The sequence below is a fragment of the Zalophus californianus genome, chromosome 7, assembly GCF_009762305.2.
Source record: "Zalophus californianus isolate mZalCal1 chromosome 7, mZalCal1.pri.v2, whole genome shotgun sequence".
NCBI classification, from domain to species: domain Eukaryota; kingdom Metazoa; phylum Chordata; class Mammalia; order Carnivora; family Otariidae; genus Zalophus; species Zalophus californianus.
This window is the reverse complement of record NC_045601.1, coordinates 23,128,070-23,272,248: the sequence shown is the minus strand read 5'-3', so window position 1 is coordinate 23,272,248 and position 144,179 is coordinate 23,128,070.

The window sequence follows — 144,179 nt, the reverse complement described above, 5'->3', positions numbered from 1 at the left end:
CCAGAAAGCAAAGATTTTGGTGTTTCATCAAAATAATTTCCTGTGTTTCATGTTGTCTTAATCATATATTTGATTACTTACGAAAATTAAAAGAGCTAAGTTTTGCTCACACTATGTAACTTGTTTTGTCTTTAAAATCTTTTGTCACTTTGGTTAAGTAGATAAGTAAGTATCGTTTCATAATAAACTGTAATCCCAGTTAGTCAAGTGTCCAAAACCTTTTAATACTTTTGACAAACTTCCCCAAATCAAATCCTAAGTGAAATCTTTTTGACCTGGAATTAACTCGGGATTTTCCAAAAGGGTCACTGGAACATCTCAAAAGAGTTGTTCTCTTTCCTTATGAAAAGAGAGACATTAAATTAATTAGGCTTATTTGATATGTTAAATTTCATAGGAAGTATTGTCAAATAAACAATGCTAAGCCTTTTTTTTAAAGACTTTATTTATTTATTTGAGAGAGAGAGAATGAGAGCCAGAGAGCATGAGAGGGATGAGGGTCAGAGGGAGAAGCAGACTCTCTGCTGAGCAGGGAGCCGGATGTGGGACTGGATCCTGGGACTCCAGGTGTGACTATGTGTCATTAATATAAGTGTTCCAGAAATTATATGAAATCCCTAAAAACCTGATATGAAATGTCATCAGTCATAATTCCAGTTTATCATCTTAAAACACTGTATGTCACAGCAGTAATAAAATTTCCTTCTTAATTGCATTATAATAAACTCTCATCAGATCTTCAGCCATGGACATTTTTAAGTCTTTTGTCATTTGCAGTTTTTTTTTTTTTTTTAAAGATTTTATTTATTTATTTGAGACAGAGAGAGCACATGAGAGGGGGGAGGGTCAGGGGAAGAAGCAGACTCCCCGCCGAGCGGGAGCCCGATGCGGGACTCGATCCTGGGACTCCATCCTGGGACTCCATCCTGGGACTCCAGGATCATGACCTGAGCCGAAGGCAGTTGCTTAACCAACTGAGCCACCCAGGCGCCCATCATTTGCAGTTATTGATTTACCCTGTGCCTTTACAAAATTGCTTCATCTTCAAGGAGATTCATGGAAAGGACTCTGACAAGAACAAGTTCCTGATAACTGTCAGATCATACCACTGAACTGGGTAAGAGTTCATGGAGCTCTAAGGAACGATTGGGTTCATAACACTGCTAACAAAAGACAAAGATCAAGAATTAATTACATAGGACCAAATGACCTGATGAAGATAATTATAATTTTATGGCTTTTTTTTTTTTTGGAAACATTGTTAGTTCTTTTATGTTTTGCTTTTCCAGATTGAAGGAAATCTTTTTCTCTTTTCTCTCAAGCTATCAGCAATTGGGTAAGATGTACCTTTGTTAACGAAGAAGAAACATTTATCTTTTTCTCCCTACCTGATCCCTTCAGAATTCAGAAACTCTGAGTGAATATTTTTATTTTCATGGCAATGTAGTTATTTGCATAAGTTCAGTAGGAATCTGTTCTCCCTGTAACACAAGCACACAATTGACTGGAATGTCAAATTTGAGAGGGTATGCATAGACTTGAAAATAACTGGACAACTTCAAGGAAATTAAGTTTCACTTTATGGATTGATAAAGCCCCTTTGAAAAATCAGCCTGGTACCTTGCTTACAGAGTTCCTGACCACCTTACCAGGTGAGTAAGGAAGCTCACTTTCTGGCAGATTCCTGGGCCAAAGTTCAGGATATCTTGGGGGACCTCGAGAAGAGAGGAGGTCATCCAAATCTATAGATACTGTAGGCAAGGTCTGTTGGCAAGTCTTTGGCTTGGCTTCCTAGCCAAGTGGAGAGACTTTTAAATCTTCAATCTGATGCCTGGGTGGCTCAGTTGGTTAAGTGTCTGCCTTCGGCTCAGGTCATGATCTCAGGTCCTGGGATCGAGTCCTGCATCAGACTCCCTGCTCAGTGGGGAGCCTGCTTCTCCCTCCCCATCTGCCTGCTTCTTCCCCTGTTTGTGCTCACTCTATCAAAAATAAATAAATAAAATCTTAAAGAAAAGTTTAATCTGAGATTCCTTATGAAAGATTCCAACAAAGCAGAACTAAAAGAACCTATGTAGTCAATCATTACTCTTGCTGCACTTATGAAATAATCAGGCCAAGTTTATAGAAACTAGACTTAATTTGTAAACAAATTAGTCTTAGTATGGGTATCGTTGATAGAAATGGGTATGATTGTGAAGAGAAAAATTATTTTTCAGTAGAAACTATAATATACACCTGTGAATATTAGATTCTAGTTCTGTGAAGTGTCTGTAAGATTTTGTTTTCTACCTATAAATTGGTCATTTCCTCCAATATCTTGCTGCAACTCTCCAAACTAATGTTCCCAGTTTTTTTCCCATCCTCATGACCTGGAGTCATTGAAAACTAAAGCTGCCCTTTCCTAAAGCCATGGAAGCTAAAATGGGACAACTTTAATATAAACTTCAGAGAAATCACCACAACAGCTCATGTATAGACAATCTTTATGCCGGTTGCTATGCAGGCCACTCAAAAAGACCACTAGGGACATCCACAGTGCAAATCAGGAAAATCTATCAGATTGTCACTGTCTACCTTCACCCCATCTGATGGTGCTTTGAACCTGACATCTAGAAATATTCTCGACTGGCTATCTTCAGAACCCAGAAACAGGGATTATAATCTGCTCCAATCATTAACCCTTATGGATTTTTTTCTTTGTTTCCATAGAAATGCCTCTTATTAAATACCTGATGCAAATACTTGCATCAGATAGGCTTAACTTTGAAAGCCCACCTGCATCCCCCGTTTCCTGAAATAAAACAACCATTTAGTGGAACTGACCTATTCTTAGGACTAAGAGACTAGTTTGATGAGGTATGGAAGTACCAACTCAGGACAGGTTCAAACTTCCTTATACCTGATGGCCAAAGATGTTAAAATATTTCACATTACCCAAATCTTTGGACAGATTCCCAGGGCCAGCCCACAAGATCACTGACCTGTTTTCAGGGCTGAACACTTTCAAGTTCGGGACAGTGGCTACAGATTGGATTTCCGACTATTGCCTGTATAATTATTATAGGATTTGCTACTATAATCCCATTTAGATGTGCACTTTCTGGGTTACAATGTGCCCTACCCCGGACTTTAGCATATCAGCTACCAGGAAGTCAATGTCCTCACCTTTGACTCTGATGCTTTGGCATCATGGTGAAGATTATAGTGTAAGCCCGGACTTTAAATTTCTTTTGTGTAATGCAAGTGCCTGACTTAAGCTTTGATTGATGAAGCATCCTCTTCAAAGGGGCATATCAAAGGGGCATATCAAAGATGGCTATCTCCAATAAACACATGGCCAGCCACAAAACTAGATAAAGAATAGGCTGCCTCCCTGCACTGAGGCTCCTTTGGTTTAGAGATGCTGGTTGATTTCAGTAACTAAACATTAAGGTCACTTATTTTTTTCTCCTCTGCTTTAAATTCCCACTCTGGTGTTTTAAATTCATCAATAAAGAGTGAGCCTGGGAAATCCTAGGCACCCACCCTCAACCTCAGGCCCATGCACTTCTCTGTTTTTCTTTCTACCTCAGACCTTGCTGTGTGGCCCCAGGTGTACTGTGTAATTTTCAAGTCCCGTAAGGAGTAAATCTTTATTTTCAAAGTTTCCTGATGGTTACTGCCCAAGGGCATCTTGCAAGGATAATAAAATCCACAAGGGCTGGTCCAGCCACAATACTGGTTATTAATAGGCTGAGACTGGCACACAACACTCACTTTATGGTCCCCACACTAGAGAAATATTGGGAGAGGGAACATCAAGAGAGGGAAGCAAGGTTTTAGTAATCATTGGTTTGTGGCACAATATAGCTAAATGATAACTCTGCCTTCATCCTAACTCCCTCTGTGTCTGAAGTACTTGAAACATGGCAAGCACATTGTACCTATGTAAACTGGCCACTTATTTCCTTTAAAAAAAAACTTATTCCATGGGGCGCCTGGGTGGCTCAGTCATTAGGCGTCTGCCTTCGGCTCAAGTCATGATCCCAGGGTCCTGGGATGCTCCTTGCTCAGCGGGGAGCTGGCTTCTCCCTCTGCTTGTGTTCCCTCTCTCTCTCTCTAGCAAAAAATAAATAATAAAATATTTTTTAAAAACTTATTCCAATCATATCTATATTCTTACCTTAATATCAATAAAGAGGAATTATAGAAGGGAAAATATTCCCTAGTCTTTGATTAAAGAAAAAAATATCAGACAAGAACCTCATTATCTGAAAATGTGTAATACAATAACCTCCCAGCTGTTCCCAAACCCTGAATTCAGGTTCTTTAGACTCAGGTTTTCATAATGTTTTCAACACTTGATAGCTATGCCCTAGCATTTAAAGTTCAAGTTGTGAGATATGGTTGTTATGGCCCCACCATAACTGAGGCTCACCCCACTTACTCAAACTAATGGAAAATAATGAAAAATAATGGTAAGTAATCCAGCACTTTTTGTCCTGTGTTTTTCAGCCAATCTCCTAAATGTCTTCTTCTCTGCCAAACACATATCCTTCCTTTCCTTTTTTTTTTTTGCCTCTCTTTGATTATTCCCTTTCCCTGCATGCCCTTGCTTTTTCCTTCTCTTAATTAAATCCTTCTAGTCCTCAAAGACCATCAATCCTAGTTTACTGACACTTGCTGCCTTTATTCTTCTCATACTTCCTTATACTCCTTGGTTTCTTATTGACAGTATCATGTGAGTTAGCACCTAGCTTAGCACCCTTATATTGTTCCAGAATTAATGCACGTGTGCTAGTCTTGTCTCCTCAAGCAGACTGTAATCAGGGACTGTGAAGAACGTTATTTGTTTATATATATCTACGTGTGAGATTAAGTTTGTTTTAACATATGTTGTGCGTAAAAATAACTCTGGTATTTTTAAAAGATGCTAAGTGATTACATCATTCACCTAGTATCAAACCAAAGGATTTGCAAGACTAAAGTCATCAGTGCTGGTCAGGGTAGACAGGAGGTACATAAAACTATCTCAGAATTTTGGAGGGAGATGTTTGGACACAAGAGCAAGAAGCACAGAGCAAGAGAAGCTCTTCCAGGGAGAGAAATCATCACTGTAGAGTAGCAGTTTTGATCAAGGGGAGGATTTTTTAGGTTCTTCTAGGAAAAGGCAACTGTCTGCTTTGAAACCCAAGAAATAAGCAAAACAGGGAGAAAGAAGGTATTTGAATTCTAAGCAATATTAATTTATAATTGTTACTGAGACTTTAATTATTTAGAATGGAAGATAGTATGAAACAATGATATACTAGTCGGTGGCAGAGATCGAATTAGGTCAAAGTAAGTGATTACACATCGTATAAAGAGGCAATATATGTCAGGTTTGAGTTGTGTGTATATTGGGGTGAGTGGTCTGGGTATGAAAATCCAGCAGTGGGAAATGAGAAGAGAGAAACACAGAGAGGCAGAGAGGGTACTAAGAGAGTGTACTGCCAGGTGAGAGGCAGCAGATAGGTGGGTGGGAAGGCAGCTTGAGAAAAGTTTGGCAGAGAGTGTCAGGTAATTATTTATGGGAGTGAAACCAGGTAGAGAGCTAAGCCTTAGGTGATAAGAAAGCCGACTGGTGTAGGAGCTGGAAAGATGCAAAGACAATTGGTATAACCACTTATTTTGATTTGTCTTTGGATATTATCGATGTTGATTGCATTTAAGGTTGAAAATAAGTAAGTACTTTTGTTCCTTTTAAGATAATTTTTTTCTTACTATAGGTAATGGTGACTTGGTGGCATTTCTTACTCATTCAGCAGCAAAGCATCTGTCTTCCCTTCTCTGTTCTTTTTAACAGACGGCAGCATTTACCCTGGAGGGTCATGAATGGGGAAAGGGCAGCATTCAGGAGAAAAACTCTGATGGCCCATCAGGACTGGGTTCAGCCCCAACTGTTCTGGTAAAATCTCAGGGGCCCTTCTTTATGCTGTTTCTTGAAAGCAGCCTCTTTCCACCACCAGGCTGAGCACATGGCAGGTGCTCAGAAAGCACTTGGAGTGGTTGGATCACTCCACACAACTGTTAAAAGATGATCTCATTTGCAAAGTTTACTTGCAGGAGTCCTATTCATTGAATAACAGATTTTTGCCTTAGTTGCAGGAATTTAAACATTCTTTCAAGGGGTACACATTTTACTTTAAATCAGCATGCATTTAGCCATTTTGCTTTCAGTCTGTGATGCTGACCTTCAAATTTCACAGCCCTGAATACTGCTGCAGACCAAGGGTCTTCTAGGAATAAGGGCCAGTCTGAAGCTGAAAAGAACATAAAACCTTGGCTATCTTCATTTGCTGCTGGCTACCTGGGGACATTTCACAGCCTTTCATAAATTCATCTCTCCACTGGTAGAGGAGATAAATCTGCTGGCACAGCTCTTAGCAGAGAACATGTTCCATCCCTGAAAATACATGTTTAAATATTTAATAAAAGCATAAATTTGAAGAACTTCTAGCAGCTGTAGAGAGAGCAACTGAATAGAAGGCAAAAACAATTTTCATTTGAGGAGATTAAGAGAGTTAAAGAAATGGCTGAGGTATTATGCAGCTCTATGGTAAACAAACACTCCAGGCAAAAATGAAAGGAAAAAATAAATACATGGAATGCTTGCCTCATGCAAGGGAGTGAACACAGCACAGAATATTCTGGAGGTTCAAATCTGAAGTAAAAATGCAAGCTATGACAGTGCCAAACACTGTCTATAGCCTTGCTTGTAAATCAGCCTGGCCCCTCGGGAAGACAGATGGCTCACTATATAACACTTACGTAACCACAACCTGAGCTGAGCTGGACCTGCCAGAAGCAAAGGAACAAGAATGCCTCTGAGAAAAGATAAGTTGTGGTCTCTTTAAAACCCACTGGAACTGCTCTCCTTGGCAACCCAAGTTACAGCAGGGGGCATCAGAATCTTCCAACACACAGGCAACCAGCTGTACAACCTTGGCAAAGCAGCCCGTAACCACAGCCAGGCGGTTGTGTGTCATTAGCTCAAGCCTCCAAACCCCAGGGTGGCTCCCCTGTCCCCCAGGCTGTTCATGGGCGTGGCCAGAGCTGCCTTCCGAAGGTTTAGAGAAGTGGGCATTCCATTCCTTGCCATGGGGAATGTTAGTCAGCCTTCCTGAGCACAGGCAGTACCAGACTTGCACATTCCCAATTTATAAATAAATGATCCAGGAGAGACACAGAGGGTCACTCTTGCCCAGGCGAGAGGCAGCACCGGCGTTTCTGTTTCCAGGAAAAGTCAGAATGAAATAACAGAGCATTGAGAGAAACTGTGGATCCTCAAAGCCAGACAAAATCTAGGAAAATCAAGAACAGTTTAGAGGATTAACCTCAATCACCACTCAACAGAGCAAGCATCTCACAGATAAGTCATTCACTTTTGTGGGATTCATTTGGATCAGCTTGTTTTATGCTGAACACAAGCTTCAGATCTTGTACAGTAAGAAAATCTGTGTTGTGATTGAAGCTAAAGGGGATATTTTTAAAGCGCAGCATTTTAGGAAATAGGAAAGATCTAGGATGAGGCAAAATCATGGCTTAAGATAAATGGGAGAGTCTCAAATATTTCTTTTTCCAAAATACTGCCAAGGGCCAACTGCACACAAATGGGAGAAGCCAGAACCCTTCCCTGTTTCTGCATTATGAGGCCCCCACCCCCACCCCAGGTCCAGATTTCAGGCTTGTTTCATGTGTTTTCTGATGTGGTGACATTCACTGTAATACTGAATTTTATAGCTTGAGTGGTAACCTACCCCCACACATAAAAGTGTTTCTCTAAGAAACCATTTCCAAGTTCTCCACAACTGACATCATAAAATGAATTTTGGGAAAACAACATTACAGACTATCTAGTGTATAACATACCAGCTTCTCATCTGTAGTGAATAAAATACATATGATAGTGTATAAATATTCCCCAAATTTCGTACTCCTCATCATCTGTCATTTGATAGTTTATTGGGTACTTGCAAGATGCTGTGCAGAAGTCTGTTAGACATGACCCCAGCTCTTAAGGATTTCATCCATACCCTGAGAAAAGCAGTTACCACCTGATACATGAGGGCTGATGTTGAAGAGAGAACAAGATGCTTTCCTGAGAAGTGAGGATCCTGGGGAAACCTAATAGAAAACTTTTAGGAGGACGTGCCTCCAGATTTTTTCCTTGAGGGACAAGTATATTAGACTTCTCCTGAGGAACATCTCATAGAATACTCTTTAAAGCATGGGATCTTGAGTCTATTATTTTATGACCATTTAAAGCAATTATTAAGTGAAACAATACTCTGAAAACCCCCAGATAACACCATTTAACTACTTTGCTTCAAGTCTCCCTCCAATGCCACACCATTCAGTGGGCTGTCTGATTTACTTTTTGGATTTGGCTGAGATTTATTTCATTGGAGGTTAACAGGCTCCATGGTTTAGAGGCATCTGGTAGTAATGAAACCTTGACATATTTGTGACAGTTTCCTCCTTTCCCTCCAGTCTCTATGTGCCTTTAAGGTCAATTGAACTGCTAGAACTCATGGACAAACAATCAATAGAATTTAGCAATTTGTTGAATATTTAAATGCATTCATTAATTTAGGGGGTATTTCAAATATTATAAGCACTAGAATTTTGTCAGTAAGTACACATGTGGTTCACCAATATAAGTAATTTAGGTTAGCACTTCTCAACTGGTGCAGATAGTAGTGCAATGCTGTGCCATGAATGGGCCACAGGTGTGCTGAGATCCTGCTTTCCTTGGCTTTATGGCAGCCATGTGTGACCTGGAGTTGCCAAAGTTCCTGGACTGGTGGCCTCAGGCCAAGAGCATCTTTTTCCATTTATCCAAATGCCATAAAATATTATCATTTTCTACTTTTGCATGATAGAAGAAAGATCGGGAAGCTTCAATTTGTACTCTAAGCTTGTTAATGGGCCTTGGCCTCACATTGTGCCAGACCAAGGGCAAGATGCAGGCAGACTGTCATGCCCCAAAATAGTTCTCAGTAACACTGAGCTGAGTGTTGGGTCATTCATTCCAACCATGCACCAACAGTGCTTACAAATTGTGTCTCGTGATGATGATGGTGAAGACAAACATGTAATTGTGTTTGATGACGGTGGTGAAATCTAGACTTCACACTCCCCACTCACACACTCAGCTGTGGCAGAGGCATTGAATCAGCTGCAGTCCACTCTATACTCTTCCATTTGCCTCAAACATTCCCGACTCACTCCTTTTCTCACAGAAGCAATTACAAAAAGCAATATTACTTCTTTACCATAGTTGTGTGTGTGTGTATTAAGGCATATTTATCCATAGGTGGTTCATTCATCTTTAAGACATGAAAAGATATTTCTTTTTGTTGTGGAAAAAAAGAGAGACCTGTAAGCTCGTAAGAAAAAAATGAAATTCAGTTGCATTAATAACTCAAAGAAATGTTAAAATAGAAATTTTCTAAAACCTGAGAAAAACCATATTAGTGAATTATGAATGTTATTGTTACCTGACTTCTTAAAGGCAAGAATTGATTTAAGATTAATTTGCATAGGCTACTAGACATTAGGTACAAGGTTCACCCAGACCTCTTCTACATGTGATGTTTTTGAAACCAAGCAAATGATTAAGTAACATCAACTAAATGCCAAAAGTAGAAAAATTTAACAGTTCTGAACTCTTGTCACCCAATTTACACTACCTGCAAGGCAGCAGCATCATGTAGAAAACAGATCATAGACTGGGGAATCAGACACAATGGACTGAAATGATGACTTCATTTACTAGCTGGATATGGATATTTAAGCATTTTGAGGCTCAACTGATCTATGTAAGACACAGACTATTATCTCAGAGTTACTGTAAATAGTAGATGAGAAACACGACATTTCTAACATGCATATGTATATCAAGTACTCAGTAAATGTTCATTTTGTCCCCTGATATCCTTTATCTCAAAATGACAAAGATACATTGATTTTTATCCAAGTGTCCAAAATAGTGTACGGAAAAATCTTCAGGACAGCATTAGGCAGTAAACTAGATGCTTTTCTAACTACAATGACCTATAGTACTATTTAATATATCTTCTGGTCCTGTATGTCTCTACATCCCACTTTATAGATGACTAAGCTGAAGCTCTGAAGGTCCATATTCAAAAGGTAGATATTGTAATCACAAAGCTTTTCTTCCATATATCAAGCTACCATAATTTTCTGTTGAAGAGAAAGTCCTACGGCAGCATTTGCTCCAATAGCTGCACTTGGTGTCTGCAGTGTCAGGCTGGGGTTTCATAGCCCTGGATGCAGAGTCCTCTCTAGGCTCTGCCTAGGCTAAGCGTTCCTTTGTCACCCATTCAACAGACATTTGTCCTATATATCAAGCACTGTCATAAACACTGAAAAACCAAGGGACTCCCCTGAAGATACTTAGATAATCCAGTAACTTGGGACTTAAACCTTTATTTTCTTCATTCTACTGCTGTCCTCCCAGAGCTTTGCTGGTAACCATGGTATCCTTCTGTGAACCAAGCATTACCACACACCTTGTGACTCTAATGTTTCCTAGAGCCTCTGTGGATGCCATGCAATAGCAAACTTATTTCAGGTACCACTACTTTGAGAACTAGACCTCAGACCCTTAAAAGAAGATCACCCTTTTCTGCAGTCAGATAAATTCTGAATGAACAATTGCTTGGATAATGGGCTCAATGCAAGTATTTAGCTCAACATGTAAATGCAACATCTAGTGCACGGAGAACATAAGAAAAAAAGGAGACATCAAACAGCAATCAATGTAACATTGCAGAGCACCTTGTTCTTGACCATCTAGCTGAAACCCCAACAATGTGGCAGAGAATTTTAGTGAACAACTACCAGAGGTGCTCCTCGCTACAGTGTTAGTAAAAGTATAGCACAAGGTGTCTTCCATCAGAGTAAAAGTTATTCTCAGCCAAGGGGCACTTCTGACACTCTGCTGACAGTCCAAGGAGCTCTTAGCTCATGAGGTAGTGAGGTTATTAGGGTCAGAATGATCACAGAATTTATAGTGACCCCAAACTATCCTGGGCAGCAATTTCTAGCCTGAAGGCTTTTTGGCTAAGTGGAATAACCTCAAACCCTTTTTTTTCTCTCTCCATGGGAATTGCACCAGCATCCTAAACTTCCTGGAATTCTATGGTTCGTTCATACCATACTACCTTAAAGAAGTCCTCTTCTCTCTTGCTGATGAAAATGATTCCCCTTGTTGGCTGGTCAGTCTTGGTCAACCCATTGGTCTTTGTAGGATAAATGTCTGCCTAGCAGCCCAAAATGCCTTTGGGCTAGCCCAGAAGTGAGTGTTGGAAGCATGAAGATCATGGGCCATAAGGAAAATCACATTCTGTGAGCAGGACTCTATTTTTTTTTAATTTTTTTATTATGTTAATCACCATATATTACATAATTTGTTTTGGTGTACTGTTCCATGATTCATTGTTTGTTCATAACACCCAGTGCTCCATGCAGAATGTGCCCTCCTCAATACCCATCACCAGGCTAACCCATCCCCCCACCCTCCTCCCCTCCAGAAACCTCAGTTTGTTTTTCAGAGTCCATCATCTCTCCTGGTTCGTCTCCCCCTCTGACTTACTCCCCTTCATTCTTCCTCTCCTGCTATCTTCTTCTTTTTCTTTTTTCTTAAAATATGTTGCGTTATTTGTTTCAGAAGTACAGATCTGTGATTCAACAGTCTTACACAATTCACAGCGCTCACCGTAGCACATATCTTCCCCAATGTCCATCACCCAGCCACCCCATCCCTCCCACCCCCGACCACTCCAGCAACCCTCCGTTTGTTCCTGAGATTAAGAATTCCTCATATCAGTGAGGTCATATGATACATGTCTTTCTCTGATTGACTTATTTCACTCAGCATAACACCCTCCAGTGAGCAGGACTCTAATTTTAAGTAAAGAAGCTTCTTCGTTAGTTATCTCATCACTCTTTACTTTATGGATGCTTCAAGTATTGGCCCCTTTGTTCCAAATTCTATTCCTGAAAGCTCTCTGACATGGTCCATAATTTCTTCCATTTGTTGGATTAGTGCATACCACATAAACCCACATATGCAACCGTGGGAAATGAACAGGAAAATGATGTCACAAAGCAAAGGAAGTAAGGCTGCTGCAAACCACAAGTCAATAAAGAAGCATCAGCTAACCATTTATGACCAATCATTAGTTTTTGTCTCCAGGTGGAACAGATAGATATGGAAAAGACAGAGAGTTCTCTTCCTGTCGGTGAATCAACTAACCTTAAAAAAACATTTCTTTTAGGAGAGAAAAAATTTTAATAAATAAAATCTCTTTTTCTGTTTAATTTTCTCTCGGTAGTCTCTCTATAACTCCTTATGGTATCAGAAATAATGTTTATCGTGAGGTCTTGGAATTGCTGATACAGATAATAGGAGCTCTCTCAAATACTTAAGGATTATTTAGAAAGGTCTCTGATAACAGGCAATAGCATGGGTTGTGCTGGTTTTGCATCCAAGGCTCCTGAGTTGATGAAGAAGAGTGGATATAAATGAGAGGGACACAGGGCAGTGGCTCTTTTATACACACACATACACATGCACCCCTATCAGTCACCTGAGGTGTAGACAAAAACTTTCCAACGTCTTTTGAGCAATTTCACACTTAGAACACCAATGAAAAAAATCTTTTGGGACAAAGACAAAGTCAATAGAGCAACACTTTCCCATTTATAAACATATGTCATTCTCATAATGTGACTGTAGTGACCCTGGAATTTATTTTGTATTACATTTTAACAAAACAAACAAAAAAAGCTGTTATATTTTGTATTTGGTGGCGCAAGCATAACACGTTGACAAAGAAAGGACTGTTTGGTCTCTAATCAACAATTTGAATCACAAGGTAATTGTGCAGAGATAATCCCCGGGAGACTGGAGAACACCCTGAAGGGCAAATCCAGTACTGAAAGATGAAGTGGAGCCGCCCAAGGCAGCCACAAATGCACTAGTGAGCTTGTTTCTAGGGCTGGAGGGATTGTGGCTTCCGGAGGGTTTATCACTTTCTCATTTTATTTATTTATTTATTTAGTTAGTTAGTTAGTTAGTTAGTTTTATTTTTTTATTATTATGTTATGTTAATCACCATACATTACATCATTAGTTTTTGATGGAGTGTTCCATGATTCATTGTTTGCGTATAACACCCAGTGCTCCATGCAGTACGTGGCCTTCTTTAACACTTTCTCTCTCTGTCTCACCTACAGGTCTCTTGCTATCTTGCCTAATCCAGGTAACTTTTTCAGCTGTCTGGGGGATTTGCTAATATTTCCCATCAATTCTCTGTCTTCTTCCCTTTTGTAGTGCTCACTGCTCTGATCTGAGGGCAAAATCTCAGTGAAAATCTCCCAGTGTGCACAGCTTTATCAACCAGTCCTCTGGTCCCCAAACTGGCTGAGGCTCCCAAAGCTTTCTGTACTTAGGAACATTCCTCAAAAGAAAATAAATGCAAAAAACAAACAAACAAACAAACAAACAAAAAACCACGCCTAAAATTGTCTCCCTTGCAGGCTGCTCAAGACTTGGCTCCTGTCAGGGCATTAAGAGAAAGATGGGACTTCATTAAGAATGTGTGCAAAAGGACCTCCTTTAGGAGCAGTCTTAGTGCTGGAATTATGGGGTGTGGCTTTGCACCCTAATAGTAGATGGAGCATTCCTAGAGTTTGTAGCCAAATAAAACTGGGTGAGGATCCTTATCTTATTTATTTGTCTGTTTGTTTGTTTGTTTTTAGCTATGTAACCTTGAGTAATTACTCAAGTCTGAGATTCAGTTTCCTTACCCATAAAATGGGAATAAGAAAATCTATCTTCCTGGATTGTTGTGTGGATTTCATTAAGTAATAACTGAAAAGTACTTTGCATCATACCTGCCATACAATGGGTGCTCAACAGGTCAGAAGTCCTTGAAAAATAGTATCTTTGGTGTTTCTCAACATGCTGGTTGAAAAATGTTAGTGATGGTATCCTGTCACTTCAACTCATACAGATAGAGAATTAAAATAGTAGTTAACACACAGTGCTTTCTGTGTACCTAGTGCTAGTCAGCACTTTATATATGTTAAGGATTTAATCTTTACTTCAAATAGCTGGTTTTACTCTCACCCCCATTTAAATGTGAATAAATGGGGTCAAAGGGAATTAATTTAGTAGCTTGCCCAAGGTCCCATAGTTAGTATATCTTGGAAACCAGATACATTTACAGGTAGTTTGACTTTAAAGTCCATGCTTTTAATCACTACACTCTACTTCCTCTCATCACACCCAATGATTTCAAATAAAAAGTCTATTTATCCACCTATTACAGACCCACCTATTACAGCTGCCCATAAGACTTCTCTGACTCTAATTCTGACCCTAAGATTTATAAATTTATGCCTGCTCCAGTCTTCTTCGTTCATCTTATACACAAATACAAACAAAGAGTTCACTTTCTTATGTGTAACTGATAGCTCGCCCTGCCTTCAAAGAGGTGGACCAAATCCAGTCCATAATATTCCGTCGTCTGGCCCTTCAGGATTCATGTCTTTCTTGCATGTAAAATACATTCACCCCATCCCAACAGCTCTGTGAGTCTTCACCCATTCCAGCATCAATTCCAGGTCTAAAGTCTCATCATGTAAATCAGGTATGGGTAAGACTTAAAGTGTTTCATCCTGAGGCAAAAATTACTCTCCAGCAGTGAACCTGTGAAATCAGTCGAGTTATGTGCTTCCAAAATACAGTGGTGGGACAGACATAGGACAAGCATTCCCATTCTGAAAGGGAGAAATGGGAAAGGAGAAAGAGGTGACAGCTTCCAAGCAAGTACAAAAGCTAGCAAGAAAAATTCCATTGGAACTTAAGCTTCAAGAATAATCCTCTTTGGATAAATGATCTGCCCTTCAGGCTCACTGTGGTGTTGCATTGCCCCCATGGTGGGGTGTGGCCCTGTGCTCACGGTCCTTTCTAGTGGCTCTGCACACAGGAATCTTTGCTGGTGGCCCGGCCTCTTAGTCACTGGGTGGGTATGTGCTGCATCATCCTCTGAAACCGAGGACAACCAGCATTGTCTCCTGCACCTTTACAGTCTGGGCCTGTGGTGAAAGTGGCAGACCCAGTGATCTCTGAATGACCTTGAAAGTCATTCTTACCTTTGCTTGAAGGATAAAGCATGTTCGTAGCTAGATAGATAGTTCTTTTTCCTCTTCTGTAGAATCCCAAGAGGTTAAAATTTTCCTTTATTTCATCCTGTCACTGTCCCCTTTAATTCAAACAGTGTCTCTGCAAGTGTAACCCCATCTCTATTCCAGGCTCCTGCTGATTTGGTTTACATAGGTAAACTCTTGGTAGAGTGATTGTCCAGCCACACCTTTGGTGTTTTCTCCAGAACATGCTTTCTCATTTTTTGCAATATGGCTAGGCTGAGAATCTTCTAACTCTCCAAGTTCTGGTTCCTTTTTACCTAATGATTTCCTCAATTTATCTCTCTTTCTCATGTTTTACCATGAGCAATAAGGAGAAGCCAGGTCTACACTTTCAACATTTTGCTTAGAAATCTCTCTCTCTCTCTCTCTCTCTTTCTTTATTTAGGCATTTTATTTAGTATTTAATTAAGAGTTAAACTTGTTTTCTGAACAATATAAATATGGCAGATATTTTGGAAAATTTTGAGATAAGAAATATTTACTTAGTGAACCTTACAAATCCGAGAAGTATGGCTAGTTTTTCAAACCCTACAAGGCAACTCTGATATAATAAACCATCACCCTCCAGCCTTATTCCACCCTGTCACTCACCAAAACCCTCCAAACCTGACCACCAGCCCAATATCTGATTTCATCATTTGCAGAGCCTACCTTCTACTAAACACTAGAACGTAATTCAGCCAAGTTCTTTGCCACTTTATAAGAAGTCTCACCTTTCCTCCAGTTACGAATAGTATGTTCTTTGTTTCCATCTGAGTTCTTACCAGAATCACCTTTAATACTCCTGTTTCTACCAACAGTGTCTTCAAGGAAGTATTGGCTTTTCTGGAATGTAAATCAAATCTCTTTCAGCCTCTACACACTACCCAGTTCCAATGCCAGTACCACATTTTCAGGTATTTGTTATGGCAATACCCCCACTTCTTGGTACCAAAACCTATATTAGTCTGCTTAGGCTGCCATAAAAACATAGCACAGACTAGGTGGTTTAAACAATAGAGATTTATTTTCCCACAATCTGGAGGCTGGGAGTCTGAGATCATGACCTTGTTAAATCATAATTACCTCCTAAAAGGCCCTATTTCCAATCACACTGGGGGCTAAGGCTTCAACATATGGAAGGGGAGGGGTGGGGAGGATGCATAATTCAGTCCATAACTGAATCTTTCTCTCTCTCTTTATCTCTATTATCTATCTATGTATCTATCTATCTATCATCTATCATCTATCTATTTTATATATAGTGATTCTATTGATTCTACTTTTCTGATCAGACGCTGATTGGTACAGTTCCTTATGACCCATAAGGAGTTAACTTCTCCCACTGTAGTGTGGAGAAGGGCATCCATTCCTTTCATCCCTTTATTTCCAAACCTTAACTTTCTTATCCATTGAGCCATCCCTAGTTATAAGAATGCACCTAACTGGGGGCGCCTGGGTGGCTCAGTTGGTTGGGCGACTGCCTTCGGCTCGGGTCATGATCCCGGGGTCCTGGGATCAGGCCCCGCATCGGGCTCCCTGCTCCGCGGGAAGCCTGCTTCTCCCTCTCCCACTCCCCCTGCTTGTGTTCCCTCTCTTGCTGTCTCTCCCTCTCTCTGTCAATTAAATACATAGGTGCATTCTTTTTTTTTTTTTAAGATTTTATTTAACTGACTTGAGCCGATTGTTTTTCCCAATCTCTTGCAGCAATGATTGGCTCAGGGCCATGACCGTTAATCTAGTCAGCGGGAAGCCCAGGTCTTTGGATAATTTGAAGGAGAAAGCACATAACCCAGAGATATCCTTGCGGCCATCTTACTAGCATGTGTGAAGTCAGTCTTAGGACAAAGCAGGAAGGAAGGAAGGGAGGGAGGGCAGAACCAAGAGCACAGAAGTGGAGCTACAGCTCTGACATTGTGGACTTCTGCATCCTGAACCCCATTTTGACTTTCACCTAGATGATCCATTCCCTTTATTAAGAAAAGAGGAGGGGCGTCTGGGTGGCTCAGTCATTAAGCATCCGTCTTAGGCCCCGGGTCATGATCCCAGGGTCCTGGGATCGAGCCCCACATCAGGCTCCCTGCTCAGCGGGAAGAAGCCTGTTTCTCCCTCTCCCACTCCCCCTGCTTGTTTTCCCTCTCTTGCTGTGTCTCTCTGTCAGATAAATAAATAAAATCTTAAAAAAAAAAACAACAGGAAAAAAGAGTTGAATGGTTTGTTATAAGAATCCTTTCTGGTATACTCACTTCTTATGGGAGTCATGAATATATAACGTCAGTGCCCGATGCAATAGCAGATCTCAGTACTGAACAGGGTCAATCAGAGTCCTTTTTTATGGGTGGGCAGGGTCATGTGGGCGGGGCAAGGTTTTGGACAAAGGGAAAAGATGTGTCTTTTTATGAGAGTCTAGCTATATCTACCATGTAGACCTGGATGTCTTCTTCTGCAGCTTTGTGGAAAGAACTTATGGGATATAAAACCAACAAATTTTAAAAAAACCTGAAGGATGGAAAAAGAGGCAATTCCTGTTGATGTTTTCATCTACATCTGCTCCTACTTCAGACCATACCCTTACATTTTCAAGATTCATAAACAGAAGATTCTCATTTTTGTTTTAGTTAGTTTGAATTAAGTTTTTGTTGATTCCAACCTAAAACGTTTTGATGAATATATATTATTTTCAAGATGGTTCTGCTTAAATACAAATATAGCCTTTAAGATAACTAACAGGAGTCCATAGGCACAGTGAGCTTATCACAGTAGTTGCCTAACTGCTCCATGGGACCGCCTCCCTCCCATAAGAGGCCAAGTGGATATGGCTGCAGGTTTTGCTCCATTCAAGCTAAGGAGTACTTTGTTTTATGCACTGGGCTTCTGCATGAAATCTTATCTGAAAAAAAGGATTTCATTATTAAGAGTATTTGAAAATCACTGGTTTGTCAGATTTAATAGAAGAGAGCAGAACAAGAAGGCAATGGGATGCAAAGCAATCTGTTTTCCAAGGGAAATTCTGTATATTTTCTGCCTAGAAGAAGTGGCAGTACAGGCAGGGACAGCCAGAGGGCTGTCTAGAGACACGAGAAGGCTGGGCCCTGGTTATAAAAAGGTAGGCTGGAGGACATTGAGAAAAGGGCTGGCTCACACTGCCTGCCTCAGTATTTTTTTCTTAATTTTATTATTATTTATTAGTTCTATGGTGATTCTCTGAATTCAACTGCAGAGAGAACAGATACCATAGTATTTTCCACTGTCTTTGCTGTTGTTAGTCATTACGCTTCTTGGCATGTAAGGTGCAAATCAATTTACGTGCATTTGTGTTTTTTTTTTTTTCCTGTTTTACTAAAATGATTGTTCTGGCAGAAGGGCAAACACCTCCGTACCTGTATATTGTTCTTTCCAAATTATTCACTAGATTTTATGTGTTTGCCTAAGCCCATTTCCCACCACAACCCATATTGGATAATTAACCACTCTGGGTTCTTCTAATAATGGGGACCACAAAATCGATCTCTCAGCTGTTTCAACCTTAGATCCAAATACTCATGCTGAAGCCAAGGTTTTTAGACTTCCTATAAATCCAGGCAACTTTTCCCTTGGATGTTCTTCAGTCTTGGAAACACCAATTCAGCTGGAATGGTTTCTACATAAGTGAATAAAAGTCTGTGATGAGAACACTAATCCCCCAGTCACCTGGCTCTCCCTGTGTCACAAGGTCTTCTAGCAGAACAAACATTCTTGGTCTAACTACTGACAGGAGTATGGTGCTCTCTCTCTTTCCCTTGGCTCCCAAAATCTCCATTAGTCATTTCCTCATTGAGACCATTTGCAAAATTCTCCATAGCTTGAAAGTTGAATCTATTCTTGCTGCTTAATAGGCCATCTTATGATCTGGTTTTCTTTTCAAAAGCTTTTTAAGCTCTCTCTTCTCAAAATCATTTCCACTTTGCCAAATGATACTATTTTGAATAACAGTAAGAGCATTCTAGAAGTAAATTATGATTCTAAAACTGGCTTCATCAAAATAGGAGCAGATGAAAAAAAAATTTAATGGGTCTAACTCAAAGGACCTGAGCCAAGGAGGAGAAGCAGAAATCAACTGAACTTCTAGAACTACATTTCTCAAAGAAGACCACCTGCTTCAGAATCTCTTGGACTGCTGGTAAGAAATGCAAAGTTCTGGGCCCAACATCTGAGTTTTTATTTTTTAATTTTTTACTTATTTTTAAATTTGCATTATTGAAGTGAAGTTTACATCAATGTTATATTAGTGTAAGGTATACAACATAGTGATTCGACAATGCTATACGTTATGCAGTGCTCACCACTATAAGTATTACCACCTATCACTATACAACATTATTACAAAGTTACTGACTATTCCCCTATGTTGTACTTTTAATCCTTGTGACAGTGACATTTATTTTATAACTTGTTCAACTTTTCTTTAAAAGATTTTACTTATTTATTTGAGAGAGTGAGAGAGAGCATGAGAGGGGAGAGGGTCAGAGGGAGAAGCAGACTCCCTGCTGAGCCAGGAGCTGGATTCGGGACTTGATCCCAGGACTCTGGGATCATGACCTGAGCCCAAGGCAGTCGCCTAACCAGCCGAGCCACCCAGGTGCCCACGTTGTTCAACTTTATAAATCAAAATCTCTGGGAATAGGGTCTAGACATTTGCATTGTGAACACCTTCCCCTGGGACACTGAAGTATACTGACATTTGAGAACGGTTGTCCTAACAGCTGGGCCCTTGCCCTGCTGAACCTTCTTTATGTGGCCTTTTCCTCACCTGGATAGCTACCCACCCTGAGGGCCCCAAACAAGACATTGAGCCCTCATTAACCTGATACTGTTCCATGACCACAGACTGTCCAAGCTATTCAGAAATCTTATTTCAAAGGCCACGAATGGGACCAAGCAAGAGGGTATTGTGATGCATCAGCCAAAATCCATCTCCACTATTGGAAAGATCATGACAGAACATCCCCTCCTGATCACAGGGCACTGGTATCATGAAATAATACTGTGTAGGTGGCTATGCAGTTCAGCATAGTCCTGTGTGTATATGGGAGTCTAAAAAACACTTCTCTCAATGCTTATATTTTCCTATCAAGTAATCATACCTCCTAAATTTCTCTCTGCTCACCAGCATCATTCTCAGCCTCTTTCCATATCATTACTATTTTCTTAGACTCCTAATTCGAACTCACATATTTATCATTATCTATAGTAGATATGTTCTTAAAGAATTTTATGAACAGGTGTTTTTTGTTTTTGATTTTTTGTTTTGTAAATTATATCATCCTCCACTGACTCAAAATTACATATGATCTCAAGAAAAAATACACTTCAACAATCACCCATTCTAAGTTCTCATGTCACAAATGAGACGGAGTTCTTCCTAGCTCTAGAATTATATGATTCTAGATGTCGTTGCTCTTCAGTTACAAATTTTATTTTTAGTGACTGAGTCTTTTTGTAGGAATATATGGGTTTAGTTTCTTATTTAGCTATCCCTTGATTTAAGCTATTTTTAATGATCTGAACCTTTGAGGAGGTCTTTTAAAAGGCCAAATTTGAGACAAAGAGGGAAAATGCTAACTCCTGCCTCCCTGCCCCCTTCTAATAATCCAATAGTCACCTAGAAACTCTCACTACTTTGAGACCGTAGGCTTTTTAATTTCCAAAGGTAATTTGCCCATAGACAAAATAGCTCCATTCTTTCCTAAAAGTTGATTGATTTGATTTCTTTTGGTGGAAGGCTTAATATTTCAATGTATATCTATTTCTTATTCTAAAACTGGTAGTGACATATGACATACCTTTGCCTAATCAATTCTTTTTTCTTTTTTTATTTAAATTCAATTAGCCAACATATAGTACATCATTAGTTTTTGATATAATGTTCAATGATTCATTAGCTGTGAAGAACACCCAGTGCTCATCATATCACGTGCCCTCCTTAATGCCCAGCAGCCAGTTACCCCATTCCCCCACCCATCTCTCTTTCTGCAACTCTCAGTTTGTTTCCCAGAGTCAAGAATCTCATATGGTTGGTCTCCCTCTCTGATTTCTCTCCCTTCAATTTTCCCTCCCTTCCCCTATTGTCCTCTGCACTATTCCTTACGTTCCATATATGAGTGAAACCACATGATAATTGTCTTTCTCTGATTGACTTATTTCACTTAACATAATATCCTCCAGTTCCATCCATGTCGATGCAAATTGTAGATATTCCTCTTTCCTGATGGCTGAGTAATATTCCATTGTATATATGAACCACATCTTCTGCCTAATCAATTCTTTCTTCTAAATTACTCTTTCCATTTCAGCCCCAAATCACTTTTTTATAGTACCTGTTATCAAAACTCAGAAGTTCCAAAATTCTATTTCCCCTGAGCCTGTGAGTGGGAAAGGTGAGGGAGCTGGACCTAGTGATGAGGCAGAAGAAGAGAACGAAAGTGTGATTGAATGTTTCAGGACTTAAGCAGTCAACCTCTGGGACAGCTTCTAGTATTGCAGTATTGTCTTCTTGAACTCTTCAACTGCATCTCTGTCCATTTAACACAATTCATTAAATAATACTACCTTCCATTTACCTCTGTCCTAGGCACTGGGTGATGCAGAAATAAATGAGCAGTAAAGTCCTCAAATGGCCTATTGTTTAGTGAAAAAGCGAGACATTGGAGTAATAATATAATGTGTTGAGTGACTTAACAGAGTTTTGAAAAAAAAAGAAACTTCAAAGCCAAGAAAGAACTCTTTTCTCAAGAACAGACCAGATTTTTCTTTAAATAATGAATAACATAAAGAAGGGGGAGGTGGAAGGTTTTGAGATTTTTAGATGATACTTGTTTCAGAGTAGGCTGCAACAATTGATTGTTAAGGGTAAATATCAGGTAGACAAGGAGGTATGTAGCCGTTGCCACTGTTTATTCAGGAGGCATTTGAAGAGGGCTGATGTTAAGTAAAGGAGGATAATGGAAGTTGACTGAAGTACATGAAAATATAAGAGAAAATGAATTTTAAAGCCAATGGAGGGATTCTGTCACACATAAAAAGATCTCAACTTTAAGAATAAATAGGATGTGTTATATTCTTCTATTTTCAGGGCATTGCATCAAATACTTTTACGGCAAATTCTGTCTGTCATTGAGAAGCCAGAATCTTGAAACAAAGAATAATGATTTTTAAAAAATAGATTCTCTTATTCAGGGACTATGGTAAATCACTAGGAGAAGTTGGCCATTTTAAAATGCAGTACAACAATTTTTAAATGGGTGACTAAAGTATAGGGTTTCTTAAAAAAGAAAATAAAAATAAACTAAAGGGTTTCTTATAACCAAAAGACCAAAGAAACTCTAGAGCAGTTTTGGTTTTGACAATGTCTGCAGTAATTTTCATTGTCATGACTGAGGGGGGCGGGAAGAGGTTCTATCGGCAGCTAGTGGGTAGAGGTCGGGGATGTTGATAAATGTCCTGCAATGCACAGGAAAGCCCCCACAACAAAGAATTATTCAGCCCAAGATGTTGATAGTGCAAAGGTTAAGAAAACCTGCTCTAGAATTTAACCAAAGTACTATGGCACTGGTGTATTAAATCTGTTGAATTTGCATGTTTATAAAGAAAATAAAAATTATCACTAGTTGATAACCTGCATGGGACATTGGAAAAGGACTTGCATAGAATTTTGTCAAGAGTATATTTGGAATCACCCAAGTGAGAGTATTCTTGGCCTTTGAACTATTAGTACCTTATCTTATGAACAAGACTATCACACTCTCGGCTGAAGGACTCTTTACAAGATCATCTAAATTTTTTTAAATTGATCTCTGTGTTCACCTAAGAAACATTCTGATTATGATCTTGCTTCTTACATAACTCACCAGCAGTAGGAAAATGCTGAGAGTTTGCCTTCCGCATTCTGGAGAAATCTTTTATCTTCAGTTTTAGCCAATGACATTTTGGTCTCCCTTTGATTCAGAAAATCCCCCCATGAGTTCTTTAATAAGAGCACTACAGAGCATTAAACAAAAACTTCTGGGCCACCTCTTTTCTCTTCTCTTCTTTCCTTTGATTTTTTTTTTTTTTTTTTTAGTTTGCTTTTGACTCATCAATGGGTGTGAAACAGAGCTGTATAACAAGAGATAAGAGACCCTAATCAAACATCATGCGTCACATTTTCCTGAATTCACACAAGACATATAATGAGGTATCACCTTACACAACTTGCATTTGCTCAGAAGTACCAAAATGCAATGTGGCCCCCAAAGAACTCCTTTCTTCTAATAGGCTGCACAGCCTCAGAGACCAAATAAATTGTGAGCTTTTGAGCTTCAACTGAAACCTGTTGTGTGTATTTTTTATTTATCTAAATTAAGATTTGCCACTGAGTTTAAGCATCTATTTAAATTTCAAAAATTTATGATTAATATCTAAATTGCTGATTAGATATTTTTCTGATCCTGATCATTGCTAAATAAATGGCATGACATTAAGAGCTGGAACAGCAAGATCTAATTTCTAAGGGACTGTGCTCACAGAACATGAGAGGGAAGGAAAAGTCTGAGCAGCTGAATGATAAGCAAAGAACTCTTTTGTTCTTTTCTTTGCACTATGGAATCAAAGGCATTTCGGCTCACTTCCTACCACCTGAGATGTTGTCACTAAGCCACTTCCTTCTCTTTGAAGTGGTTTTAGACAGTTTGCTGCTCTAAAATTCACATCCTATTCTTTTCTGAACCACACCATCCATGTTTTTCTCCGCTCATCCTTCCCAGAAACACCTCTCATGTAGGGTGTGCATATGCAAGTTTAGAGCCTTATGTAACAGATAGAAAACAAATTAAACTGGGGGAAAAAGTCTCCCTCTAAGGAAGTTGTAAGGCCTTTTGAAATATAGCCTATTTTGCTAGGTTTCTGATCTTTGTCAGCATGAGGGCCAACCAAAGCAAATTACGTTGTAAAAAATATTGTCAATCCCACTGAGTTTTCTTTAAACTAAGTATGTTGATATAAGCTGACAATTTAACCTTGTTTCACTGGGATGATTACCTGAAGCTCACCTCACACATTCCAATTACTAAAGTACATGACAAGTTTTGATTTGTTCATAGTTTTCTCCTAAGCTTTGAAGAGTAGAAACCTGGTATTTAACTTTGTGGTTTGTTAGGGTTTAAATTTCTGTTGCTATTGCAGCTGTCTTAGTAATCCCAAAGCAAAGAATGATGCAAAGATTCATGCTCATTTTGAAAGTGTTGGAGGAAAATTTTTTTAAACACTGATTCCTCATTTTGTACAGGAAATGATGTCATCCAGTTCAAACAACACTACTTTCCACAGAGCTGCTAGTCAAAGGCACATGCTGTTCTATATTCTTGGAGCTCACTAGGTTGGTGTTATGAAAGGTGGACAAGGTCATTAATAAATAATAGCAAGGAAAGAAATTTAAGGAATTTTAGGGATGGATGAGTTCTTAAGTGATTACTTAATTCATTCCCTTAACTTCAAATAGTTCTATTGATAAACTATTCCTGATCAATATATTCCTGATCTATATTGTTTTCAAATATTTTAATGCCTTTCTGTATTGTTTTCAAATACTTTACAGAATATCTGCCTTTTGGGTTGGATACAATGGGTAGTTAACCTTCAGATGGGCACTAAATGGGACTAACTATATCCATTTTCGTGTCTGTGAGCAAATTCTCATTTGACTAGCTCTCTTCACATTCAACAGTATATAAATATTTAGAGAAATGATAAGAGAATATAAGCATAATTCCAAAGACTCAGAGAAAAACTTGTCTATAAAAAATAACTTTAAATAAGAAAGAAAAAATTTTAGACAATATTTTCTTAATGTTATTAAAAGAAGCAAGACTACCTGGCAACTATAGGAGAGAAATAGGAAATTACAGAGAAAATTCATTAAGATGAAGACAGAAATTTTTAAAAAACACTCTGAAATCTGCTAATGTAGAACCAAAATTCATATCTAAATTAAAGACATTAATGAATACAATTGAAAATGCACAAAATAAACAGGTCTTATGGAATATCAACATAAATGTCTCCCAGAATGTCAAGTAAAAAATAAGAATTTAAAATATTGAGAGTGAAATGATGGATAATCAATATTGAGGCTTAGGGAAAGAGAATAATAAAAATTATAAATGTTTCAGAAAAGGATATATGACCAACAAGAATAAAATAGAAACAAAAGATTTAATAAAACACCATAAATACAAGAAAGGTTAAAAAGGAGAAGCAGAATACAAAATAACAGGAGAAAAAACAAATGAAGTAATTAAGACAAAAATAAAAGTAAGTGGGAAAAAAATTACTTTCTAAAAGGCAAATAACCAGAGTAACCAAAACTACCTAGGCTACTAGGCTCTTAATATATACATCAAAATGACAAAGAAATATTAAATATAAAAGAATAAAGAATATTAGGCAAATATTAAACATACAAGAGACCAGGGTTATGGTATTTCTATCCAGACAAAGTAAAATTGTAATTACAATGAGAAAGGGAATCTTTTCATAAATTGGTAAAAGTTATAATCAGTAACGAGACTCAAGCAATCAAGGATATTTTTATGCCAAAAACAGCATCAAAACACAGAATGCAAAAATATTAGACAATCAAAGAATAATTAACAAAACCCAAACACAAGCTTCAGCCAATGGTATATTGAGGAAGTAATAACCATCTATTGACTTCTGTACTTTGTAATAATTTCCAACAAATAAGTACTCTTAGATCCTAGGATTTCCTAAGTCTCAGTCACTCATGGAGCTTGAGGTTGCTGAAAGCTTCAGGTTGGCCACCTCCAAACTTGAGCAGCTTTTTCTGGGACTGCCCTGAGAATAGCCTGAACTAAGTGCAATCTGACAACATGGCCAACAGTTCTGACACCAAGGAATGCAAGAGCAACATCTTCTCTCTGTACCACAAGATACAGAGCATGGTCAAAGAAATACTCAACCCTCAGTATCTGAGTCAGCAACCACCTGATGAGTGAGCTGCTGCTGCCTATCATAGACAAAGGGGCATGAAGCTACTAACAACTTTTATGTTGAGAAGCCCAAGGAGCAGGGTGTACAGCTCAGATTGTGGCTGAATGTTAGGGAAGACGAACAAGAACATGCCTAGACAGCAGTCCTAAATCCCTATTATCACGCCTTTATGGTTGATGTGCCTTTCAAGCCAGCAGCCAGCAGCAACTGTTCCAGTGACGCATGCACAAACTGAAAATTAGAACTTCATTGTTATTTTTAATTATTGATATAAAAACTTGAATTACATATAAACTCATTTGTCTTATCACAATTTATTTCAAGAACGCATTTGTCAGGGAAATAAAAGGAAGAACTGTTGGTTTCTTTAAATATAATTGTAACTTTTAAATTAATTTGAGATGGCTGTTTTTAAAAATTTAAATTTGTTATTATCTATTTGTGTAAACAAAGTTTATTGTCAAGGGTAATGATAAATTATTTGAAGAAATTATTCTTAAAAATTTGTGGCTAAGAATTGCATATACATTTAACCAGAGAATAAAAACTAATGTTCAGAGAAGTAAGTTCAAGTGCTCAACAAAAATGTTTTGGGAAGATTTTAAGTTTAAAAATATTTTATCAAATTAGCACTAATTTTATTTTACAAACCTAGTATTCTATTTTCCTTATCAAAATTATACAATATAAAGAAAAATGTAATTTTTTTCACCAAGCCTATACATATACAAAAATCACTCCCTTATTTCCTTAAGTTTACCCCAGTATGTCATAGAAATATTTCCCTTTCTCATGTGCTATTATATGTAAAAATTGGGAAGTATTGCCCTGAAGAATAATCTTTTTTTTGAAACATATGTTTCTTTATGACAATTATCCATATCTAAAATGAAATATTATTAACTTAGTTATTGATTTTCTTGTTTTTTATCTTAGTTATTGACCATTGCACTTCTACCTTCATGAGAACAGAAGATCTGTCATCACAGGGACCTTTCCTGTGTGGTTCATTACTGTAAGCAGAGAATCTGTAACAATGCCACAAGTGTACTAAATGGAAATCTCTTTTTGATTTGTAGACTCAAGTTCTTCTATGCAGTTTCTTTCTCTTGTATTTTTCATTATTGTTTCAATGCCAATCATCTACATTTCTTTCTTTAGAATGAACAGAATTCTCTTTTGTTCAGTCTTCTCTTTCCCCTGTAATAATATCTCCTTTCACTATTTTCATCATAATTGACCATCTGGGAATGTTTCAAATCCATCTTCTACATTATATTACCGTCTTAGTCCATTCAGGCTGCTGTAACAAAATACCACAGACTGGGTGGCTTATAAACAACAGAAATTTATCGTCCACAGTTCTGGAAGCTACAAGTTCAAGATCATGGTTGGGTGGAGGGTTGCAGACTTCTTGTTATAGCCTCACATGGAAGAAGAGGTGAGAGATCTCTCTGGAACCTTTTTAATAAAGTCACTAATCCCATTCATGAGTGCTTTGCCATCATGACCTGATTACCTCCCAAAGGCCCCACTTCCTAAAATCATGCCCTTGGAGGTTAGGATTCAACCCTTGAATTATTAGGGGATACATTCAGACCATAGCAATTACTGATTTCTTTTCTTGTATTCCCAATTTTTATCTTTACTGCTTCAAATGCATAAACTTTGGTTTTTGCCACTGCATATGGAGTTTCCTTGCATTCCTTATTTTATCTGAGCTTCCTTTATTGCATGTTTACCTTGATCTCATCCTTTATCTTAACTCATTTCTCTTTATTGCCCCTTGTTTTTCTATCATAGTTGCCATGTATTCTCACTTCTTTTTGAAGACATTAAGCCTGTATCACTTCAGGGCATTATTTCTATGGCATATGGATCAATATCACGGGGTTTTAAGTTAGATGTTTATCTTGTGTACTATCCCTGCATCAAGGATCTATACAGACAAATCCAGAAATTCAAAACTTATTTTAAAATTTTGGTAATAGACTAGCAATTTGTATCAGAAAAAAAATTTATGCTTTGGATAAAACATTTTTAAAAAATAAATGATTGAAAGTACTGTAGAATAAACAAAATATGACAAAAGCTAGAAGAAAGTTGAACCATGAAAGAAGGGAATTGTATTGGGGGAGATTTGTGTTTATATGGCTTTTTGCCTGAGGGGACTCTCCAGTCTACACAGTATAAAGATATTAGAACTGGAGAATAAAAAGACTTGGTTTTACTGGCTTAAACGTCAAAGTGCAGGGTTCAAGGATGCCAGAGCAGATGGAAAATATGAGGATAATTTCAGAAAGAAGAGAACTACAGAAGAAGGTACCCCCAAATCTGAGCAAAGTACTCTTCAATTTCATGGCTGAACCCTTATTCATGCATGAGAGTCTTCAAGAAGTTCAGCAAAGAGCAACAGTTGGAAGACAAAACAGCAATTACAACAACAAACAGAAAGGGTTTCAGCTGCTTCTCACTTCAGGAGAGAGTCTGGACCTGTTTACAGCCAAGATTACTTGTTTTTAAAACAAAAATCAACATTTCTCAGAAGAATATAACAGAATCAGGAGTTCTAAAATGTATTTTTTATGAGATCCATTGTTATGGGCTGAATTGTGTCCCCTCAAATTCTTATGTATCACAGAATGTGACTGTATTTGGAAATAGGGTCCTTAAAGAGGCTATTCACTTAAATTGGTGAGCCCTAATCCAGTATGCCTGGTGCCCTTATTAGAAGAGGACATTAGGACCCAGACAGTATAGACAGAGGGAAGACCATATGAGGACACAGTAAGAGGGTAGCCATCTGCAAGCAAAGGAAAGAGGCCTCAGAAGAAACCAAACTTGCTGAAGTCTTGATCTTCAACCTTTAGACTCCAGAATAGTAAGAAAATAAGTTTCTGTTGTTTAAGCCACCTAGTTTGTGGTATTTTGTAATGGCAGTCCTAGTAAACCAATACAAAAATTGGGCAATAAAATTACTAGACATGTAAAGAAATGAAATTGTGACCCATAGGAGAGAGGAAAAAGCAATCAATAAAACAAAATCTGAGATAATTGATATTTTGCAAAAAAAAAAAAAAAAACAGACAAGAACCTTAAGGGTGTGGTTGCAAATATATTCAAAGACCTAGGGAATTACAAATACATTCAAGACAAAGAGGGCCATAATAAATGTACTTACTAGGAATCTCATCAATGGAAGTTCTAGAACTAGAAAATATAATGTCTGAAATGAAAAATTCACTAGATAGGCTTAACAGCAGAGTAAAGATGGTAGGAAAAAAAAGTAAGTGAACTTGAATGTAGAACAATGAAAATTATCCAATCTCAGAGTAAAGGATCAACAACAACAACAAATGTACAGAAACTCTTGACTCTGAGGAAATATAAAAACTAATCTACGTGTAATTAGTTTTTCAGAAAAAGAGAAACAAAGGAGAGAATGGGGGGAATTTTAAAGAAATATTTATTTAAACCTTTCCATAGTTGGTCAAAAACATGAACTTAGCAATCAGAGAAGTTTAGGGAACTATAAACAAGGTAACCTAAACACAGACACACACACATACATGCATATACACACAGAACTTGGCACATCATAGTCAAACTACTGGGAAATAAAAAAGATTAAAAAAATTGTGAAGGAAGTCAGAAAAAATGGCATATTGTGTTACAGGGACCAATATATGAATCATGGTTTACATCTCAAGAGCCATAATGGAGGGGCGCCTGGGTGGCTCAGTCGTTAAGCGTCTGCCCTCGGCTCAGGTCATGATCCCCAGGGTCCTGGGATCGAGCCCCACATGGGGCTCCCCGCTTAGCGGGAAGCCTGCTTCTCCCTCTCCCACTCCCCCTGCTTGTGTTCTGTCTCTCACTGTGGTTCTCTCTGTTAAATAAATAAATAAAAATCTTAAAAAAAAAAGAGCCATAATGGAAGCAAGAAGGCAATTAAATGGCACCTTCAAAATGCCTAAAGAAAAAAAAAGTTAATCTAGAATTTTATTTTGAAATTCATTCAAAATAACATAAACTCAGAGAACATATTCTTTAAAAGAAGGTAAAATAAAGACTATTGCATATACTACAAAAGTAGGAGAATTCATTGCCAGCTGAGCTTATTTATAAGAAATGCAAAAAAGGAAGTTCTTTTCTGAAGGTAAATGACATCATATGGAAACTTGCATCTACATGAAGGAATGAAAAATCCTGGAGATGATAAATATATGGGGAAATATAAAAGACTCCAATTTTTTCTTTTCTTATTTTCTTTAAAAATTATATGACTGGGGCTCCTGGGTGGCCTAGTCGATTAAGCATCTGACTCTAGGTTTTGGCTCAGGTTATGATCTCAGGGTCGTGAGATCAAGCCCCACATCAGGCTCCACACTCAGCATGGAGTCAGCTTGAATTTCTCTCTCCCTCTCCTTCTGCCCCTCCCCCTCCCTGGCTTGGTCTCACTCTCTCTCTCTCTGAAATAAATAAATAATTTTTTTAAAAAAGTATATAACTGTTTACCCCAAAACTTACACCATACTGTAGGGTACATAATACATGTAGATACATATTAAAAACTCACACAAATAACGGGGTTAAAATAAACTACACTATTACAAGTTTCTTATATTTCATATGAAATAATATAATATCAACTCTAAGTATATATGATGTTAGGAATACATATCATTAATCTCACAACAGCTTATATAAGTAAATAAGTAGTGCAAAGAAATACACTAAAAACCATTAGAGAAATTAAAATAGAATCTCACAAAATGCATAAAACAATTATTCTAAAAAGTATAAGAAAACAGGCAAAAAAAGAAAAAATGGCACACTAGGAAACATATAGAAAACTAGTAGACATAACCCAACTATAATAAAACTTAAATTGAATTGAAATAAACACTTTAATTAAAAGACAGGTATTGCCAGTGGATTAAAAAAATATAGGACCCAATCTTTGTTGTGCACGAGGAGCACTTTAAATGTAAAGAAATAGGGAAGTTGAAAATAAAAGAATGGAAAAAGATATACCATAAAACTGTAAGATAAAGTTAGAGTAGCTATAATTTCAGACAAAATAGGCTTCACAACAAGAAATATTCTCAGTTGGGAGAGACATTTCCGAATGATAAATGATCAATTCATCTGAAAAAAACAATCCACACATGGCTGTGTGGATTTCCAATAACAAAGCTTCAAAATACATGAAGGAAATAACAGACAAAACTAAAGGGAGAAAGAGCCAAATCCACCATCAGAGACGGAGATTTTAACAATGCTCTCAGCAATTGATCAAACACCTAAACAAAAAGTAAGGACATAGAAGATTTAAACAACATGATCAATTATTATGACCTAATTGACATTTATAAAACAAATTACCCAATAACTGCAAAATACACATTCCTTTTAACTACACATAGAATACTTACCAAGAAGAACTGCATGCTGTGAAGTAAAACAAGTTTTAATACATTTCAAAAGTTTAAAATCTTACCAAGTATATTTTGACCACATAGAATTAAATTAGAAATCAATCATAAAGTATTTATAAAAGTCCCAAATATTTGGAAATTAATCAGCACACTGTTAAATATCCCATGGGTCATGGAAGAAATCAGAAGTAAAATCATAAATATTTCAACTAAATGATAATAAAAGTATAACATATGTGGAATTTAGGCTAAAGCAGTACATAAAGAGAAACCAATAGCTTTATATGTTTATGCATATATATAAATATATAAAAATTTTATGTATTTTAGTGTATATATTTTAATTATACATTTAAATTCAATAATTTTATTGAATATTTAATATTTTAATTAGACATTTAAATTCAATAATTCAAGCTATCACCCTAAGAAGGTGGAAAAAAGGCAATCAAATTAAATCCAAAATGAATAAAAGAAAGAAAATAAAAAGGAGTAGAAATCAATGTATTAGAAACCAGACAAACAATGGAAAAAATTTTTAAAAGCCAAAAGTTGGGGAGATCTGGGTGGCTCAGGTGGTTAAGTGCCTGCCTTTGGCTTAGGTCATGATCCCAGGGTCCTGGGATCAAGCTCTGTGTCTTTGGGCTCCCTGATAGTGGGGAGTCTGCTTCTGCTTTTCCCTCTGCACCACCCCACCCCCCTCACTTGCACTCTCTCTCCCGTTTGCACACACTCTCTCTCACTCTCTTTCTCTCTCTCAAATAAATAAATAAAATCTTTAAAAAACCAAAATTTGGTTCTCACCACTTGCATTCATTATTGTACTAGAAGTTTTAGATAAGATAATACTTCAAGAAAAATAAATAAATGCATAAGTATTAGAAAGGAAAAGGCAAATCATTTTTTTTACTTATAGACAATTTGATCATGTACATAGAAAATAGTAAGAAATGCATAATGCAAATATGAAAATAAATAAGAGAATTTAGCAAGGTCACAGGATATAAAGTCAATAGAGAAAAATTCTTTCTACATACTAGCAGTGAACAGTGGAAAAGATAACATTTTTAAAATTTTTTTCAAAATAACATCGAAATCCTAAAATAGGAATAAGTTCAACAAAATACATGTAAAATCACCCAAAACAATAAAATATTGCTAAGAGAATTTTTTAAAGACCTAAGTAAAGAGAGCTATATCTGGTTCATGGATTATAAGACTAAATATTTTTAAGATGTTAATTCTCTTCAAATTTCTACATAGAGTCAAAGTAATACTAATTACATTCTTAGAAGAAAAAAAATTAAGAAGATTTTTTGAAATTTGCATTGCAATGAAAAGGACCTATAAGAGCAAAATTTGAAGACTTACTTTACCTGAATTTAAAATTTCCTATCATAATAAACACAGAAAGATTGATGTCAGGACAGACTTATAGTTCAACAAAATAAATGTAAAGCCAAGAAATAGATTTAACTTTGTTCAGTCAATAGATTTGTACAGTATTTTCAACAAATGGTGGTTGAACAAATGAATATCCATATGAAAAAAACCTAAACAAATCCTTGATCCTCTCTCTCTCTCTCTCTCTCTCTCTCTCTCTCTCACACACACACATACAGACACACACACACAAATTAAATCATGTTGGGTCATAGGTCAAATCATATAGGCTAAGACCACAAAGCTTCTAAAAAAGTATAGAGAGAATATCTTCATTAACTGGGTGTAGCTAAAGATTTCTTAGAACAGTAGCCATAAAACAAGAGTGATAAGTAAGAGTTCATTGAAACTCAAAATTGCTTTCATTAAAGGACACTGTTAAGATTATGAAAAGGCAAGCCACAGATTGGTAGAAAATATTCTTGGTACACATAGCTAATGAATGACTTGTATCAAAAATATATAAAGAACTTCTCCATGGGTGCCTGGGTGGCTCAGTTGGTTAAGCGACAACCTTCGGTTCAGGTCATGATCCTGGAGTCCCGGGATCGAGTCCCGCATCGGACTCCCTGCTCAGTGGGGAGTCTGCTTCTCCCTCTGACCCTATCCCCTCTCGTGCACTCTCTCTCACTCTCTCTCAAATAAATAAATAAATCTTTAAAATATATATATATACATATATATGTATAAATATATATGTGTGTGTGTGTATATATATATATAAAACTTCTCCAGACAACTCAACAAATTACTGGCAAAAGACTTAAACAGACTTAACACAAATGAAGCTGTATGAATAGCCAATAGTACTGGAAACTTTTTCTGTATCATTAACTATCACACAAATGCAAATTAAAACCACAATAAGATGCCATTTTGCATCTACTAGAATAACTAAAATTCATATGACTGACAACATCAGTGTTGGTGAGAAGGTAGAGCAACTAGAATTCTCATATATAGCTGATGGATGTGTAAAATGATAAAACCACCTTGGTTTGGCTGTTTTTTCATAAAATTATACATATATTTAGCCTATAATTCAGGAATTCCACTTAAAGATGTTTACCCAAGAAAGGCAAATATATATATATGTATATATATGTATACATATATGTGTGTGTATGTATGTATGTATATGTGTGTATGATACATACAACAGCATTGGTGAATTTCATTGACATTGTGTTAAGTTAAAGAGTAAGTTCTCTATGATTTCATCTATGGGATATTCTACTATAGGCAAAACTAATCTATGATGAAAAAAATCAGAAAGCAGATGTCTTTTGGTGGGAATATTAACTGGAAAGGGAGACAAAACTTTCTTAGGTGATAGATGTGCTGTTTATGTTCACACTTTAGATTATACAGCTGCATGTATTTGTTAAAATTCATCAAATTGTACACCTAGGACATGCATTCCATGTTATGCAAAAATTACCCCTACATACCCTACATAAAAAATGGAGTATAAACAATACTGAACTCTATTTAGTATGTTTGTTATTTTTGCACAATTTTGAGTTAAGAATACTAAACTACTTCCTGTGTGTTCTACTCTTGAACAAAGAATAAATATATTGAGGATAGTGGAAATCAATTTTCTTAAAATTGGATAAGGGCATTCAAAATACAGAAAACAATGAAACTAGAATGTACCCTGTAATGTTAGGCTGGAATTAGAGATGTCAGTATCAGCTCATTAGAGCTAGAATAGAAGATAGATGATTGATAGATAGATAGATAGATAGATAGATAGATAGATAGATAGATAATAAACAGATAGATAGTAGATAAAGGAAAAGTTCTTCTTTATAGTGGCAAGCCAACTAATAAATACATAATGAGTCATGAAGTTAGAAAAGCATGAATGTATGCTAAAACTAGTGGTTGATGTTCTTCGAGGAATAGGACATTTACATAATCTGAAAATACACCCTCAAAATTGCTTCAGAGACAAGAAATCTATTGGATTCTACCTTAACTTAGTGATTAAAGTTAACATCACCAATATTTTGATAAAGAAACATCATGTGCCTCCTGATATAATGCAGTGAGAAGGAGCCAGCCAACATCATGGCTTTGACATTTTTGCCAAAAGTGCATAACCTGACTCTAATAATGAAGAAATATCAGACAAACCCAAATTGATAGACATTCTACAAATAACTGGTCTGTAATTTTCAAAAATGACAAGTCAAGAAAGAAAAGGTAAAACTGAGAAACTGTGCTTCAGTCTTTTACTAGACTAAAACACATGACACTAAATGCAATGCATGATTCTGTTTTGAATCCTGGATCAGGATAAAAAAAAATAGCTATAAAGAACAGCATTGTGACAAATGATAAAATTAAATATAGGCTAGATTAGATAAAAATATTGTATCAATATTGAATACCTTGATTTTGATCACTGTAAGAGAATGAATAAAGATTTAGTGGTAAAGGGGTATAATATTTCCAACTTACTCATAAATAGTTCAAAAGAAAGAATTATGTCGGTATATATACATACACACATATACACACACATACACACATGATGATGATAAAGCAGATAAGGCAAAATTAAACAATTGATGTGAATCTAGGGTAAATGATATACTAAAAATCTTTGTACAATCCTTGCAAGTTATATGTTTGGAATTATATCAAAATTAAAACATTACATTAAAATTACCAAAATAACAACTCCAAGAAAAATAAAAAATATATACACATAATAAGTACAAAAGCAGAAATGATGATATTGAATTTGGGCAATTGATAGAAGCAAATTCTATAGTTTTCTCTTTAACAAATCAAACAACAGAAGATGCATTTCTCAGATAATATTTTTAAAAGAACAACTATAATATTACAAACGAAAAAAACAATGTTAGAATTAATATAGTGAATAAATTTTATTAATATCTTGAATTTCTATACCTGGAGACAGTGAAGAAAAAGAAAAAGTCCTTCTAGAAAGATAAAATAGTGTAACTTAAAACAAGACATCATTTCAAGAAAAAAAAAAAGTAGGTTAATGAGACTTAAACAGGTGGTGCCTGAGAATGAGAAATAGAATAGAGTAAAAAGAGTGCCTAACGAAGTGGACTTAGATCGAAGGATCCGGAACAGGATTCAGTTGGTAATATAGGAAGAAAATTAACATGCCAAGTAAAGCAATATATTTCTAACAGGAAATACCTTTAATACCAGCCTTTAAAACTCTTTAAAGTCAGTAGGAGGTCAGGACATTAAACCTTCTATGTGTGCCCACTACTGGGCCAGGCTCTGGAGATACAGTAGTGAGTTAAAAGAGTCACAGACTCTGTATCATGGAGGGGTAAGATATTAATCAAAGGATCCAACCAATGAAGGGTAAAATGGCAAACATGCAAAAGTGCTTCAAATAGAATTATGTGGCACTCCATAAGAACATTTAATAAAGGATTGATCTAATCTTTCCTAGGTATGTGAGCAATTGAAAAAAAATTATGAAGTGAGTGATAGTTAACTATTTAGAAAACAGAAGGGAAGACATTCCAGGCAGGAGGACTGGCATATGCAAACATAATTTTCTGGGAGGGAGCGTGGTGAATGTATGAGTTTTCTACTTGCTGCCATAGCAAATTACCACAAACATAGTTATTTAAAACAATACATATCTATTATCTGACAGTTCTTGAGGTCAGGTGTCTATAATGGATCTCACTGGGCTAAAATCAAGGGGTCAGCAGCACTGTTTCCCTTCTCTGAGACTCTAAAGGAGAAGAAACCATTTCCTTGCCTTTTTTCAATGTCTAGTGGTTTTTTTATGGCTCATGGTCACCTTCCTCCATCCTAAAAGTCAGAAATATCAGATCGAATTTTTATCACACTGCGTAACACTGACCTACTCTTTTGCCTCCCATTTTCACATTGAACGATCCTGGTGACTACATTGACCCCACCTGGATAATCCAAAATAATCTCCCTATTTTAAAGTCAAACTGATTAGAAACTTTAATTCTGTCTGCAACCTTCATTCCTTTTTGCCATGTAACCTAACATAGTCACAGGTTCCAGTGATTAGTATATGGGCATCTTTTAGGAACCATTACTCTGCTTACTGCAGTGAGTTTAGGGGATATCAAAAAAGCCAGTGTAGCTGGAGTCCAGAGAGTATGAGGAATGTTGACAAAAGGCCATGATGGAGAGGCAATGCTAACACGCCATCAGGTATTAAGCTGTTAAGAAAAAGTATAGAGCCCTACTCTTCCAAACCTACTTCCCATCCTGTTTTCCATGAAGTACCTGGAAGAAGGATGACATTTTATCTAAAAACTAATTGGGAGTTCAGAAATTTAGCTCAAGAGTTAGATATGCAGGGGTGCCTGGTGGCTCAGTCGCTTAAGCATCTAACTTTGGCTCAAGTCATGATCTCAGGGTCCTGGGATCAAGCCCTCTGTTGGACTCCCTGCTCAGCAGGGAATCTTCTTCTCCCTCTCCCTCTGCCCCTGCCCTGCTCATGCACATGCCCGCACCCTCTCTTTTTCTCTCTCTCTCAAATAAATCAATAAAATCTAAAAAAAAAAAGTTAGATATGTAAAAGCAATGAAGGCTGGAAATATCTAAAATAAGAGGATTATTTTTCCCCCTTAGAGAAATGGAACAGAAGAATTAAAAAGAGAAGGAACTGTGGCAAGAAAGGAGAAAAGATCATCAAGAAACCAAGGAGATTAGCTGTAGGATGGTTAAGAACAAAGATGTTTAACAGTCTATGTAAATTTTGTCTGCTCCTAAAAATGTACATCTCTAACTTTTGGCAAAATTTTCTGTACATAAGAAAGCTCTTAATGAATAGATTTGTTGTAGAAATCAAGAACTGGCTGCACACATCTTTGGAAGATGCGATGGTAAAGAAAAATGAAAAGCGTAAGAAGCAAAGCTGAAAATAATAATTCAGTAGAGGCACAATTCCAAACTAGAGGTCATCATGAGATGCCACAAATTCCCTCCCAGAAATTCATAGAAATCTTGGTAGGGCATTCAAGGCAAACTTACCAGATCTTAAGAGATCCGAAAGCCCCAAGTTGACATATGACCTACAAGTTTGCACTTTTCCCCTAATACCACATTTTAAAAAAAGATACCGATTTTCAGTAGCATTTCAAATTCTCTCATTCTTTTTGCAGCTTCTTCATCTTGCCAAGATCACTTTTCCATCATTTTAATCTAAAATAGCTCTTCGAGTAAATAGGTGTGGAGAAAATCAAGGAAGAAGAGAGAACATGTTTGCAAGTACAAATCAGAACTGAAATGGGAAATAGAGGTTGGGTCTCTTGAATAATCTCACAGGGCAGAATGTGCAGATCATGGAAGGGTAACAGACATTGTATTTGATCATTTTAAGGACTTTCCATTTACTTCTACAGCCACCGGTTGAATTTTCTATCCTAAAATAAATAGTTGTATAGTGTTCAGTTGCTCTGTTCAGGACAGAGATTTTTACAAAGCAATCAGTAGTTTAGTTTCTTGAATTGTTAGCCAAATTGAAATCACTTTGGTGTCTGACACCTCGTTTTTCATGAAGTTTGGAAATGAGATGTAGTGAGAGGAGACGAGTCTCCAAGTTAGAAAGAGTTCACAGCTCTAGAGGGAGTGAATAGAAGCCAACTACCCCCACCCCCAAAAGGAAATGCTTCCCAACACCTACATATTTTTTTTAAAAAGTTGCATTTTGCATGTTTTTATTTTAAATAAAAACAGCTTGAAAAACTTTGTAGTGTCATGCACTCCAGCTCCTTTTCCTACATATTCCTTTCTGATTTCCTAGGATTTAATTTCTCTCCTCTCATCTTCAACTCTGTATTTATCTTCACTAGGAGCAGTTACTTCTGTAGAAGTATTAGCACTCCAAGCATTTCAAGGGCTTCCAACAAAACAGTCAGAGGAATAGTCTAAGCTTTATACTTTACTTTCATTTTAGTAGACCTCTATGATGAACACCCAAGTACCCATCCCATAGCTTAGGAGTTGAGCTATCACACATGCTGATGTTGAAGACCACCTTTTTAAGTGATATGGAAACGTGGTTGAATGGCCAAGAAGAAAGATTATGGACTGTAACGAGTATTGACATAGTTTGGTACCTCCATAAATGAATTGAAGTTTGTTTGTTTTTTTTTTTTAAATGAGGAGGAGTGGTCAATTTTGTTGCCTTTTAAATCATGTTTAAAGATAGGACTTATACACAGCTTTTAACACCTGTATCTCACTGTCATGTACAAAATTCATGCAACAAGACAGAACTCTCATTGAAAACAAGATTTGATCTAAACTACATGCAAAACAAATGATTCTCTCTGAGATATTTATTTATGCTCATAGGTCTGACTGCTCCAAAATTTCCATCTCTATCTGAGAAATCAACATATTAGCACAGAAATAAATTTTGCTTGGGCTACTATTTCAGGAGTTCGGTTTTTTGTTTTAATTTTTTTAAAAAATTCACTAGCTAGCCCCCAATCTTTGTTAAAGACTCACAGTGTTTGTTTTGTAGAATCAAAAATAGAACTAAACAATATTACTTAAGGGGCTGATAATGTCCTATTATTGAAGCCAGGATTGAGAGTTTCTGTTTCTGTCTAATCTGTGCAATTTTCTGATTCTTTGCTGTATCATAGGAATATAGATTGAAGTTCAGAAATGATTTTACCCTAACTCATAAGAGCCTGTCTTCCCTCTTGCCCCATAAATTTTGATTCAAAGGATGGCAACAGATGGCTTAAAATGCTTTGGACTTTAAGGAATAACCAATACTGTGAGGAAGAAAGCAAAATTAGCATAAAATAAGAATGAGATGAGACTGAATAAGAAATTCAGAAATGCTTTTGTAAATCACAGGTGATCACCAATTGAGAGGGATAATTCTTTATAAGGGAAAGAAGGAAAATGAATACATTTAAGAGCCTACAATGTTTTCTCATTTAATTTTCAAAAAATTATATCTACTTTTATGGGCTCAGAGAGGTTAGGTTTTTGTCCAAAGTGAAACTACAAAAATGAGTGATGGAATCAGTATTAAATTCACAGCCACCTGAGTCCAGCATCTATCCTCTTTTCATTGCAAAGTGTAGAGATGTGACATGTTTGTGCATCCATGGGGGGTGGGATGGGGGAAGAGGCAGGATTTCAGATGGAGAATGATGAACACAAAGGGAGCAAGGAGTCTCTAGTCAGAATGCAGTATCTCCAAAATGGGAGAAAGACATAGTTCAGGATTTCTGAGCACAGAGGCTAAGAAAAAAAAAAAAAAAGCCAAGTTGCATTTCATGATGCCATGGGGAACACTGATATGGATTTGTTTATTGATGTTTGTTTGTTTGAAATTTCAGCATCACCCCACCACTATGCTCTTGTTCACAACGCTTCCTACCTTGCAGATCCCTTTGCCCCCAACTATTACTCTCTTCTCTTCTGTAACTTTATCCTCTGTATCTTTATGGACTTCTTTAAATCATCATTTAAATATCTGGGTGTCTCTTGACCAACAAACATCTTTTCCTCTGCCCTGTATCTCCATTTAGCTATGGCTTTCCATTTCTTTCCTACTTTCCAAGAAAACTTGAATTTATTGTTTTTACCTCCTCACTCCCTGTTCACTCTTCAATCTGGTTTCCTGTTCCACCAAAACCTATCACCAATGTGTCAGAACCTTCAATGAACATTTCCAGACATCCACGTTGCTTACACTTTCAGCAGAATTTGACACTTTTATCATTTTTCAAAATTTTCCTGGTATCACTCTCTTTTGGTTTTATTCCTATGTCTGTTCATGCTTTAATATCCTTTGTAGAGTCTGCTACTTCAACCTGTCCTTCAGGTACTGCTGATCCTTGGAGTTCTGCCATGGGCCCACTACTTTCCCTACTCCAGTTACTGCTCCAGGGCATCCTTATCCAGGCCCACATCTTTAACTACCAGCCATGTGCTGATTACTCTCAGCATCTCCAATCTAATTCTCCCTCAAGAGTTCCACAGCCTTATTTCCAATGATCTACTGCACATGTGCGCTTAGATATCTCACGCACACTTGAAAGCAAGCATCTCTAAATCTGAACATATTATATTATTCTCCAAACCAGAAATTTTTGGAAATTTTTAGAGATATTTAGAAAATATTTAGAAATATTTTTAGAAATTAGCAAATCACTCCCCTCTTTAGTTGTGTAAGGTGAACACCTGGAACTCAACTCTTTTTTTTTTATGTTATGTTAATCACCATACATTACTTCATTAGTTTTTGATGTAGTGTTCCATGATTCATTGTTTGTGCATAACACCCAGTGCTCCACGCAGAACGTGCCCTCTTTAATACCCATCACCAGGCTAACCCATCCTCCACCCTCCTCCCCTCTAGAACCCTCAGTTTGTTTTTCAGAGTCCATCGTCTCTCATGGTTCATCTCCCCCTCGGGGTTTCCCCTGGAACTCAACTCTTAACTTGTTCCCTCCTTCACGAACCCATTCCTGCTGCATCTTATCTGATCCATCCCCCAGTCAATTTTACCTCCCAAATATTCAAATTACCTATGTTACCCTGTTGTCACTACCATTATCCTAACCAAGCCAATATCATTTCCCGCTGTCACAACAGCTGTCAATACTTGCTTCTCTGTTTCCAGCCTTGTGCCCTTTAAGTCATTCTGTACACTGTTCTTAGAGTCCATCATGTCACTCTTCTTAAAATATGTTAATAGATTCCCAGTGTGATTTAGATTAATTTCAGACTCTGAAATATCTTACAAATCTTTGTATGATCTGATTTCTCCCTCTCTCTCTTACCTCATCTCTTGACACACGCCCTTCCCACTCTGTGCTTCATGACAGAACTTTCTGGAATGCTGTTCCTCCCACCACATTCTCTTCCTTTTCATTGGGCAAACTGCTATTCATCCTTCAGGCCTCAGCCTAAATATTATTGTTTTAGAGGAGCTTCCCTGACTGTCAGGTTAGGTTAGATTTTGCACTCTCATGGCATCCAGCATTTTTCTTATTGTACATATATAGTTATTAATCATAAATATATAGTTATACATTATTAATCATACATATATAGTTATACATTATGGTAACTAATCATTGGATTGTCTTCCTCACTAGACTGTGAGTTCTATGAGCACAGGGCCCATGGGAACATGCTCACTACTATGTTTGCAAAGTGACGTGTCTGACACATAGTCAGTTCTTAATAAATACTTGTTGAATGAACCCAAGCTCAAAAGACAATCACATAGAAAGAAAGTCACCAGGAAATCTCAGTTGGCTGGACATAAAGTGGTATCTTTTAATTCCATTACTTTGACCCTGTTTGTTCTCTGTTCCGCTCACTGTCAATGAAAGTAAGTACATGGTATACAATGTAACCAGAAGTGCATGGAATAAATTGATTAATAATAGAATTTTGAAAATCTAAAAAAAAAAACCTAATCACAGGATGTCTGGAAAAAACTGTCATAGATCTATTAAGAAATAAACACAAGCTAATAATCTCTTGCTCAATTCATAAGGAATGTTATCAATTAAAAATAGATTTAATGGAAATAACATGAGATAAAAATATAAACAGCCAAACTAGCTTATACATTTTGTTATTGTCAAAATATTTATAGAAAAATGAAACATCTTAACAAAAGTTATAGCAGTAACTTTAACTTCAGAAAATCAGACTTGGAAAAATAACCACAAGAGAGAAAGTCCTACGTGGAAGAATTTATACTTTATAAAACTTAATGTGGATTTCAAAGGTGATTAAATCAAAATCATGGTAAAATTAATTAACCTCACTGAAAATAATTTTAATAAGATGAAAATGGAAGAAGAATTCAAAATGGTTTAACTGCTCCTTAGAGGGAAATGAACAATAAACTAAGTTAGCTTAATGTTTTTTATCTGAAAAATAATATTTGGCAAATGATTATTAAATATGTATATATCCACATCATTAAATATATATACACACAATATATATATCATTAAGTGTATATATATATATATATATGCATGTGTACATTTTTGTGTATATGTATAATGATATATATGTATAATCAATTGTATAGTTATGTGTGTGTATATATATGTTATATATACAGTTGGTTATACATATATATCATTAAGATGAACATATAATATATATAATAGCAAATATTATCTACCTATCTATCATCTGTCATTTCCTTAGAGCAAAGAGCAAAGTCAGCTGGGTCAAAACAGTTGGATCAAAGTATCTGTGACCTAGTTATTATCCTTTGTGACCAAACTCATAAACTCACAGGAATGTCAAGTGAGATTCAGAGGATTGCTTGGTGAGCACAGAATCAAAACAAAAAGAATTATCTCAAAGTATTAAATAAAAATAGCCTGAGATAGCCTGATGTGTCCACCTTCACAGCCAGGACTGGACAGCCCAGATATTTTGGGCCTCAATGTTGAAGTTTTCCTAAGTTACGTGGTTTTTGGTTTTTGGTTTGTTTTATTTCGTTTTGTTTTTGTTTTTGCTTTTTTGCTAGATTTGGAATGTAAAATATCACCCCCTTACTCCTTAATATAAACCTTTATTTAACTCCAACGAACAGGTTTTCTCACTTATTCACAAATAATGTCATATGCAAAGCCATCTTTGCAGCTTTGTTCCCTGCTTGGAATTTTTCCCTCCTGTCTTCTTAACCACATCTAATCCATGCTCTCTTCTTCATATCCACATCTAATCCACACTCTTTTCTTCATGAGGTCCACTCTGATCAAAACAGCCTCATATTTATCTTCCTTACTCCTCTCTGAATTCCTAGAAATTTTTATAGTTCACAGCAATGTTTCCATGGCATTTACATTGGTCATGATTTGGAAGAATAGCACTTTATGAGAAGGAAAGTATACAATCTATTTCTCCTAACTAAATAATTACTTCCTTGAGGAAAGTGAAAGATGTTATCTTTGACATCGTTTTATCTCCATTACCGTCTTGTACATAGTAAGCAACAGATACAAGTGTTAATTGCCTTTTAGATTCTAAAGGAAATGGTAGGATCTTTAGTGAGCATTCTGTCATAGCATTTGTTCTGAGAGATGTATTTCTCTATGAATCCTTAAGAGTAAGTGATAATACCCTGTTTGATAATTTCATTTTAAAAAGCCAAAACTGTGGGGGTGTACAAACCAGAGACTGCAAACTGATGGCATTTGCACAGACATATTTTGTTTAGCATTTAAATATTGTTGTTTTTAACGTAATTCATCATCAGTCTTTAAAAAATCAGAAAAAAATGTATATTAAGATCTGGGTTTATACTTTCTCTTGAACAACCAGAAGGGTTGGCAATACTTGAAAAAAAGTGTTGGGTCCATATGGTTCAGCATCGCAGTAATTGTCCAAACCCAAGCATTGCTGCCCTTTTTAGGTACACACTCCTGCGTCTCACCATATCCTCCATTCAGCCCTCTTGACTAGTATTCCACTTCTGGCCTGACCCACATAGGCATTTGAGGTTGTTGCCTTGACCCTTTGTGTCAATCTGAAGCAATGACAATGTTTGTAATCAGTTTTAGAATAACCTGTTTTCCTAGAAGCAAACCTCCTTCTCATCAGAAATGTGTCTCTGCTTTTCTGCCCTCAAATAGGTCAAATAAATTATGATTCAGATCTCATTCTACTGATGTCTGCAGCAATCCAAATAAAAGGTAGCATTCCAAGTATTCAAGGAAAGAAATCAAGCTGCTATTTATGTGATGAAATCATAGGATGGCTCAAGAAAAAAGGGAATATATCATTAGTCACCCAGACAGAACGTAGGATCTGCAGGAACCGGCAGAAAGTTCACTAAAATTATAACAGAGGAGCACATACTTGCTCAAAGAGATGTGCAGAGATTTAGATGGAGCTCTAGCCCAACTCTGCAAACGACTGTTATTGTTATCATACTCAGAATACCTATTTTAAAATGCTGCAATGAGCCTTAAGTGTCATATAACTTCTCAGAAACATTATACAGCCAATCCACACTGAATGACACCAGGATTTCAGTGGTTTATTAAAAGTTGGTTGATTTCTCACAAGAATTCGTTAGTGGTGGGATCCAGAAAGGCAGAAAGAACTGAGTTCAATTAGGAGGAAACAGAAAAAAAATATATATGTATTCTTATATAGAAAATAATAAGATGGTATTTAGGGGCTTTGGTAAACATCAAATCCAAGAAGGAAAGATTTGTTTCTCATGAGGATGTTGTAAAGATTTGAAGTATGAAAAATAAAAGATATGAAGTAAAGAAGGGAGTCTGTATACTCCTACCTCTACCCCCAAGTTATTAGGCTGTGGGGTTTTCAACATGTTTTTTAATGAAAAGGCATTGTCTGAAAAGCCTTGGGAAATTTTAATTCTCTTGTTTCACAAGTGAGAAAAGTGCAATCCAGACAATGTGCTAAGGTCATGCATTTGGTAATTACTAAATACCACTTTCTGATGTGCGCAGATGGATTAACCAAAGTCAGTGCACCCAGAGAACTCACAATCTAATAGGGTAAAAGGGCAGGAACCCCAAAACAATATATACTCATGAAATAATTAGTGGTAATTAGTGGTAATGATAATAATAGTTATCAGTTACTATGTGCTGCAATGTGTCAGATGCTGTCTTATGTGATATATTTCTCTGACTTCATTATTCTCCCAAACCTTTCACAGGGAAGTATCCGTGCAAATATTACAGATGCAGTGACTGAGTCTTGGGAGTTAGATACATCCATTCATTCATACATTAACACTCAACAAATAATTCTAATTCAAAGTACCTGAAATACTGCAGAGATCAAAAGGAGAAAGAGACAATGCATATACCTCTATTTGTCTGTTTGGAATATATGGTATGAAGACAAATAAAGTAAGGCAAGAGGATGAGAAAGTAAGAACTTTTTTGTGAGTGGTCATTAAAGTCAGTGAGGAAATGAGCCACAAGGATACTGAGGGAAGAATATTGAGGCACAAAGAATAAAAAGGGCAAAAGCCCTGGGACTGGAGAATATGTGAGAAATATTAATCCCCCCTTCACTATTTCATAGGGGATAACAAGATAAATCAGACTTCAATGCTTCCCTCAAGAAACTTAAATTTACTAGAAGGGTAAAACATGGGCACTAATATTTAAAAAAAAGAAACATGGTAAAGCAATAAAATAGAAATAAAATTAAAGCTCAAAAGAGGTAAAGATTTTGTTTAATTTAGGAAGAGGGAAATTACTGTGGATTGGAGAAGTCTAAAAACCTTCCAGAAGTGGCTTTTGAACTCTACACTTAAATGTCGGTAATTTGACTCTTGGGAGTTGGAAATGGGGTAGGTTCTTGAGAGTAAGGAACACTTTCTAACCGGTGGGAAGATCTTGATCAAAGTAGAGCACAGCAGAAAAAGTAGTTCAATTTGGCCAGAATGTAGTGGAAATGAGAGCAAAAAGAGAGAAAAAAAATTGGAAACTCTGAATGAGGGCATAGTCAGTCCTGGTAAGGTACTTGTAAGTCAGTATTGGTAGGGTTTGATGACTTACAGAACATGGGAGTTGAGAAGGAAGGATGAATCAAAGAGGACACTGATGTTTTGCACCTTGATGACAAGAATAAAAGTTAATAGAAATAAGGAAGTCAAGAAGAAAGCAAGTTGGTGACCTCTAAGACAACCAACACGTTTAGTATGTGAAATATGATTTCCTGCAGTGGTGGTTCTCAAGCATGAGCATGCATTGGAATAATAGGGAGTGCTTGTTAAAACTCTGATGGCTGAGCTCCACCTGCAGAATGTTTGCATCCCTAATACGTTATAATTTGCATTTCCCAGGTAATTCTGATGCTGCTGCAGCAAAGGCCACACTTTAAGAACCACTATCCCAGAAGAATATTTAAGTTGAAATAAAGGAAAATTCAGAACTACAAAAAGATCATCTGCCAAGTGTCAAAAAAGCCAGTCAGAGCCTCTGGAAAAGTGACAATGTTTTGCAAAAGCCACTGCAGAGATCTTCCTAGAGAACTAGGATTACAACTCAAGTCATCTATTTTGGTTTCTCTCCATTTTCATTGTCACACATTTTCTGATCTTTAAATGCCAATGACTTAGTGACTGTTCAAGGATTGAGAACAGATGTTTACAAATTCATTTGAAAGTGTTCAGGAAAGCACTATCCAATAGAAACATAATGCAAGCCACATATGTGATTTTTAATCTTCTGGTACACTCATTTAAAACATTTAAAAAAAACAAAAAGAAACTAATGAAATCATGCATACAATGTATTCATTTCAAAACGTAATAAATATAAGAAATTATTAAGGAAATGTCATACTTTTTGTAATAAATCTTTGAAATCCGGTGTGTATTTTATATTTATAGGCCACCTTAATTTGGACTAACCGCGCTGCAAGTTCTCAATAGCCACATCTGAGAAGTGGCTATCATATTGGGCAGTACAGTGCCAAAGCTGTATGATGGAAATGCCTAGTAATAATGACACAGTTAAATACACCTGAGACTTAAGAGCATCAGTCAAGAAGATGAGAACAAACCTAATTTAAATGTTACTGATCTTAACTTGTTTATGCTAAGGCAAAAGGCAGAAAAAAGGTACATAGATGAGATTAAGTAAAACTAAAATGATTTCTCTTTCTAGCTAAAATGGAGTAACAGGAACCACATCTATCTTCATGACTGAAAGATTTAAAAAAAGGACAAAATGTATAAAACAATGGTTTTCAAACATTAGGTATCTGTCAGTATAGAATATAATTCCTGAGAGAAAAGAAATAAACAGGTGAGCCTTACAAATGCCTCAACTCACTGTCGGGGGAGAGTTTCTAGGTCATGATAGACTTCATCTGAACTAGAAAAGTATTAAAATAGGCCAATATCCACATTGTTTTGGCTCTAAGGATGGGAAATTGGGTTGGTTCAGATGGATGAGGTAAATCCTACCCAGATTAATTTTAAGGTTCCTCTAGTTTGCTGTTACCAACTATTAACTTTATGAATGGAACTGCTATTACTCAGTTTAAATTTTAAAGTTAACATAATAGGAAGAACACTCTAATATTTACTTGTAATTGCTTAGAGCCACAAATCTGACACTGTGGTTTACAAAATGCATTCCCTCTTTTTGCTGTAACATATCACTGCATTTGTTTTTCAGCTGTGTATATTCTATCCACCTTGTTTGTCCTCATCATAATTTTATTTTTGCTTTCTTAAGTTTAATTTCATTTAGTTAAAATACAATGTTATATTAGTTTCAGGTATACAATATAGAGATTCAACAATTCCATACAACACCCAATGTTCATCACAAATGCCCTCCTTAAACCCCATCACCTGTTTAATCCATCCCCCCACCCACCTCCCCTCTGATAGCCATCAGTTTGTTCTCTATAGATAAGAGACTGTTTCTTGATTTCTCTCTCTCTCTTTTTCCCCTTTGCTCATTTGTTTTTTTCTTAAATTCCATATATGAGTGAAATCATATGGCATTTGTCTTTCTCTTACTGACTTATTTCGCTTACTATTATACTCTCTAGCTCTATCCATATCTTTGCAAATGGCAAGATTTCATTTTTTTGTGGATGAATAATATTCTATTGTGTGTGTGTATATGTGTGTGTGTGCGTATGTGTGTGTACCACATCTTCTTCATCCATTTATCAATTGATGGACACTTGGGCCGCTTCCATGTCTTGGCTATTGTAAATAATGTTGCTATAAACATAGAGGTGCATGTGTACCTTTAAATTAGTGTTTTTGTATTCTATAGGTAAATACCCAGTAGTGCAATTGCTGGATCATAGGATAGTTCTATTTTTAACTTCTTGAGGAACCTCCATGCTGTTTTCCCCAGTGACTGCGCAGGTGTGCATCCCCACCAACAGTGCTCAAGAGTTCCTTTTTCTCCATATCCTCACAAACACCTGTTGGTTCTTGTGTTGTTGATTTTAGCCATTCTAACAGGTGTGAGGTGATATCTCATTGTAGTTTTGATTTGCATTTCTCTGATGGTAAGTGATGATGAATGTCTTTTCACGTGTCTGTTAGCCATCTGGATGTCTTCTTTGGAGAAATGTCTTTTCATATCTTCTGCCCATTTTGTAACTGGATTGAGTTTTGGGTGTTGAGTTGTGTAAGTTCTTTTTATATTTTAGATACTAACCCTTTATCAGATATGGCATTTGCAAATATCTTCCCCCATTCCACAGGTTGCCTTTTAGTTTTGTTGATTGTTTCTTTTCTGTGAAGATTTTTATTTTGATTTAGTCCCAATAGTTTATTTTTGCTTTTGTTTCCCTTGCCTCAGAAGACATACCTAGAAAAAAGTTGCTATGGCTGGTGTCAAAGAAGTTACTGCCTGTGTTCCCTTCTAGGATTTTTATTGTTTCAGATCTCACATTTAGGTCTTTAAACAATTTTGAGTTTATTTTTGTGTATGGTGTAAGAAAGTGGTCCAGTTTCATTCTTTTGCATGTAGCTATCCAGTTTTCCCAACACCAGTTGTTGCACAGACTGTCTTTTTCCCATTAGCTATTCTTTCCTGCTTTGTCAAAGATTAATTGACCATATAGTTATGGGTTTATTGCTGGGTTTTCTATTCTGTTCCATTGATCCATGTGTCTATGTTTGTGTCAGTACCATACTGTCTTGATCACTACAGCTTGAACTTGAAGTCTGGAATTGTGATGTCTTCAGCTTTGCTTTGCTTTTTCAAGGTTGCTTTGGCTGTTTGAGGTCTTTTGTGGTTCCATATAAATTTTAGGATTATTTGATCTAGTTCTATGAAAAATGCTATTAGTATCTTGTTAGGGATTATTAAATGTGTAGATTGCTTTGGGTAGTATAAGTATTTTAACGATATTTGTTCTTCCAATCCACCTCATCATAATTTTAAAATAAGATATTTCCAAGGAAAAACTTCAGTGGTGCTAGTTTCTTAGCAACTTGTATTGTTACACTTACTTTAAAATACTGTTATTTTTTTCATGTATTTAATTTAAGTTTCAGATTTAATCATTGTTTCTTGATATGTTGATTACCAGAACCTTAGAATTTACCTAATTGATTGTGGTGGGTATTATAGAAGTTCTGGTTAAATTATAATCTAAGCTTTTTTTGTTTAAGATTCTGTTTATTTATTTGACAGAGAGAGACACAGCGAGAGAAGGCACACAAGCAGGGGGAGTGGGAGAAGGAGGCTTCCTGCCCAGCAAAGAGCCCAATGCGGGGCTAGATCCCAGGACCCTGAGATCATGACCTAGCTGAAGGCAGACGCTTAACGACTGAGCCACACAGGCACCCTTAATCTAAGAGTTTTTTAAAGTGAAAAAAATGAAAGAGGAGACTAAATGGAGCCCCAAAATTAAGAATAAAGTCTGAAAATGTCAAGGCAAGTTGAGTTCATAGGGCAGATCATAAGAGAAGATAGAACTGCATAGAAAGAGAACTCCAGAAATTCCTAGAGCATTCTATGTGAATCCATAGCTGCATACTGTAAGGAAATGATCTAAAGCTGGCAAAAACAACAACAACAACAAAAACACCCTAAAGTATTAGAGGGAATGATCTGTGGAACTCACACAGAGCTGTAAATAGTTTGTGTTCATTCCAGTGAAGGGAAAAACCTTGTAATTCACAGGACATTGAGTAGAGAACACAAAAGCCATTGCCTCAATAGCTGGGAAAAATTAGCTCTAAACTAAGGATGTTCTGATCCAAGTAATAAAGCTGAAAATTAACCTTCAAAAGTATAAAACTATTTCCAAATAACTTTGTGCCAGAACAAAATTTAGGAATACTTAATAAATTCAAAAATATCAAGCATCTAACAAGGTAAAAGTCACAAAATCTAGCATCCAAGAAACAATTACCAGGCATGAAAAGAAGCTGGAAATACAACTCAGAATGATTAAAAAAATCAGTCAATGGTGTTAATGGGTTTTTGATGATGGTTTCTCCCTCAGAGCCATGTGTTAACACTGGAAAGGACACAACTTTAAAGTTAGAGGCACCAAGGTTTGAATTTGGTCTTTTTAATTATGTATACATGAACAATTTACTGAACTCAATGAGCCTAATATTCATTAACTATTATATTGAGATGCTACTTACTGTTGTAATATAAATTAATAATGAAATATATATGGCAGTGTCAAAATTTACATTTTAATATTTGAATTGCCTAAGTATAACTTTATTGTTTATTTCCTATATCAAAATTCAACTTTTTTCTAAAGTTTCCAATCTCCAAAGAGTGGAAAAATTATCTTATCCAATTTTAATAAATCTAGAGCAATCCAGCAATCATTTAAATCAAATTCTCATCTCAATCATTTTCTAATACTTAGACGCTTTGGGGTACTTATTCAGTCTTTAGAAGTGTCTACCCTTTCCCCTTCTCTATTATTAAGCCCAAGGTTGACCTAAGTTCCCAAAGATGTTCATGTGTCCCTTGGTACCAGGGAAGAGTTAAGCAATGCCCCTCAGCCTTGGTTGGAGATGCCTCATCCCCATAATCTCTGGCCTTAGGCATCATCAACTGATACCCACTGAAGTTGGTCTAACCTCGTTAGCCTTTTGAGCATTGTGCTAACATCCATCACAAAAGACAATGAGTTTAGTCACTGCCTCCGGATGAGAGCTCTTGCCTTCTTCAGCTTCTTTATCTCAAAATCAACCTTTAGTCACCCACCTCTCTCTTAGGCCCAACATCCTTCTTAGGTGCTCAGAAGCTATCAGCTGCTTTCCCTGAAACTCCTCCAAACCTTCTTTTGGGCCTAATTCCCTGAAATCTCCCTGGATCATGGCTACCTTACCATGCCCACACTATGCTAGTTTCTGGGGCTCTTCTATTCCAAAACAGAAAGCAGAACATGAGTCTTGTCTACTTTCAGATTCCCATCTCATACTGTCTGAAGTTCACATTGCCTTACCTCTTTCTATTCTGGTGGGGGCCCAGGGAATGAGATACTAGTCCCCACAGAACCCAGGTAGCATCTCCAACCTAAGTGGTCTCCTCTGACTCCCTCCCCAAATATTTCTCCCAACTCTGGAGGCTCCTCTACCTCCTACCCTGTGGAGAGGGAGAAGAGACTTCCTTTGTGGTAGGCTTCATTTCTTCCTGCTCTGTGATTTATACCATAGCCAAAGATGTTCGCTTTCTTTAACTCTTCTCACATTTCTAGAGACCAAAAGTCCAACATTAGTTTCATTGGGCTGAAATCAAGTGTTTGCAGGGTCACTCTCGCATCTCTGGAGGAGGAGACCCCCTCCCCACCTCTTCTGTGTTCTGGAAATATAATCCTTGGCCTATGATCTCTTCTTCCACATTCAAAGCCAGCTTCAAATCTCTCTCTCTCAGCCTGCATCATCACATCTCCTTTGCCTCCTGAGTGTGTCCAATCTTCCTCTGCCTCTTTCTTAGCAGGACACTAAACAATGGCAGTTAGGGGCTGCCCAGGTAATGCAGGGTAATCTCCTCATCTCAAGGGCCTTAACTTAATCACATCTGTAAAAACTTTACCACAGAAAGGTAATGTTCACACTTTCCATGAATTAGAATCTGATACCGTTGGGGGTCACCATTCAGCTCATAACAGGTGCCAGTGTAATTTAATTGAAACGAAAATCTCTTCAACAAACTGTACTGGAACAACTGGATATCTGTAGGGAAAGTGGGGATATCATCTCTATTTTGCTCTAAATGCAAAAACTGAAATGAATCATAGTTTTAAATGTAAAGACTAAAATGATAACATTTTTAGGATTGATATTTTTCTGAATTTGATGGTCCTCAAAGCAGCAAGTATGTTATGTAACATAATTATATCAAGTTTGGTCAGCCTAAGTATCTCATTCATTCATTCAAATACCTAATGGAAATGTTAAACAATGATGTTTTATACACCCCCTTATTACAACAGTATGTCCATTTATAAATGCATATACTAGAATAGGGCAACTTTAAAATAGCCAAACAAGTGAGGAAGTTAAGGGGGGAAAAATGTTAAACGAAAATTAAATTAAGCTAGGAAAGAGGTTAGTAAACTGCATGTTGGGACTCACATATCAAGTGGTTCAAAATTTGGGTTTTTTTCTCTGCCAGCACAAAGATGACAAAACATATGTGGTGTCCATAAAATAAAAGCATACTTGGTATCCCCAAAATCATAGTTTTCCAGATACTGAGACATGGGAAAAATTTCTGCCTGAGTTTTTATGAAAAGAAAATAGGACCTTAGTGAACATCGAGAGCAGCCTTTTGCTTAATTTAATAAAGAACCTCCCTGAAAAGATCCCAGTAAGCCCCTCAGTGTAGGCACATGGATGAAAGCCAAAGAGCAGCTCAATAAAGCCAATTCTACAGAGGACTCATTGCTCTGTCATGACTGAGTTTGATCCATGGTGAATAGGTGTTATGAAAAAGAAAAGAAAGGGGGATCACATCTTTAAACAAGTTTGAGAAACAACCTTAAAAATGTAGAAGAGATTTCATTGTTGTGGGACTTTTCCAGACCTTTACTTTATTAATATATATAATGAATTTCAATAAAAAAAGACATTATTTCCCATACTATTAAACAATTTTGCCAGGAATTAATTTCCCAACCATGTTTCCTGAGTTCACTTTGTGGAGAATATTTTAGAGTATCTGTAGGGACTAGCATTTTCTCAGAGACTTTTTTTTTAAAGTTGATACAGAGAAACAATACATCTATGTGAGTGCTAGAGCTCATGGCAAATGGAAGATGTGTGTTGCGAATGAACTGTAGACATTAAAGTATGAGAGAAAGTCAGAAACAACCTCATTTCTAGCACTCACTTGTACAGCAAGGGGACGGCCTTTGCATGGGCTCCACACCAGAGGACATTACATTTTTCTGATAAAGAGGCAAGAGAGTTGAGTCTCAAATTTGAAAACTAATCACCAGTAGATGTGTCTATATGAAGAAACACTGATGCGGAGTTTGACCAAATGTCCATAAATCCGAAGCATTTTTTTTCCAGTGGCATAGGAAAAGTTAAAAGAATCAAAGACTTAGATGGGAATAAAAACAATTTTAAATCAGTACTTAACAACAACAAGTGAAAAAAAAAGGCTTTAGAAAAAGACGGAATCTTCAAAACAAACACACTTTAACAGGATAAAAAATTAATTCCTGTGAAAGTAAAAGCAACTAATTCTAATATGCAAAATAACCTCACAGATTCCCAAACCTCCATGCCCTGAAGCTTTTTGCTTAAGAGAACAAAATGCTTCTCACTTCACTAAACCAGCTGTCTCTAAGACAAGGATAAGAGCTGGAAACTGGGATTCTGAGTGCCTGTTGGGGGTTTCAGGCTTTGTTCCAAAATCACTCTCTCTGTCTCAGGTCACAGTACTCTTGCTCCCCATTCTAATACACCCAAGCCTCCTATTAGAGGGGAGAATGTGTGTAAAATGACTACAGGAGATTTCTCACTGCTGGGAATGTTTCATCCGAGTGTTCCAAGAAAGGTCAATAAGATTAAGCAGTAATTTTCAAGGAAGAAAAATCATCCATAAACTTCCTTGTTAGACATTCTGAGCTACTGTATTGCATAAGGAATATTATCTGCCAGATTAATTATTTGTCTAGGCTAGTCTATTCTTGCTCTAAGGTAGCTGAGGGAGAGGCATATATGGTTTGCTTCCTAGAACATGAGTTTCAGCTATCATGATTTGAGGACACAAGGAAAGATCTTTATGCCCTACAAAATTTACCCCACCTGTTTAAGTGGTGACCTTGTTGCCATAATTTTGGAAAGATACTGTCCTTTAGGTCTATCTGACATAATAATACATACAATTAGTTAAAATACTCTTAAGTATGGACTCATTTTTTGAGATCGTCAAACTCAGAGTGAAAAGAGCAGATACTTTTTGGAAATGGATCCCTGAGAGATGTCAAATAGGTCTAGAAAAATGGAATAGACTCAAAGAAAAGCAGGTCTGATATCTAGTCAAACCAAAAGAGTTTGATGCGAGGTAATGTTCTGTAAGGGGAGGGAACAACAGTCAGGCCATCTACTGTAGGGAAAGGAACAAAAACACCCAGTTCAGAGAGAAGAGTTAAAGCCAAAATATGGGTGAGGAAAGTACATAGGTTATTTCTAAATAGAGATTGGATTCAACATCCAAGAGTTAGGAGAAAGACTAAAGATGTCCCAGATTTCAAGTGTGCAGGCCAGTTGACATCTTCCAAGATCAGCATGGTCCAGAGAGAAGAGACTAGGACTAACAAGGATGGGCTAGCTGCGAGCAGTCAGTCCAGGGCCCATACTCCTATAGGAGGTTCCTTGAGAATCTGAGGGCTGAGTCTAGGACAGCCTCTCTTCCTATTGCTTGTAGGCATCCTACTTAGGATGATTTTAAATGGACAGGAGTCAGAAAGAAGCTTGTCTCCATAGGTTACTTTAACACTTCAATCATGGTGCAGAAGGGAATCTCAAGGAGAGCTCAAATAAGTCTTATAAATGACTCTGATAATTCCACTTTATCAAACAATGCATGGCCACATTTGCCTTTGATTCATTTTCTGGACTCTTCCACTTCAAAATATTTAACTCTGAGACTAGGACATTCTAATCTGGGTCCTCAATATGCTCCCTCTCTCATCAAATCTCCTCTTTGATAGTACCACACTTCAGTCCTCTGGTCCTTCCATACTTGCTTTTCTCACTTGTTTAACTCCCTGTCTAGCATGGACCAACCCTTCCCTTTGAATTCTTATCAGAGCCCTCCTGGGCTACATTCCACTAAACCCAGCAAACCCCCCTCTCTTGGATCAACTCAGCCATCTGTTTCGTTCTTGTATCTACACCCTGGGTGCGGAGAAAATCAAATTGCATCACTCAACTGCTTGGTTATACTACAGAATAATGGTTTCTGGTTTGCCAGAATAATGGAATGGTTTGCCTTTCAGAAACACACCTTTTCTTGAGTTCATCAGCAAACTATCATTGCTCCCTATTTTCCCAGTATGTGCAAAATATGTCAAGTGTTGAGATATATGTCAAAAGTACTAAATATTTATGCAAGTTTGAAAATTGAAGAGCTCTTATGAGATGCTTGAAATGATTAAGATGCACTAATTATCTTTTTTACCTTTCCTTTTACCATAAGGATGATAACATCTTATAATCTCTAAGGACACCCCCCAAAAATAAATCTGAACAAGAACATATTCAAGTTGTCAGCATCCATGAAGAACAGCACCATAGAGACTGAATTTAAAGGAGGCAGCGCTGATTTCCAGTGACTTTTTCTCTCTCCTTCCCCTTCTGAAGCCTGGGATCATCAGCATTCTTTGGCTTGTCAAGAATTCTTGGCTGCATTACCCTACCTTTCCTCTTTAGGCAATATTCTGAGCTAGATATTCACCCTCTATCTTACTCCAGTTTGTTTCAGAAAGTACTCATTGGATATTTCTATATGCCAGACCCTACGGTGAGGAGACAAACATGAATATGGCAACTTCAACAAAGTCACTGAATATCCTTTTGAACTTCCAGTGGACTGACACTTTATCGTTGTTTCTATCACCTTATTTTTAAAAGATGTCATAGACTCATGTGCAGTTTGTATTAAGAGTAGGCCTTGAAAATGGATAGGTACATTTCTTCCTTGAAAAAAGTAAGAAAGTCAAAAGGATGAGTAACCCTCTAGATAAGATCTCGGGCAGATACGAGAAAAGCAGAAAACTATATATACTGGCAGCCTGTATTTCCCATGAAAGAGGAGCTGTGGGTGTACAGTAAGAAAGAGAGGGACATGGATGAATTTTGAAACTTTAATGAGAAAAAGGTATGGGATAGCTGCTGTTGATATGGGAAAGACAACATAACATGAGCACATTTTTAAAAATCTAAAGAGGTTATCTAAACTGTCCTTTCTCAAGATCTGAATGCTAGTTTATCCAAGGGTCCATGTTTGCTCTGTAAGTCCCCTCCTTATATTCAAAAATTTTCGCTTGGACTCTTTCAAATTAAAATATGGGGCAGTGGTTATTGAACAGTTGGTTTATCTTTTAAACTGTTTTCTGGTTTCTGTAATGTCTGAGACAGGAGATTAGAAAAGTGAGACTCACCTTCCAAAAGAATACGGTCATGGAAGATAATCTGGTAAAATGACTAAACATAAATTCTCACATCCACATTCAGTGTGTGAATCCCTACTCTGCCATTTTTCAGTTACTAAATGTGAGACAATTTACTTAACCTTACCATTCTTCAGTTACATTGTATATAAAATGGAGATAGTCATGATATTCCCTTTATAGCATCATTGTGAGGATTAAGTGTAATAATACACGTGTACATTGTTCACTAAAATGCTTGGTACTACATAAATTTTAGCCTCTATTTTTAGCCCTGCACTCAAGACATAACCAAGTAAGTGTATAAGAATATCAATCATGGAGCATACTAGAAGTTTCTCATCAATTTACAAGTTTACAAAAGATAATGACTGCATTTACTTCAACTGGGTCAAATTTGTTTATATTGCAGAAAGGAATATCCGAGTCCCAAGCCAGGGGTCACCTGAAAGAAGAATTCTGCTCCTCCAGGCCATATATTATGATTTACCTCTTGTCCCCTTTTTCATCTTTTCTTTCTTCAGTCTTTTCCTAGAAATCTCATTTATTACTATGGCTGTAGCTATTACCTGAAAGGAACTGACTCTCAAATATTTTCCTGAGTTCCAGATCCATATTTCCAACTTTCTGAAAAACATTTCTGCCTGGATGTTCTGCCAACCCAGAAAACTCTAACTTTGTCTTATTCATTTTTGTGTCTAATCTTCGCCTATAAGAGCGTAAAATATTTGTGTTTAAATGGATATATTAAAGTAAGCATGCAGATATACATGTGAATGAATGAATAAAAAATTGTAAACAATTCTTCCATTTAAGCTAAGTAAGATTATTAGCATATTAAAAGCCTTTAAACTATATCTTATCCACAAAGTCAAACTTAAATTGAAAAAGAGAGTGCTGATTTCCTTCTTCAGTTTGGAATAGATATCCAAAACTATGGTTCAGAGAAGAACCTGTCCTACAATGCAGAGTCAGCAAAAAGGCTTAATAGGCAAATAATGGGATGGAAAGAAGGTCATCAATCTCAGCCACAACTGATCACAAACATATATCTGCATAATAACTGGCTCTAAGTCAAAGGAATTTCTAATGGTAGGATAAAGTTAGACATTCCAAATCTAGTAAACTTGGCTGTGCATTGCAGGAATCAACCTTCTTTATTAAAAGCATGTGAGCTGTGGGTAAAACTGGTCAGAGATGACAGTGGACCAGGAACTAAACATAAAATATCCCTTCCTCCATTCTTATGATCCAAGACTACAGAGAAAAAAGATCAGGAAATAAGAAGTTGGAAAACGCATGTAAGGAAACAACTCCTCTCATTAGTTTTATTGATTTATTCAACAAAAAGTTCCTGGATTTCCACCATGTCTCAGGTACTGTCAGATGCTCTGTCAGATATCCAAAACAAGCCACAGGGTAGCTGTGGTATTTAGCTATCCATCAGTTCTATTGTTCTCTGGAGGTCACACTTCTCTAGTATTTTGAAGTCTTTCTGACTCCTTTCAAATATACCCTCTCACACACACAGGAGCATGGACTGCTAGGAGACTTAAACAATGAACAGAAGCAAGACAATCATGTGTTCAGGCAAACCTCAAACAATAAAGCCTCCAGTGGTTAAGCCCTTGTTATTTGCCAAAGAAATAAAGTGTAATTGTGACCGCCAATTACACAAAGGCCTCATCTTTACTATTCTTCTCGTTCATGAACCATGTTTGGCACACATGTTTGGAACTACTGAAGTCTTGGAGTAGTTCTGACTCCAAGTAGTCTTGGACACACCCTTCTGCTAGTCTTCCTCACAAGGAGCACACATTGATATCAGCCTCATGAGTCCTATATGATTTGGCATGCACTGGAGAATTAAATGTTAAATATGAGCCAAATAGAAACTAGACACAGATTTTGGTTCCTTGTCCTGACCAACTTTAGTATTTGCATAGATGTCAGGGTGTTCTGGAGTTATGTCCCCTCAAATCCATATGTTGAAGTCTTAACCCCCCAGTACCTCCAGAAAGTGACCTTGTTTGCAAATAGGGTCTTTACAGCGGTAACCAACTTAAAATGAGGTCATGAGGCCCTAATCCAGTGTGACTGGTATCCTAATAAAAAAAGGAACTTTAGAGACACACATAGGGAGAATGGCGTATGAAGATGAAGGCAGAGACCGGGGTGATGCTTCTACACCCAGAGAAATGCCAAAGATTGCCAGCAAACAACTGGAAGCTCAGGAAAAGGAACACAACAGTGTCCTCTCTCTTTCAGAAGGAACCAATTCTGTTGACCCCTTGATCTAAGACTTCTAGCCTCTGCAACTGGAAGACAATTTTCTGTTAAGCCACTCAGTTTGTGGTACTTTATTATGGCAGCAAACTAATACACAGGGCTAATGTTTTTAAACTTTTTAAGGTACCAAATTGTATCCAGGTTCAAATGCAACCTCCTCAGATATAAATGCCTGTCAAAATCTTTTCAAGTTTATATGTTAAGAGCTTTGAAAATGAAAAGAAAAAGAGCAAATATTATCTCTCCAGAATGATTCTTCCCAAATAATGACAGTGTGTTATTTGAAAAGCACCTTTCTTTGGAAAAGAGCACCCTATATACTCGTCATCTATTTCTAGCTAAGACAACTGCTCTTTTATTTCAATGTCAGATAACCAAGTTTCAACGATCAAACCAAAAAAGCTGTAATTAGCACAAATTGTTGTATGTGCTGCTTGTCATTTTGTACTACCTCATTTTGTCTTATGAGCAGGGCACTAATGAATTAAAAACCCAGAACAGACAAAGATGGGCAATTCGGATGCTTTAATATTTATTATGAAATCATGGTTGTGATAACTCTTGTGTAAAGTGAAAACCACTTAGATAAGGAAGCCTTGTTTCCTTGTGGTAGGCTTGTAATCATCACCGTTAAAATCTAAAACACCAAACCAGAGCATAGTGAGGTCTGGTATTCTTGTGGTGAAGAAGTTAGGAGAATGGATTCTAACCTTGATTTAGCAGGGCCAGTTATATAATTTGCAAGGCCCGGTGCACAATGAAAAAGGATGACAAAAAGATTCACTGAGGGTACTAAAATATAAAGCTATTTCCTTTCTTTTCTATCATGGTGCTCTTATTTTTATTTAATGTGCTAAATAAAGAAAAATTAAAATTTTAATTATAAGCTTGAATTGTACCATTTAGCTCTATACTGTGCGCTGATACTTGTAAATGCAAATATAAGAGCATTTAATTCATATGCAAAATCAGTGAAATCACACAATTCATATTTCACAGTTTTTACATGCCTATGTATCTTTTTCTTACCAGACAGTGGAAATGCTGCCTAGAATGAACTCAAATATATTTATTTCAATTATTGATGCACACACATCCTACCAACATTTTCTACCTTCAGATGAGTGAGGGGTAAGGGAGGATTAAAAGGAAAAGGAGCTAGGAGTTTCCCATCTTTCCCTTTCTTTTTGTGTCATCTTGTTCAGCATAAATGGTTGGCTAATACAAAGAAGTCACATGATGTAGAAAGGATATGATAGTGTTTCTCAGTCATTTGAATTTCTTAAAACATCTTTGACTTCTCCATGTTCAAAGCAAGTTCTCATTGGAATGGAAATTGTAGTCTCTTAGGGCTGTCAGGAACTTGTTCCCCCCACAACCACCCCCAGTCATAGACCTAACACATTTACCTTGTATCTGCTTTGAGTCTTGAACTCCATGCGTCATGGATCCATCAGAATTCTGTGCTCAGGGGCCCCACATGTAATGTGCAAATGAAGTGACAAAGAACATAGCATGTTCCAAGGTTCCATTGCACTTCTCTAACAAATCACAAGTTCAAAGATAAATGATTAAGAATTTCCGTACAGTGACAATAAAGCATCAAATCACACATGGGGTCTTGTGTGATCATGTGTTTTGCAGCCCACAAAGACAGCCCTGGGTTCTCGTCTGGCTTCTCCCAGTAACTTGCCACACCTTTGAGCAACTCATTAACTTCTATGGGATTCATTATCTTTGTGAGAGATGAAGGAACTGACTCTCATACCACTCAAAATTTCTATAGATCTGTCCTCTTCATAGCATTTCTTTCCAACTTATCATTTTTTTTAGCAATCTCTCCACTCCTGCTCATAAGAGTATAAATTCTATGAAGGCAGAAAGTTCATCTTTTTCACAAATGTATACACAATGAATAGCACTGGGGCTTAGAATATAGTAGGTTCTCCATAAGTGTATAATGAAGGGATGAATAATAAACACACTCTCCTCACCATGCCTCTCACTCTCCTCACCTAATCTCCCTCACTCTCCTTATCTATATAGTAAGATCTAGGATCAAGCACTTTAGAGACATAGTACATTGAAGCTAAAGGCCAATATTAGCTTAATAATAATGTAGTTTTGATAATCTATCTATGCAGTTAATACAAATATAGAACCCAGATATTAAGTTTGGGAAATTTCACATTATAAAACAGAATTTGAGTTATTTTTAATTTTTTTATTGAGTATAGTTGACACACAATATTACATGAGTTTCAGGTGCACAGTATAGTGATTCCACAAGTTTATGCATTATGCTATGCTCACCACAAGTGCAGCTACCATCTGTCACCATACAACACTATTACAAACCATTGGCTATATTCCCTAATTTGTGCCTTTTACTTCCATGACTATTCATCCATAACTAGAAAACTGTACCTCCCACTCCCCTTCACCCATTTTGCTCATCCTCCCTACCCCCTTCCTTCTGGCAACCATCAGTTTGTTCTCTGTATTTATAAATCTGATTCTGCTTTTTATTTGTTTGTTTATTAATTTGTTTTATTATTAATTTGTTTTATTTTTTAGATTCCACATGTGAGTGAAAATCATACGGTATTTGTGTTTCTTCAGGGGTTTTTTTGATCTAAAGAGAGGGAACTAGTTATCTGAATGAAGTATTGTCAAGTTTGTCACTGCTCTATTAGGCTGGTTTGGCTCATGAATGTTACCTGGAGAGTCCCCTCTAAATCCTTGAGTCTGTTATCCCTGCTTTAGACCATCTGGAAAGAAATAAAATAGATGATCTTGAGGATTTCAAGTTACCCCATCGCTACAGCTCATTGGACATTTTTTTACTTAATCTTCAGGGCTAGTGTTCTAACTAGCACCAATGAACCAGTAGGCTTTACCCAACGGCATGAGTAACTGTGGGTCTTCTCACACCAAATCCCATTCTGTATATTCTTGACAGTGCCTTTTAGCATCCCCAAATTATCCAGTACAATAGAAACTCCCTGATAAACAAAAAAAAATTATACCAAAGTCGTAATATATCAATAAGCTGCTCCCTCTCCAAAGCATTTTTAAGAAGCTCTAGCTAGAGGTTTGTGATGCTCTATCCATACTCAGGTAATGCCCTACCAGAGTAAGTGTGTGTGCATCTGTGTGTCTGTCTGTGTGTCTGTCTGTAGAGAGAGAGAGAAAAATAAGAATGGGGTCATATTTATGACCAGGTATTAATTTTTCAATAACTACATATATTAGAATCAGAAAGATTATTATAAAAGAAAAATACAGTTTTCATTTGATAGTGACAACCTATATATTCTTATAGCTCAGGACCCTACACTATTTTATAATAAGATATTAAAAATCTAACCACCCCAAACCAAATGTTTTAAAATGTTTTCCAGTGAATGAGAAAACCAACATTAGTCCTAAGAACATGCTTATGCCAAATCCCTCATTTTGAGGGTTTTACCATTCTCTTTGGAACTCACTTTAAAATTCAGTCTTTTTCAAACTGCACAAGTAAAAAAAGGAAACTCTCTTCATAGAAAATAAATTTACATAGAAAAATTAATTTGAAATCTAACATAAAGTCTGATCTTTACAGGTATAATTCCAAAACTCATGCCAACAAATTGGCATTTGTATTATTTCGTGTCTCACACTTAATTTCTTCTTAAATAAAGTAATGGAAAAATTCATTAATTTTGTTCTTGTTAGCTTACAAGTTCTCATTTGACAAGACCATGAATTAATGTTATTTTGTCTATTCTATAGTTCCCACTGAGGTTAAATCTCTATTACAAGCTTCAATATTTGCTATTGTCCAAACAAAATTTCTATTTGCTGACTTGTTCATTTGAATAGCTGCAATACTGTTGTACCTCTGGGACAGTAATTCATTTAGCTTTCTTCCAAAATCGTGTGATCCTTTGCCCAGAATAAGGATGAGTGCTCTGGAAACAGCATTAGACTACTTACCTTTTTGCTTGAAGGGGATTTTGGGGAAGGGTGGGGACACTTCAAATTTCCAAGCTTTTCCCCATCCAGTTTGTCCTAATACAGAGCATGCTGTTATTTAAGTGGCTCAGACTCTTAAAAATTCCCACTACTGTGTATCTGATATACATATCTTGGAATTTTGAGATTATAAATCACCTGCAATATGCTCTTCAGTGATTTGGGAAAGAAATCCTTTCTACATTACCTATTCATGCAAGTTTTTATATTAAGAGATTAATTTATTTTTAAAGCTAAGCTCACTTCTTTTCCTTATTTCCTTGCTGACTCCTCTGACCCTGCCAGCCAGACAGCAAAAAAAGAGAGCCAATAATGCACAGAACATGGACTTTGCCCCCAGTAAGATCTAGCTTTGAATCTCTGCAGGCCTTCCTGTTTGTGTGACAGGCAAAGGAGTCTCCCCTAGCATCAGTTTTGTCAATTGATTAGGTGCAAGGGTTAAAGAAGATAGGTATGCATAGAGTACAAAGAAGGTGTCACAGAAATTATTGTTATTCATTGTTAATATTATTACTCTTTGTCTACTTTACTACCAATACATTACTTGCATAAAAATTACTTGTATAAAATTCCTGTAGGAGGGGCGCCTGGGTGGCTCAGTTGGTTAAGCGACCTGCCTTCAGCTCAGGTCATGATCCTGGAGTCCTGAGATCAAGTCCCACATCGGGATCCCTGCTCAGTAGGGAGTCTGCTTCTCCCTCTGACCCTCCCCCTGCTCATGCTCCCTCTATCTCATTCTCTCTCAAATAAATAAATGAAATCTTTAAAAAAAAAATTCCTGGAGGAATGTGAAACTGTTGCCTGGCTAATATAAGTAAGACACACACACACACACACACACACACACACACACACACATCATGTAATATACAATTTTATTTGATCTTCTGTTAACCCTATGAAGTAGGTAAAGCAGATAATATTCTACAACTGTATAAATAAAGAAACCACAGTTAGATCACTTAAGGTACTACCTCTCATGATTAAAGAGCTGCTAATGCCAGGCCTTCTGACTAAAGCTCTATTCTATGTTACCACACATTCCTAGTGTATTTAATTTCTGTTTCTCAAATGATTTATGAGCATGTGCCGGGTAAATATGAAGTATTTATAAAAGTGATAGTGGTGGTAGTAATGGTAGTACATTTCTACATTTCCAAAGAAGAAGATATAAGTTAAGAAGTATCCCACTGTAATTAGATTCATGTTATGCTTTGAATATGACATTGTATAAAGATATGATAGGATATAAAGTAATCAATAAAGAACAAGTTTCATCCATTTTACTTGGTTAAATTTTTGACACCAGCAATCTGAAATTCTGAGCAAATCCCGTTTCAACAATGAAAAGTCTTTGTTGTTTTCCTCAGGAAGTCCAAAGAATTATAGAAATTTCTTGAAAGCTGGAAGACCTTAGAGACTGAGGTCAAGAAAAGTGCAAGATGTTCCAAAGAATGCTGTCTGGGCAAGCCATTTCAAAATATTAAATGGGTTATTGTCTTTCAAAACAACACCACTGAGAGCTATATAATTATATTTTATATATGGCGTGTCTCATTCTATTGATATCTCCCAGGAGCTCTGAAGTACTTTGTAACTGACTGGTTCCCTACACCCTACCTCTGAGTAATGACAGGGAGCTAGTGGTTCTGACTTGTACATCTCAACTACTTGCACATGTGCCTTTGATGTACCTAGAGCAGACTGGAATGGATGTGTTAGATGCTGTGCAGTGTGTATTATAGTTGTTCTTCACAATCCAGGTGATAGAATATATAGATAGAGTTTGACTTTGGAATATAAAGAACACTGGCCCCATGATATATTATCTTGCCAACTAAAGCAGCAATTTTACACTTCGTTTCTAGGTATGTTTCTAGGAAACAGCCCTGCCATTAAAGGCCTCTGTATTTGTTTGGTGAGAAAGAAAACACATCCTAAGAAGAGGGGCAAGCACTGGGCTGGAAGAAGACTTCATAACTCTGCATTCAACCCTCACAGTGATTTACTTAACAAGCATAGACTGAGCACCCAGTGAATGCTCAAAGATGACAGCAATGTATTTTCCGTACAAAGAAGATTCCCATCCAAAGTGAGAGTGACATTCACAAGCAGTTCCCAATTTTCATAGACATATGACTTGCTTTCAGAGCCTGATCTTATAAATAATAAGTTTGGTCATATTGCTAGGGAACTCCCCTCTGGCATCCAAGAATTCGATGAAAACAGAGCCTAGAAATGCTACGCATCCAGAACATTTGTGCCCTGGGATATATGAACTTCCGGTCCCTTGACCACTATAATACACTTCCTATGCTCTTCAAAAGTGTAATGGTTTTTGCTTTAAGAATTGTAAAAATGCTGATAAGGTTTATTTCATTTTTTGTCAGTCCCCTGGGAAGCATGGACTGAGAGAAAAATATAAACCTGTAAATTTTCATTATGTGTATGCATAGTTGATCTGGACATGAAATGGAACTCACTGATATGGTTGAAATATCTGCAAAAATTCACAGATGTGCCTTGCAAAGCCAAGTATCAAGGTCTTTTGATGATATATATCCAGGAGAATGTTGTAAAAACATAAAAATTATCACAATCCTCCTGAGAATCCAGGAAGTAAAAACTAGCCCATATACACTGAAATGTGTTTTTTTTTCACTTATAAATATAAAGCTTTAGTCAAAGTAGTTTTATGCAAATCCACCCATACTCAACCTTATTTGATTATTGGCATCTATTTATAATTAATTTATAATGAGATTACTGAGCTCCGCTTCCAGTCACAGTGGAATAACTGGTATCAGACTTTGTTTCTTGCTATAAACAGCTAGATAACAGAGATAGAAAGCTAGAAAGTGAGCAGTGCTCCCTCCTAATAAAAATAAAAATCCAGATAATTTACAAAATCATAACTTTCCTTGAAGTCATCATAGATCTGAGTTCACAGAGTTACCAACTAACCTAAAATCTAAGGAAAGATAAGAACCCTGAGGAGAGATCATTGTAAGCACTCACTTCCTTGAGACAGAACAGAAGAGAAAGAGATGCCAGAACCACACAAATTGATCAAAGAATTCCAATATAATTTTTAAAGTATCACAAAGGTCAATTCTATTCAAACTTTTCCATAAAATAGAAAAACAGGGAAGCTTCCCAACTCATTTTATTATGTTAACATTACCCACATACCAAAACTAGACCAAGACATTACAGGAAAAGTAAATTACAGGCTAATATCCTAGTGAATATAGACCCACAAATCCTCCACAAAATGCTAATCAAGGCCAAAAATATATTTTAAAAATATATCATGATCAAGTGGGAATGTTAGGCAGTTCATTCAAAAATCAACATACAACATTCAAAAACCAAAAATCATATCAATACACTGAAAATATAAAGAAGTGGAAAATACATTTGTCAAAATGGAATATTCCTGTTAAAAAAATTCTTACCAAACTAAGAATGAAAGATTTCTTCAACTTGAAAAAAATTGCATCTATGAAAAAATTACAGCTACCATAATACTCAGTGATGAAAAAATGACTTCTTTACCCCAAGATCAGAAATAAGACAAAACAGCCCATTGTTATGCTTCTACTTAATATCATTCTGGGGGTTATAGCCAGTATAATAAGTCAAAAACTGGAAATAAAATATATACAGATTGCAAATAAAATGTCTCTATTTACCACAAAAGGAGAAATTATCTACATAAAAATTTCCAAATAATCTACAAAAATTTCCTAAACCTAATAAGTGAGTTTAGCAAGGTCACAGGTTATAGGATCGCTATCCATAAATCAAATGTATTTCTAGGTACTAGCAGTGATAATTGGAAATTAAAATTTAAAAATACCATCTATGATAGCACCAAAAACCATGAAATGCATACATATAAATGTTAAAAATTATGTGTGAGAATTGTATGCTGGTAATTGCAAACACTGATTATAGAAACCAAAGATCTAAATAAATGGAGACATATGCTCTTGCATCAGTGATTCAATACTGTTAAGATTTCATTTCTCCCTAAACTGTTCTATGTATTCAACACAATCTCAATCAAAAACCCAAATGAGGATTTTTTTTGATAAATTGTCAAGCTATTTTGAGAGTTTATATGAAATTGCAAAGGACCTTGAATATATAAAACAATTTTGAAAAGAAAGATCTAGATTAGAGTGTATATAACTAGATTTTAAGACTTAATAAAAAGCTACACAAGTCAAGATAATATATTATTGTCATAAGAATAGACATATAGTTCAAAGGAAGTCCAAAAATAGACCCACACATATATCAAATGATTTTTTTGGCAAAGAAGCCAGAGTAATTCAATGGAGGAAAAGATTATATTTTCAATAAATAGTGTGAAAATTTAGAAAACAAAAATTAACCATTACTCTTGTTATATACCATATATGAATATTATTGCTAAATATGTCAAGGACCTAAACATGAATGGTAAAGTTATAAAACCAGATGAAAACAGAAGCAAACGTCTTTTCAACATTGGTTAGGCAAACGTTTTTTTAGACAAGACACAAAAGGCAGTAAACTTAAAGCAAAAAATTAAAACATTTGAATTCATCAAATTGAAAACTGCTCATTGAGAGATATCATTCAAAAAATGTACAAGCAAACTACATTTGTAAACATTCTATCTAGAATGTTTACAATACATATGCAAATACAAAAGATCCATTCCCTGAGTATATATATATATATATATATATATATATAGGACTCTTAAAATGCAATAATAAAAGGAAACACAACCCAAATTAAAAAATTTAGCAACATGGTTAAATAGGCACCTCACTAAAAAAGATAAATGAATGGCCATTAAGCAAGTGAAAAAATAATCTATATCATTAATCATCAGATAACTAAATTAAAACCACAATGAGATACCACTTTATTCCCATTAGAGTGCCTAAAATTTTAAAAGCATGAATACCAAATGCTGATGAGAATGTAGAACAATTGGAATTCTCATACTTTCCTTGTGTAAATATAATAATTGTAAATCAATTAAGAAAACTGGCAGTTTCTTATAAAGTTAAGTATACACTTACCAATAAAAATCTACAAAAAAGACTTGTACAAGAATGCTTGTAGAAGGTTTATTTTTAATAGCCATAATTGTAAACAAACGAAGTACATCAACAAAAGAATGCTTGAAAATTTGTGATGTATTTATGCAATGAAATATTACTCAGCAACAAAAGGGAACTACTATACACAAGAATATGGATGAATCTCAAAAACATTAAGCTGAATAAAAGAAGCGAGACACTGAAGAGTATATCCCATATGATTTCATTCACATGCAGCTGTAGAACAACAACAACAAAAATAATCTATTATTGCAGAAGGGAGTTAAGTGGTTTCCTGGAGCCAGGGTGGAAATTTGACCTGCAGAGCAGCAAGAATCATGACAGTGGTGTTCCAAGGACAGGTGTGATCTACCTTGCTTACAGGCAATTAACAGGGTATATTTTCTGTAGAAATTTTATTTTTTGTTGTAGAAATTTTAAAACAAGAATAAAACTGACCAAAAATAAGTTGGATTTGTTTTTATCCCTTCATTCTGGTAATTCTAAACAATGTCAATGACAAATTTCTCCTTTCCACCAAGCTTTTCCACCATCTCCCATCTGCCTTGGTAAGCCAGTGGGTAGATGAAAATGTTGACTGGGGATGAGTATCATTTGTCAAAACTTATCAAACTGTATGCTTAAAATTCATATATGTTATTTTATGTAAATTATACCCAGAGACAGTTGATTTTAAGTTAAAAATGTCATTAGTGAGTATCTCTTACATGCAACGTACATTTCCAGGAATCATGAAGCATGTAGTGATGAATGAAATATGTTCTTAGTCTCAGGGAAATCACTTTAGCGAATGATAGAGATGTAGTCAGGGAGCTATAAGAATGTGATAAATAGTATAGTAGAGGTATTAGTAAAATTGGTGAACAACAGTAGGTATTATTATCTGAAAATGTCTAAAGTCAAAAAAAAAGACAAGAAGGCTGTGTGGATGGTAGAAAAAATTTAACTGGCCTCCAGAGTGGCCACATCTATCCACAGGAGCTCAGTGAGGGAAGGTTTCACATATAGAGCACTCTATGGCACTTTTGATTTATCTTTGTCATGTGAGAGCAGAGGCAATGAGAAATCACAGAGAGAAAGAGTGCAAAACCAACAAAATATCAAATAAATAAAATGTCTCTATTTACCACAAAAGGAGAAATTATCTACATAAAAATTTCCAAATAATCTACAAAAATTTCCTAAACCTAATAAGTGAGTTTAGCAAGGTCACAGGTTATAGGATTGCTATCCATAAATCAAATGTATTTCTAGGTACTAGCAGTACCTTGAAATCTTGGCAACATGCCAAGATAGATAGATCTTCAACTATGGCTAAAATTTGTGATGTTCAACCTGTTAAGATGAAAATAAAACAAGTATACAAATCATTGCACAATGTTATGATCCATAAAACACAGGGCTGTCTAAATTCTGAGGAAGGGGAGATTACCTCTGGATAGGGGGCTCAGAGAAGGTATGAAGGGGAGGCTATTCAAACAAAATTATTAAAAAATGGATAAAATCTCTAAAAATTGTGGCAGCACAGAGTGGGTGGGGTGGGATAGAGGGAGGCATCCCAGGAAGTGGGATGGCATTAATAAAGATGCAAAGAGAAGAAAGGATTGGATGAGTGTAGGAATTTAGGGAGGTATCTTGGCCTTAGCCTGATTCTCTGAATTACTTTAGGTTTCTATTTACTGTGATAAAGCAAGAAAATACTAAACTAGGGAAAGAGTTAAGTTTGCTGGATTGTAAGGAACATGTAAGAGAGAAGAAAAAGATGGAGTTGCAAAAGCAATTTGTAGCCAAGTTGCTAATAACTGTAAAGGACAGTTTCACACACCTACACAGCCAAATATATTATACATTTGCAAGCAAGATGGCAGAACAGAGTCCATAAGCACAGGAGCCCTCAGGCTAAACTGCACTGGGTATCATGCTCCAGCTCTGTGATACACTTCTGTGTGACCCTGTCAAGTCGCTGAATCCCACTGTGCCTTGCTTTCCTCTGAAAAATAGCTATAATAATATTACCTAGTCACAGATTATGTTGATGACTAATTGAATTAATACAACCGAAGTGTTTTAGAAGTGTTAGCTATTATTTTATGTGTACGTGTGTGTATACATGTGACATTATTCTGTTTGTCTTTCTGTTATACACTCTGAGGGAAGTCATTGTTCCCTAGAGTAGAGAATGAAATCAGCAAGTACCTAGCATATACCATGTATGTGACTTCCTTCTATCTGAGTTCAGGAAGTTAGTCTGATAACTATCACAAGCTTTTCTCCATTCATCCAACTCTAACTGGAACCATATGGGTGTTATAAAATCTTAACCTTGAATTGTTTTCTAACATAGCCAGGGGTCCAGGTTTATTTAAGCTTTTAAACTTGTTTTCTTTATGTATGAGATAGGAGTATTTCTCTATCAATATTTAAAAGCTAGTACCAAAAGACCTTGAGTATAGTTAAATAGTTTTCTCTATCAGCTCATCTTTATGGGTTTGGCTCCAGTGAAGTTTAAGGAAGCAATTTGATCACAGAAGTGTTTGGGATACATTTCTAATCTTAGTGAAGTCATTTATTCATTTCATTAAATGGCCACCTGGTGTCTAAACCTCTTAGAAGAGTTTTGTCATGTATGCTGGCCAGGGTTCAACTAGAAAAGCATAACCATTAGAAGATTTATACATGTGTGTATGTTTTAATTTTAATATTTTAAATTTTACAATTGTGGGAGCAGTATTTGCAGGGGTATTTTCTCCACATCCGATGCTGTTGTTTGAAGTCCAGGGGACAGGCGGTAAGGAAGAGAAGATAGTTATAAAGTTGAGGAGAGTAAGAATAGGCTGGAGCTCACACACAGAGTTAGACCCAGAGGGCACAAGGTTGGACTGAAACCCATTAGTTCTTATTGCCTCTGATACTGGTGGTGTGGGGATCCAGAAAAAGTCAGGACCCTTCCTCATGGAAGTAAACACATATCTGGCCCAGGAGTCAGAGAGGGTGAAGAATCCAAGGAAAGTAAAGCAGATGCAGGCACAGGTGCTGCTTCAAGGCAACAGAGTGAGTCAGCACATCGGTGAGTCTAAGGTACAAAATGGCTGCTTCCTCCTTTCTGCTCACGAAATCTCCTGAGAATATCCCTTGTGGCTTGTCAGTTGGAAACTGCAAGAAAGGGAATTCTAGGAAATGTAGTTCAGTCTAGCCAAGTTGACACATTACAAAGCCTCCGTGACAAACAAGTAAATTGACTAATTTTAAAACTTTCTTTTAAATGAGTAGTATATTCTTGAATATGGTAAACTTCAAAACCTATTTTTTTTTCACTTTTTTCTTTACATGAAGTCTGTGCTATTTTTTTATGATAAAAGAGCTGTGAATGGAACATTTCGTAATACCCCTTCTGTAGAGTATAATATCTCTCCTAATTTATTCCCTACAGAAAAATATTGTCCATTATTTTTACTGTAAATCAACAAAAAACCATGGAATCACAAGACTGGTAGAAATTGCAGAGGTCATATATTCCAGACCTAGTTCAGGCATCTCTCTGTGAGGTATCCTCACACAGAGTTATTAACCATTCTTTGCATTTTTTAACACTAGATTGGACTCAGTTTATGTGTCCATTAATTGAAAAATTAAAATAATGTAGAGAAGTCAGGCCTACATGACACTTTTTAAAAATTAAAACAAATGGTACTTGGGGGATTGGTGAGAAAATAGTTGTAACTCTCCATTTAACAGTGACAGAGGCTATTTCAACATTCGGCCAATGGTCACTTTAACGAGCTACTCTAGACCTTCATGACTGCTTGGGCTCACCAGGTCAGGTGATCTGTGCTGAGTCCATGACAAGCCCTAAGACCTAAAAAAGCTCTTTTTGGAGAGTCAAGTGACCATACCTTCATCTTGTGGGTAGACATTGCCACTTCTAGTGAGATAATTTCTTCTTGCTTCTAACCTAAATCTCTTTAACTTCAACAATTCCATTTTCTTTATTCAGGTAGAATAAGGAACCAATGGTTCAGCACCTTGCTAGAAATAGGCCTTTGCATAAAGACATTTTACTTCCACACAAATTTTCTTAACTTCTAATTTCTCTAACTGTTCCCTCTTCTTTATTTTCCAGCCCTTTGATCATGGTTTCCCTCCATCTCCTAAAATCTCAGCACATTCTCTTTAAATTCCCTAGGCTTTAAAACTAAAAGTCGTACAGAGCCCACCATTTCAAATTAACAGTTTAGGGATTTTCAGAGGACATTTGTGCAGAGTAACTTGCTTACATTATTCGGTGTGGACGCCTTCTAAATGTGGACAGGAAATGAGCAGCCCTTCGGCTTGCTTCTCAGTTTTGCTTTCACCTGATCACTTTGTCTTCAAACTGTCCTTGTGTAACCATAAAAGCTTTACTTTAATAACTTAAGCTACCGTTATGATATAAACAATCTGTAAAGAGCCCTTGAAGGGCAAATTGCATTGTTTTCCCTCACAGCAAGCAAAAGGACAGCTCACCTTCTTGAAGTAGTTAACCTTTGTTTGCCACACATTCTGAAGTAAGACTTGTGATGAAGAGTTTCACTGGAACACTACCCATATATAGACCATCCTACCATTGGCATTATTCAAGTTGAAAAGTAAATGCCGTCTTTATAGGGATCCTGCAATGAGGCAGTGATCATATGCTTTGATCAGCTACCTCTAGACTAGTTAGAGCTTCTCTAAAGAAAGTGATGAGCACTGGGTGTTATATGCAATTAATGAATCATTGAACACAACATCAAAAACTAATGATGTTTAACATAACAATAAAAAAATTAAAGTTTTAAAAAAAAGAAAACACATGATATAACATTAATGTTCTATTTACTTATAAACTAAATTGATGTGAAAAAAAACTAATGATGTAGTATATATTGGCTAACAGAACATAATAAAAATATAAATAAATAAATAAAATGAATGAATGAATGAATGAAATGGGTACTGTCTTAATCTGCTTAGGCTGCTATATAACGAAATACCACAGACTGGGTAGCTCAAACAACAAAAATTTAATTTCTCACAGTTCTGGAGACTGGCTAAGATCAATGTACCAGCAGATTCAGTTTCTGGGGAAACTCTCTGTCTTGTAGATGTCACCTTCTTGCTGTGTCCTCACATTGCAGAAAGAAAGAGGGCTCTGGTGTCTCTTCCTCTTTTTATAAAGGCACCTCCCTTATGAACTCCTTTAGCATTTATCACCTCCTCACCTATCTCCAAATATAGTTACATGGATGATTGGGCTTTCGACATATAAATTTTGTGGGGACACAAACATTGAGTCCATAAAATTCTTCCCCTGGCACCCATAATTCACATCCTTCTCACATAAAAATGCAATCATTCCACCTCAACAGTCCCCAAAGTCTTAACCTATTCTAGGACCAACTTTAAAGTCTAAAATTCAAAGTCTCATCTTAATATCATCTAAATCAGGTATAGGCAAAACTCGAGATATGATTCATCCTGAGGCAAATTTTTTTCTGGCTATAAACATTTGAGGCATTGGATAGTATTCCCATTCCAAAAAGGAGGAGTGGGAAGGAAAAAAGGGTGACAGGTCCCAAGCAAAACCAAAACACAGCAAGGCAAATTCCATTAGACCTTAAGTCTAGAGAATAATCCCTTATGGTTCAATTTCCCACCTTTCAGGCCTACTGTGGTGACAGTGTCACTGCCAAGGCTCTGCAGGGTGGCCCTACCCCTCAGCTCTCTTTGAGGGCCCTGCCCACTCTCTGCAGGGGCCCTACCCTCTGGAGGATAGGAAAGGAAATGGAGGAGGAAATAACCTTGCCCCCTGTTCCTGTGGTAGGAGTGGCAACTCTGATGTTCTCTGAATTGTTTGGGGGATCTTTTGTCTTTTCTTGGAGAATAGCACCAGTCTATAGTCGGATAGTTCTATGGTCCTGTCTTGTAGAATCTGAGAAGTCCAGCAGCCTTCCTTCATTTTGTCCCATCTCCATCCCCTTCAGTTCAAACTGGCAGTGTTCCTGCTTGTGTGATCCCAGCAACTTTTTACTGAGTGATAGTGTAGTCATGCTCTTGGTGTTTTCTTTAGAACACACTTTCTCCTTTATCTGCAATATGGACAGGTTGAGAATTTTCCAAATATTTAAGTTCTGGTTCCTTTTTGCTTAAAAATTTCTTCTTCAAGTCATCTTTCTCCTCTTTCATTTTACTATAAACAGTCAGGAGAAGCCAAGTTACTCCTTCAACAATTTGCTTAAAAATTTCCTCAGCTAAATATCCAATTTCATCACTCACAAGTTCTGCCTCCCACTAACGCTACAATACAATTCAGTGTATCCTTGCCATTTTACAATGAGGACCATCTTTTCTCTAGTTTCGAATAATATGTTCCTCATTTCCATCTAAGATTTTGCCAGAATGGCCTTTAATATCCATATTTCTATCAACATTCCATTCACGATTATTTATGTATTCTCTAAGAAGATGGAAGTTTTCTCTCCAGCTTTCCCTTTTTCTTTCTAAGCCCTCAGTAGAACCATCTTTAATGTCAATATTTCAATCAGCAGTCCCTTCAGGTCAGTCTCCACTTCCAGAAGGCACCCACAACATTCTTCCAAGCCTCTTCCCATTACCTAGTCACAAAACCACTTCTGCATTTGATAAAGCAGCAACCCATTTTCATACCCAAATCTGTATTGGTCAGGGTTCTCCAGAGAAACAGAACCAATTGGATGTTTGTTTATTTATTTACTTAATTATAGTTATTTATTTAATTCACTTATTTAACTCATTTACTTACTTACTTACTTACTTACAAGAAATTGGCTCATACAGTTTTAGAGGCTGACAAGCCCAGATCTGCAGTCAGCAAGAGGGAGACCTAAGAGAGCAAATGGTGTAGTTTCAGTCCAAATGCTGGCAGGCTCAAGAGCTAGGAAAAGCCAATGTTTCAGTTCAAGTCCAAAAGCAGGAAAGAACAGATGTCCCAGCTCAATTCTGTCAGGCAGGAGGACTTTCCCCTTATACGTGGGAGGGTCAGCCTTTTTGTTCTATTCAGGTCCTCAACCGACTGGATGAGACCCACCCACACTGAGAAGAGCAATCTGCTTTACTTAATCTACTGAGTCCAATGTTAACAACATCCAGAAACACCCTTACAGACACACAGAGAATAATGAATGACCAGATGTCTGGGGATCCCATGGCCCAGTCAAGTTGACACATAAAATTAACTATCACAGGTACCTTCTATTCTATTTCCATAAGTTGTTCAGATTTGTTGAGAGGATAGATGCTTTATTATCTGTTTCATTGATTTCTCCAGAGGTGTATGTTTTCCTATACTTTGCACATAGTTCTGCCCACTTGGAGCAAGCCTTTATTTTTTTCATTTACCACTTTAGCAGAAGAAGGGACAATTCCTTTACCTTTTTCTTTGAGAGAAATAAGATGTTTGGAAAAATACTGGTTAGTGGACTACCTGTTCTGCTCAGCAGATTTTTCCAACACTCTGGGCTTACAAATTTGCAACTTCTGCTCTCAGATATTGATGTTGGCGTTCTTGAGGCCCAGACCTAGATGAAAACCTACAGTGCAAAATATCTTTGTTTAAAAGGTCATTTAACACTTGCAACTGCAGACATGTGCTGATGGGTAGGGAATAAAAGCTGAACTCACTGTTCACCCAAACTGTCTGAGGGTACTGCCTCAGCCCTGACCTTGTCCAGAGGACGGCAGGTTTCCAAAGGCTTTTAATCCGAGGCTCTGACTCTGGAGAGGTGAACAGCACTTGTGTCATTAAAGAGAATGATTTGATGGTAGCCTTATTCAAAGGGTCATTGGATAACTGTGATTCTTGGCCTCTGCCTGCTTCTGCTGGATTGATGCAGAAACCAACAAACAAGAAATGTTGATTAAACTATTTCTGCCTAGAAAAGCTGTGCAGGTAATCCAATCTTCTTGACACTATTTAGATGTGGACAGAAGAGAACTACAATAGAGAGCACTGGTCTCTAATGACTCTGAGATTGTCATGGCAACACACTGTTTGGGTTTTCAGGCAGCATGCCTCAGTCTAAGCTACTTCATTGATGTATACTTTGGAGCCCATTCTTCAGTACAAGCACTAAGCTATTATTTTCTATTTTAGAGGAATCTGTAACAAATGATAAGATCATTGAGTTTTTCCCAAAACTTTACTACGTATGGAGCAAAAAGGAACACAGTTTCCTAACAATCACATCAGAGAGTTCTGTGAGAATAAATACATCATAGGTAAAAGGGAACTCAGTAAATATAGCAAACATCCAAAGCCTTCAAGAATTTACTCAAAAACTAATCATGCAAATTGAGTCACAAAGTCACAATTTCTGTTTTGCCTGGTGACTAGAAAAGAGTTTGATTCATCGAGAGCAGAAAAATGCTTTGGCTAGGGATAAATGGGCACTTAAGTGGAAGAAGAGTTTTCAACCATAGAAAAGACCAGACTCTTGCTAGTTTATGTAATAAATAGGTGTCATGGAGGAGTTGCGGAGGAATGTCAAAGATTGAAGAGGACATTAAACTCTTCAAGGCAGTGAAAACACCAAATAATGAGGAATCTGATGAGATTTAACTGGCCCAATGAATGGGAACAAAACTGGAAATGAGTTCATTGTGGGGAAGGGCAAAGTAGTACAACTGTAGATATGAACTGATGGGCACAGGGGAAAGGTTTGAGGAAGCTGTGAAGGGCATTCTGAAAACATGATGTTTAAAACTCTTTTGCAACATGCAGGGGATAAATAAATGAATAAACACCCTAAATAACGTACAAGTTGAGGTGCTATTTTTAAAGCCCAGGAAAATATTGAATATCATCAAAGATTAAAAGCCCAAGCACATCTGTCAACAGTTATTATGTTTACAGAGGTTCAATTTAATACAATATGAAGTTCTATATTAATATGCTATATGGCAAGCTAAGTAACCACACCAAACTGCCCACTAAAAACATCTAAAAATGTCTGAAAGCATATTTAAAAATATTTCTAAAAAGTACTGAGGAGCTAGGAAGATAGTAAATGAGAGCAGAAACCCAAAGAAGTAAACAGAATAGTAAAGCCACTTTTGTTCTGAAGACATTTGCCAATCTCTGAGACCTCTGATTTTGATGATTCCATAAGGGGTAGAGGTCAGAAGTCAAAATCCAAGGCCAGACAGGATGGGAAGTCTAGGAGAAATTCCTTCCAACACAAAGGGCTATGGTCTCAGGTCAGGATGAACCAGAACAGACAAGGCCCATACCTCCACCATCAATAGTTATATCCACAAGCCTGCTCTTGATTGGCTGCATAAAATCACATCATATGAGTGGTCCCTAAACCTCAAGCCAAGAATCTAAAATTTTAGGGAGAGACAATATAACAGCTAAAAGTTATCATCTAGCGAGATGTTACAGCCAGATTGTCTGTGTTTAAATACTGACTCATCACTTGACCTTGGGCAAGCGATTTAAGCTCTCTGTGCCATTTTTCTCAATAGTATATTGGGATGATAATAATGCCTCACAGGGTTGACATAAGAATTTAATAAATTCAAGCACTTAGCGCAGTATCTGCCGTATACTAAGCTATACAGAAGTGTAAATGAGTTTTAAAATTGAAGAATAAATCAATAAAAGATGGGAGAGAGGGTTTGTGATTGGGAGGCAGGGATTTTGACCACAGTGAGGTTATATGGAAAAACTTCGTTTAACAGCCTTTGGTAAATTATGTATCTTATGTAAATTACATATTACATTTTATTATGGTAAATTATATATCTTATATGTATTATGCATTTTTCTGTATGTGGTTGTATCTTATTTTTTAAACCCTATAGAAGTGGTTCTCAAACTTTTTGATCTAAATTTCCCTTTAAATTCTTTAAAATTATTAAGCATTGCAAATAGCTTTTGCTTCTGGGTTGTATCTATAAGTATTTACTGTTTTAAAAGTGGAAACTGAGAATTTTAAAATATTTATTAGTTCATTTAAAAATAACAATAAGCCTGGAGGGTCTGGGGGGCTCAGTCGATTAATTATCGACTCTTGATTTCAGCTCAGGTCATGATCTCAGGGTCATTAGATTGAGCCCCACAACAGGCTCCCGCTGGGCATGGAACCTGCTTAAAATTCTCATTCTCCCTCTCCCTCTGCCCTGTGTGCATTCTCTTCCTAGAAAAAAACAAAAACAAAAATAATAAGCCTATTATATATTAACATAAATAACAGTCTGATAAAAATTTGTCACATTAAAAATAAATGGATACCTGGTTGGCTCAGTCAGTAGAGCATGTGACTATATCTTGGTGTCATAGGTTCAAGTTGGAAGTAAAGATTACTTAAAAATACACATATTAAAAAAGAATCTGTCACATATTACAAAACAAAAATTATGAGAGAAGTGACACTTTAAAATATTTTTAGTAAATTGTTTTAATATCTGGCTTAATAAAAGCCCACTAGATTCTCGTATCTTCAGCATTCAATGTGTTTTGGTTAAAGTATGGGGGGAAAAATCCAGCCTTATACAAATATGCCTTTGGAAAGAGGAAGAATATTTTAATGATCTTTTCAGAAACTTATGTTTTTTTCTTTCATACAATACCAAAAATTGACAAGTGGCACTTTCTTAAAAGTTGGTTGCAATGTAGAATCAGAAATGATAACAATGAAATTTCATACTCCATGACATTAATATCTATGAATCTAACTTTCACTTTGAATGGATCGTCTATCTGTGAAAACTCTACTGGTTCACTGAGTTAAGCAGATCTTCCACATGTCGACAAATTTTTACCATCAATATTAAAAAATCACATTCATAAATCACCACTAATCTCATCAGTAACTTTTTAATATTAGAAAACTGTCACACTAAAAGTGGCAGATACAAGTTTTCCAAAATTCTAATTCTTGCTTGAAAGCTTTAATTTTATAATTAGGCAACCAAGAGTGATAATTACTTCCTTTGAACTGACAGCCTGATTTCATTAATTTTCAAGAAAATGTCTGCCAAATACCCAAATCTGAATAACTATAGTCTGTCAGTTGTTCTTTCAAGAAAAAAGTGGCATTCCATGAAAAAAGCAGCTAGTTCAGCTTGCAACTGAAACAGTCTGCTTTTCATACTTTGGTATCTAGCAGAAGTATTTTAGGTACACTTGCCAGTTTTTCATACGAAATAATAAAAAGACCTATACTCAACGATCAGAATTTAATAAGTAATATGTTTTTGTTACTTCATCTAAAGCAGTCCTAAGTGAAACTGGCTTTCCTTTTTTTTCTTTTCTTACTGCAAATGAGTGGTTTGCAGGATAAAGAAGACAGCTTTGGCCTTTCACCCAAGAGTCTATGGTTCCAGATACAGGCTACAAAATGCTCAGGCCAGTTTGGAGAGTCACATACCCATCTGGCTGTGGGACATGCAAACACCAGGAGATACCAAGTCCTATCACAACACTATGAAACCACATGAGCCAGTGTTGTGCCTCTTTCTGGTTGAACACATATGCAAACATTCATCCTGAAAGATACACTTTGTACTTATTTCAAAAAAAGAAAATACTTGGTCCAATTTACACTTAGAAAATATACCTCTACTGTAATACTGTAAGCATTGATTCTGATAGTCCTTCTTACACATCTGAATTGTTCTTGATTCAACAGGTCCATTAATTTATGTTCCAGTCTTCTGAATATCTCACAACTGGATCACTAAAAATATGCTGAAAAAACAAATTAAAACACACACACGCACACACACACACATTTAAGACTTTTTCTATTGGGGTACTTAATTTTGCAAAATATAAAATAATCTACAAACTGAGGTTGAACCCCTTCCTCCACCACACACACGTACACATGTGCACACACTTCTCAGATGTGATTTTGTGAAAATAAAAGCTTTACCCTCAAAAATATTAGAAGGGTGAAAGAATATGTGAGGCTGAACATAAAACCTGGAGTATCTACTCAGAGTTGGCACTGGTGAGATTATTAAGAAACTGTATGGACTACACCTGGAGGAGGGGTTGGTTTATTTGGTGAAATCATGGTCATTCATAAGATTTGAATAGAGTCCATTTTATATGCACTTACTGTGGGAAGAGAAATGTCTAGGAAAATTATTTTTAACCAGTGATAATTTTACATATTGTAAATAATAATAATAACAACAGTAAATCAAATCTTAAATAAGAACATGAACTTTGGGATCTGTATTAATTTTCTACTACTGTGTAAAAAATTATCACAAAATTAGAGGTTTAAAACAACACCCGTTTATTAGTTCACAGCTCTGTATGTCACAAGTCCTGGCACAGTGTGACGGTGATGCAGGCAAATCTATATTAGTTAGCTGTGGCTGCCATAACAAAATACCAGAGACTGAGTATCTGCTTCCATGCTCATTCAGGTTGTTTGCCAAATTCAGTTTCTTGCAGTTGTAGGATTGATGACGCCATTGCCTTCCTCAGTGTCAGCAGGAAGCCTCTCTCAGCTTTTAGAAACCACCCACATTCCTTACCCCCTGGCAGAATGGAGAAACTCCCTGGCATTCAACACTCCTGCTTCAAATCTCTTTCACCAGGAAGAGCCCCATACCTTTAGGTGCTCCTTTGCACTGGGACCTCTGTTTTTTGTTTTTTTAAGATTTATTTATCTATTATTTTTTAAAGATCTTATTTATTTATTTGACAGAGAGAGAGACAGTGAGAGAGAGAGAGAGACTAGGGGGAGTGGGAGAGGGAAAAGCAGCCCTCTGCCGAGCATGGAGCCTGATGTGGGGCTCGATCCCAGGACCCCAGGATCATGACCTGAGACGAAGGCAGCCGCTTAACCGACTGAGCCACTCAGGTGCCCCTATTTATCTATTTTGAGAGAGAGCGAGTGGGGGGAGGAGCAGAGAAGACAGAGAGAGAGAGAGAATCTTCAGTAGACTTCCCTCTGAGTGCAGAGCCTCACGTGGGTCTCAATCTCAGGACCCTGAGATCATGACCCCAGCTGAAACCAAGAATCAGATGTTCAGCGAAATGAGCCACTCAGACACCCCTGGGACCTCTGTTTCTTGTGTAGGGCCTTCATGGCTGACGGGATGTGGTTCTTAGTCTTTGCTTATTTACTAGAAAAGCAGGAACTGCAGCTCTCAGTCCTTCTCAGGTGAAGAACACATGGCTTAGGTCTCACTCATAGTTTCCCCACGGATCAGGACTCATCTCTCTGTCGTGGCCATGGATGGACATTTTTAAATTCATGTGGTGCGAAGAATGTCTGAATTCTTGCTTAGTGAGAGGGTTTGAATAAAGTCCTTGTTTTGTTTAAAAAAATATACATGCAGTGTATTTTAACAAAGTTAATACTTCCCCTGGCAACTGATGCTTAGCACATTAATGTTTAATCATTTTACACACAATAGAGTGTAGGCTGCATTTGCTTTTCTTAAAGCCAACTTACAATAGAATTTAATGTAAAGTATACGGGAAGGCAGCATAAGGATGACTAGTGTCTAGCATCTTTTCTTTTAGGCTTTATGGGATTTTGGTCTCGATTGTCTTCAGTCTCCTTCATCCCATGATTCATCCCTGAGCTTTAAACCTGTTGGCTTCTTTCTCAGGCAAAAACAAATCCCAAGTGTCCATGCTGTGCACCTATGTGTGAGGCAAAGGGATTTGTCTGAAGAGTGACACCTTGACATAGACCCAGCCATTCTGAGGAAGGAGAGGGAGCTGGAAGCAGGATGGGAATAATGAGCCTGGAGGGCATCAGCTTTCACACACAGACACACACACAGGCAGGCCCACACACAGCATTGTGACAGCATTCTTCTGAGGAGCCTCTTTTTATTTTTGTTTTTGTTTTGCCAATCTCTCAAACTGCCTGCCTGGAATTTAACAGAACACACGTATTTTCCTCCAATCTAAGATCAGTGCCAATACCTAATGGACAGAAGGAAGCAGCCAGAGCCTGAGATTCTGGAGTTTGGGACTGGAAGGAGTCAGCATCTGAGCCATGCTGAGGGGAGGCACATCCCAGAGGTTTGGTAGAACAGAAGTGAAAAGGATGTCTCAGCTCCTTACCTGGACTGCAGATCTCTTGAATGAAAAAACTCTTCTCTTTACATTTTTATCCTCAAAACCTAAAAATGTTACTTCAAAATGAACTCAATAAGTGCTGTGTGATAATGTGAGTTTTGTGGTAGATGTCTTAGTGATAATGATGTTGTTGACAGACATGGCAATGACTACAGTAAAGAAGCCAAAGTTAGTGAAAGAAAAAAGAAGATTCTGCCCTACATGAAGGTCTACTGAGCTAAGGCCCTGAGTCAAGAAAGACTTTTGGGTAAAATATCTTGTTTTGTATATAAAAGATAAAAGACACAGGAATTATTCCTCTATAAATGGGTCACAGGGTGAACAACATTCAGTTAAAACAGGGAGAGTTTAGTGAATGCCTGATATGTGTCAAAAAATTCTCAAGCACCACCACATTTAAGGCACCACATTCCATAGGACCTAAGTATTTTATGCCAACTTTTCACTTGAAACCAATTCCAAGATGTTGGACTTTCCAGAGGTCGCTCTATACAAGGAGGGGCTAAAGTTGGCAGCCTAGTCTTTTATCCTGAGAGACCTTATGCCCCGGAACCACATTGAATTGTTGTTCAATTGTTGAGCCACACTCTAATGGAACACAACTGTCAGGTCATTCTGATGGAGGGTAAGTCCAAGCAGTATTTACTTAAGACAAAAACCTAGATTCTTTCCAAATGGTAATATCACCTTCAGCCAGTTGTTTGCACAAACATCTTTGCTGCCATCCAGGAATCTGTGCACATACTTTCTCAGTGTTTTCCTGCCCTTAGCTAATGCTGTCCTTCCTTGGCAAGGAAAGACAGGGTAGCCTGCAGCAAAGACTGTCAGTCATATCTCTTGGTTTCTCTGTTCACAAGTCCCGGAGAAGTCACTCGACCATGAGCTGGGAGCACCTCTAGCCTCTGGGAAATGCTGTTCTTTAACAAACCAGAAAGATTGTTGTCTCCCTTTTTCTTCACAGTCAGATAAGGAGACGCCACTGATCCCCTCAGAGATTCATCCTGGTCAACCAGGAAGTTTTCTCCCAAGCAGCACCAGCAGTAAAAATAGAAAGAATATTTATTAACCTTAACATAGGGGTTCCAGATGGCAATCTGGCCTTTCATCTCGACTAAGGGGAAATGGCAGGGACAAGATGGAAAATGGAAAAGGTACTGCCTGTGGGTGCTTCAGCTTAACATCCTGATGGCTTTAGAGATGAATCTCCATCAGGCAAAACCCAGGTCTCTTTTCAGAAGGCAGACTGCAGTTTCACTTACAGGATGTTGAGTGCTGTTCCCCGATCCCTTGAGCACATGTATGGCAAATGCGCCTCATTACACAAGAAGAAGGCAAATAAAATTGCTTCCAATATTTTTTGGATAAATACAGTGGGAGGCCATTGAGAAACAGAAGCCAGATTTCACACATATTTAATTTTCAAAAAAAACATTTAAATAGTATTAAGCTTTTCCGCACATCCATATTGGCTTAAAATTCATAATGTTATGATTCAAAGCACTTTTTAAAAACCTAATGATTCTAAATACATGCTTGTTAAAGGAAATGTACTGTGCATTGACCTTATTCATTTTTCTAACTTTCTTGGATTTTAATAGCTGAAAAGCATTTAATGGACAGAGCCTTTGTTCCATAGTCAGGAGACCGGAGATTTCACTATTGGTCATGGAATTAACTAAATCCAATTCATCTTTGTATTCTCCTTGACTCACCAGTGCTAACACCTAACTAGAACCATTCTGATTCCTTGAGGGCTCTTGAAAACTGGTTGTATTTTTCCCTATTTTGTTAGAACTCTTGAGGTAAAGTTGGGCTTCGGAATCAAACAGAGCCAAAGTCAAACTCCTTACTATTATGGACTTCAGCAAGTTATTTTATGTCCTTGAGTTTCAGTTTCCTCCTCTGTTAAGTAGAGATAATAATAAAAAATATTAAGATTGTCATGAGGAATTTATTAATTAATATATGTAACATCGTAGGTGTTCAATTAATGGTAATTTATTTTTATTGCTATTGTTTTTCTTTTCCTCTTGTAATTAATTTCTTCTGCCAGAAAATATATTGTGTCTCCTACTTCTTATATTTTCCTCCATTGAAATTCCACCTATTAGCCAATTTCTTTTCTCAAGTATGTGCTTTCTGCGGTGCCTTCTCCAATCCCCACAGCTAGAAGTGAATTTTCTGTGATCTCTGATCGTATGTCACTTCTTTTTACCTGTCTCTGGTAGAACTTGTCATTTAGTGGCTTTTACTGTAGCTTGGTTACCTTTTCCCTAAACTCTGATCATCCTAACTAGAATGATAGCCTTTAGAGGGCAGGAAGCAAAATGTTCCTCCCTTAAAATGATTCTTGAAAGTATGTTGAATGAACATGCATATACTCTAGTATAATGTTGTTTGGTTTGTATATTAATTTGTTGAATCTAAGCAGAAATAATTTTTTATTTTAGTGTTATATAAATATACATTTATAAGCATTTAGATATTCAATTCAGTAAATATATTTTTGTCCTGAAGTTACAACATATGGTTGAAGTCAGAATGAAAAAAAATACATTTCTGGAAAGCGTTACTCCTTTGCTCTGACAGGGCACTGCAGCTGTCAATTTTTGATTCTCTATAAGTAGACATAATTCCTTCCAGATCTAGGTGGTCATACTTCCAAAACAGTGGGCAACACAGCCATGTAAGCCCCTACAAGTCCCTTCATCTTTTTCTGCTTCAGTTTTCTCTCCCGCAAAATGGGTGGGGAGATATGATCAGATGATCTTTTAAGAGATTTTCCTTCTCTAAAAAGTTCTAATTTGCCATGTTTAAAATGAGAGCATTGATCTTGGTGACCTTGAGTATTTCTTCCTGCAGTGTGATTCTTTGCCACCTTCTCTTTCCTAGGCTATATAGGGTCCCAATTAGAATAACCAAAATTGATTTCTCAGATGTTGCATCCACTATTCAAAAATTTCCCAGCTACTTATGAGTGTTCCCCTGGGGTTTCTCTTCTGTATTAGTAATTAAGTTTGTCTCTACTACCCAAGGATTCCATTACCTTTTTCCTTTATTCTAACCTCATCTTCAGTTGCTCCTGCTTCTCAGAAAGCTACGTGTGCTGTTGGGGTGTCAATGTTTTGGAACCGGATTTTTGCCTTGGCTTTCTGATCTTTTAAATTAACTACATTTCATCACTTTTAAAATGAACTACATTTTGAATGTTCTAATGCAAAGCTAGGGGTGACTGAATCTTAGAATAAACCTAAGTTAGAACACCAAGAGAGACTCCCATTCTATAATAACAAGATAATTTAGATGTACTGTAAGATGTTTGATCATTAAAAATAACATTAATATAAGAGTTTATAAAAGTAATTCTTATTATGAATCTCTGAATGCAACCAGAAATGAAGGGAATTGGTCAGTCACTACAGTTTGAGGGTTCCAAATAATTTTGTGAATTAGCAGTACTTAATGTAATTATTAAAAGGATGGTATCAACTTGGCTAGACTACCTTGGATATTGCATTACCAGTAGCTTAGAGATGCTCTACCAGTATCAATATAAACAAACCTGAGATCTGGAGAGAGATGGTACAGAGCAGAGTTTCCGCTTTTCTTCATTCAAGCAAATCATGTGTGGGATGTATATTCCAACCTCTGCAAACAAGGAGTCTGAGGTGCCCAAACCCTTTGTCCAACTATTTACTCCACATGGACAAAAATTTGGAGGAAGGTCAAAGATTAAAAATTTAAGACAGCGTACTAGAGATTGGAGCATTCGCAGAAAGGAACAAAGAAGTCATTACAAATTTTTTTGCTTCAAAATTCCCACTTTGGGGAATTTTCCCTTTGGATTGTTTCTTTTTTCTTGTAATAGGAAGGTAGTGGTTTCAGCTGCTTGAGAGAAAGTGTGCTCCCAGATGCTGAGTGATAAGACCTTGTGAATGAAGCTTCAAGAAGAGGTTGATGGTGGGAAGACTGTCAACAATCCCCCTCTCCAACTTCTAATCTGGGTAACATATTCTTCAGAGATAATTCATAGTACTAATCATTTTCTCAATAGGAAGCTACATAAAAGCATAAGGCAAAACCATTTGCCAGTAATAGTGTTGATTTTCCTAGGGGATCCCATCCACTTGCCTCCCTAAGGAATTGCAAAAAGAGTAGGCAGATGGTGGAAGACTCAGGTTTTAGGATCCTTGTCATCTCTCTCTATCATTAAGACCCTACTGACACCTATTATGTGCCTGGCACTGGGCTCCACACTAGAAAGATAGGGAAATACCCAGGCAAATTCATTGCTGAGAGTTATCACTTGGCCAAATTATCAAAGGCTGGGCTCCATTCAGGACCCCTACATGCCAGCTTCGCCAGGGGTTCAGTTGCAACAGAAGGTGGGTATTCACCACCTTGTGGAACGTGACTTCTGCCCTATGAGCTGTGGCAGGAACCTTACTGCTACACAGAAAACCACAGCAACTTATTCTGTCTGATGTGCTGGGTGCTTCGCTAGGAAAGAAAAAGAGGTTTCAGTCAACTAAAGAACATAGGTTGCAAAAGGAGGCCTTTAAACTGTTTTAAAGTGTTTTATTTTCCCTTATAAAAGCTAGATCCTTGTCTTTTCTCCACCCAGTATTCTTTAATGAATTTATAAGCTCCTTTGGGGGGGGGGGGAGGGGGTGGTGACATTCTGGCTATCAGAGCACTGTATATTTATATTCTTGAGTTAAGGCAGCCTGTGCAAATAGCAAGACAGGTTGTGAAGCTATAAGAAAGACTCACAAGAACACATAGAGAGCTTATTATAAGCAAGATGAAGCATTGAGTGATGGTCGGCATTTCTGAGAAATTCCAGGAAGAAAAGCACTTGGCACTGAGGTGGAAAAATAATAACGCAGTCATAGTATTTCTATCCCTCACCTAACCTCTTACCTCAACCCTCTTCCTACGAGCGATTCTTGCTGTGCCCCTTTTGCCACTAGAGGAGAAAACATTGACTTAGGTAAAACAGCCATTCTTTGAGCAATCAAGGTTGTAGAAGTGCTAATAAATGCTGTCCTTGTTACTTCGAATCATTTCCCCAGGGTATTTGTCATTTGTACACTGAGACATTCTGACAGCCATTTGGCACTTGCATTTTGTCATGTTGTAATGGAGTACATTTCCACTGCATTCAATATTTTTTCACTCCAATTACATGCATTGAATCAAACCCTCGGTATAGTAAAATTTGTCTGAAGCCCTCCCCAGAGCCAAGATCCACCAGAGAACCTTGCTCTGGTAAGTGCCAGTGGGTCTGTATAGTGGCTTCCCCTTGATTTGAAGAGCAGCTGATCTGATTTGGTCTCTTATTTGAGAGTGAACCAGATCATTTGCATTGTAAATAAAACCATTTCTTGTCTTTATTTCCATCATTTTTGATTGCTTTTGGCTGCTTAACTTGGATAATTTAATCATGGGCCATATGAAAGAGAGCAGAGGAAGATTTTAAATAAGTTTAGGAGGGAGCTCAAAGCAAATCTATGGCAGTAACAGATGAGTAAAGCATCTCTGGTTTCAGACTTTGTGAGCATTAGATGGCACAAAAGTTATCATCTCTGCTTCAAGAAGTCATGGGAAAGTTAGAATAGAGGCCTCTCAAAATATATACCCTGTTAAATTCAGGCTTGATACAATATTCCAAGCAGGATTTCAGTGAGACTCCGGTGTTGTACTTGGTGGTGGAAGAAAGACACACGCTCTGCAGCCAGGTCCTGATGCAAGGCCTTTCTCTCCTCCACTCAGCCTAGAACCCAAATGAAAACAGGGCAACACTAAGAGAAATTGGTTTTCTTCAATGATTGTTATTGGACAGAAAGTGGGGAAAAAATGGCTCTTATAATTATCTCCCTTTTTGCTACAATTTAACTCTTTTGAAAAATAGCCATCGCTCAGGATAGCATAGAGGAAATGAACTTAAAATAGTCTCAAAGACCTTTTTAAAGCCTTAATTACTTCTGTGGTACTGAGTCATTATTGATTTGATATTCCCAAGAACTACAATTATCTCTCCAGATGATGAGACTTGAAGATGGGGTCTTCTAGGTTCCCAGGAAAGGCCCAAAGGTGTTTCTTGCAAAATTTCCAGCAAAGATTTCATTCTTTCCTTGCTTTATATTTGGTTTCGGCAGTGGCTATGAGCAACAGGTGTTGGATCTTAAGTCTTGCTCAAAACAGTCTGAAGACTCTTACCCCACAAATAATGTGAAAAATCTCAAAGAGAGCTGGCCTAACCTTGGAAGATGCAGTCTAACCCAGGCACAGCTGACTTTCCAAAAGTACAGGATTGCATCCAACCCCTGGAGACTCTGTCTTTCTGAGAAGGGCAGTGTCCTCAGGCACAGCTGACTCTTGACAGGGCTGAGGGTCATGTCCTGTGAATCCACTAGAGGACTCTTGAGTCTAACCTTGGCTACTTGTGGCCAGCTCAACCCATCAGGCTTGCCCCCCATGCCACTTTGGTTCTGATCATCTCTCCTCTTTCAACAATTTTTCTCCATGTTGCTCTGAGCTGCCTCTTTTCCTTCCCAGACTTCTAGTTTTCTTCTCCTCCTAACATTTCTTCAGTGCTCCCTTAAACTCCATATCTATCATGCACCAATTCTTTTCCTTTTCTTTTTTTTTTAACAAAGAAGATAGAAGTTTATTGACTACACTGCCAAGGAGCAGTGGGCAAGACAGCAAAGCAGAGACTGTCTGCAACTAGATGGTGGCGAAGGGCCACAGTTATAGGGTGGAGGAGGGATTATGAGAATGTATGGAATTCTCCCCTTTTTGGTAATCTTAGAAACTATGCCTGGTTGTAATTGATCATTTAGGGCATATGGCCATTTCAAGGTGGTCGCTTAATGATCCTGTTTGCATTCAACTCAGTGGTCACTGTGGGCCCTTTTGCTTTGATCAAGTTTCCATTGCTCAAACCTATTGCCTAAAAGCGGCCCCTACATTCACCCCTGAACAATTTTGACCCTTAAATTTTTAAGGTTGCTGAGGATAAAAGGTCTTATCTTCTGTAATTGTTTCATGCTGAATGAGGGGCGTAAAGATGTCCCTACCTATGGGTCAACAATGGTCAGTTGGGAATCTAATAGGAGATATAGAAGGCCAAGGCAGCTATGTCTAAGTTGATAAAATATGAGAGTCTCCTTGAGCAGAGAGGATCATCTCTCCACTTGAAGTTGTGGCAATGAAGGAGTCTTGGCACAGGCAGAGAGGCATTGGGAGAAAACAGCAAAACATGATTAGAATAACAAGAAGAAAAAGAAGCCCAAATAAGAGCCTTTCAATAGTTGACAAAAATCCTCCTGTCCAGGAGTTTAACCAATCATTAAGGAAAGAAAGGGATCATTTAGTGCCAATTTGAGTATTCTTGTCTTTTAGTAACCTTGTCACATTTTTGTGGTAATCTGTTGTATATACATAACACTCTGTTTTAGTAAACCATAGATTCCTCATTAAGCAGCAGTCAGGTTATCAAGGGCCTTTTGGTTTTGGAGGGCTACCTTTTGAATTTGTGGGTTACTGCCTGTCAGGCTTAGTTAAAGGTGGCTGTTGTATGCTTAGCTAAAGCCTCTATTTGCAATTTTATATCAATAGAGACAGGTCCTGAGACAAAGATAGCTAAGGATAAAACCATCAGGAAGCCCTCTTTGATGTCTAGCCTTACTAATATCTTAATTATGGGGTGCCTGGGTAGCTCAGATGGTTAAGCATCTGCCTTCGGCTCAGGTCATGATCTCAGGGTCCTGGGATCATCGAGTCCCACATCGGGCTCCCTGCTAGGCGGAGAACCTGCTTCTCCCTCTGCCTCTGCCTCTCTCTCTCTCTCTCTCTCTCTCTGACTTTCATGAATAAATAAATAAAACTTCAAAAAAAACTAATATCTTAATTATGAGGAATCACTGGCAAGTGGGAGATGACCGGTCTGAGAGATATGGGCATCCACAACCCAATCATAAGGGAAGTGGGGCCATCCATTATCTCCACAAGTCCATACTTAACTCCATTGAGTGGGGTACATTCTGGCTTTGAAGGAGTGATTTTGTCATCCCAGCCACACAGAATTGGTCAAGGTAATGGTTGAGTTATTCAATTGTTGGGGAATCCATCCCATTTTCCAGATGTTCAAATAATCATATGCCCATGAGGTCCTGTTATTATCCCCACAGAATAATAAGCACAAAGATTATCTGTACATGAGCTACTGTGGCAATTTCTTTGAGGTTTACCTCAAGTAGTCTAGCTTAGGCAAATGAATGGTCAAAGACAACCGGAACTAGAATTTAACATCCACAAAGTTGTGTTATTGAAACATAATTTTTCTCTCTAGAATCACAATTGTTGGTGGGCCAATTCTTTTAATTCGATTATTATTCCTCTTAACTCCTAGTCTTTACTGAAAACTGGCACTTCCTTGAGGATTTCCACCCCCAGAAATCTTCTCTAAGGGAGAGCCTTCCCATTCCTGTGTCCCTTGTGGTGTATATTTAGGAGTCTGGATCAGTAAGTTCCTCATTTTCCACAGCTTCTTCAGATTGTTACTTCTTTTCTCTCATGCAAAACCCCCTGCTCATTTGAGACTCACACCAAGCATTCATATAGTGCTGAACGCTGCCTCCACTTTCAACATCAGTGCCCACCAGGATCACTGTTACATGTGTCACCTCATTATGAATATGCTGAATACTGCATAGATTTGGGTTCCTATCTTTTGTTTAGAAATAAAATTCTTTTTTTCATTGAAGTATAATTAACATACAGTATTATATTAGTTTCAAGTGTGCAATATAATGATTCAACAATTCTATACATTCATGCTTATGATAAGTGTACCCTTGATTCTCTTTATCTACTTCACCTCTTCCCCCTTAACCCTTAACCCTTATCTACAACCACAATATTTCTCTGATCCCTCCACACACATTCTACTCCTTGCTTTTGCCATCTCTGTGTGTTTACCTGTCACTTTGCTCAAACCCCTCCCTCCCATAAGTCAGTTTCTTTCCAATTCATTAAGTCTCTGTTCAGGTCCTATCTTTTTCATGAAATGTCTTCAAGCATACCATCCCAAAGTGGTTTCTCATCCTTTATATCCATAGCATTTATTTTCTCTGCCAGGTGATCCAAAATAAAATATGTGATAGCTGTGACACCCTCTGATTCTGTGAAACTTACCATTGAATTCTCCATCCTTTCAAATACCCTGCAGTTACCGTTTGATGCCCCACAAGAGGTCCCTGCTGCTCTTGTTCATCCTCCTCAGCGCCGCCATGGGGAACAAGAGTAAACCCTACAAGGGGCAGGCGAATACCTTGAACCAAAATGATGGATTTATAATCACCATCACACACCTGATGATTACAAACAAAAACTGAAAGCAGAACTCATCCCAACTAGTAATTTAATAACTTCATTTGCACACTTGCATTTTTTTCATAATTACAAAATAGACTGCTAGTTAGTTTTTAAAATGCAGTTATAGTGACAAAACCTGCTCAGAATCTTAAAAATTCTAGAGATGAAGTACCTTCACTTCCTATATCCCTCATTTTACAAAAAAAAAAAAAAAAATGCCACTTATCAATTAGTATAATTTTAAACCAATAAAAGTTAATTTTTCACTCACATTATGAATCAGGTGTGGGTCAGAGGAGGAGTTTTGTTCATCGTAGTCTTTTGGGAACAAAGGGTGACTGAATCTTTATCTCAACACACATTTGCACTGGGGCTGGGGCAGAGAAATCAGAGCTCTAGACAGTCTATCTCCAGTGACTGAAAGTTCTAGCCTAGAAATGACATCAGTTGCTTTTCCCTACAGAAGCCAAATCCATTAGCCAGAACCAATCCATGATCTACCCAACCACAAAAATCCAGAAAGCGCAGTCTGCCATGTGCTAAGAAGTGCTGGAACTGATGAGTAGCACTAATAACTACCATAACATAGCCAACATTAAGGTGCTTGTGTTGTGTTTATGCCGTATCATTATAATATGATGAGAGTAATGGGAAGGCAGTTTAATGAGCATGCATTTTGAGGCCAGAACAGCCTAAGTTCAAAACTCTATTTTGCCGCTTGTTTGCCGACCCTATGTGGCCTGGAGCAGCACACTTGACCTCTCTGAACCTCAATCTTATTAACTGGTAAGTAAATATTTAACAATATTCTATGAGGATTCAAGAAGATAGAATTAAAAAAAAATCCAGAACAATTTCTGGCAAATAATAGATACTTTATATATATATCAGTTTTCTTTTTATTTTCCCCTCTATATTAATGTTTTGTTCACCTCTTTTTGTCCTTCCTGACTTCCCTTATGGCTATGGATTTGTTCTTGCCTTGGATTTGAAAGAGTCAATCCCATTTCCCTTACCTGTAGATGAGCACGTTCACTTCAATGCCCTACCAATACCATGCTTTCGTCAATATTTCCACCATATTTATTACTTCCAGGACTGTTTTGTTTTAGGCAGTTTTCTCTTCTTGATCTGATCCAGCTGTTAGACAAATCACTTTAAATAATTTGTGAGTCACTTCTCACCCTCTCCTCACCTGAATTCTGTTAATTTTTCAAGACTACATTGTATCTCACCATATATATCATAAATCTTTCAGGGATAAGAACCACATTTTAAACTTTTATATCACTGAAAGAGTCAAGCATTTTACTTTCTATTACCCACACAATATCAGGTGTAAAGTCATTCATTAGTAGCATCCAGGGTGTATTAGTTTTCCAGGGTTGCCTGAACAACATATCACCGACTGGGTCGCTGAAACAACTGAAGTTCATCTCCTCACAGTTCTGGAAGCCAGATGTCCAAGACTGAAGTGCCAGCTGAGTTGGCTCCTTCTGAGAGCTGGGAGGGAGAATCTGTTCCAGGCCTCTCACCTGGCTTCTAGTGGTTTGCTGGCACTCTGTGCATTCCTGGGCTTGTATTAGCATTCCTCTGGTCTCTCCCTTTGTCTTCACATGGCAGTCACCTTGTATCTGGGCATCTGTATCCAAAGTCTCCCTTTTTATAAGGACACTAGTCTTGTTGGATTAGGGCCCATCCTAATGACCTCATCTTAACTAATTACATGTGCACTGGCTTTATCTCTAAATACATCCATATTCTGAGGAACTTTAAAGTCTTGAAGTTAAGACTGTGGCATATGAATTTGGAAGGGACACAATGCAACCCATCACACATGGGCTACTATAACCAATATGAATATTTAATGATTTTACAGAGAGACTAATATGATGTCAGTGTTTCTGCCATATCAAAGTAAAATTTTCAGAATGTCAAAACTTGATACTGATATAGAGTAAACCTGTGTCAGAGATCAATTTACCTAATTCACGAGAGAACTAACAGAATGGCAAAACTTATTCCAAGAGCATTTGAGGAACAGAAATTTATATATTCCTGAGGAAAAATAAGCTGAAATAAGTTTGCCAAGTTAGAGACAAACTGGAAAAAGGCCTACAGACAATAAACCCACAACTTTTGGGATGATCTTTTCTATCAGACATAAATGATTTACATGTATTTTGGGCAAAATCAAAAATTAACATGTAATGTCACAGAGTCTGTGCTTTAATCAGTAGTAATAGCAGGTCAAACAAAGTTGCATACTTCTGTACAATTAAGTGATTCTTGGGTGGGACAGTATGATATTAAAAGAACTCAGCCATCCTTTTTCTCTATTTCCATGTTTCAGATGTTTTCTTAATAGTCCTCCCTGAATAATCTCTAAAGATTATTCCTAATCACAAAAAGGCTGGATTCATAAAGTGTCAGTCCAGTTATTTTATACTGGTGAAACAAGGGGTGTTATCTGACCATATAAACTTTCTCGTGATCATCATATCTAGGGCTAGTTATTATAGCCATAAAATTAATTTTTGTCTCAAAATTTCATAGAGACTCCTGGACACTGAATGGACTTCGAAAAGCCTCCATTAGTTGTTCTTCTATCTAGAAGCTTAGAATCCAAGCCCAAGACATTCTCTCCACCAGGTTTTACTTGTGGTATCAATAAACAGGAGTGAATTCTTCTCTCTTCAAGGTCTCCGATATCTGCTAATATACCTGACCCACAAAGAAATGATCTTTCCTCCTACTTCTAATTCCTCTAAGGACTCTGTTATAAGTGAGAGGTATCAGACCGGTTTCCTGGAAGGGCTTTATAAGCATGGGTTCCAAATATGAATTAGAACCCTTGTTCTTTAGTCACTGTCTTATCATAAAGGTATTAAAGAAGATGAACTCTCAAGCTTGACATTCCAGGCATGTATTTTGTTACCCAATCAATTTGTCCATTTATGCTCTGGTAAAACAAATAATTCTTATATCAGATTCTCATTGAACTTATGCAAATAACTATATTGCCATGAAAAGCAGAGACATAAAATATCTGTTTCTGTATCCTGAGAGGTAATGAAAAATATATGTATAACATTTGAAGAATGTTTCATATTAAATTGCAGAAGTATTTTTTATTGAGTTGAGGCATAGAGATAGATCAAGAAAAAGGAGAAAGGGCTTTCTGGAATACTCAGTAAAACACAGAACATTAAAAAGAGTATCAATAATATTTTAAGAAAAATAACCATAGTTCTGCTTCTCTCCTTATCAATCCTGGTTAATCAGTTCTTTTCCACTGGATCTTGGATCTGCAGTTGCTTTGATGAAATCATCTCATTCTGAATTGAAGAAGAGTTCTAGAAATCCTCACTTATTCCCCAAATGCAGCCAGAGTTGTCCAAGTCAAATCAATTTGAAAGCCTATACGATAAAATATCAGTAGATAAGTGTATTCATTTCCTAAGGGTGATATAACAAGGTACCACAGAGTGGGTGGCTTAAAAACAGAAATTTATTCCCTCACAGTTCTGGAGGCTAGAAGTTTAGGATAAATGTATTGACAGGATTGGTTTCATCGTGAGGCCACGCTCCTTTGCTTATAGATGGCTATCTTCTTCCTTTTTCTTCAAATCATCTTTCTTCCATGTGTCTGTGTTCTAATCTCTTCTTATAAGGACATCAGTCATCTATCTATTTGACCTCAATTTACCTTAATTACATCTTTAAAGACTCTATCTCCAAATAAAGTTATATTCTGATGTACTGAAGGTTAGGATTTCAACATATGAATGTTGAGGGATACAATTTAGTCTATAACATTAAGTATATCTGGTTTAGTCTTTTCCAAGAAATTCTCAGATTGTCCTTTGTTGATAACCAAATTCGTGACTTTTGGCAAGCATGAGAAAAAAATAGAAACAACTTGCTGACGTTAAGACTGAATGGTTGTTAATTCATTATGGTAATCAACAACATCATAATGAAGAAGAGTAAAATTCTTTATACAAGTAAGGTACCTAACTCTTTTTAAAGGATTAAATCAATATTTCTACTGAGGGTAAAACCATATTACAGACTGACAAATTTCCAGGGCCTTCCAATGCATCTTATAAAGTGAACAACCAGTAAAACATATTTATTTAATAACTTTTCCCTGTACAAAATTAACCTACAGGAAGCTGAACTTCTTTAATTTAAGAACTATTCTCAAGAAATGTATACAACAATATTGAGCTAACTTAGAAAAATAGAACATACCAATAAGCCTGATTATTGTTATCATCTCTCTTTTTTTATTAGGTGGAAGACAAAATCTTTATGACTTTATGACTTTGTTTATTTAGAAAACTCCAAAGATAGTTTTGGGTGTAAAAGACATCTTAATATTTTTCTTAAAAAAAATTGTGACTTACTCTTGTGAAGAGAAAATAAAATGTGATATTAGGAGAGAGATCACTATTTGATTAAGATTGAAGTATAGAAAATAAAGATTGAAGCATAGGTATATAAGAATAATAAATGTTTGAATGAATACTGGTTGAGATTAACTACAGGTATATTGAAGAGACATTATAATATTTTAAAATAAACATGAAATAAGGAATACAATTGGAATGAACCATAACAGTTCAGAAGGGAGAAAGTTTTGTTGTTTTTTTTAAAACAAATCAAGGGTATAACAGTCATTACAAAGCCCACAAAGTTATTTTGCTGACATATAAAATCCTACTATCTGGTAAGATTATCTAATGAATATAAAATATTGTTTTATTAATTCTTGTTAGGAACCCCCTGCCTATTCAATGACAAATGTATCATTTTAAGATTGAAAAAAATTGAAACTTTACTCTTTAACAAAACATCTTTTGTGAATAAAAACAGCAAAAGGAGCCAAAAGCATCTTCTTCTAACAATGATGTAGTAACAGAGATAGGATTTACCACTCTGCCCTAAACAACTAGAACACTGAACAAAAGTATATGAAGCAATGATTTTTCAGACATGGAACAATAGCAAGCATGGGACCATGCATGCTTCCTGAGAGAAGACAGACAGATGAGGTGAACTCCATGTTGCCCCAGCTTACTGCTTAGAGGCAGTTGGATTTGTAGTTAAAATTTTCCAACAAAAAAATTTCCAGACCCAGATGGTTTCACTGAATTCCTCCAAACATTTTTAAAAGAAATAATATCAATTCTACACAAATTATTCTAGAAAATTGAAGAGGAAAGAATATTTTCTAACTTATTTTATGAAGCCAGTATTATCCTAATAAGAAATCCATACAGAGACATTACAAAAATGGAATACTAAAATTAATATCCCTCTTGAACACAGAAACAAAAATCCTCCACAAAATATTAGCAAATTGAATCAAGCGATTTATAAAAATGATAATATCATGACCAAGTGTTTATCCCAGGAATGCAAGTTTATTTTTTTATTTTTTTAAAAAGGTTTTATTTATTTATTTGAGAGAGAGAGTGAGAGGGGAGTGGGTCAGAGGGAGAATCAGATTCCCTGCTGAGCAGAAAGCCCAGATATGGGACTCCGGATCATGACTTGAGCTGAAGGCAGTCTCTTAACCAACTGAGCCACCCAGGCACCCAGGAATGCAAGTTTAGATTAGCATTAGGAAATCATTCAGTACATTTCATTATATTAACAAACTGAAAAAGAAAAAAAAACCCACATGATCTTCTCAACAGATGAAAAAAGTTCTCTACTGCCCACCTGAGACAGATCACTAAGTGATCAGATCATAAAACAAGATTTTCAATTATCACTGTCCTCAACAGGGAATAAATTATCAATTGTGCATGAACTACATTCCTATATTCAGGGTACTCTTCTGACTACTCAAATGAGTCCAGCTTAATGGTCTGATAACCGCTAGACTCTGGACTCAGTTGTAGAAAGACAGAATTCCCGTAAAATAAATTATATATACAGATCCTCTGTTGTTTATGCAGTCACAACCAGTTCATCAGGTAACTATTAGTCCTTGGTCTTAGCTGTAGAAAAGAATATAGTCTAATCCTAATATAGACAGACAGCCTGGCCAAGAAAAAGAAACAAAACCACAGAAATAGAAAAGAAAACAAAAAAAAAAAAAAAAGGAAAGAAAAGAAAAACAGAGAAACTGAGATTCAACAAAGGAAAAAGTTCTAGGGCCACTTGGAATTCACTCTGGGAGGCAACTTCGTGTCCAGGCTTAAACACTCAAAGAGGAGCACTTCTCCAGCAACATAATTTAATTGGCTCTGATAGGTGAGCCCACTATGACATCATGGTGGGGAGACCTAAAAAATTGTTATATAATAATTAATTGTGTAGTTTTCAAAAAATTAAAAACATGATTCATACAAATATATCATGAACACATATCAAGAATTTAATTTATTAACAGGGATATCAGCCAGATATTAAGACAGGTTCCAACAGGATTTCAGGAACAAAGTCTCTCAGAAAAAGCATGTTGAAATAAGTGCTCTAAGTTAGAAGAAAATTTAAAAACATTTAATGTCCAAATATCCAATGGGGCAATAAAACTCTATCCTTTATGGTTCTCTTGCTTTGAATCTCTTCTAGACAAAATCGACAAGGTAACACTTCAAGTATGTAAATGTCTTCACAGAGACACCTAATCAGGGAGCATCGCAAGTCAAACAAAGATATATGCCTCTAGAGGATTGGGTAATTTTCAGATCGACCATTTAGACAATTCTCTGAATGACAACCTTTCCTATAGTTTTCATCTATTTGACATTTTCTTAACAGCTCCATGAGATGTGTTTGTTTTTAGCATGGATCCCAACCAGGAAGCGATCCTTCCCACCAAAATAGTAGAATTTCCCCTACCTTCCATCGCCATATTATAAGTTGAAATATAAGACAAAGGTGTAAATGAAAAGAATGCCTCAAGATGCATATGGGAAAAGAATCCATTTTTTAGAACATAGTAAGTCCAGGATAGAGGTTTGGCATGTACAATAGTGCACAGGTGAGCACAAATCGAGGACTTCATTAATGAGAAAATGACGTGGGGTAAAATTTGAGAAAACTATAGAAGCACAGGTTAAGGATATTTAATGTTATTTATCAAAACTGTTCAATCTTTGGATAAATTCTCAATGAGCTAAAAGAGAATGGCAAAGAAACACAAAGGATGTGGATTTCATAAAATATGCTAATTTTAACAGGAAAGTACCAAAATAGAAGGGACACATAGGCACAGAAAGGACCCATAATCACCAAGTGACTAGATATTTTCCCTGTCTCTTTTCCCCTTTAATCTACAAAGTCAAAAAATTATTTTAAAAGTATATATTGTACACCTACAACATGCAAGCGCTGTGCAAGGTGACAGGAGACATTCACAGATAAATAAAACAAGGGAGGGTTGAATTCTAACTTAGTTCCATTAACCAGCTATGTGACACCCGTTCTTCCAAACTTTTCCAGGATGAAGTTTTCTCATGGGTAAAAATCTCTTTGTTTTCTTGAAGTTATAAAAAACTATAAATCTATGATTTTATAATGCTTGTCCTCAAAGAGCTTGGGAAAGATTTTGAAGACTTTTAAAACTGTACAGAGTGGGATGGGAAGATGGGTTCCCAACACAGAGATTATTTCATTCAGAGTTTTTCAAGTTTTTATTTTTACCACAGAATTATTTGTTCAAAAAGCACTATTGACTGGGAACATAAAGAAGTAAGACAAATCTCCAGGGTTCTCCAGAGCATGTTTGAAAATCATTTATAAAGTCCAGGCTATTTAGTTTAAGAATAATAAACTATTATTAACGATAATAAATTAGGCAAAGAGAAGTTAAGTTTCCTTAACTAGGAAATGTTCTTCTCCAAGTTCACAGAGACCAGAGACAGAATTTGGGCCAGGCTGCCCACCTGCCTCTTCTAGGGACTCTCTGGTACTCCATGTCATCTCTCTAAAATATTGATCATTGTGTGTATACTACCAGCTCATTAACCTGCTTTTCAAAATAACTCCTCAAAATGGAAAAGGAACTCATATTTGTTTTCAAACTTACTAAAGGTTATTATTTTTATAGCCTTTCAAAGGGACCATTCAACACCAAGATCAATATATTTGAACATTTCAAATGAGTTATCTGGTAAATGGAAAAAAAAAAAAACAAGAAGGATGGCTTGGAACTAATACAGTATGCTTGGATAATACTTAATTCCTAAACCATTTTGTAGAATTTTCATTTTGTTCACGAACATATCGATGGAGGATCTGCAAAGTGTTTCCTAGAGCTTCAAAGATCATGTTCAAATCTTCCCATTTTCTCTGTCACTTTATATTGCTTCCTGCTCCTAGATCAGGTTATATATTTCCTGCTGTGTCTCTATGTTTTTAGTGAGGCAGAGTTTCATTGTTTTTTTAAATGTGTCAACTTAATGAATTAGTCTATTGTTTAGACCCATGGTGCTTTGGTGGAGAAAGGAGGGAGGGGACAGGAAGGAGAGAAGGGAAGAGGGGGTGTGAAGTAATGATAAGCTCTAACCTATTGGGATTGCCTTTTAAAATCCTACACAGATTTTCCCCCATTCAGATAACTTGCTGACCTTATCCTATGCTACATCTGATTGCAATTACTTCAGTTTGTTAGGCTGACCAATTTTAGAAACTTGGACAATGTACTTCGCTGCAATCAGATCTGCATTAAAACCCAGAAATGAAGGATAAATCAGTTATTGCCATTGAAGATGATATGTTGTATGTTTTCCAAAAGCAATACCCTCATGTCAGCAGGCCTGAACTTTAATTCCCCCAAACTTCTGACATGTCTTCTGCAAATAAGTCCGGTATCTTCTACATAATCCATCTACAATCTCATGAAATTCAGTTACAAGCCCAACTCATCACTGTTCTTGTCTTTCATCAATTTTATAATTATCAACAACATATTTTAAGATGCAAAATGCACAGACAGGAGAAAAATTAGAGGAAAGTCATACTGTAAATTTTTCAGCATTAGAATATAGATGTTCTCTGTTCACTTATAAATTTTAAATTATCTTTCCATCAAGCTGCCATACCCATGAGTGGAGTGACTTGACAACTTCTTTACACAATGTTATTTGAGGGGCACAAAAGAAGGTATCTCTGATTTTTAAATTCTCTCCACAAATTGTCTTAGCTTGCAAAACTCCACCGTTTCCCTCTAGAGTAGGGACCAGGATGTAGAAGTCTCAGTTAAAATGCAGATATGTCACCTAGGAAAGTAAACCCTAGGATCTGTGCTCAATGCTTTGTAACTTCCCAAGCAGAGAGCAAAGTCCTGAGATGAGATAGACTTCAGGAAAGTAAAGTGAGTCAAAAAAAAAAAAAAAGTGCAGAGCCTTTAGGGCAGCTAGTCACACACTCTTGGAATCATAAAATTATTCATGTTTTTGTTGGCAGGGAAGAACAGGCCCAGGGGAAATACTTTGGCAGGGCCACCAACAGGTGTGGGATGATGAGAGAGTCAACTACTCGCCAAGCACTATGTGCTCTCAAATATATGATCTTGTCTCACTTAATCCTCAAGGCGAACTTGAGTGTTACTACACTCACGAAGAGAAGAGAAAATGAGCCCCAAAGGACCCAAGTTCACAGAGCTACTGTACATCAGGATCTGAGTTTGAACTCATGGTCAAGCACCTTCAACTTCACTATCTCACAGAAAAAGCAGGAAGGCAGAACATGCGGAGCACGACACATGCCAGGGAGACAGGGGAAGCTGAAAGCCCCTGGTGAGGTCTGGTATGGGAAGGTGAAATGCACTCTATGTCTGGTTAATGCTGAACAGTATAGAAAAACTGACATCCCGTTGAGTAAGTATTCAGCTTCAAATGCATTTCATGAGGCTCGTCTCCCAACCCTTCCTAAGCTCACCCTGTCCTCCAATAATCTACTCTGCCACCTCTCTGCATTTCTTCATTGCTTCCACTGGGAAAGTTCTTTCTGCCATCTGTGTTTGTCAAATTCCTATAAAGTGGAGTAACTTCTGGTACTTCTGGTTGGACTGTAAGGCATAATTCAACTTAGTCAAAGTTAGTCTGTAAAACTCCTGAAATCATCTTTAAAATTCAATATCCTTGGATTTGTCATTACTAACCTCTACAGCATAAGGGAGCTGAAGCTCCTGAGGGAAGGCAAATTCGCAGGGCTCAGCTCCTGCTCCCCTGAGATACTTTCTCACTAGCTAGAACGGGGGATAGAAATGGCCCTGTGCTTATTTAGTGGCTTTGCTTCTTTCTCCCTTCTTTCCAATTAGATCATTCAATTCAAGCAAATCATTCATATGATACAGCTTTGCTGTGACTCATTCAAAGTGGATTGGTATGACACTTCTTCAAAAGATAGGTCACTAGAGCCTGTGACCTCTTTGACACTTATTTTCCCTTACCATGCTGTTCTTATTGGACTCATCGTCTATGTGGATTATAAGATTTCTGTGGTCATAGATTGTGTTTCATTCATATTTCTAGGCCCCATCACACATAACCAATGTGCTGAATTTAAATTAAGCAGATAGTTAAATATAGATAGTTCAGCTCTGGCTGGCCAGAGTCACTTGCTGAAGAGTGCCCAAATATGATATGACCTCTAAGGGCATAACAGTGGCACAGGGAGGTCAGGTGGAGTTGGAAACACCTAGGGGAGGAAGGGCCCTGGGTCTAGCCTGGCAGCAGTTTACAGCCTGCCAGCCTCAGCGAAGCAAAGTTGATAGTTCTAGGTTAAGGTAGGGAAAGGACCCAACTCTTCACCATCCCTGAGGAAGTGCCAGAGGCGTTACTATGTAGAGGTGGCTCTGCCTTGGGATTGATCAACTGTCTACTGGAGCCAAGAGACCCTCAGTGCAGACAGAACCCTGCTGAGGAAGGGAAGTGAACAGAAGAAATAACTGGAAGAATCTTAGGCACAAGTGTCATGATAAACAGAGAGGCCGACTTTCAAAAATATTTCCTTAAGAGGAGAGAGGAGTATACATTTCATCCCAAGAGATTCTCTAAAATCAGCACAGTGGGGAAACATTTTCTTTCCATCCTCATAGGGACTCAGTGCCGGCCTCAATGTTTAAATATCTATTCATCCTGAGTTTGTCTCTTAACATTGGCAGCTTTTAGGTATATGACCTTGAGGGAGTTTTTAAACTGTTCTGAGACTTAGTTTATTCATCTCTCGGTGGAAATAATTATTATACTTACCTCAGGGGGTTGTTTGATGTGTTAAATGAGCTTGTCCACACAAATCACATAGTACGTATTTATTCCTTAGCTCTCAATATTAACCTGCACCTCACCCATCATCATCAGTTCATTTATTAACTGCAGTTCGACTTTCTACCCTTTTCCTACAGCTCCATTTCACATACCCCAGTCACCGTACTCAGCCTGGACCATCCCAGTTTCAAGACTCCACTCACATTCCTCTTTTAGTTTGAGTTGCAGAACTAGTAGTGGCTCCTATTATCTTTTTTTTTTTTTTTTTTTACCTCTTTCCCTGATCTTAGCTGGGCCCTGAACACCCAACTAGAGTCCATTTCCCAGGCTTCCATGCCGTTAAGTGTGGCCATGTGACTATGTGGTGGCCAATCAGAGATGAGATGAATTGATGTGTACAATTTCAAGAACATGCCATTTAAAAAAAGAAGGGGTATGCCCTCCACTCTACTGGCTGAAGTGTAGACATACCACATGATGGAAGGCAAGTGGTGAGGAAAACTGAGCAAGATGACAGAGGCATAGGCCTAAATTGACTTCCTAGAGCAGAGCCACTCACATTTTTTTTTTTTTAAGATTTTTATTTATTTGTTTGACAGAGAGTGAGTCAGCGAGAGAGGGAACGCAAGCAGGCGGAGCGGGAGAGGGAGAAGCAGGTTTACCGCCGCGCGGAGCGGAGCGCCTGATGCGGGGCTCGATCCCAGCACCCTGGGATCATGACCTGAGCCAAAGGCAGATGCTTAACAACGGAGCCACCCAGGCGCCCCAGAGCTACTCACATTTAAATAAGCACAGCAGGTTAGCTTACTTTCTCTTGTGACTTATTTTTTTCTGCTTAGTATCTTTACTCTTTATGGTCTATTATTACCTATATTAGAGACAAATTTATTAACACAGAGAATCAAATTAGGCTTCGAAGAACATACGATCTTGAGAGATCTTAAAGTGAGAAAAATGGCAAGTTGTTTTTTGCAGATTCAACTGAAAAGACATTTACTGAGGCCAGTTCCTTCCCCCTTCCTTGCTTCTTTTTTGCTTTGGGTCTTTCTTGTTAATCAGTACAATTTTTTTAAAGGTTGAGACACCTTGGCTAAATCATAACTTGTTATTAAAATATATTCTTTGCAAAAATTTGCCATGACTCACCTATGATTGTTCCAAAGATTGATATGACCAATTCATGTCAGTTTTTCCACAGCATGAGCTTCCATTTTTTCTGAATATCTATCAGCACACATCTGTGCTGTGTGTACAAAATTTCACCTCCTGAGAGCCCCACATTCGATAGAATCAAGTTTGCCTCATTTTTCAAACAGTGTTAATTCAGTTTAAAAATACTTTTCTCATTATGTTATTGCAGGGGTCTTCTTTTATTCTATCTCATGCTTTAATCTATCCTGGATCTAACACTTACTTAATTAGAATTTTACTGTTGGGAAGGGGAGCTCAATAAAATTGGGCAACAACTTCCTACCCCCTGTCAAATTTCTTGTGGTGCATCAAAGAGATGAAGGAAGGTATTACTTTCTGCAGATAACACAAGACAAACACTAGAGATTCAATCCATTTGGAAAATGTCTCCCTCACATCTTCTTTTATCTGCAGGGTAATTTCCTTTGTAGTGGGTTTCACAATGCAAATTAGGCACAGTTTATTTATACCCAAGTGCATGAAAATGAATTTACATGTACCCCAGAGGAAATGTTTCATGGAAACATCCGCTTTTCCTCACTTTAGGACTATAGGAACCTCTGCAATATATCCTCTTCCATAAAGATCTTAGGGGTATAGAGCCAGTTTTCATGAGGCAAGACAGCTCCACGCCTGCTCTCCAGGAAAGACAATAGAATCATTGTTCCCACTTTAAATCTCTTCAGTTGGTTAGGATGTTCTTAGCAGTATAACTCAATCAACCAACTTATATTTATTTGATTTCCAGTTAGAAGAAAGTCTTTGCCTTTGCCTTCTACAGCTCCATTTCACATACCCCAGTCACTGTACTCAGCCTGGACCATCCCAGTTTCAAGACTCCACTCACATTCCTCTTTTAGTTTATAAGAAATATAAGAAAAGATATTATTTCTGCCCTCAAGGTGTTGCCAATCTAGTTGTAGAAACTTGTGAGAGTCCCCAGCTTTTCAAGTCTTCTTTAGAAAAACAAAGTTAGGGCTCTCAGATGCCTCATAAAAGACCATCCCTGAGAACAGCTACACTTTCCCTTGGCTGTTCAAATCCATTATGTTTGTCATCATATCTCCTGAATTTGAATAGAATTTTCAATCTTCAGTGAATTAAATTCTTAGCAGGGGCTGCATCTTATAAATCCCTGTTGTCCTCAATACCTAACCTAGTGCCTTATACACAAACTACATTAATGAATAAATGAATGAGTGAAAGAAATGAATGAGCAAACTTTTGATATAGTGTCAATGTAGCTAAAACTAATTCATCTTCAGGTCTAGATGCAAGACACTGTGGTACCGTCATTTCTATTCATGCCCAAGGACTAAAGCCTGGTTGTTTCCATTTATATCCATCCAAATCTTTAACAAGTATTTACTGAAGGCTCATTATATGTCAGATAGTGTTTTAGATGCTGGGAATTCAGTGATAAATAAGCCAAGAATTTGTCCTAGCGAAGCTTACATTCTAGGGAGAAAGTAATGCTGAGGAAAGAATTTCTCTCATAAATGAAGCTGTCAGTAAAGGAAGGAAGGAAGATTGTAACCATGTCATCCTGGGCTTACAGGTAAATAGAACTTGTTTACTTAAGCTTTATAAAATTCAACAACAAAATAGCTTCTGTCTCACAAGTGAATAAACCAAAACGAATTAGTCCTTGAAAAGTAGAAATGAAAAATTATTCTCCTTTACCTAACCGGTACATCCATAAGGGAAACATTTTAAAAATAAACTAAGATAAAAATTTTAAATGTACCTCCAAATGAAATAGCTGAACTATACTTTGCATGAAATTTTATTCTGTGCTTTAAGCCAATGCTTCTCTAATTTATGTGCTATCCTCTCTGAATTCCTTCTGTCTCCTTTAACAGTCTTTTACCAATGCATTAATTTCTTCACTAAAATTTTCATGAGGAGAAAAACACTGATAAGATGCCCAACCTAAAAAAAAAAATTACTTATATCTTATGTAATCTACTGAATAAAATAATGTTAATGAAAAACACAAAGTGATGCATTTAACCCATGTGGAAGTTAATTGTTCTTAGATTCCTCCCTGTCACCCCTCCCCATGAGTGACTGGACTAGGGATTAATGAAGAACTGTAGTGAATGTTTCTTGCTTCCTAAAATTTGCATTTCTAATTTGTTATATTTGAATAATAATAAAGCAGGTGCTTTTGATCATCAATGGTAGGTAAACATGGAGATTAGAAATACATCCTTCACTAATTTGAAAATTTATTTTTAAAGTAGGAAATCTGAACTTAAAATGTTACTACTGTTCATTGTATGTTATAAATATTGCTAAATATTGAATTAGGTTAAATATAACTTCCTCCATATATTTGTGACTGCTGAAAATATTTGGCTTAATTTATTCTGGAAATATTTTATTTCTATGACATAATCTACACAAAGACTATGTCAGGAATTTTGCATCTTTTCTGTTGAATATAATGTACTGATGATATGTATGTGTCAGCCATATATCATTTTTATTTTTATCCTTTCATCTCTTAATGATTAAACATTTTTAAAAGTAGTGATTTTGAATTTCCTTCCAGATCATCTATTCATTACTGAGTTAGGAAATTTTGGTACCGAAACCACTAATATTTCTGTACCTTTGGGGAGGGGCAGAAAATATAAATCTCTCACTAGAGCACCTAAAACCCAGCAGACTCTGGGAAGGAAGGAAGGAAGGAAGGAAGGAAGGAAGGAAGGAAGGAAGGAAGGAAGGAAGGAAGGAAGGAAGGAAGGAAGGAAGGAAGGAAGGGAGGAAGGAAGGAAGGAAGGAATAGAGAGGGAAGGGGATAGAAAGGGGACTCTGGCATCTGAGGTGGAGCCAGCCAGATATTCACAAACTAATTTCTTCTGCTGTGCTTAGAAATAAGCCATATTTGCCACCTCCTTGCAGTTGGGAGTGACCATTAGACTGAGTTCTGGGGGATGGAATGTGGGAGGAAGTGAGGTTTGCCACCTCCAAGCTTGACCCACAAAACTCCCTGCATAAACCTGCACACATTCCTTCTTTTCTGGGTCAGCCAGCTGCAGAGGATTAAGGGAAGCCCTCGCAGGAGGATCTAGGGGGTGTTGGAGCCACTAGATGGAGCAAAGGCAGCAGAGCACCCACACTGGACAGGTGGCGTGAAGAAGAAATAAACTTTCACTGTGTTATGCCACTGAACTTTTGAGTGTTTCTTAGAGCAGTAGCCTTCCCTAACTGATACAACACCTAAAGAAATAAATTGGTAATGACAAACTCCATATCTTCTAGTCCTGTGAAGTAGTTGGTCCTCATCAATAAGACTTATGTAGGACATCTCTAATGAGAAAAGAAACAGCACTAGAAGCTTCTCCGCATCCACTGAGCGTGAGATGCATCCTTTTCATTTATACACCATAAAACATCAAGGGGAGGGTTTCATTGCTCTGCATGGAAATTTAATATTCTTTGATGCTGCATTGATGGCCAAAGATCTCTTTATTCCTGGGGGTGGGGGGCAAGAATCCTGGGACAGTAATGTTAGATTTCACTGACATATGAAGCAATTTTGGCAAACCTAGTAAGCCTTTTGGTTGTGATTTATATCTAGTCAGGGAGAAATGACATCTGGGATGTCTGATTTATTCACTAGCAAAATGCTGGCTGAACCTAAAATAAGAAAATAGAGATTTATGTAACAGATTGCAGCGCCTTAATTTAAGAATGGTTAGGAAACCAGCAGACACTCCATGGCTCTGCTCTGCCTGGAATCACATGCTGCAAGTTAATATTACCTTTCTCAAAGTATTAAGTCATATGTTGAGAATTAGGGCATTATTTTTTCACCTGAACATTTTCAAGATGATTCTTTAATATCCAAATAAGTCCTGACATTCAATTACATGTAGACTGCCATAAAAAAGCAAACAGCTCTTGTAGGATTTAGCAGACAGCTATAGTCTATTGTAAGTCTACTTGGAAGCCCACAGGCTACTTCATACTAGTCTCCATGCCAAGAGAACCAGGGAAATACTTGATAGTAAGGAATTCTGTCCCTTCTATTAAGAGACCACTTGAAGTCTGTGTCATAATTGTTTCCTTTTCAAAACCTGCAAAGTTTTCCTGGATCATATTCGAAATTGTAAACACGAAAAGGCAATTTCTCTCTGGTCTCAGTGCCCTCATTAGATGTGCTCCTCCTAAGCCACCAATGTCTTCCTGACAAAGTCCTGCTTCCTGCTTTGCATTAGCTATGAGAAAGCTCAAACCCATCACACAGTCCCCTCTAGAGAATGCAAAGGACTCATGCATGACCGTGGTGTGTGCTAACCTTATTCAGACTCCTCTCTGCATTTTGCTCCCTATTCTGACATTGTTACCTATGTTCTCATCCATTCATCAGTTAATCAAGTAATACACTTATTATGTTAGCTGTCTGAAATTTTGGGGGGATCCACAGAGAGCAAGAAATGATAAAAAGGAGAATAACAATAAAATAAGAAGGAAAGAAGAAAGTGAGAAAGAAGAGAAAGAGGAACAACAAAATACAGGGATGAAGGAGGGAAGGACACGGTCCATATTTCTGTCAGTGTTCAGCAGGTGAGAAAGTTGAGTGCCTAATCTAAAGTTCAGTAAACAGGTATATTTTCTTTTTTCCTTTAGAGAAAACCAAAGTCCTTGCCTGCCATTGTTCTTCTTTTAAAGTCCCCATAGAGTAAATGGATTGCACTGAAGAATCCCTCCTACAATATGAAATTTTGTTACCTCATCATGCTTTCTTTAATGTCAAGATTTAGGAAGAGTCACCACTGTAATTATTGGGAATGGGATTTTCATCCCTAAAAAGACTAACCTGGGTAAGCCAGTGAAGGCTGTTAGGCGTCCCCCATTCAGTTCTATCTTCTGTTGGAGACAGATTGTCAAGTGCCTCAGGGAACATGGTCCCAGCTTCCTCACACCCTTCACTCTGGGCAGCATGGTTCCCAGGGAGAAGGTGAAATAAATCATTCCTTTCTCCCTCCCTTCCTCAGGAATTTAGCCCTTTGCTCAGGCACATCCAAAGTGCTAAGTTGCTGACCCTGGACACTTCCCTGGCTTGGCCAGGGACCTCTGTCTTTGCATGTAGCTCAACAGGTCCCCGAGTGAGGACTTGATTTTTTATCCCAACAAGATTAAATGCCTCCTTCTTCTTTTTCCTTGGTAAGAATATAATAAATGATTTCACCATTAAGTGCAAGGAGGTTACAGCCCCAGTTCTCAAGGCAGGAATGGGAGGAAGATGAAACTACAGAATCTGTCAGTATGGACTTTTATAAGCATATAGAAAGTGTGACTTGAGAAATCAGGCAGGTTGCATTAAAGGTAAGCTGTGTACACTCCTTGTTCGTCTCTTGGGGCATTCGATTGTGAACACTGGACTATGCAACTTCTCACAGGAATATTTGCCTATTGAAAAACGAATGTTTTTCTTTAGCTAAGGGAATGGATCTATAGTAGATAACAAGTTTGTCCGTAAAACTTGAATGCAAGAGATATCGCTTTAATTTCTTTTTTTAATCTGTCCCAAGTCCATTTTTCACCCCAAGTGGTTAAGAAAGCCAATCAATATCCGGCCTTTTATATCACCTCCCAGTCATGCAAACTTCTCTGTGATCTTACGCACTTGACGATGTTAGGGGAGGGGCTCTTATCTGTACATATCTGGTCATCTCTGAAATGCTTGCTTCCCAAGCCCAAGACATCCCCCAAAGGCAGGGAATTCCTCAAAGTCCATGCCAAGCCTGGGTTCCCAGAGGTTCAGCTTTTATGTCAGCCCATCCCTGAACAGCCCCCCCCCCCCCCCCGCCGCTGCAAGAAATGCCTTCTCTGGGGGATAATCGTGTGGTAAGGATAATATCTAGCACTTTCTTGGGCCTCCAATTTCCTTTGTTCCTTTCCAGCCCAGTCAATCCTATCTTTGGAACTCCAAGAACTATAGTCCATCTGCTCTCTCCTCTTCCAGGACCATCCAGCATGGCAGGCCTGTTTTTACTAAAGAACATGAAGCATCTAAGAAGAATTGCCTTTTTTGCCTCATAACTCCTGCTTTCCTCCCTGGACCACACATTTTCCCCAAGATAAGGGAACACAGACAACTAGCCATGAGAATGAAATAACTGTCAGCAACTCAATAAATAATCCCTGCACAAATAACCAGAGATGGAAAAGAGACACCACTGAGTAACTGAAGTGGAAGAAAATGTGGGGCAGCGTGGGCACTTGCCTTGTACCATGTCCATCCACCAAGGAAGGAGCACCGGCCACATGTATCCAGACAAGAAGACAAAAGATCTTCATGGGGAGGGACCTCAATTTAGTCTTGGAAAGAACAAAGCTTTGTGGAAAATTGGGGGTCAAATATGAATTCTACCATTTGGAACCTCTGCAACATTGTGCAAAGTAATGCGTCTTCAAGTTCCATCTATAAAATGGGATAGCAATGCCTTCTGGGAAAATATTCATGAGGAATAAGTGAGTCCCCTCTCTTTCTTGACTCCTCTCCCAAATGTACTATCTTACTTTCTAGGAGGATGGCAAAAGGGCAGGAAATGGCAGAAAGGCCAGAAGAAACATCCTAAAAATCCAAAAAGATCATCCTCTCCAGTCCATGTCTTACGTTTTCATTTTTTTTAAGTTTTTATTTTTAAGTAATCTCTACACCCAGCACGGGGCTCAAACTCAAAACCCTGAGATCAAGCATCACATCCTCCACTGACTAAGCCAGCCAGGCGCCCCTGGCCCAGCCCATGTCTTATTAAGCTCCACATGCCAGATCAAGCAGGAGCAAATGAAAGGCCACTAGTCCTACCTCCTCGCCTCTCCCCATGGCCCTGAAGGTGATCCACTCAAATGCAGTGTCATAGTTAAACCCCAAAGCCTTCGAGTCAGTCATACCTGGGTTTGGATCTCAACTTCAACTCAGACACATTCAGTGAGCCTATTGATATGTGAAACAGGAATAGCCCTACTTATAACAAGAGTTATCACAAGAAAAAAAGTGAGATGACACACAGAAGGTTTAGTCGAGAGTCTGACAATAGTGGCCCTCCTATTATTTTTATCATTCTAATAATTAACATCCTCTGTTGACTTGCTAAGAAACCTTTCAGTAAGTGTATCAGTTACTGAGACTTTTCCTTTTCCTTCTTATTCAGCTGATCTGATTCTCATCAATCTTTCTAACCTCTTCCTGATTATGTTCGATGGCGCCTGAATTCCATTAATCCACTCATTAAAATCCTAATAATTATCAGTCATTCCCAAGCAGCTCCAAGGCACAGGAGTTCATGAACAACAGAGAGCTGCTTCCATGGAGCTTCCCCGCACATCCTGCCCCATGTTGGAAGGCCAAGTGCGCACAGGACGTATGCTTGTAAACAGCCTCACCTTCACCCGGGATACCGTCTTTTTTTATTACTATTATTACTCTCTTTTTTCCTCGTCAAGGCTGACAAGTTGCACCAGGTATTTCCTTCTCACTTAGATACCAAAATAAAGTCTCTTCCAAACTTCTGGCTTTTGAGTTCTTACGCCAGGGTGTCCGAGCCAGCCCCTGAGTCATGCAGCTGAGAGCCAAGCTGAGGGGAGGTGGTTTTCATTTCAGGAACTCGGCTCAGCTTCCTGGAGACTAAACACAGCAGCATCAATAAATAAGGGAGAAGGGAGGCAGTAATAAAAGAAGAATTTCAACGTCCGTGTCAGTGTTAACTAACAAGTATACAATAGTTAAACGTGGCCGTACAGGAGAAGGCATTTCTATACGGTGGGAGGAAAGGATCAAAATCAGAGGCAGAATGAGGCCTGATTCTGCCCTCACACAGCCAAAATGGGTGGAAATAATGTTTTCCTAAATGTGCAGCCTTTTTTGAAATAAACCAGACTGTTCCTAATGGGTATTTTTAAGTTCCATTTTTCTTTCTTTCATTCATTCTGTAAATTTTTATATCACTTCCTATGTACCGGATGCTGGAGGTACAACGGGGAATAAGACACACTTCATGGAGTTTATATTCTATTGGGAAAGGCAGATATAAACAAGGATTTTCCTTAAACCAAGGAACAATGAACTAACCATGTGGCCCTGGGCAAGTGTTCTAACCTTCTTATACACCATTTCCTCTCTGCATAATGAGGATATTAATAGTCCATACATTGGAGGTTTGGTGCGGGGGTAAATGAATTGCTATGTGTTCCAAGCTGCAAGCAAAGCCCGGCACAGGGTAAGTCTTTCCCCAGTACTGGCTACATTCCCCACTGGAATGCAGATGCAGAGGGCAGGGCCTTCTGTTGTTTTGCTTACTGCCATATCCCCGGTGCTTAGAACAGTGCCTGAAATAGAAGAGATGCTCAATAAATATTTGTTGAATGATCAAAATCAAATTAAATCAAAGATTGTGGTAAGAAATGTGAACAGGGTCTTCTGAACAAAAAATGGGAGAGCAGGGAGCAAGGATGCTTTGGCCTTAGAAGGTCTCGTTATAAAAAACTAGAAAAGGATTCCATAAGAGGGAACAAAAGCAAGGCTGAAGAATCTCCTAGCCCCGGAGGGTAAGCACATCCAGCTGCCTGGCCGCTGGCTTCCAGACTGCATCCTGTAGTGCTCTGATGACCATCTCCTGCCCTTTTCCTTACCCTGGCCTGTTTTCCCCACGCTGTGGCAGAGGATTTCTCGGAGGGGGAGACGAACCATGAGAGACTATGGACTCTGAGAAACAAACTGAGGGTTCTAGAGGGGAGGGTGGTGGGGAGATGGGTTAGCCTGGTGATGGGTATGAAAGAGGGCACGTTCTGCATGGAGCACTGGGTGTTATACGCAAACAATGAATCATGGAACACTACACCAAAAACTAATGATGTAATGTATGGTGATTAACATAACATAATAAAAAAAATTTTTTAATACCTTCATAAAAAAAAACCATGTTGAGACTTTGAAAACAAAACAAAACAAAAAAGAAAAGTATTGGAATGTCAAGGGAGCAGGAAGTGGGAGAATATGTTTTTCTCAAATATTCAGCTCTCTGCAGACTTGGTGGAACCTGGCTTGAGGCAGTGTGGTTGGTCACCCATGAGTTTCCAGACATCTCTCCTTATTTTTCTCTCCCATGTTTCACACCCCTTCTTCCTGAGGACATGTGACAACTTGGAATTCCCAAGACTTGTCTTTAAGATCCTAAGCAAAGAGCTTGTGTTCCATCTCATAAACTCATTCCCCAATGAGGGATTTCCATCCTCTGGGTTTCCATCCCTATAAGCCCCAAAATCTTCTACAAGGAGTTGCTGGTGTGTCTTTAGAAATGTTCGGATTTGCTCAAAAGAGAAAGTGGTATTTATTGTCTCATAATAAAAGTAAGGTCGACTTCCCTTTGCTTTATGATGAGACCTCGTATAGTCTAGTCAGATTTGTTTCTGACTAGAAAGGGAGGAGGGGTAGAGGACCTTCAACTCTTCCTGAGAGCTGGTTGATTGGTCCAGCCACTAATGTGCCCATCTAGACAAGGAAATATATCAGCCGCCATTACACAGTTCCCAAAACTGTGTCCTTCCCCCAACAGGCTCACTGTCAACCTTCACAAATTCATTGTTTTCTAGCCATGCTGAGGCAAGAAAAGAGGAGTAGCTGAAGAGATATTCATTCTCTCTGGTGGCCAGAGTCAAACAAATGAGCAAGAGAACTTCTAATTAAGTTCTTTGCTAGTTTCTTTGTCATGATTGTTTAATGTCCAGGAAATGTTCATCAAATCAAGAAATGCAATTCCTTTGGGAGTGGAGAAAAATGTTTCCATTACACAATATCTTCCCACTGGAAACCAATATTGATTCCCCTTTCTTTTTTCCAAGACTGTTTGGTGTAGTTGTCAAAGGACCCAGCTGGGAGCTGAGGCCAAGGGTTCAAGGCCTGAGGGTGAAATTCTTTTTCTCAGGAAGTTCCCTTGGCCTGCAGCATCCTTGCCTATAAAATGAAGGGCGTTGGGCATGGTGTTTGTTCTAGCTCTCAAACATTCCATGGATCTCTTTAACAGGCATAAACTTGTGGATGCTCATTTGGCACACCCAGAGAAGAATTTGCCATGTTCAGGCACCATCTAGTGAGGTCTGCTGCTTAGTGCCTTTGCCAGTATCAGCTGGACTTGCATAGTTCAGATATCTTTCTGTAGCAAGTTCAGATGGGATTATTTCTCATTTAGATTTTTTTAAAGAAAATATATATATATTGAACTGATGCTATGGAACATAGGCCATATAGTTGATTAATATTATGCATAAAGACCCAGAGCTGTAACAACTAACATGTAGATAAAACTGTAGGGTGGTTTGTTGTATTACCTTCAATCTTTCCTCACTAAGGTATTGATAAAACACTTAGCGAGAGACCTGTAAGGCAAACATTTCTATCATGGTCCTGTTCTTATTTTCCCTTTGTAAGCCTTGTGCAGAACAGGGCAAGACCCCTCCTGTACACTATACTAGTCTGTATGTGACCCTCCTTCTAGACTGATTTGGAGAAGTCTTAGTGTTTTCTATGATTTCACAACATTCACACATTAAAGTTCAGAGTCTTCATCAGTTGTCTTTATATAACTCTAGCTATTTCTATTCCTACTTGTGAATGCACAGACTCATGCAAATGCAAGCACTATGGAAAGCATGGCTCGTCTCCAGGGCCACTCTACAACTTAGGAGGGGCTGTTGCCTCTTGCCTGCTACAGAATACCTTCTCTTCTCTGTCCCACAGCATAGAAGGGCTTTTAGAGACCACCCTGAGTTTGGGAGAGAAAAGAACATCTGAACTGAGGGCTGCCTAAAGAACTCTTCCCCACGAGGTGGAAGTCATTACCCCAAGGTACTTCCTGAGTCTCACCAGCCAATGGCCCCAGAAAGATAGCAGCTGGGAGTAAAACCATGCACTTTCTGGCCACAGGAATTTTCTTGCTTAACTGCTTTACCCCCACTTATTCTACATTATACTCTCCTGCTTGTCAGGGATTTGTCTTCTTTAGCTTATGTCTTTGGAACTCACGGTTATCTGTATGCATCCAGTGATTCATCATTTGTTGGGAATTACCGAAGAGGAAGCTCAGCAAAGCCTCCTTTCAAAAGTTGGCCCAGAATTATGCAAGTGGGTTGAAATGAGTAGTAGAAACAGATGATTTTAATTCATATCATGTGTTCATTACCTGCAGTGCAGATGCATGTTTGTGAGTATTGCAGCATATGTTCCATTTTTTCTTTACCACATCCCTTGACCCTGTCCGGGCACTAGAGATCCTTAAATTCTCCTTCCCAGAAAGTTATATATAATCTCAGCATTCCTAAATTTCCATCCTGTGCCTTTCATGTGATCAACAAAAGTATATAAATGATTGTAAAACTGTGAAAGCTACTTCTTGTTTCTACTGAGAAACTGGGATTCATTCTCAGCCTTTCCTTGCAATGTATCCCCCTGCCCACTCCCTCCAAAATGTGGGACTGTAACTCATTATTCTTACCATTTCTGTTACTTTCACTATAAATGTTTGCTCAATTTCAACTTTAGGAGTCACCAGTTTGTGGTGCATATAGATTCCCCCTAACTTTACCTGGGTGTTTATCACTTAAGAAGAAATTGTCTTTGTTTTATATACTCAATAAACCTCCAGGAAACATATATGGTGTTATCCATTCCCTACAATAGGTTAATATTCTTCTCCTGAATTATTCTACGTGAAAGGTACCAATGAAAACACTATCAAAATGCTGTCTTTCACGCTCAACTCAAGTCCCTACATGAAGACTTCCACGATGACTCTCACCTTCATGGACAACCATCTCCTCTGCAGTCCCATAGGACAGAGGCTCTGTGTCCCCATCTAGTACTGAATCAGATCCTGTGTCAAACTGATGCCTGTTGTTTTGCGAGGGGATGGGGGCAGTGGAGACCTCTTGGCTTGCCAATTACATTAGCATTTCCTTGAAGGCTGTATATATGCAGCTAGCTCTTGGAGTCCTCCCTGGTCCTCTGCCTCCTCCCCACATAAAGAATAAAATAAGCCTTCTCTGTGATCCCCTACCACCATTCTTCTCTCCCCAGAATGATAGTTTTCACACTGACTGTAAATTTTTCTTCTGACATTCCTCAATAGACCACTCGATTGTGGACTCATTGAAGGCAAATATATTGTTCATCTTTATATCTTCAATGTCCAGTGCAGAACAACTTTCTGATAGTGTATGTTCCACAATGAGTGGATAAATGGATGAATAAATAAATTTTTCAAGAATTTTTAATTGCTTATAGTGCTTTAATATGTTTTAACAAAGCACTTCTTAAATACTAGAGAATGAGTAATTACTACACTTTAACAGTTCAACGAGTCATATTTTTGACCAGCCAAAATTATTTTCCCAAAATTGTATTTCCCCAATGAGTAAAACATGCAATCATGTCCAAAAGGAACTCAGTTATTGCTAAGATGCAAATAAAATGTAGCACTTTGTGCTGAAAATGTGACCGGAAAATAGTTGCTAGTTTATACATAACACACTTAGAGAAGTGAAGAAATGTTCAAACAGTGATTCCTGTGTGTTTGATAGCTCCAAGAACGACATCAAAGTACCATAAAAAAACTCTCCTGCTAAATGTGAAAACCTGACAGTCTGCCCTGTCTCCTGCTGAGGGTCTGCCTCATGTCTGGTCTCCGGGAGAAACATTTTCTTTGTATCATCAAAGCTGGCAATGAATATCCGAGTGGACTTTCACCTTGCCTGAGACCTCTAACAACAGAGCCCTCTACCTCTGCTCTCCAAGCTCTCTGCAAATGAGCTAAGCTAAAAATCACATCACCCAGTTCAACCCACTGTTATTTCAAAGTGCAACCCACATGTGAGAAAGAAGCCTGTGGCAAGCCATTCAAGGTATTAAAACCATGACTCACTGCCAGACAGAAAAAAAGTATTCTCTGCCCAGAAATTCAGTAACATGTTACTGCTAAAATTAAAAATGAAAAATTCTCAAAACAGACTTGTGATGAATTTGTATTAATGATGGCATTACAACATAAATCTAAAAAGAAAAAAAAGTCTAAATTTCCAGTAAGTTCATAGAACGTTAGATAATATCAAATAGCAACAGCAAAACACAGGAGATTGTCCCTGAAAAAAATGCTCTCTTTAACTGAATGAAGTCATACAGTTATAAGAGGGGAAGGACAGTCTGGCTTTCTTGGCAAGACTGTATCTAAACCAAGTTTGGGAGTAATTTCAAAAAGAATTATCATTCAAAAAGAATAATCAAAAAGAATATATATATATGTGTACATATATATATAATCAACCATATCATTTTCAGCAACAGTTACTTTGCACCCACGACAGAGATTCCTCCACGTGTCTCTGGCTCATCACTAGAATTCATATGGTCACTAATAGTAACCCCAGGCCCTGGGTTGTTCTTGGTACCCTGATACTCATTACATTTTACAACAAGCCACCCAGTCTTTCATGTATCAAAAGCACACCAACGTGATAAAATAAGGCAACAATTCAGGAGCAGACATCAATGTTACTATTAGAATATATTGCTTTATCTTTTTTTCCATCCAGGTAGTTGCTCAAGATTGGTGAGAACGAGGGAAGATCAATATGCGTCTCTGCAATGTCAAAAATCAGTTGAAAAAAATGAAAGATTCATCTAGTGTCTCCGTTGTTTGCATTTGTGGTGTAAACAGATACTTGACTCTTTGGGAACTGAATTGGTCCCTTTGGATACTGCAGAGCCAGAGTGAGACTTGGAGGAATGATGAGCACACAATTATTTAAAAGGGCAAAAATGAGCATGAAAAGCATGGACAAGAATAATGGAGAAAGTCCGGGAGTGGAGGCTGCAATATGTGGTGAGAAGCACGGTTTCCTATGCTCATCAGCCAGCTGAGAGAAATTCCTGAGGACACCACCCAAAGAGCCAAGAAGCTTTAATGGCAGACATTTGCTTCATAAGGCAGAGTTCATGATCAACAGCCCACTTCCAGAGCATCAGGGGGCCGTATGAAATGTAGTGCCCACACTCGTCCAGGACAAGCCTTCAGAGGCTTTAAGCATGTAAGTGACTTAAGCAAGGATTTCTAAAATCATTCATTCTCTACATGTCATACCATAATGTGTATGCCATTTCTATCATTCACAAAGAAAAATGAAAAACATAATTGAATTGAGGTCTGGAATTTTCTCAATAAGCTAGAACAATGGGCTGAATCTCACAGAAATGAATCTCACTCCTTCAGGTCTTTACTTAAATCATATTTCTTTGGCAAGGTCTTACCCAAACCTTGGACGATGTAAGATGTCCATGTGCTTCTGTAGCATCCCGCCCTGCCCCTTTCTTTGTTGCAGACTGTACATTTGTTGAGGGGGGAGAACATATCTATCTCGTTCACCATTATATCCTAAGGGCCCCCATAGCAGTTCCTGGTGTACAAGTCCTGGATGAATATTTGTTGGATTAAAGAAAGCGTATATAGACCATTATGCATTCAAGCTCAGAGCACTTAGTGCTCTGTCAATGTGTAGTCAATAAGAATAATTATTATTAGAGCATTAGAAGGGGTAGCAGGCCATGGTGGACACTGTGAGGGCCAAGCAGCAAGCAGGTGTGACAGCAAGACCTGGACATGGGTCAGCAATGAGTCCAGATTTCTGAAAGTGAACACCACACTGGCTACATCAGTAAATTCAAAATCCCCCCAAAAAAGGAGGGGATGGTTCTCATCTTCCCTGAAATTTTATATCCAAATCCGGGGAAAATGGCAAACTGAAATTAATCCAGAGGAGAGCTGTCATGATAGTGGGGCCCAAGAACCATGAAAGATGTCTGAACACCTGCAGCCGATTAAACCCAAAAACTGAGACTCAGGGAGACCTGTAAGCAGTCATCACATATTTGAAGTGTTGGCCTGGAAAGGAAGGATTATACTTTTTATTGCATGCAGTTCTAGAGGGCAGAAAAAGGACCAATGCATATAAATTACAAAGAGGTACGTTTTGGCTTGATAGAAGGAAAAATATCCTAATAATTATAGCTATTTCAAAAAATTAAATGTGCTTATTCAGCCTTTGAAAGGGATATTATAAAAAAAAACTTAATGACAAAGGATGATAAAATCTGGTTCCAAAACATGGATAGTATGATTTTTCAAAATAAAAGTATACACATGCACACACAGACACACAGACACACAGACACACAGACACACACCTGGGCACATACATCTAAATGATAACAGTAGTTATCATGTGATAATACTACAGATATTTTCTCATTTTTATTTTATGCTTTTCTTTCTTGTCTTCTAAAATTATTACAGACATGAAAGATTATTTTTCTCATGACAAAAAAAATACTGCACAGCAAAAATGATTGTCTTGGGACAAGGGGAGTTCCTTTTTGCTGGAGGTGTTTGAGCAAAGCCTGTATTTGTGTTCGTAACTCTCAGGGAGTCAAAGAATAGCCCTTATTTAGAAAAGAAGACCTCCCTTAGCTCAATCAGCCTCTAAGGTGCCTTTAGATTCTGAAAGTCTATTGCACAAAGTGTTAATTATGGATAAGTATTACAATTATTAATAATATATAGCATGTGTAGTCAATAAGAATAATTATTATTAATAAAAATTCGTAGATTCTCAGATCTGTCAGGGAGCTCAGAAGTCATCTTTTCTAGCCAATACAGACAGAATTAAAAAACCTTTTGGCAACAAGTAGAGGTAGATGACTGTCTACGGCCAGGGACACACATCTTTTCCTGTTGCCCATTCCAGCATAACCTACTCTGGCAGGGAAGAGACATGCCGGTCTTAAAAACACCGAGCCCAGTGGTGGATGAAGCAATTTAATCTATTCTCAAGCAAGAGAGGATGGTCCACTGAAGCCTATGGCATTGTATTCTCTCTCTGATCTTTCACAATGAAAATAGAGAGGAATGCTTTATCATATTTATACAATATTGTTTCCTTGACTTGAAAATCTCACCTTTTACTTCTTCAAAGCACAGAACAACTTTTTCTTTTTTGCACGTCTCATGTACTGTTATCAAATGTACTTTTTGTTGTTCACTCTACTCAGGATGTCTGAACATTGTTACGTAGAGTGACTTTAAATACAAACCTAAGTAGAATTCAAAACAAGACACCTAACTCTGAGGAAGCCCTTGGGTAAAGTTTTAAAGTGCAGGATACATTTTTCCTGAATATTAGAAGATATCCAAATTCTCCCTAGGTATCCTCTCTCTGCTTCCCTTGGGGACCCGGGCCTTTCCAATCCTTCTTCATTCTGCCACCTCTGAATCAAAATTCACTCTCAGAAAAGAGACATGAAATGTTTTCAAATCAAAGCCTCCGGTGAAAACCAATCAACTAACTCTGTCATTGCCTCTTCTGGGCCCTGCACTGTGCAAGACCCCAGGGAAGAAAGGAAGGGATATAAGACAGTCCCTATTCTTATGAGCAGACAACTTAGTCGGGAAAACAAAGCAAACTCACAAATCATGAAATCACAAGGTAATATGTAGTAATTAACATCACAAACAGTAAATGCTATTGGTAAATACTACTTAAGTTCGGAAAATAAAATATAATTATCTTGGAGCTGACAAATTTACAATGCCAGCAAATGAACGAGGGAGCCATTCCATGGCGAGCTAGCAAGGCTGGTAGGAGGGGTAGTAACTCCAGAAAACAGCAAAACAAACGGGCCTGGTGGCAGGGAGCCCGGTCAGTTCCCCGTGCTGCTTAAGGGCAATCGAAGTGTGGTAAGTTGACCAGCATCCTCTACACCACTTAGGAGCTTGGTAGAGATGCAGAATCAAAGCCCCTCCCCCAGAACTGCTGAATCAAACATCTATATTTTAACAAGCTCCTTGGAATGATCCACATGCACATGAGAGTTCGGGAAGCTCTGGTCTAAACAGTGGAGAGTCTGCCCACTTCCTTCACGCTTGAGTCCTGAGTCTATCAAAGCTGCTTCCTTTTCAAAACCATTATTAATTTGTCACCTGCAATTGTTGCAATTGCAAATTTAACTCATTGCTTGACTTTGTTTCTTATTTATTTCCTCTCAAGATATCCTATTCATGCAAGGGGGTGATTAAGAATGGCTGGTGTATTTTTCAGCTTCTACCCGGTATCCAAGGAACTACCCTGTGTTCTACACTAGGGGGTGTGTGAGGACTGAGATTTGGAATCTTTTAGGCCACCTTCTCCACAGTGATTTTTATCAGCTACTGCCCCCTTGCTCCAGAATTGGTTTTCCAATGTCATTACTTGAAAGAATGAAAAGAGTTACTACAAGCCTCCTCTACACTCACAAACCAGGCGTTTCCTCAACCAAGGCTGCTTTGTCCACTCTCCACTATAGGCCCATTTGCCTGAGGGACACACATGCCATGATCTATCCAGGGGGAGGGTCACCTCTGGGGCTTCCTGCCGGAACCAGGGACGCAGAGGAGAACCATTACTTTGAACACAAGACCACATCAGAGGCCTTCGGGTCAGTATCGCTGTTTTCTTTTCTAATGGGCTTCTTGTCTTTTCAGGTCATGCAGCATTGGGTCTTTGACAGATCTCTTCAGATGCTAGGTCAGAAGGCCACAGTCTTTCATCATCCAATTTCTAAAAAAATTTACTATTCTGTTCTTTCATTTGAAGATATTAAGACACCTCCAGACCTAGAGTATTAAGTGGTGTGTGGATGAGGAATCCAGAGAGGACTCTGGATTCTCCACTAAGTTATTCACTCAACCTTTGTCCTGGAACATAACTAGAAAATTTTAACATTTCATTCCTTTAAGAAGACTTTTCTTTTCTGGAGTGGAACCCAATACTCTCTCTGTGGTTGTGTGTGAGAGAGGGTCTATCTAGTAAAGCCAATATACTCTGAGTCCGCAAAGTTTATCATTGCTTATCCACGGTGCCCTCGGCGTCTTGGCAGTAAGCAACTAACAAATGCACTTTGGAAATTGCTATAAATTTTCAGTGTTATAAGGGTCTTCTACCTCCTAAAAGCTTTTGTCCTAGTAGGAGCCTTTAAGCAGTTATCTAACTCTATTTATTCCTAATAGTGCTGTATTTCGAACTTTGAAAATTGTGACTATTTGTATCAGTGTGCAACCCCACATTTTAACAAACTGGAGCCCACTCCAAAGTAAAATTAAAATGGTTTCAAAGAATGACAGAAAAATATTTTTTTTGGCAGGGAACAACAGGAAGCCAGAAGGAATAGAGGAAAAATCCAATGGAGAGTGTAAAGCACTGAGACCTTTTCCATATGTGTGGCCATTAAAGAAATTATTACGATTCCTTATGTTGCATATGCAGAACACAGCTCTATCTCATCATAAAAATAGTTGTTTTCCTTTCTTTTTTTTTTTTTTGCCATTCCTACAGATATTACCAAAGAGTTTTCCTTATAAAAGAGAAAGAATATGATGAAGCAACCACAGGAACCTAAAAAGTAGGGCCTGGGGCTACATAGGACACCCAGTTGACACTCAGTAAATTTAAATGGATCACAACACTTGACTTAAACATGCTTGTGACACAGAGCGGGTTTCTTTTGCATAAATATAGAAATTTGGAACTAGCTTCCTCAGGCTCCTTGCCATAAATATGTAAAATATTTCTTGGCACAGTGCTATGGGTCCTAAAACACTCAGTCCTCAGTCCTGTTTTATGTGAAAGCATTTCCCCTTCCATACCAGCCCCCTCAGCAAAAGGACATGGCATCTCCAGCATCTCCTGGTTATGGCTAAACAGCCATTCGTTGACCTTTCCTCCCATCATTTGTGCTTTCCTTTCATGATGTAGTGTACTGACCTCAAACAGAGAAAGAAGTTAGTATGAAGTATTACATACTGTGTGTTCATTCCAAAATCTATTCTGCCCTGTACCCCCAGAAGAACACTGGCATTGCCCAGTTAACTTCCCTTGGGCTGGATGCCTTCCAGTCTTCCTCAAGTGAAGAGAATGTGGCTTTCTGGATGAACCAGGGATTGAAGCAACCACTCCTTTAGCTCACTCATTTCCTTAGGAGTTTAGATCTAATTTTTACTCAGGAAATTCTCTCATTACCATAAATACAAATATTAGCAGAGGTGTAGATACTATGTCAGGCACACAAGAACCAAGTGCCTAGAAGTACTGGGTCTCACCAGTAACGATTTTTTTTCATCGTGATGATTTCTGTTTCTTTAACATAAGCCAACAAGTAGAAATCACTCCATTTGCACTAAAAAAAAAAAAAAAAAAAAAATCTAGTGTCCAATCTTGTACGACCAAGAGGAGAGGACAAACCATTCTAAGTCCAGGAACAATCCTAGCAGAAACAGAGAGAGGAAGCCAGAGCACTGGGTTCTGAGAAGTGTGGAGGAAAGAATCAGACCCCAGCAAAGCTGCATGTCGCAGGGGCAGGGGAAAATCATTCTGGATGGGTGGGCAGGACAGTGCAGGGAGCGGACTGAGGGCAAGATAAAGGGCCGTAGTCATGGTAACGTAGCAGTTGGGAACCTCACCATGACTGCGTTGCGGCACACTGAACACGGGTAAGTTTAGGCACGCAGACTGGATTGGAGCCACAGATGTCTATGGCGAAACTTAGCGTCTTTTCAAAGTCCTTTTGGTTACAAATATCAGAAAGCCAATGAAGTTAGCCCAATCCATAAACAGGACTTTTTTACAAAGACGCAAAGTCATCTTCAGAATCCAATAGAAGGAAGTGTATCCAGGCCTCTTTTAACTCTGCTCTACTCTGCACATTTGCATTTTCTTTTCCCCCCCAGACCAGCTGGTTCTGATTCTCTCTGCAGATGACCACCGTGGCTCCAAAATGCATGTTTGAGCCAAGCTTAGACGCTGACTAGCTTTCTTTAAATCCAATTCCAAATTCCTAAGAGAAAGAACATGATTGTCCAGCTTGGGTCAGTGGGAGATCTGATGCAATCCACAATCAAAGTGGAGGGTACTTGGTGAATAAATGGCTACCTGAGTTTGTCTGGTGGAGAGGGGGATGATCCCTACAGAAATGTAGTCATGGCCAGGGCAGGGACTCTTAAAGGCCTTTACAATGACTGGCCAGAAGTCTGCTAGTGTGTTTTAATCCTACTTGATGTCTGTAAGAATGAAAACAAATACATATAAATGTAAGGAATTTTTGTCTTATTCCTAGTGACAGGGCCAGTTTAGGATGCATAGAGTGTCAACCGTGGGTGCTGCACCAGCATAGGGTGGTCTGGGCAAAGCTGAATGGGAAGAAGCATTTCTACAAGACTGCTCAAGGAAGTGTGCCCTGTGCTGGGGTTGGAAGAATTCAGAGACCTACAGAGGTTTCTACTTATTTATTTATTTAATTTTAGAAGATTTATTTATTTATTTTTAGAGAGGGGATAGGGGCAGAGGGAGAGGGAATGAGAGAGAATCTGCAAGCAGACTTCCCACTGAGCAAGCATTCCCCATGCGGGACTCAATCCTAGAGCCCCAAGATCACAACCTGAGCCAAAACTGAGAGTCGGATGCTTAATTTACTCAGCCACACAGGTGTCGCGAGGTTTGTTATTTAGAATAACTCAGAACATGACATATGTGCAGGCTTTCCCCTTTAATGTGGAGATGGGTGTGGGGTTCTTAAGGAGCTAAGCAAGACCTGACTGTACCCAAAACATGAAAGGAAGAGTTTGCCCTCAGAACATTCCCAGTATTATTAATCACTTCCCCACATATTTACAAGGGCCCTACTCTGTGCCCTATCATAGTGTTGACTTAAGGGCTATCAAGACAAAGAGGCCATCCATCCCTAGGCCGTGCTGGGGAGATTGGGCCCAGTTTTGTGGAAAGTCCCTTCTGTGGTTCTGAAGGGAACTTGATGCCAGGAAGTTGCTAGTCTCCTCTGAGCTTCCCTTCCACAAGTCAAAGGAGCACGTGCTCCTTCCACCCTCCTCTTCTGTCTGCCAGGATTTCCAGATTTGTTCTGTTTTGCAGTTGCCTTAAGCCACACTCAATTCCAACCCTAGCAGAAGGCATAAATTAACATTTTATTATGTGTACTTATTAGGGTCTCTTAAAGTTGACATGCAAATGTGAGGCTCCCACAGTAAATTATGGCATACCCAGATTAGCTGAAAATAGGCCAGGTTGTCCTGGCCAAGCCCTTGGAAAGCAGCACCTCACTGAGCTATCCTGGGAGAGACACTCACCTCAGCTTCTGCCCCCGGTTGTTTACCCTGGCCGTTGGCCATTTCCGGCTCCATTTGGCACCCCAGACCTCTCTGACCAGCTGCCATTGGCTCATATGACTCCTGGTTGACTTTCATTTACAAGGAACCAATTTCACAAGCAGCTGTAGGTGAGCCTTTTACAGGCCTCTGGCGAGTGAGAGAGAGGCCTCAGGGTCTTCCCCTTCAAGCAGCTGGACAAATACCTCTACCTTGGCCTTCCACAGGGACCAGGCTATTTTGAGGCGACCCTTGATCGGCTCTTCTTATTACTGTGCCTTTAATTCCAGCTTATAGCTCTTAAAATCTTATGTAAGAGGAACTTGAGCTAGATGGAGTTTGATTTGATTTGGCTTAGCTCTAGTGGAAGAATTAGTAAAACCAGAAGTGAGAACTACTTGATATGCCACTCATACTTCTACCAGGTTAAATTTTACATTGTTCCCAGGTATTTCTTTCCTAAATGCTGATTTTGTCGTAGACTTTTATGCAGTGACTGGGGAAAGCTAGCCCGGGGCAACAGGGAAAGAAACTTTTCCCATTGCCACTTGACTTTTCAAGGCTGTCCTTCGTATCTGTCAGATTTTACTTCATTATAAGCACCTGCCTTCTTGGGAGCATATGTGGACAGTCCCACCCAAGAATGAGAGAAGGCGGTAGCAGAACCGCAGACTACAGAGCCTTCCAGAGCCCCTCCACAGGCATCAGCCTTTGATGGGACATCCTGGTTCTAACTCAAAGGTGGGAGAACTGGCTTCTGGCCTTGTGCTAGCCGATGTATGCACAGGGACCATTTGCAGGGTGGAATTGTGGAGCCTCCACACCTCGGACATTATGCCGGAAGCCACTTTTCGGTGGGTCCTGCGTAGGGAGAGTGTCTAGAATTGCTTCCCTGATTCCTGCCCCTGCTTCCAGGTGAAGACTGCCTGATGCTCCCCACCGCCCTGCAACCGCTGTGGTTCTCTTTAGGTCAACATGCTCTTTCCAAGTGTTCATGGAGGCTGTTGTCCCTAGAAGTGTGACTCCGTGGGTCCCAGTTCTTGCCTGCCACGTTGCTCTTTTATTTTTCCTTCCAAGCAGATGCCTCTAAACCTCCCTCCTCCCTTCTGCCACCTCTCTTCCAGCTTTTCCACTTCCTTTCTCTTCTTATTTCACTCAGTTTTTCTTAACATCTCATTCATTTCACCTTGCTGCTCTGTAGAGAGCTATGCGCGGTTCTTACCTTCCCCCAGTGGCATTTAAAGTGTTTCTTAGTGCAAAACATCCTATTCATTGCCATAGAAACAGGAAGCTCAGTGTGGAAGAAAAAGAAAAAAAGAAGTCTGGGAGTCTGAGCTTTGCAATTCTGTTATTTTGCCCAAATCCATAAATGGCAACACGCTGGGAGACATGCAAAAGCCTGCTCACTGCTGGGATGAGAGAAGTCAGGGCCTCCCATTCCTAGGAAACTGGGCACGGTTTTAAGTGCTGGTTTAAACCCAGAGAAAGCCAGCTTATGCAGCAAAGATCTCTGCTTTTCCCTCCTATGGAAGCTCCCAGCTGAGTCGGGGGAAGTCAGACAAAGCCGCATTCTATGATCAAGACTGCCTCTCAAAAGCTGCAGCACTGCACCACACTTGCTGGACCCTGCCAGCCACCCCCCAACTGTAGAAGAAACATAGTAACACCCCCCAGCCTTCAGGTCAGGATCACATGAAAGCATGTGGAGTTGCAGCTTCTTTGCTCCTTGATGGACTTACCATTTCCTCACCACACCCTTGGATGGCACTGAATTCAGGTCATCTGCACATCAGGCCATCTCCCTGATATAAAACAAGAAGAACTTCACATCCACATTGTTCCTAGAGTAAAGCTGATGAGCCACAGTTTTCCTTGATATGCAGTCAACTGTGTTTAATGTTTACATCTTCATGCAGAACCTGGAGAGGAATCTTCTTCAAACCATTGATTTCAGAGATGTATCTTCAACCTACCCTCAACACGCCCTTTTCGTCTGGGTCCTCAAGCACCTTGGGGCCATTATCCCTAGCTGAGAATGGGCCAGCTAACTGTGTGGACTGAAGCTTCAAGCTAAGGACATGAAGTTTGCTGGTTCAGTCTCTATGGAGGCAGTGAGTTTCTCAGAGGTGATCTATATTCCATTTCCAGAAATGCACCCTCACTTCAGGCAATTGCCTGTGTTCTGACTGTGTTTTCTCAGATTCTGTGTTTGCCTATTTGACATCCATTAATCACAAGCTGAACTAGGGGCCAAAGTTGTTTACATTTCCCCTGTGATCCAGCTTTTGTCGGGGCACACAAATCATATTACAAACTCTCCAATCAATTCTGAGCCCATAACCCCAACCACCTCGTTTAACTAGCTTTCGCACACCAAGCCAATGTTTCCTCTACTCTAAATCACCCAGAACCAGGTGCAAAACAACTAAAGAGCACCCCTATATAGCCCAGAGCCTCCTGACACCATTCAAACTAGCCAATCCTAAGCCATTTGCCATGCCCTGCCTTGCCCTTCCCATGGAAGGCAAATAAAGGCTCTGGCTTCTGCTTTCCCCTGGATCCTGCACCTGACTCCTGAGCAAACCTGGTACTTTCCCATGGGGCCCTGTTTGACATGGTATGCTCCCCCCACTCCTCTTGGAAACTTTAAGTAATGAAAATTTTTCAACAGCGTTAGCCTCTCTGTGTCGTCACCCAGTCACCTTTTTAAATTAAGACCCAGGCAGAAACCAACTTTGCACACATCCATTTTATCAGCTACAAGGATATCCTGATAGGGAGTTGTAACTGGCGCATCACAAACAACGTCACAACCATGGAAGGACTATCCCAGGGCATGCTTTGTTGATGCCAATTCAGCAGTATCTTCTTCTATAAATAGAGTGACCATATGTCCTATCGTGCCCCGCAGAGTCCATGTTTATTCACCGACCTGTGCAATTAATAGTGCCCTCATTCATTCTCAGAGCACTCCTAGTTTAGAAAATAAATCATATAATTACCCTAACAAAAAGCACCAAAAATTAGTCACCCATTAAGTAGGTAAATGTCTTCATTATGGAGGACTAATTACAACTCAAACATTTAATCCCACATTTCCACTTGAGGAAAAGGTCTAAATGAATGTTACGGACTTTCTAAAAATACAAGTGTTTGTCTTCACATAGTATGCAAGAAGTTAAAGAGGAAAAACCAGCTGCATGAAGTGTATACACAAAGCAAAGCAATGAATCATGATTACTCTGAGGTTTCATTCGTGAGAACTGAGGGAGATGGTAGAACTGTCCACCGTCACCGAAAAGCTGGACGGGGGAGGAGTCACTGTGGACCAGCCGATGGCTCCAGCTTCTCCGTGTCTTTTAATGTTCAGTACCAGAGATGAGGTATAGGCACTCAATCATTCCACAATATATTTTGTTTCTAATAAGTGCTGGAATGTGTGCTAAGTGCCAGGGATACAATCAGCATCGGCTGCAGTTCCTATCCTCAAGAAGCTTATTCTATAAAGGGAGAAGTTAACATACAGGAGAAGTATTTCAATTAGCCTGTGAGCACAGGTCATTACATGTCTATTTAAGAGAAGCACTGACCCTAGTCCTGGGGCTTATAAATAACCTTTCAGTTTAAATTTGGAGTGGGTTTTGGGGATATAAGAGAGTGGATTATAAAACTCTGGTAGCAATTGAGCCAGTAATTGTAGAGCCCATTGGAAGGTTCCAGAAGCGAAAGGACAGTGTCATTGGAGCACCAGGTTGGGGGACAGTCTAACATCAAGCATCCAAATAAGCAGGATATAATGATTCCTGAATGCTATGAAGGTCTGGCCCCAAGTCTTAGCATTTCTTGACATGTAGAAATGAAGAATATCAAGGACTGATTTTCAATCAGTCCCTAAACAACCTATATTATTCCTTCAGCTCCAGGATGGGTGCTGATATTTGCCCTTAAAATCACTAGCCTCAGTTCTGTGGAGAAGGACCAGCTGTGTCCCAGGGACAACTTCCTCACCATCCTCCCAGGGATGTCTGTCAAAGGTTGTTTATAATCAAGCCCTAAAAATCTATGACATGCAGCTGCACTGTCTGTGATGGCATGTACGTCAATGAGAAAAATTCATGATTTAGGAATGCATCTGAACTATGTTTTGCTTCTCCACACCCTAGTCAGATGTAGGTTTGTTTTGGTCCTCTACAGAGTTATAAATAAAGAGCCAGCTCTAAAGATTTGCTGCAGCAAACCCGGGGCTGAAGGAGCAATCCTTCTTAATTGACCTGACTTGCACAATGTTTTTGGCATATGGTCTTGCTCTCCCCAGGCAAAGAGAACTCCTATAAAAAGAAATACATAATATTGGCCCTCGCATTATTTTAGAGTCCTGGAATGTTAGACACAGAAGGAACATTAGAGATCTTTTTGCCCTACGCTTTTATCTTAAAGCTGAAGAGTACCAGACATTGTAGAACTATTTAGCGGAGGTCCTCAACTGGGATTCTTTTTTATTTCGGAAGCAAACATAATTAGATTCCACACCTTAGGAACCAGAATTTTGTTATATTGCTGAGTTACAGATAGTGGTGTCTATCGTATGGTTACTACACTTAGACTGTTCTGTACCATAAAGCATTCAGTGCCTCATAGTATAGCCCCCAGGATCCCCAAGGCCCATCATGGAGCATATCCTTAGTGATCCATACTTGGGATCAGTCTCCCCCTTCTCTTACCCATTATCAAATTTCCTTCTTATGCTCCCTGTTATCAGAGCTCTGGCAGGTAAGACCTAGTCTGATAAACTCATTCACCCCATGAGATTCACATACAGTAGTATTCTAATGAAAATAAATTTATAAAATATTTGCCTACTAAATAATACTTTAAAAAAACAGAGGCCAGCATTTTTGAATGTGAAGAGCCAGACATTGCACTAGCCATTTTAAATATATTAGCTCATTTAGGCATGACAACTCTACAAAATATCGTATTATTCCTATTTTGGGGATGAGGAAAGTGAGGCTCTGAGTGGTTCCTCAGTGTCACATTATTTGTAAGTGGCAGTATTGGGATTGGAATGCAAGCTATTTGAATTCTAAATCTATGTGCTTTACCCAGTGCCTGAAATGAAGCGGCTACTGCATGAATTGTGACTACTGCAAACAACAACAAAACAAAGATAATTGCTTGTCGGCTATAGTGTGTTTCCCCAAAGGCACAAATTATGACCTTTTGGATTCAATCTCCTTTCAAGAGCCTTCATGTTGAGAGTTTAACTAAACTAGTCTATAATATTGCTGCCTTGGCCTCCATTCTGTGTGGCCAAGTGGCCTGAGGGGACTTGAACTGACACTAGGCCGCCCTCCCCCCGACGAGCACGTGCCCTAGACAATGTTTCGCAGGGCCACAAGTCAGTAGAAGTTCCTGATGGAATTACCCCAACCACGCTGGTGGATCAATAGTCTCCCCCAACTCTCAGGGCCTCCCCTGTGCCCTTAGATGAGACCCTTGTGAACCTTACCAAAACCTTTACCAGACTGGTGTTAGCCAGGAACACCAAAGCACTCCACCCCCTGGACCCTCATAAAGGCATGAACCCCAGGTCCTGCCTCACTCTCTGCCTGTACCCTGCCTCACCTCCCCCTGTGGCCCCTGGAGACATGCCATGTACCTCCTCCAGGATCTGTGGGTAATAAACTTCTCTATTTCAATTCCCTTGTGGTCTTTTGCTGAACCTGTGGCTCACCATCCCAAACCCCAGGGCTCTGCTTAACAAATATTTGTTTAACAAAGTCACAGCACCTCAGCTTACACCTTCTCAGCAATTTCCTCGTCTCTCCATTCACTGGTTTAACACTAATAATTTTGGCAGATAATTCAGTTGATACCAACAGCCGGTAAAGACCCTCTCTGACACAAAACCGCCAACCACTTTTCTACGATGAGGAGGTGCAATGTCTGCTTCCCTCCACCCTGCCCTGTTTGTAGTCTGTCATCTTCACAATTGTCATTACTGATCTGCTTCCTCCCTCAGGATTCTGCTCAAACTCCACTGGCCCCTGGAAATGGTGTTTGTCATGGGTAAGTGGCTGGGGAGAGAAGGGCTGTGAACTCGCCCTAAACCACTTGGGCAAGCCCATCACCCCTTCAGCTTCCCCTTTCCTTGCTCCTAGCTCTACTCTGCTCATTAACTTCCTCCTTTGCAGCATGAGAAGGTGTGCTGGAGAAATGAGCACAGGACAAATCCTGGAACACACTCCACATTTTCCTTTCATGAAAAGAACAGCCACCTCTAGGTCCAGATGCTCTCAGGCCTTAAGAAGGGTCCATTGCATCAGCCTTCCTGAGACAGACTCAGCCACTCTGGCACCACCACACAGGCCCACACTGCTTGTCAGAGGCCAGGGGCGGGGGGAGGGGGGTGGCAGGAGGGGTGTTCACTGTCTCTACCCAGCTCTGGAGTTTCTGCAGCTGCCTTCAGTTCTTTAATCCAATCAGAGCTACACTGTCCTGTTTCTGTTATCGTCATGATGAGATTGCCAGAAGCAAGATACTCATCCTTTCTGGCAAACCCATCCCTCTCAAGAAAGGCCATCTCTGAAGCCACCTAGACTTCCTTACCTGTCCAGACTGTCCAAGGACTTCCCCAGGTAAGACCCCACCCCTTAGACCTTTTCCAAATCATTCACACTCTCTCTTTCCAAGATCCTCTGGGGCATTTCAGTGTCCTTGATAATGTCTTGAGTGTGAAGGAGAGCCCCACTTCCCATGTAATAGCAGGGCATGTCACATAAAGGCTGAGTTCTGTCCACAGCACTCAATCAAGGACCTACTGTCTTGTTTTCTCTAATAAGCCACCTCCAAACTCTTTCTAGTGAAGACAACACTTGCAAGTTCCCTGTGCAATTTTCGCCAAAATTATAATTCCATTTATTCTTTTAGGGTAGGCAGAATTACCACCACCACCACCACACACACAGAGATATTCACATTCTAATTCCTAAAGTCTGTGAATATGTTACCTGACAAAGAGGACCTTGCAGGTGTGATTCAGTTATGTCTCTTGAGGTGAGGAGAGTAGCTTAGATTACCCATGTGTGTCCAGTCTAATCACATGGGTCCTTAAAAGCAGAAAACCTTTCCCAGCTGTGACCAAAGAGCAATGGGGTAATAGGGATGAGACACTGCTAGTTTTGAAAATGGAGAGAGAAGGTGTAAGCCAAGGAATGCAGCTTCTACAAGCTGGAAGAGGCAAGAAAATGGATTCTCCTCTAGACCCTCCAGAAGGAGCACAGACCCTCAGATACTTTGATTTTACCCCAACGAGACCTGTGTTGGACTTCTGTCCTCCAGAACCGTAAGATAATAATGTTGCAGTGTTTCAAATCACTAAGTTTGTGGTAATTTCTTATAACAGCAATAAAAACCTAATACGGGGGTGCCTGGGTGGCTCAGTCGGTCAAGCATCTGCCTTCAGCTCAGGTCATGGTTCCGGAGCCCCTGGATGGAGCCCCACATTGAGCTCCCTGCTCAGCGAGGAATCTGCTTCTCCCTCTGCCCCTTACCCCATTTGTGCTCTCTCTCTCTCTCTCAAATAAAATAAATAAAATCTTAAAAAAAAAAAAGAAAAGAAAGCTAATACAGGCTGAAAAAGAGCAACAGGCAATTCAAAGCCCTTGTCTTCTCAGAGTCCCATTAGACTAGACATTAGCAAATGACTCCCTCTCAACTGACACTTACCTCTCAATAAGCAACTGTTACAATAACTGTGAAAATGACAATAAAATTAAAATTAAAATTAAAATAAATTTTAAGAAAGAAAGAAAAAATGTAAAAGATCAACATTATCCGGGCTGCTTAGGGATGCATATTGCTACCAACGGAGAAAGAGCGGACTGGTATATATTAACTCCCAAGATCATTTTCAGTGCAAACTGTTAAACAACATGAAAGCTCTTTTTTTATTACAAAGTACCTGAGTATGTTACAGAGTTAGGCATTTCGTTGACTAGATTCTGGAAGACATAAAATGGTACTGAAAAATTTTTGAGATTGGAGATGCCAAGATTGGCATCTTGGATGATGTCAATTTTCTATTGAGCCTGAAGAACTTCCCGGCAGACCCCTGAGAACTCCATATTGTGGCATTCAGTGATTGTGCAAAGTCCAATCACCAAATTCTTTAAGGAAAAAGAATTTGACTCCGTGCTTTTCCAAAATGAAATGAAGCTTCACCAAATTTGGTCAAGAGCATTTAGACCAAGTGTCAAGGTAAGATGTTTCCTCTTATCATTAGTGTTTCATTTTATATCCTTTCCCAAATATTAAAAAAGCAATTTTTCTTTCTTTCCTGCCTCCACCCTTGAATATAGTCCTAAAAAATAGTTTCATGTTCCCTCTTATTATTTACTTTTATTTATAAAATTGTGAAAAATTGAGTCAATAAAAAATTCCTGCCATTTGCTGAGTAACTAGTATGTGCTAGGCACCTGACATTCAGTGTCTCATTTAATCTCTTAACCAAGGATTATTATTCCTATTCATTGGAATAGGAAGGATTAAACCAAGGCTCAGGAAGTTCAAATAACTTGCCCAAATTCACAGGGAGAGAGGTGGCAGAAGTCAGAGCACCTTCCCTCCTTAGACAGGGTTCTCTTAGTTTCATATATTATTCCCTGTGTTTCTTGAATACGAACTATGTTCAAAAGCAACAATAAGAGTCAAATAAAAGGATCAGTAACTAGTGAGTCCAGTATTAGGTCATGAGTCCATTTCCCCAACCCAACTTAGGGGTTCCCAGAGTAGCACACAGAGAGGGCCACTGGCTTCCCTCTCTGGGACAGACAAGGAACTAATTAAACTCTTCCTTGATTTTTGGTGTAGCTTCTGTCACTCTGCGATTACTTTTCTTTTGTGAAGGGGTTCCCCCTGAGAGCCCTAAAAGGGCAGAAATACCTGCATGGCCTAAATACCTATCACAATTGAGGGCCACAGTTAACTCACCATTTCTATAGGGTAAGAAAACAATGTTGTTTGGTTACTAAGGCAGCACTCCCTCATTCTTTACTTTCTTGCTTTGGTTTTATTGCAGCTCCCCAGAAAATTTTCTTCAAAGAAATAGGATTCTGATGCCATGTAAATTGAAGTACTTGCTCTGTCAACGGAGTTAGCTCTCAAATATTCCCTCTCCTGTCATTCACAACTCACCCTCTACCCTGCATCAAAATAGTCATTGCATAGATTTTTCTATAGCAATGACTGCTGGAAAATAATTCCTAAACTCATTCTTCTTCCTGAGCTTTCCTATAGCTGCCTTACTTCTGCTCCTTCTGTGATTTCAGAGGCCGGTTTTAATTTCCTCAATTTGCTGTAGAGTTGCCATGATGTTATGATATCTTTGTGAATCACATTACAATGCCTGGAGCCCATTTCAGATGCGTAGACTTCAAGCAAAGAATTAGTAATAATAGTATGATCAGCTGCTGTAGAAATGACCAAGCATAAAATAAAGGGAATTGGTTTCTTTCTGTTTTCATTCATGAAGGAGCCAACTTTAGCTCATTTATATAGTGATAAATACCTATAACAGTTTACCACTTATACAGGCATATAATTAATATAATACAATTTTTCTTTAATCTATCTGTGACAGTAAATAAAAGAAACAGGAGAGGTGATGAGAAAAAAAATGGACTTTTTTTTAGGATCATATATACAGGCTCAGAAGAATCACAAAGACCATGAGCAATGTACCCATAGATGGATCAAAATATAAGAGCAATGGCTTGTGAGAAAGTAGGTCACTTCTTGTGAAGGTTATTCTAATGCTGGGAATAAAAAAGAAAGTAATCCATCTGGGATCTGGCCTTTGGTTTTCTGATTTAGGGTTCAGGCTTGGAAGTAAGAAAACCTGCATTCTATTCCTGTACTTGGTACTCACTCTCACATGGTTCCTTAGGGATACAAGTAATGAAACTGGCAGGGGATTGTAAGCAAGAAGAAACAAACATCCTTCTAAAATATTGGACAAGATTGGGATGTTCTACAGACTAACAGAGAGTGAAGTTTGGGAAAAATGATATTGGCATACAAAAATAAAACAAAAATCTTTATGCCAAATCAACATCAAAAAAATCTAACTGCCTATAATTTGCCTCAATAATGCCTGAAGTGAAATGTAGGAACTATAAACGAGACTGATGAAAAATAAATTGTAGAATTTGCAGGTGCTGGTCTAGGTGCAATCAGACCTCAAACACATCCAGATTTAATATCAAAAGTCTTGATGCAAAGTATTCCCCAAGGGAAGCTGAGAAAACCTTAGTATATTAAAATGAGAGCAGAACAAATATTGTCTTTATTATAAGGACAAATGATACCTGCACATACAGAATCTCGTTGAGGGGTTATTATTTTTCCCAAATCTCAGTGTTTCTAATGTACATCTCAAGATAATGATTTTTCTCTCATTTCTAAAGTTGACAAACACATTACAAACTATCTTGAATGGACCATAGCATGGGAAGATTAAGGCAAGATGCTAATATTTTTTCAGGTTCTGACTAAGAAATAGGCAAAGATGTGTTGAGGGATATTTTCAAAATCATATGTGAGACTTTCACTTCTAGCTAAGATATAGTAGTTCGCACTAGACCAATTATTCTGGTAAGAACAAAGAGAAAACTCAGATAAAATATAAAGAAAAACAGCAATAACAACAGCTGTCTGACTGAAGGCATTGGAAAATGACTGAGGCAACCAGGAATGAAGGGCCAAGATCCAGCAGAGACAAGAAAAGGGAACCACAGAGAGCTGAGCTGCTATTCTGCAAACAGCTTTTCCCCTCAGGGCAATTTCTAGTTTTTGGCTTGGAATTAGAGGCTAAGAATCCACCCAGAGAGCTGTGGCTGATAAGCAGAGAAACAAACAGAGTTTCTGGAAATCTCACAAAGGTGCAGACAAAAAAGGAAAAAAGACTGGGAGCCTTGAAGGGGAGGTTGGAAGATTGGTTGGCCAAAGCATCCAAGACTTGAGGTAACAGAATCCTGAAGGGAAGGGAAGCCCAGGGAAGTACATTAGATACCTCATTTTCTCCTAGAGGCATATGCCAAATCCATAAGCTGCTAAGGACAAGGAGCTGGGCAGGAAATCACAGAAAATCAAAGCAGTTTTGGCCTACCCACAGAATTGAAGAGACAAAAATTGGAGTTTACATCCTGACAAAGAGAAGCCCAAATCAACACTCTAGGCTTTCAGTTGGGACTCCTGGGGGCCACACCACTGTTGAAGAGCAAACTAGAAGTAGATGTAACTTTCCAGACTTCAATAGCCTCAAGTCAGTTTAGTTGCTAATTGAATCAAAGTGATCTGCTTCTTCTCTGGCTACATAACCAAAGGATAGGGTAAGCTGTCTCAGAGGAAAAGGTGCCTCCACAATCTTTCATATATAATATATAGGATTCAATAAAACATTATGGTCATATCAAGGAAAAGGACCAAGAGGGAAAAAAAATAGGTAATATAAACAGACCCACAAGTATTCCTGTTATTAATGTTATTATACTTGGATTTTTAAATATATAATGATGTGACAAAATTAAGAAAACATAAATCAAACATAGTCAAACATAAATATATTATCGATAAAACATAAGTCAAAGATCGAAATTTTTACTTCTCTGTTTCTCTACTGGCATTTTAGAAAGAATTAAATGAAAATTATAGTCTAGAAAAATACAATATTTGAAATCAAATACCCAATAGATAAACCGCTGGATTTAACAGCAGTTGGGACTCAGCAGCTATGTGGATTAGTGAAGGAAAATAGGGCAGTAGAAGACCTACCCTGAAGCACAAAGATGGAAAATACAGAAAGAAATACGTGATAGTTAACCTTATATGTCAAAATATCCTGACCATCCTGCCTAGATATTTCCTCAAGCATTATTCTGGATGTTTTTGGGGGTGTACTTTTTGTGGATGAGATTAACATTTAAGTTACAGAACTTTAAGTAAAGCAGTTTGCTCACTGGAACATAGGTGGGCCTCATTCAATCAGTTTAAGGCCTTAATAGACTGGCCTCCCCTCAGCAAGAAGGAATTCTGCCAGTGGATGGCTTTCAGACTTGAACTACAACAGCAGTTCCTTGGGTTTCCAGCATGCTGGCTTACCCTACAGATTTTGGACTTGCCAGGCTCCATAACTGCATGAGCCAATTCCTTAAAACAAATCTGCCTGTATATCTATACATATTGTATTGGTTCTGTTTCTCCATAGAACGTTGACTAACACAGAATGTGAGAGACATGTAGGCATAGAAGAAAGGTTTAATATGCACAGTTGAAATGCCAGAGGCAAGGAGAAAGCGATAATGGGGAAGAAAAAAAAGTATCTGTAAGTATAATGGCCTACTATTTTCCAAAACTAATGAAAAAAATCAAGCAGTAGATTCAAGGAGCATTATAAACACCAAGGAGGATACATACAAACAAGAACAAAAACAAAAACAAAACAAAGCATACCTAGGCACATCACAGTAACACTGATTAAAAAAAGGGAAGTGAAAGAAAATAACTTGGGTATGGTGTCAGCAAAATAGAAGGGTAGGCAGCCCCTAGCTCCCATGCCCCCAAGAAATATCATAGAAGAAGCATAAACTGTCAGAGCCAACTTTTGTCAAAACTCTGGAGCATAGTCAAAGGTTTATAGCAACAAAGCCAATGTTTAATAAAGAAAAAAGTAATTCACAAAAGCTCCTGGCATACATATATATATTTTATAACAAATTAGTTATTACATTAAATATAAAAGGATTAAATATTCCTATTAAGAGGCAGAGATTGTCCAATTGAATTTTTAAAAAATTTATGTACAGGGACTGATCTACAAAGAGTCAGCTCTGTTCTCAGTCAACTCTATTTTCTATGATAATATTTCCTCAGCCTTCCTTAGCTTGTGTAAGAATCCTCTGAGAATCTTGTTAAAACTCAGGTTTGTGGACAACATCCTTCAGAGTTGAGGATTAGAAGGGTGGTCATTTGCATTTCTATGATCTCCCTGCTCCCAAGTCATGCTGAGGCTACTACTCTTTAAACTCCATTTTGTGCAACTATTATCTACATGATGATAACTATAGCCTCACAGGGGCTGTAGCCAAGGTCTGAACCTTGTCTTTCGCATGAGTTCATATGAGAGGTGAGGTCAGGAGAGCAGAAGGGGCCATGTTTTGAGTTTGGGTAAGACATCATTCTGCATTATTGTTTTACAAAGAAATAGCTCATGGATACAATCCTCTTCATCTTTTCCATGAAGAAAATAAGACTCTCCCAGTTATCTACACCAATCTCTATATTAACAGGGAGTTCTCACAGTGCAAGATAAAATTATGATCCTATTTCACTAAATATTCTGCTGATACCACTATTAAACCAAAATGGGACATCAGGCAATAGATGTACCACTGTAGGCTGCATGCTTAAAAATGCACCAATGATTCACCAATCATTTCATGTGTGTTCCATCTCCTCATCTAAATTATATACCACATGAGGGAAGGAGTCATCTCTGCCATTTTTTTGTATCTTCCCAAACATCAAGCACAATAACCTCCCTCAGTGAATTATGAAGACTAAGAGCCAAGGCAATTGTTAGGAATTAGCCTGGAGTTAATCCAAGTTTGCCTTCTGCCCTATCCAGCACTCCCATATATCATTCATCACCCCTCACCAGCAACACCCACCTGACTCATATCAACCCATTCAGTACTTCCACTAGGTTGCTGGAAGTCCAATGCTATCAATATCCCAGTAGAAAATCATTAATTAACCTCCTACCACTACATCTATTCAGAGAGCATACCAAAATGGTATGCCTGCCAACCCTATGTGGCAGCAACACTCAACAGTGAGAGTCCAGACACTCCAGCTTCTGGGTACAGCAGACAAACCAGACAGTGTTACTGTTGGAAGGTCAAAGCCCTTCAAATTACATTTGGAAGTGACCATCCAGCTGGTTCCTGCAGCCCAGCCTTTTCCTGACTTCAACTTAGTCAGTCCAGCCCTAACTAAAACAAGCCTCCAAGACTGTTTTTGTTGGCTTCAAGCCTGTTGGTTTGTTTAATTGTTGTTTTTATGGGTGCCAGGCACTGTGTCAGACACTTATGACTAATACCTCATTTATTTGAATGATACCAGTTATCAATGGCTTCATCAGGCGAATGGCACAGATCATATGCAAACTATAAAACATGATTAATATGAAAGTTCTGGAAGTCCTAAGTCCTAAGGTGGTGGATTTCAATTTTATTTCCAGAGCATAGCATGAAAGTCAAACCCTCTCCTTTCTTGAGCAAGAGAACGGAGACTGAGCCTCTTCATTCAAGGATCCAAGGACTCCAGAAATATTAGACTAATTTGTAAGATTCAGCAAGCTTTTCTCCTTAAAGTTAAGTCTCTCTGTTTTAAGGATATGACATCTAGCCCCAGGTAATGTTTTAATTTTTGGAACTCCTGCTGAGTTGGGGGTAGGCATTCATTCAGGGCAAAGAAAGTCCTGTGAAATCTTTCTTGAGACAAATATATTGGTTTGTAGCTAAGCAGCTGTCCCTCAGGTAAGCATTTAGAGTTATGGAGATATCAGGAGAAGCAGGGGAAATGAAGAGACAGGCTACTTTTCATTTCTAGTCATAAAGAATATACAACTTGTTTGTATAACTTGTTTTTTACCAGCCTATATCTGGGAGGACTAAGAGATAGTACTTCCATTGGGCATTGAATACTCATAAATATGGACTTCCTAAATAACTCCAGCTGCTTCCGGTCTGTTTCCTCATGGGTCTCTCTTCAAGACCCTGTTCCCAGACTCCCAGTTATGAAGTCTCCACCAATGGGATGTCACCTGCTGCAAGGTGTTAAACCTCCAACTCACTGAATACCTGTCACCAAACCAAATAGGCCATTCACTGCCTGGCTGTCCCTAGGAGAACGCACAATGCACTCCCAATGCACTCTTTCAATACCTACCAGTGAATGCATATCATTTCCAAGTTTTGATCACTGCTAGTCTGACTGTATCAGTGTATCTACTACCTCTTAAGGCTGATCCATCAAACTCTGTGTGCATATGTATATGTGTGCGTGTGTGTGCATTTATACTCAGAGCATGATACAGCAGAAAAGGCCTTAACTAATGAGTACATATATTTTCCGCCTTCCTCTTTATGTCCTAGGTATTCTATAGAATCCCTTCAAGTTTAGGGAAGAAAATGAGGAAACCCAAGGGGCTTCAGGTCTCCCCAAAGCCCCACAATCAGTACAGCTTCCTGACAATCAGATTTATATATTGACTCTTGTAGTAAGCATGCTCTTGAAGAAAGGGTGCTCTCACTTTAAAAAGGGGGGTGGTGTTGAAAATCAGATATTTATTTCAATCCCCTTTCTTTTATAGATGAATAAATCAAAAAGAAATGAAGATTGTTACACAGTCACATAGCTATTTAGCTAGAGCTGGAACTAGAGCTGAAGTTGCTTGATTCCCCAACTGTGTGTTTTCTATGCACCACACAGCAGGGAGAAAGGGAAGAGAAACAATACTGTGTGTTTGTTGCATGTGTTAATGATCAGGATATGTCTTGATGGTAATCTAGGGTTGAAGTGGCAAACAAAAGTGTGGGAGTGGAATGTCCCATTCTATAATGTGTCCCAAGAAATCTCAGGAAAATCAGAGAGAAAGCAAAAGTTTGAACTCTTGGGCTGAGGAAAATTCTTTCTAGATATGTTTGGTAACTCATACCTATATTTCATAGCATAAAGAGGCAGTAGGAATCTTAAATAACCCTTATAAGAAGTTTCCCACCAGGAACATAATGAAGATGCACCTTATAAACTAGCAGAATTTGGAGTTTTCTACGTATCTTTTATTTGTTAGGAGTGCTCATAGGATGGTGGCAAGGCTTATGAGTAGAATTTCAACTGCATCTTATCAAGATCATTCTAGTGAAGAAAGCTGTTAAAGTCTACTGGAAGGGTCTTACTGATCAGAATCTTTTGTGTATGTACACACACACACACACACACACACACACACACACACACACACGCCTACAGAATCAAACTGTGAAGGATTCCCCTGGGTTTTAGATCTTTATTTTGTTGGCAATCATGGATGCATATTAGAATCACTTGAGGAGCCTTAAGCATAATGACACCCAGGCTCAACGCTAGAAGAATTAAGAATTTCTGCAGAGAGGACTAACATTATTTTTTTAATGTCCCAGATGATTTTAATATACCACCAAAGTCAAGAGCCACTAAGTCAGAGGGTTCAAAAGAACCCAAAAGATGAAGGAAGAAGGTATGGGAGGTAATGAGAAGTTACTATGCCCCAAAGAGCCAAGGTGACTCACTGTCCAAACAAACCTCCTCAGTGCTGAGTGACCTGTGTCACTTATAGAACCCCACTTACAGGGCATGTGGCTACCATGTCACCACCCTGGGTGCCTCACTACCCGAGTGCATCTCTCTCTTGTGGTAAACCTGCCTCTAGAACTCTGCCTGATGCGCAACTACCCAGTCCTCACTCAGTACTCCTGCCTCCACTTCTAGGAAATTCTACCTCTACCTCCCATCTTCCATAAACAACCAAACATCTCATTAAGTATATGCATATTCTTCTTCACCATGGGTAAACAAGAGAACTTTACCACATACTACTGGTTTTTATGAGGCCCTAATGGAATCCTTCTCACAGCCTCTGTCCACCTGTAAAGGGAATGGATACCCTTCTGGTAATAGATTTTCCCTCTTAACCGAATTCATTTTTAACCCTTGCATTTTCCAAAGATATGGCTGCTCACAGTAGTTTCAATAGCCCGAAGAAACTCCCAATACCCCTGCTAGTTCTGGTGAACATTCAAGTGCTGCTGCCCCATCTCTGCTTAGAGGTTTCTGCTCATCATCTGCTCACAGCCTCCAAATTGCCCACCCTTTCAGCAAGCAAGGCAACATTCCCCTTGCCTGCTTAGCTTCTAAGCAGAGCCCAGAACTGTACAAGCAATACTGCAACAGACTTTTTGTCCTGGTAATCTGACTCCCTTCAGGCTGGAAGTGCTCAGTCTTCTGGTCGCTCTCTCATGCCCCACTCCCCTAATAGATGCTTTGATAGCCCACAGTTCTGCTCCAGTTCTGAGGGAGGGGAACTGGAAATACATCCAACCTCCTATAAATATTATTAAAGCCTTGATATCCATGTTTTCACTTAGTTAGCAGGAGCTTACTGAGGACCTGTTCTTTACAGTGTGTGTGAGAGGCTTGGGGAATTAGAGCTTGTCAAAGGCAGGTGGGGCAATGGGATGATAATAATTCCAGGAATCAGGAATCATGAAGTCTGATCCCAGCTCATTAATAACGTACATGGGACTAAGGGCAAGTGTCCATTTCCACATTCCGAAAATAAAATGATCTCTAAGGAAAGCATAATGGGAATGGGAGCGTTTGGCATTTCTGCAGCTAGAAATCAGAATAGAAAAACAACTGGAGCGCAAAGAAAATTACAGGCTTTCCTCGGTATCCAAAAGTGGAGCATTCTTATGAAACTTTTCATAAATTGAAATGGTATAAAGGTAATGGTATAAGGCCAAGAAGTAATTTATATAGGAACGTTTTTCAGCATCCCCAGACCCAAAACCTAACCTTTCTTAGGTTTTTCAGATACCTTAGGTCACATCTTGCTAATGGATGCACAAAATAAATTGAGGTAAAGCACACATGGTCATAGACCCAGTTCAAAGCCATGATGGCTTGCTGCTGAGAGGCTGAGGGCAGAGTTTCAGGAGAGGGAGCTTGGAAATGCCCTTCTCACTGTTCAGTGCACACTGCCTCCAAAACAGCTCTCTGCAAAACAAACTCTGAACATTATTTTTGCTTTCCACCTTTTTTTGTGAAAGCAAAACCCCTCTTCAGATTTGGTTCGCAGAAACAGGTGCTGTTTAGGTCTTGTCTAAAAGTTAGTGGTATAACGTGAACTTTTGAAAAGTGGGGGATACCTGAATTTGAGAAGAGTTACTGGGCAACATACAAAATTAGAAAGCACTATCTTCAATGCCTTAAGAAACGAATAAAGTAATAATTATATTAAAGGAGTGACATATAAAGCAAGAATTAAGGGCACTGAATTTCATGAAGAAACACAATTATTAATATTTGGATCCCTCATTGAACACGTCCGAATTGAAGGCTCCCATTTCCTGAACATGCAGAGCCTTTGTTCTCCAGATGCTGTATCTATTCTC